This window comes from Bos javanicus, chromosome 7 (assembly GCF_032452875.1).
Source record: "Bos javanicus breed banteng chromosome 7, ARS-OSU_banteng_1.0, whole genome shotgun sequence".
Lineage (NCBI taxonomy): Eukaryota > Metazoa > Chordata > Mammalia > Artiodactyla > Bovidae > Bos > Bos javanicus.
In genome coordinates this window covers 33361960-33506138 of record NC_083874.1, presented here as the reverse complement: position 1 = coordinate 33506138, position 144179 = coordinate 33361960, and positions in this window count along the sequence as shown.

Below are 144179 nucleotides of genomic sequence, written 5' to 3'. Positions count from 1 at the left end.
AATTCTGCATAAATGTGGTTACCTTATTCTTTTTCCTGTTAACTTCATATTATAAATGGCAAAAATATTTCTTTACCATTACTCTGTTAAAGGTCAGTTCATTTATTTTTGCCTCATGGAAAAAATTTGTACAAGCACCTGGCTTTCTAAGGATTCACATTTATGACTAAAGGCACATGTTTCCTGTACATATTTTCACATCATAAATTAAGCAGATTTTACCTTTCATCACAATTTTCTCTCTTCCTTGATGAGTAAGTAGGGCACTGGCGGAAATAATTTCATGAATCTTTCTTTTTTTTTTCTTGTGTTTAGCTAGAATGAATATAGATCGAAAGCTTCAAAGAAGCAGGAATCATGCCCATTTTATTCAGCATTTGTACTTAGCATTCATCATAATGGATTGTACATGCTAAGTGGTGGTGGATGGGGTGCTCAGTCATGTCCAACTCTTTGTGGCCCCATGGACTGTAGCCTGCCAGGCTCCACTGTCCATGAAATTCTCCAAGCAAGAATACTGGAGTGGGTTGCCATGTCCTATTCCAGGTACATGCTTAGGTACCCAGTTAATATTTCTTCAATATTTCTTCAATATCAATGATCTCATGGGTTCTATGATAATAAAAGAAAGAAAGAAAGTGAAGTCCTCAGTTGTATCCGACTCTTTGCGACCCCATGGACTGTAGCCTACCATGCTCCTCCATCCATGGGATTTTCCAGGCAAGAGTACTGGAGTGAGTTGCGTTTTCCTTCTCCGTCTATGATAATAGTCATAGATTTAAGCCACAGTCATATTCTACACTCCTAGCCTTTTATACTTTTGACATTTTCACAACCTCTATTTTCTAAATAAGAATAATCTTTTCCTTAAGCCATTTCACAAGGTTTAATTTCTAGTCCACTCTAGATAAAGAAATTCAAGATAACACATGGATAAGGATGTAGAATTGTTTGCTAGCTCATTTGTTAGTTAATGTGATTCAAATTCTTGGCTCAGAGAACAGTTACCTTCCATTAACACAGTCATTCAACAGTGAGATTTACCTTCATGTTCATAAAGCCTATAATGTAGATATTCACCATAAATACTGGGGGTGCTTCATTTATGGTTCTTTGTTAGGGATAGGGGAGGGAGAGTAACAGAAACCAACTAACGTTAATGTTGCAATGATAAAATGTAACTTTCCTGAGGTACTAGGATGCAATGGGAACTACACACAAAGCAAAGGTCCTGTATTGAAATGAACAAAGCAGAAGGACTTTTTTTTTTTTTAAGACTCTTGGACCTCTCAGGTACCATGACCCAGGTCAATTGCATAAAAGGATCCAGGGAAGACAAAAGAAGAGATTTGTGAACTCTTGCCTGGATTCCCACTTCTCCATGAGAAAGAGGTGAGAGTCGTTCTGCCTCAATAGGACAACTCAGAAAATGTAAGATCTGCAGATCCAGGTGAGGCGCTGTTGCTGTCAACTGGTGGCAGCAGGGCAAAGGAAGAAAACAGAGGACTGTCTGAAATGTAGTTCACTCTTAGTGGCAGTTGTGCAAAGAATGCCTTCTTCCCATGCACCAAGGGTAGAACTCATAGGAAAAACAGAAATGGTGGTGGTGCTGCTGCTGCTGTTAAGGCGCTTCAGTTGTGTTTGACTCTGCAACCCCATAGATGGCAGCCCACCAGGCTCCCCCGTCCCTGGGATTCTCCAGGCAAGAACACTGGAGTGGGTTTCCATTTCCTTCTCCAATGCAGGAAAGTGAAAAGTGAAAGTGAAGTCACTCCATCGTGCCGGACTCTTAGTGACCCCATAGACTGCAGCCTACCAGGCTCCTCCATCCATGGGATTTTCCAGGCAAGAGTACTGGAGTGGGTTGCCATTGCCTTCTCCAGACAGACATGGTGAAGCCATGTCTAATTCTGTCCAAGAGAACCTCTCAGAGAACCTGAGAATTCGAAGAAAGAGTTTTGTATGGCATAGATTACCTGGATTCCTGGGAATGTGAGGGCCAAAGAAGAGAGGGCTACCAAAAGAATATGTGTATTTGTCACATTGCAGGAATTGTAGGGATTAAGCCTGCAGTTATTGGGGTATTCCTCTAGAAAACTCACTAAGGTTCTGATGAAATATATGAGCATCTGAACATCTTTCACCGAGAGGGGCCTATTGCTAGTTGATTCTAGCATTTCCTGTATGACTGCTCTTGAACCCAGCGCCTCTTTCCCACTTGGATTCAACCTTGGGTATGTCAGAAACTAGTTAGAGGAGACATGGTAAGTAGAGAAAGAGAGATGATGCCCCTCCCCAGCTTCTCCCACATTTTCACTTGCAAGTTGCTGTCAGTAGTAGCCTGAGAGGAAAATTGAGTTTGCATTATTATCTAGGCCCAGATACTTTAGAGAACTGAGGCAGTTTTGGGATTTTAAAGTGACTGGAGGACATTTTATACTTAAATGAAAACAGAAACTTATGGGGTTTACTAGAGAAAGAATTTCACGCAAGGGTAAGAGAAAATTATTCTTTTAGTGAATAAAGTTTAAAGGGACAATGGGAGATAAAGTTGCATTTTGATTACATCCCATAAGGCACGCTACATCAATTTTTCTGTTATTCTAGTTAAAGTGAAAAAGGAGAATTTATTAAAATATTGATTTAGCCAAAAAGTTCATTCGGGTTTTTACATAACATTGTACAGAAAGACCCGAATGTAATTTTTTGCCAACCCAGTTGTTTCTTATTGGAATTCATGTCAGGAAACATAGATCTCACAGAGGGAAATTACTGAGAATTGTAAAGCTGTTATAACCTTATTCACTCTCTCCCAAACCTGTTTCTCTTTGTATCTCATCTTCACTCTCTTCTCAGTAGATCAGCTTATCTCAGCTCTTCCATGTAAGAGCTGCAAACCATTGTAAAGGTCATTTTAGTTCAGGTACCAAAGAAATTAATTGGTATCTCTAGGTTTTATTCCAAATTTCTGATAGGTGGAAAATTTTCTGAGCTTATCTTGACTTGTATAACTGTATGTCTTTGGGTACAAGAGTGTTTGATTCCGGTATGACCACAGGGGCCCACAACTGTCAGGGGAGACCAGAAAGTTCTCTGAAAATAGGGGAGTTTGTTGTACAGGAATTCCATCTTTGTTTACTACAAAACCATGCAGTATAGAGGCCATGGGAAGAATGCTGGTAGCTCAGTTATTGGCAGTTTATCTGGGGTGTAAGAGTATTTGGTTTTGTAGGTTGAAATCATCTCAGAAATGTCAATGATTCTAGGTATATGTGTTTTATAGTATATTCTGCTAATTAAACGTCTTAATAAAACTTCCTGGGAAGTGTACTTGTTCTGTATTTCACATATGTCCAGGATTTCTAGGAAAGGGGATCATACTGACTGATACTTATTTGAGAAAAATCACATAGATTTGCATGGATTGATGCATAAACTTGGTCAGTTTGATCATGATGCTTCATTTCCTTGATATAGTCTTGTCTTCTCACTTGTATTCTGAGCTGAGGAGACAGCTTTGGGAGTTTGGGAGTGTTGATGTGGTTAGAGTTTTCAGAGAAAAATATTGGTGAGAGCTACAGAGAGAGATTGAGAGAAAGAGGGAGAGGGTGCTCCAAACATCTTTGAGAGTGTGGGATCTTCAACTGACTTCTCAAAGCTGGGAAAATAACTACCAAAAAGGGGCAATCAAAACAATACCCTGAACACAGAGAGGGTCAGAAATTGTTGGAATTCCCATTAGCCACATGGAGGCGGGTGTTGGGCAGAGTATTCAGAAGGTTATTTATTGCTTCATTATTGAGGCAAAATTAACTCCAGACTAAAGATGAAGGAATGAAGTCAGAAGGAGAAGTGGGCAACAGAGGATGAGACGGTTGGATGGCATCACTGACTCAATGAGCATGAGTTTGAGCCAATTCTAGGAGATAGTGAAGGTCAGGGAAGCCTGGCGTGCTGCAGTCCATGGGGGTTGCAAAGACTTAGCAACTGAACAACAACAAAGACTGCTTTGGTTCTTCCTAACAAAGTTTCAAATAAATTCTTACAAAGATCAGACATTGTAAAGTAATTGCTTCTCAGAATAGAGGTTCGGAAATCTTAAAAACAAACACGAAATAATACTGGCACCTGGATTTTTTAAACTAGGTTGCTCTAGACCTAGAACTGCCTTTTAGAGATGTCCTCAATTGAGGCAAGAGGGCTGAGCCTCTGTACCTCTGCAATGACTGATATTTGGAGGTTCTTTGGGAAGGAGTGTTTGTTACCAGTAACCCCTGCATCTGAGATTAATTCCTTGAGTGGTATCAGCTGTAAGCAATCTGCAGTCAGCATTCCCAATCCCTCTCAGTAAAATCGTGAGATCTCAGCTTTGGTCTTGTGAGCTAGGTCTGGACAGGACAACCCAGGAATCACTTAAAACTCTTACATATTAAGACAGTTTATGGGCAGTTTCACCACTTTTTACTTTTATTTGCATAAAAAAAAAATGGGATTTTAAAAAAATAATGTGCCTTGAAAGAACCTGAAAATCATGTCAAGTTCAAGATATTCAACTTACAGATTAAGAGTAGGAGGTGAAGGTAAGTGCTTTGCTTGATGGAACAGAAGAAACTGATGCGGATTCTAGAATTCTGGTCTTCTATCTTCACCCCAGTTCGTTTTCATTCTTAGAATCTCTCAGGTCTAGAGAACTAGAGAATTGCAAGTTGTTTCCCATAGTTGAAAGGTTTAGAATTTGGTCTCTACTGTAACATACTGTAGAGGCTAAGCCCGTGATTGCAGTTTGCCTTTCAAGACAGTTTCTTCTTTTTTTTATTTTCTAGAACTACTGTTGCTTTGTGTAGGATCAGGATAGTAAGTAGATTGAGGTTTTAAGTTCCAGGAGTAGATTGATGAACATATATAATCTATTGTACTTTTTTCCCTGGAAAATTGTTTTGAGTAAGTTTGTTAATTTATTTTTCTTTTTTTCTGAGTGTAATAAGAATCACCTGGGTTAAAGTGACGGTTCACAGAAATGGCTCAAATTTTGTTGTTTTGAAATGGGGTCTTTGGTTGGATTATCTCAAGGTTGGGTATTGAGCACCCTTCTATAAAGCTACCCTTGTTTCAGCTAACAGGTTTTTTTTTTTTTTTTTTTTTCAGCCTACAAAACAGAAGTTTTATAGTAAAATAAGCAACAGAAAACAAACCAGAAGTAAGTAAAACCAATCAAACATACACATTAGAAAATGGCAAGAGAGATCACTAACATGAAACCATTGCTATTATACATTTTCAGCAACAAAATTTAGATACTATTATTCTTTTTTTTTGTCAATTCTTTTATTTATTTTTTTAAATTTTATTTTATTTTTAAACTTTACATAATTGTATTAGTTTTGCCAAATATCAAAATTAATCCACCACAGGTATGCATGTGTTCCCCATCCTGAACCCTCCTCCCTCCTCCCTCCCCATACCATCCCTCTGGGTCATCCCAGTGCACTAGCCCCAAGCATCCAGTATCGTGCATGGAACCTGGACTGGCAACTCGTTTCTTACATGATATTTTACATGTTTCAATGCCATTCTCCCAAATCTTTCCACCCTCTCCCTCTCCCACAGAGTCCATAAGACTGTTCTATACATCAGTGTCTCTTTTGCTGTCTCGTACACCGGGTTATTGTTACCATCTTTCTAAATTCCATATATATACGCAGGTTTTTTTGAGTCCATCTGCATTCAACCACAGGGAGTTTTTCTGGCAACTGTAAAAGGCTACTGGTCTTTGGTCTCCCTGCTTGTTATTCTGCTTACTAGGTTGGCTTTTCCTAAAACAAAGAATTCTCTCTGAAATGCACAGTCTACACAGGTTGAAGTGTTTCCAGAAAGAAATTGTTTTCAATTTGATATTTAAGTCCCATGGTCTTTTACTGAGCGTTTATAATGTGCTAAGTGTTGTGTTATGTGTAGGGATACAAAAATGTTCAAGATAGGATATCTGCCCTGAAGGAACTTGATCTAATTGGGATACAATAAAGACCTTGGCAAATAATTTCGCTATTAAGTAATGTGTTTTATAAAGATGTGCACAGGGCTGTAGTTTACAGAGAAAGTTGTGGGAATAATGTTGATGTAAATGAGGCGTTATCAAGTTGTGGTATCTTTGTCAGAAGGCTGCAGTTAATACACTTAGGGAGTGGTCAACTGATTTGCCTAATTAGCATGCTAAGCAGGAATGATTTCTAAGGCTAGCCAGCAGATACTGTGGACCATGAAGGAAACGGATACAGAAGGTGAATCTCCATGCAGTGCTTAGGAATTGGGAAGCAGAGGGTTGAAAAGAGCAGACACAAAGCAGAGATAAGCTTTCGGTGGTGAGGAGAAACAAATTGAATGAATAAGTAATGCCTGCTTAGGATGACAACCCCTGAAGCTGTGGGAATCTAAAAGTGAGGTGAGAAGCTGGGAATGAAGGATAAGCAGACCAGCCCTCCTTAGTTTAATTTGACACTTCCCCGAAATGTATGTTATGTAACATTTCCTAAATCACCTTTGAATTTAGAATAAATGTTAATGGTAAAGTTACTACTATTGTATGTTCAGTATGCATTTCTAAAGAGACTGCATTTAATTAGGATTGTGTTGCAGTATGCCTATCAAATTGACACATAAAATATCCTGCAATTACAGTATTTACATTAATATTTGGATTAGTTTCAAATGCTCCTTCCACTTCCCAGGAACTCCTCTAATGTACCTTTTTATATTTTAAAATATAGTTCTTGAGAATGCATTATCCATAGCACACTGAATATGGAGTTATGTTTGGTTTTGTCAAAGCAGGAATTTACTGCAACTTATTTTTTTAGAGAGAAAGTAGGATGAGGAACAGAAGGGTGGGAAAGAGGTGGATGTCTCTGCATCTCACTATGTATCTGCTCCTTGCTTTTCACACTCATCTTCGTGATTTGTTTTCCTTTCCCCGATATTTAAAAATTTTGAAACATTTTAAAGAACACTTGAATACCTTTCTCCTAGATTTCCAAATTGTTCACATTTTGGTGTTCCACTTTACGACATACACAGCTGGTCCTCTTCTCTTTCGCTTTGTTTTCTCACAGTATCATTATGAACTCAGATTAAAAAAAAAATCAGTGTTATCCATTACTGTCCTTATTTTTGCTGTAAACATCAAATTAAAGAATCCTAATACTCCCTGTAGATGTCAATACTCTATTCCAAGAGACTTCTATCATTTTATGCATCAATGTCTTAAAAGATCTGGGAAAAATGGTTTAAAGCAAACTGGTGTATTTTATACAGCCAAAAGAGCTTTGGATACTTGGAGTATTGGGGTTATGTAGGATCTTAGAAATAATTTTCTTGTATTCTTCTCAAGCTTTTGCATCCACTCAAGCATTTACCACTGAGAATAAGTGAAACAAAAATATACCATCTGTAAGTCTGCAGCTTAAACTGAAGCTGCCATAGGTAGGCAATGTCTTTGAAATCATATTTATCTTATAAAACACATCTAAATTTTTGTTTCTTCTGTACTATACACTGACTTTTGTTGAAGATTAGTATTTAAAATATATTAAATATAAAAATGAACGCAACTACAAGTAAATGGGTGTTCATTACAGTAGGGTCTGCAACTGTGAAAGACGGGAAAACTTGCATACCATTCAATAGAAGATAGGTTAAATACACTACAGATTTATGGAATGGATATTGTTATGTCTCCTTCCCCAAATATATAATTATGTCCTATAGTGAAAGGTAGTTTTAAGGCCTGTAAAGCAACTTAAGAATGATAAAGAGGAACAGAGAGTATGGCTACTCTTCCCTATAGGAGTGAGGGATAAAGTGACATTTCAGAGCAGAGACCTCAGGATGGGTAGGAACAGATCAGAGAGGTTAAGGATAGGAATGCTATCTCTAGCTTTATCATTTTGAGTTTTGAGTAATGTAATTATTTAGTGAAAATAAGATTAAATTATCAGTAAAAGCCCCTAAAATTAAATAGAAACACATATAAATGAACCTGATGTTATGAAATTGATAATACAACCACACAAAGTAAAAATTCAAATAGCTTTGAACAGCCCTTTGTTAGAATTCATTCACAGCACAGAATGGCAATAAAATCTTAAACTGAACTTAGCAGGTTTGTTGTAGGTATTGATATTGATAATGTAATTCCAAAATTATTTTAAGTATATTAGAAGATAAAAAAGGTGAGTTTATATATTCATCCTTTGGGGAATCAGGGTTTTCACTGTCAAAGAAGGCAGATTGAAAGTTGCTCAGTCACATCCAACTCTTTGCGACCCCATGGATTATACAGTGGAGAAGAAAATGGCAACCTATTCCAGTATTGTTGCCTGGAAAACCCCATGGACGGAGGAGCCTGGTAGGCTACAGTCCATGGGGTCACAAAGAGTCAGACATGACTGAATGACTGGAATTCTTCAGGCCAGAAGACTAGAGTGGGTAGCCTTTCCCTTCTTCAGGGGATCTTCCCAACCCAGGGATTGAACCCAGGTCTCCCACATTGCAGGTGGATTCTTTATCAGCTGAGCCAGAAGGGAAGCCCAAGAATACTGGAATGGGTAGCCTATCCCTTCTTCAGGGGATCTTCCTGACCCAGGAATCAAACCGGGGTCTCCTGCATTGTAGGCAGATTCTTTACCAACTGAGCTATCAGGGAAGGCAGATTACATAAATGGTATTGTAGAACATAAGGAACACCCTGTGTTAGGGTATGAGGATTTAGGAATACATGGTTTTTGTTAAGCCTTGCAGCTTATACAATTGTGGAGACTCTTTTTAAGAAAAATTAGAAATACTAAATTAGGTATAGAACCTTAGAAGGAGCTCATTAGCTTCACAGTGAATCTTTGTCTCATCTGCTGGTGTTGACTTGGACTTGAAAGCATAGGTGTATTTCCTTGAGCTATAAACTGGAAAGGTCTAGATATAAGAATACCCTTACAGCAATGAGCCCACTTAGTGCTCAGAATTTGTTTTCTAAATACATTCATCTAGACAAAGAAATGAAGGTCTCTAGAGAAATGGTTGACCCAGGTCTGGGCAAGAAAAGCACAAGGAGATACTGTCACATCTCATGCTACATATAAGAAAGTGCTCCAAGACTATAGGGGTGGCATCAAGATTATAAGCATTTTGCCCAACTTTGCTGTTTATATGTATATACTTACATGCTGATATAAAGACACTTACCCCCAAGCAATGTTCAGCTCATTGTTCTATGTTAGAGGGAATTGACCTGATGGCCAATTAGTGTTGGGAGCTGAGCTTGGTCAAATTGAGGGGAGATGGGAAATTCTCATAAGGGAAAGGGCCCAGAGCCATTACTCAGGGATGGGGTTGCATATGTCTTACTACAAAACTCACTCTGCACTCTGCTTTTCAGAGAATTTGGAAATGAGTAAAATTATTTCCCTGTGAATATCTTGATTGGCTCTTTGTTGGATGTTGCTTACCCAAGGAGATTGGGGTAGGGGGGTGTTCTACTCTCCTCAAACAGTTGTGTTTTCACCTCCTCTTCTGATTTTGTCCATAATTAAAGAATGAATCTACTTATTGGCTTCCCTTGTATATAATTAAAATGACTCACTAACCGATAATGACTTAAAATTCTTTGACATTTCCTAAATTTGTTTTAAACTCATAAATCCTGTTATGTATAAAAACCAGTTGTACCAGGAGAAAATAGGTTCTTTTTTAAAATTAAAGATGATACAGGAATAACAAACACCTTCTTTCCTATAAGGACCTTTTTTGAGAGTTAATGACTAGCTGGGTTAATGACCTTAAAATTTTAGGACCCTCAGTTTTCCCAAAATTCCCAAGACTGAAATAATTAGCATTTAAATAAAAGCAAAAATAGTGAGACCAGTAGGATATTGGCGAGATGTCAGAGACCGTTTTTTATAGTGCAAATTATGAGAAAATACTGAATGTATGTGATGAATTGGTTGGCCTATAAAAAGAACCGAAAGCAAGTAATTACTGGAGTAAAAGGACAGAGGAACAGAAAATAGTAGAGGTTGGCCAAAGGAATTATGACTGGGTAGTTTAGTACCATTCAGAGTGGGTAAAAAGGAAAAAAGTGCTCACTTACAATGATAGTAGGAAATAGTAGTTCAAATACAGTCCTTGTGGAAATTTCAACCAGGTGTGAATGGTGCAGTTTTTGAATATGCTATAATTGAAAGTTGGCTTTCAAAATTCAATGTTACCCCTTAAAAATTGGCATATAAAGTAGAGAGAAATAAATGATAAGACTCTGAGGAATGCTGGTACCATGAATTGTTGTTAGAGCCTCACTTAGATTTACATGATGGTAAAACTGCATGAACAATTTTTTTTTGTGTGTGATGGATCAAAAGGAGAATAGCTACATGTACTGTTAAACTCAGATAAAGAGAAAATGCAGAATAAACTTGCATCTTCCAAATCAAACCCATTATATTACATTAAAAAAAACCTTAAGTATGCTGCTACTTCCCAGAAAGGCATACCTTATAATGTAGACTAAAACTGCATTAGAATGGATCAACATTTTGTAAATTTGAGAAAAAAGAAAGTTCTTTAACTGATTTAACTAAGGCTGAGCCTGTCATTAAGAGTATAGCAATAACTAGTAGAGGCTGTAGAAATTGTTATTAAAAAAAAAAATTTGTTTACTGATTTATTTTTGGCTGTGCTAGGTCTTTGTTGCTGTGTGGGCTTTAGGAAGACTTGGAAAGCTGATGAGACATCTATTTGATATGGAGATTTAAGAACATTGGGCCAAGAATATAAAGAAAGCCAGACGGACAATTACGTGTAAAGACTGACGATTGTTACACAATCGCACTGACTCACTCTTAGCACTTAAACAAATGATTACCAGAAGAGAACAATGCATTTGAAATTCACTCTATGTTTCTCTGGAAAAAAAAGTCTGAGGCAGACCATAAATCTTGTTTGTATGCTTAACATAAGCTTGGGTTCTTGTTATTTTTTTGGCGTCACCTTCGTCATTCTAAAGTTACAGAATCATAGAATCAGAGTTGGAAGGACGTCTAGAGATGTCAATTAAATTACTTCTCTGCATCAATTTACCTACCTTTTGTGTAAACATTTCCAGGAACAAAACATTTTACAGCTCTCCCAAGGAGACTGTTAAATCAGTCCAATGTTTATAAGCTCTCACAGCCAGTTCTCCATATGAGTGTCATATTTACCCTCATTCCTCTGTTCCCCGCCTTCTCACCTCCCACTCCATTCAACTTCGTATTTATTTTTCATATACTATTTTTCTTTATCCAAATAAATCTGTTTTTCTTCTTTCTGCAACTCTATGACAGGTTTTTTTTTCTAATGTCCCAGTGCCATATTTGTTTTTCTTGTATTTCTTCTCAGCATCCCCAGATCTTTTATATTTTCTCCTAAATTCTAAGTAAGCTTATTTTGTCTTATTTTGAATTGAGAGCAAATGAACCAAAATGCTAGAAATCAAGCTGGGAGGAAATGAAGAGATTGGAAAGTATGGGTATCTAAAGGAGCATTTTCACCAATTGCAGAATTTAAAGGCATTCTTGCAGGCTTAGGAAAACCTCAGTGCAGATGACTGCCAAACTCTCTTAGGTTTACTTACCCAGACAAAATTGTTGGGGATGTTCACTGGCCAACACTATTAGCATACATAAAGCTCTCTGTTGGAAAGTTTACAGAATCAATTAGAGTTCAGAATATTTTTTTAACAGTATGGTTGAGGGACTCATTTAATGAATTGCATTTCAGGATGTTTCTATTCTTGTAGGAACTGCCTGTAAAATATTAGCGGGTGGCACATTAAGGCCATAGGAGACTGTACACTTAAAGAGGTATTTATTTGGATATATATTTTCCATCTAGCGTATTACCACATCAGTATAGAGGTTGTACTATTTCCTAAGTTGTCCCAAACTTTATAAGTTCCATAACATTTTCTGAAGAAGAATTGGTACTTTTTATCTAGACTCACTATCTATAAATTGATTTCCAAATAAATCCAGTGATTCTTCTTTTGTGAGCTAATTTTTTTTTTAATTTGTAACATTTATTTAGGCAAAAAAAAAAATTTCCTCAAGCAAAACTCTGTATACACAGCATTAATACCTAAGTTATGTCCTGATTTAAAATATAGCATGATTGTAAGCTGAATTCTTGATTCATTTATATGGATAATGCTGAAGGAGTCCTGTTGAGTTTTCACCATCAAGGCAATCCCTTGATTTGCTTGGCATTAAGTGGATATTTTTGGGCTAAGTGAGGAGCACAGTTATTTCCAAAGTTTCTGCTCTCGATAACCATACAATTGTAATCTAAAAGTAATACATATTTATTAAGTTTTGGATAAAAATAAAGCAGTATTTTAATTTATAATATTAATAGAACTTCTACAACCTATTTATGTTTGTGGAGGCTTACTATTTGCAGGATGTATTCCATAAAGAATCAATGTCTATCAGACAAGAATTGTATTGCAGTAGTAATGCAGAGAAATAGATTATTGTTTTGAGTGACTCAGGAGTGGGAGTATTGATAGTATGAGGTCAGGGCTCAAATACATGGGACAAGGATTTGGGGGAAGCATGAATGAATCTGGAGGGTGATTGAAGAATTCTTCATAGCTGAAGAAATAAATTTATCACTTAATTACATTGTGACAACAAGGATAGCCCTAGCAGATAACTGAAGAAAAAAAAAAAACTTGCTTTTTTTTCTGCAAGTGTGCATGTGTGTTTGTATGTATGTTTATGTTCTCTTTTATGGGATGTTTAATTATGAATATGAGGTATAATGAGTGTCCTGGTGGCATGTGTGTTTAAAAATAGTCTTTTCTTTACTGTCAATACATAAAATCTATTCTGGAGCCTGAAGCTATAGCCTGTTATTATTCCTAACCTCTGTCCTTAAAAGCCTGTCTGCTAGGTAAGGAGATAGTCAACTTTTTCTGTAAAAAGACAAATAGTAAATATTTTCTGCTTATAGGCCATGTGGTCTCCATTCTAACTATGCAACCATTATTATAGCTTGAAAACAGCCACAGACAATACAGAGACAAATGGGCATGAATGTGCTCCAACAGAACTTTCTTTTCAAAAACAGATAGCAGGTGGGGTTTTGTCTAAGAAGTGTAGTTTACTGACTTTTGTTCTAGATTAGTGATTCCTACCCATTAATCACTTCAAACTGTGCTTTAAGAATGTTTGAAAAGGCTTTTTTTAGTCCTTTCCAATGAAGCCTATAAGAACTATATTGCAGTCAGTGTCCCTTCAATGTGAAATATTGGAAGCATGAATGGGGTACTACTTCTCTTCCAGAAGTGCTAGAATGACTCCCAGAGAAGCCCTAAAGTGAGTGCAAGAAAGAGCTCTGGCATAAGAAACAGGAAGCTTGAGGTCTAGTGTCTGGCTCAGACGGTAAAGAATCTGACTGCGGTGCAGGAAACCAAGGTTTGATCCCTGGTCAGGAAGAAGGGAATGGCTACCCACTCCACTGTGGAGAATTCCATGGACAGAGGAGCCCGGTGGGCCACAGTCCATGGAGTTGCAAAGAGTCGGAAACAACTGAACGACTAACACTTTCACTTTCTGTGACTTCAGGTCTGGGTTTCCTCAGTGCCAGAGAAGGATATTGGGACTAGACACTCTTCAAATTCTCTACTAGCTCTAGGATTTCACAATGCTAAATTAAGGTTCTTGGCAAAGCTCTTTCTGTAGGAAGTCTCAGTTCGTGGTCTCACTTTTGAGTCGTTTCCTCTAACAGAGCCAACAGCAGGCACTGGTAACTTTTAAAGGGGAGCACACTTCTTGTTTCTGCCTTAGGAATTGATAAGAATGATCATATTTGGGCAGGTTTTAACAGTTTTGGGACTTGCCATGTAGTCATTGCTTCTCTGTGTGAGACTAACATTGCCCTTGAAGATACTTGTGGATAGAATTAGGAGTATTTTTCTTTTAAAATTTGTAGCTATAGTGCACATTAAAAAAAAAAATTGGCTTACATTCTTGTTGTTATATACTTTATCATTTTTAAGAACCACATTATTTTTTACATTTTAACATGTGTGAAATCAAAAGGCATCATGCAGTTGCTGCCATGTAGGTGACAATTGATATGCATTTGTTAATGCTTATATATATGATCTGTGTGTGTGTGTGTGTGTATATATATGTCACATACATGGATATTGATATTTATATAATCTAAAGCTTGCAGGAGAATCCTGAAGACAGTTATGAGGCATGATTAAAAAATGCTATTTCACCAAGGATCTTGAAACAAAGGAATATTTTATATGGAAATTATGAACCTTAATGACTCTGAATTGATCAGTAATTTGGAATCTAGATGTGAAGAAATTTTAGAAATAATTATTATGCTTATGTATTTTTTTTCCATGAGAATCAGTGATTTAGTAAACACTTACGTCTAAACAAATTCAAAAGGGCTCTTTTTGTAATATAAAATTAATAATAATGCATTCATGTTCATGGAATTCTCCAGGTAACAATACTGGAGTGGGTTGTTATTCCCTTCTCCAGGGGTCTTCCTAACCCAGGGATCGAACCCAGGTCTCCTACATTGGAGGCATATTCTTTACTGTCTGAGCTACCAGGGAAGCCCCTAGATCTATAAACATGGTACTATTAATTATGATGGGAAATGTTTGAGAATTTAGAAGTAAATACTATAAATTTAAAATAATTAGGAAGCATAATATATCAAGAAGGAGATTTCATTTTGCCTTTTAGCACTGAGAGAAGTACAAGATGAAGAAAACAAATCTTGATGTATGATTGTCAGCCACAGAATGAGCCAAGATTACTAGTGGAATGCTACTAAGTCCCTTGAACACTGACCTTGCCTGTCTTCTACCGCAAGGTTTCTAGCACCTAGAACAATTCCTGGCAAAGAGCTAGCTGCCCATAATTTTTTGTTGAGTGGTAGGAAAAGTAGCCCCTAGAGCAATATTGGTGTGTGGGAGAGGCAAGGCCGTGGAGAGCTTGGCTTTGAGGGTCAAGAATGTTTACCAAAGTTACTCTTCACACTTGTTGCTCTTACACTTGATCTCTGAGTTCATTAGACAAAGATGCATGAGTCAGTAGCACTGATGTTCAGAAGTACAGGTGTTTGTACTGAAACTGTAGCCTTGATAAAAGAAGTTAACCAGTTTGAATTAAATGAGAACAAAGTATGAGTAATCCTTGAACTTTAAAGAAAATATAACTCTGCTATTAAGATCTTGGCAAAACACTTTCTAGTAGTATTCCTTGATGAAACTATCCTTGAGGCATCATCCTGAGAGAAGAAACCAAAAGCCAAGTTCATCAGTTTCTGTACCAGTTTTGATAGAAGCAGATGCTAACTACACAGAATTCTTGCAGAACTTGTTTCCATATGGTCTCCAGTATGTTTTGTTCCTGCAAATTTTAGAGTCTGGAATACTTTGGGATGCTTAGTTGTCATCACCACCCAAGCAAAACCAAATTCTTATAAAACTTACGAAAGTGTCTTTTGGGATAGAGAAGTAAATTTATTTTTTTTAAGTGTTAAGATGTTAAAGATGATAGCCTTGCTGGGGTGGATATTAAGATTTTTAGTATGTACATACGGGCCTTAGTTTTCTTTAAGATCCTCCTTGTGGAGTTATCTAAGACATCTAATAAATATATCTAATACATATGAAGTTATCTAATTCTAATCACTTGATTCTAAATCAGTGTTCTTTGACATAGTAACTCTAGGAATAAGTATATAGATCAGTCTTATGGACTCTGTGGGAGAGGGAGAGGGTGGGGAGAAAAAAAAAAAAACGTATGTATTCAGAGTTTAGTTGAGGAAATGATGGCAGCATATATTAAGGAATTAGAATATTGTTTTATATATATATATATGGATTATAATTTTGTGGAGACATTTTAAGTGATAGAGAAATAATAAGGAGCAAAAGATCAGCGAGGGTAAGATGACTTCATCAGAATTTTGGCAGACCAAGCAGGAAGGGTTGAGTATTCCTGGCAAGGGAGGTGATGAGTGAAGTCTCAGAGATGGATATAGTGTACCTTGATGCAAAGAGGAGACAATTGTTGTGAACACAGTAGAGAGCAAGAATCTGGGAGTAGAGACAAATAGATGAATAAAATTAAAACCGTTGATAGGATGTCCTATGAATAATGATGGCATACACACCATCTCCTAGGCTGTGTCGTAGTGCTGGTGAGTCAGTGGTGGAAAAGACACATGTAATATACTGCCCTTATGTGACTTACCTTCTAGTTGACTGCAGCAGACAAGCAACCACCAAGTAAACAAATATAAGAAGCAAGTTTGTGATAAGTAATGGTAGTGATACTGCTATATGATGAAGATGACATGAGCTGGATGCTGCCACAGTGGAAGTGGGAGATGGCAAAACATTTTAGGTAGGGTGGTCAGAGAAAACATCTCTAGGGAGTTGACTTTCAAGCCAAAATCTAAAGGTTCAGAAGGAGTCAGGTAGGTGAGAGGTAGAGGATAGAACAGATAACACTAAAAGACATTGATGGATTCTGTAAACTAACAAAAGCTTAAGGCCTGGAGACAAGAAGGGCATAAGAAGCTCAAGATGAATTGGATGGATAGACAAGACTCAGATCATGCTGGACATTGAGGGACAGAGTAGAGAATTTGAATTTTGTTCTTCGTGTTATTAACGGAAATTCTTTGGAAAGTTTTGAGTGAGAATGTTTTCCAATATGACATAGTTTCATAAGATTGTTCTGGGTCTTGTGTATATAGTAAATTGAGTGGATCACTCATCATCATCATCACCATTATCACCAAGCTACTACCTGTATAGCACTTACTCTGTGTCACACAATATTCTCACCCCTTTATAAATACCCATTTAATCCTCATAACAACCCTTTACATGCATGCTAAGTCACTTCAGTCATGTTCGACTCTGCACAACCCTATGGGCTGTAGCCTGCCAGGCTCTTTGGTCCATGGGGATTCTCCAGGCAAAAATACTGGAGTGGGTTACCATGCCCTCCTCCAGGGGACCTTTACATCCAGGGATCGAACCCATGTCTCTTTCATATCCTACATTGGCAGGCGGGTTCTTTACCACTTGTGCCACCTGGGAAGCCCAGCAACACTATGAGGTAGGTACTATTATTATGTCCCACTTTAGCGATAAAGTTAGTAAGCTACAAGGAAGTCAATTCCTTTCACCAGGTTTACATAGTTATTTGATACCAAGGCTAGTCTTTGAACTGAAGAAGTCTGTGCTCTTAATCTCTGTGCTGTCTTATAAGTAAAAAGCAGGAAATGTTACAGAAGTCTGAGAGAGAACAGATAGGATTTGGTGTGGTAGGTTAGAGCTTAATTTAGAAGGAGAATTGGCGCAGAAAGGAAAAGTCATGAATGGTGCCTAGGTTTCTTATATTGGATTACAAAAAGTATTAAATGTCAGAGTGGGTTTGTGTTGATAAATAGAAAAATCACAGAACCCAGTAGTTTTGGAAGGTGCTATAGAAAATGCTTGTTTAAGAAAGATGTGCTGGATTATGGGGGATACTGTATTAGAACTGCAAAGTCTGAAAATCAGGGAAGTCTTTGTTACTTTTTCTGCAGTAACTCCTCTGTGAGAAGCTGGTGGATCGGGTCAGGCAGTGGCCATGGGATTAGAAAAGAAAACATAGCCATGAAGGATATCTTTACAGAAGATTTTTGTCTTTTGAAACTTATTGGAAATGAGAAATGAATCAGAAGTGTGTACCTAAGACAGCTGAGGAATCTTTTGTGTGACCTGGATGTTTTTTTTAATCTCTGAGCACTTCAACTCTGTTTCCAGGAGTTGCATGAACTCTTAGGCAGGGGTAAACCCGATTTCCTGGACCAACCACCTTCAAATTAGTACCTTACCTTTGAAATGTATCATGCACAGAATGGAAATTATACAATTAAAACATATTCTGCTCATCACTTAGAAATAAAAAATGCATTATATTCATCAAGGGTTTATTCTGCATCAGTGAGATGCCAGGGACATAATGGTGGCAAAAAGAAAACTCATGTAGCTTTGCTTTATTTGCGAATGTTATCTACGCTTTGTACTTGTGATGCACCGACCCACAGTGCATAATGGAAAGAACATACATGCATGTGTTAAAAATAATGCGACTGTCCACAGAGTTCCCTTAGAGATGTCATGTCATCAAAGTCAAGTATCCAGAGGCTTCATTGTCTGTGGGTGGGGATGGTTTTTAAAATGCCTATTGTAGAAACCTCTTGATACTAGTTCCAGTTTGTATTTTGAGCAAAATAATTTCAAAACATGACACACAAAAACATCAAATGGCAACAAAAATTTAAAAAATGTTTCCTGTTTTCCTTTATTTAACACACATTGAGTGCTAAATTTCTGTTTTCTACAAAGTACAGCTAATTAAGTTTTGTCACTGCCCTGCAGGAGTTTGCTGTCTGCAGCAGATAGTGCGAACAGCCATCTCTTTTTTCACATGGGATGAGGCCATACCAAATTGAGAGTTGGGAAAGCAACTTTTTTGAGGGAGACTGTAAATGTTGTTTGAATGAAAACAAAAGGAGAGGAAGCTGTAGGCAGCTAGGTGGAGTGAAATCAAATGCACATGTTTGCACATCAGAGAGCTTTGTGGAATCTCAGGGGCATCAGAAAGAGGAGAATCTGTAAATGAACCCATGAGAGACTATTGAGGAGTGGCCAGTTCCTAATGGGGTGGCACCAGATGTCTAATTTAGTCTGTGCTGGGAGAATTGGGAAAATAGGATGAACATCTTGGCAATGAACACAACAGCCAAGAGAGTTAATGTCATAGAGTAGAGTGAGAGGGCTAAATGAAGAAGAAGAATTTGTTCCCTCAAGTTAACTGCTGGCAGATAAAGAAGAAATTGTAGTTGCCTAGGTGAGAAATGATTGAGTCTGATGCTGAGACAGTGGCAGACTAATGGAGAACAGGACGGTGTGGGATTATCAAACCTCAGCTAGATTTCAGAGCTTGATGGTGCCTTAAAATATAACCTTCTAGATGAGAAACCGAGATTATATCTTTTATTATTCGAGTAACATTGAACCAGTATCCTAATATGGCTGATGGCCAGTTTTAGTAATCTGTAAGACGGTGTCCTGGTGCTGTTGTGACCCTACTGACATCATGTATGTGTGAACCACATAGATAGTAAACAGGAAAGGCATAATTATAGGAGACATTTAGGAAGCCATAGATTTTGGCAACAGACTCCATACAGAGTGAGAGAAATGAGTCAGAGTTTAGTCATTAACACATTCTGTTCTTTTTGGTCATAAGTATTTATGAGACTCTATAAATGAGGATGAGTAACATTCACTTGACTGTTAAGAGACACATTGGTAAAACAGTTTTCTCTGTTGGCCTTTTGTACTGTAACTCCCAAATATTCCATTGCTGGAGAAGCAATCATTGGTGCTGATTGTTTTTATTGTGATCTGTCATTTGCGTAGCACAAACATCAGGTCAGTTGTTCCTTTCTTACCTTCTGATCCAGGGTATCTCTGAACAAAAGATTTAATTTTGTGTGGCTATCTTGGCCATGCTCTTCAGTGTCATCCATGGATCTCCTTGTCACCTTCATTGGCTATGTTTTGCATGAGTGTTTTGTATGGGGAGTTTTATTTTCAGCAGAGTGTTTCATAGCATCCTTAGGTAGCTGTTGTTTCATAAATATTATTGCAAAGAAAAGTCCAGGCATTGTTCTTCTTTTTGCTCAAAGAAACCTTGGAGAGGGTGGAATGAATGGAGAGAGCAGCATGGAAACATATATATCACCATATGTAAAATAGATAGCCTATGGGAATTTGCTGTATGATTCAGGGAACTTAAACTGGGGCTCTGTGACAACCTAGAGGGGTGGGATGGGGTGGGGGGGCCGGAGGTGGGAGGGAGGGAACACATGTATATCTATGGCTGATTCATGCTGATATATGGCAGAAACCAATACAATATTGTAAAGCAATGATCCTTCAATTAAAAACAAGTAAATTAAAAAAAGAAACCTTGGAACCAGAAGCCCTCCAATGGATAGCTCTGGACTGTGACCCCAAGTCACCTACTTATGAACATACTGGTACCTGTGTGGCAAAAGGATGTTTCATTTCTAAATAGAAAATTTAACAAAACAGAAATTCCAGTAAATGGGCTAAAAAAGACTGGCTTTGATATCTTGCCTTCACTTCAGCTAAAGGTGTATTTGCGTGTGTGCTCAGTCACTTCAGTTGTGTCTGACTCTTTGCAACCCCATGGACTGTAGCCTACCAGGCTCCTCTGTCCAAGGGATTCTCTAGGCAAGAATACTGGTGTGGGTTGCTGTGTCTTCCTCCCAGGGAATCTTCCTGACTTAGGGATTGAACCGGCATCTTCTGCATTGCAGGCAAATTCTTTACCACTGAGCCACTGGAGAAGCCCAAAGCTGTATTTAAAATACATCAATTCTAAAATCTGTCCTTATCCTCACAAAACTCCAGTACCTGCATGTCTTATTCCTTCAAACTTACAGCATGGCTCCTGAGCAGGTCCCAGGAAATGAGAAGAGTCCTATGACAATTACTGGTGCCCAGATGAGTATCCTGCCAAGACATAGCACCAACCTAGTAGGATCAGGCCAACTATAAGATGCAGATGAGCTCAAAGAAAGCCTACTTCCTGGGTTTGGAACCAAGATCAACAGGTTCATGGGCCATCCTACAAATCATGCACAACACCCTGCCTCTAACATTTCAATGAATCTAAACATTTGAGTCTCTCAATTGGATCTTTCCTTCCCTAATTCATTGTAATATGTTTATGGAGGCAGAAGTGATAACTTTGCCAACTAAGTAGCAGTAGCTGTGGGTCTCCCTGGAGCTCTCTCTGAATCTACTAATGGTGAATGCATCCAGTTTGGGTATTTAGCAGTATCTCTTAGATGTGAAATAAAAGTAGCATATCATTTGGGTCCTTCTAAGAACCTCAGACTCAGGGCAGACTCTAAATTTGAGCTGGAAAGCTTCACCCATGTTTTTCTTAGCTATATTTACAGATTTGGTTTGTCTACCTGTCACAGTGTTGTCCAGAAGTGTTGGAACACTGTGATTCAATATGCTGGCAACATACTTTCTCTGCCTCCCTTACAGATGGGATTATTCTGCATGATCCCATCAGACTAAGTGTGTTTATTTGTTCTGTCAGCAATCTCACCACCATCCAAGGGATTGTTTTGTTCTTTTTGTCTTTATTCAGTAAACATAAGAGTGCTCCTTCTATGCCACTCTCTGTGATAGATTCACTATGTAAATTATTATTGTTGCATAATGCTAGATAAGCACCCTCATAAAATATGAACCAGCTGCAGTGGGCACAGAGAGAAGAGAACCAGATTGTCCAATTAGGAATTTGGAGTTTTAGAAAGGTGTAGTCCATCCAGGAAACTGTGGTTAGTTCATTATGGGTGGATTATAGGATCAAATAGCCAGAGATAAATTTGCTGAGTTCCTTGCCAAACCACAAGGGTCTGCCCTGCCACATGAAGTAAACTCGTGAATGCACTTTCCCATCTCACCTCAGCCTTCCTGAGTTCACCTGCAGCTGAAGGATGAGACCGTGTCTTTGCATCACAGAAGTATCTGCTTCTCTCTTTAGTGCCTGAGGTCTTTGTCCAAATCAGGGAAGATATATCCTTTTCAAGCAGTACCAATTGGGAAGGGTATTAATATGTTTTAAAGCATCCTCAGTAAATGGTGGTGGTAGTCAATGAGTGAACGCTCCAGTCCCTAAACAATTTTTTAAGATTTGGTCCACACACAGGGAATCTGCAGTGGAACTGAGCCCCAGGTACCTGCAAAGCTGACTACATGTTAACACATCCTTTACAGACTTTTCTCCCTTCCCTGTCTCTCTTTTTTCATTTCATCATTTGTGCCTCTTGGGCTTACCTGCAAAAAACCAAATTGCACCCAAATACTTGTTTCAAACTGAGACACAGAAAAAAGTATGGACTTGATCCTCTAGGCTACAGGCAACCAATTGAATTTTAAAGCAGTGGAAAGATGTGATCTGATTTACATTTCAGAAAGTTCACTGTCTGAAGTGTGGAGAATATATTACAGCAAGACAGGACTGGAGGCAAGAATAGAAAGAGGTCATTCAGTTAATCTGGACAGGAAGTGATTCTTTGGGGGGAAAAAAAAAACTTTGAGAAAAGTTACTTCTTTAGCCCTTTTAAACCCTTATAACATTAGTACCACTCTTCAATTTGGGGAGCAGTCTTCGTAACAGTGTAAATAACATAGTCTTGTTTCTGGGGTATCAAATCTCAACTCTCTAACCCTCAATTGACTTCCCTGGTGGCTCAGATAGTAAAGAACCTGCCTGCAATGCAGGAGACCTGGGTTCGATCCCTGGGTTTGGAAGATCCTCTGGAGGAGGGCATGGCAACCCACTCCAATATTCTACCATCCATGGGGTTGCAAAGAGTCAGGCATGACTGAGTGCCTAAGCACAGCATGCATTGTCATTTACTGTCATTCTTTTGCCTAGTCATCTACTCTTAAATTCATTACATGCTCTGGATTTGTGAACAGGCTTTCATTTTTGTTAAAAAGAATGACTAGTGCTCCGTTAGTCTTACTATGCTTGAAATTCTGCTTCAGAGCAGAAAGTGGACATCAGCACCGATCCCCAAGAGGTTGTAGTCTGGTTGTTAGAAGATCAGGGCTCTTTTTGGGGTTTAATCCCATAAGGCACTCAGTAAGTTTGTAAATTATTTAAAACAACACATTACTAGTGTAATTTCCTATTATTTTCTACATTTGTGTTTACTGAATTATGCTGCTGAGGTTGTTTGTTTATTTGGAGGACAATGACCTATACTTTGAGTAATCAGCTTCCCTAAATTTGGGTAAGTTGGTGATGTTTAGGCTGTGACTTACAGGCTTACGAGGCTGTACTTATCCTTGGCTCAGAAGGAGACCACAGCTCTAATGGGATCTTCTTGTATTGACTGCCACAGAGTGAAGTCTACCCCAGCATCCCAAATTACCTACCGGATAGGCTCCAAATGTGCGGATGTCCACAGTTGATGCATTCTCCCAACAAATTACTTGTTTTCTTATTCAAATATGAAGTCTGTATAAATAGTAAAGCATGCAAAATACTTAGTATTTAAATTGCACCTTTTAAGATGTATAATGTAGTCACTTTGTCTTGCAAAATGATAGCCACATCATTAGTTAGTTAGCATACCCACAATAAAGTTAGTTAGCATACCCATCTTCTCACATTGTGATACTTCTTTGGTGTGTGGTGAGAACTTTTCAAATCTACTCGTAGCAACTCTCAAATAAATGATAAAGTATTGTTAAATACAGTTACCACATTGAACATTACATTCCCAGAACATAACTGGAAGTTTGTACCCTATTGTCACCTTACTCCCTGTCTTGCTCAGACCCCCAGGAAACTACCATTCCGTTCTCTTTTCCTATGAGGTTTTCTTTCTTTCTTTTTTTTTTTTTTAAATTTCACATATAAGTGAGTTCGTACACTGTCTTTCTCTCTCTTGCTTATTTCACTTTGCATAACAGGTTCATCCATGTTGTCACAAAGGGCAGGGTTTCCTTTTTTGTGGTTGAATGCTATTCTACTGTATACAACACAGTTTCTTTATTCATCATTGATGGCCACTTAGGTTATTTCTGTATCTTGATTATTGTAAATAAAGCTGCAATGAACATAGGGGTGCAGATGTTTGAGACAGTCGGATTTCATTTCCTTCAAATATGTACCCCAAAGTGGGATTGCTGGATCATATGGTAGTTTTGTTTTTAATATTTGGAGGGACATCCATACTGTTTTCCATAGTGGCTTCACTAATTTATATTCCCACTAACAGTATACAGGGCTCCTTTTCTCCATATTCTTTTCAGTACTTACCTCTTGCCCTTTTGAGAATAGTCGTCCTCACAGGTATGAAGTGATATTTTATTATGGTTTTGATTTCGTTTCCCTGATGATGAATGATGTTGAATACCTTTTCATCTACCTGTTGGCTATTTGAATATCTGCTTTGAAAAAAATGTTTATTTCGGTATTCTGCCCATTTTTAAAATTAAATTATTTGAGTGTCATTGAACCAGTGTATGACTCAATTGGTGACAGTTTATGCACTCGGGCACCCTCCTAACTTGTAGCTGCACCATTGCTCACTGAAGGCACCTAGAACTGCCTGATCCTCTAGATCCAGTTGGGGCAAGGGGCAAAGCCTTGAGGAGAATGTGCCATTTTTAATGAGCTGGGCCTGGAAATGTCACTCATTTTCCTCTCCTATTCCATTAGTTAGATCTCAGTTATAAGGACACACTTAGCTGTAAGGAAAATTAAGAAATACAGTTCCTTGCTGGGAAATGTTTGCCTATTAACAACTCTACACTGAAGAATGGGAAGCTTGTATGTTTTTTGAACAGTGAATTGGTTCTGCCACAATGAATGAATCAAAGAACTCATAAAAATCCAAGAATAATTTGTTTTATATTTAAATATATATGCTTTGTAACCATTTTATATAATTATTTTGAAATACAATTATCCTTTAGGTAATTACATCTATTAATGTATTCATATGTGGTTATATTAATATTTTGTCTTTATGTTACTTATCTGAGGCACACCTGAATATAAACTAATGGGGTTAATATGTTATTGTGGGAGGTTACATGACAATAATTTACCTGGCTTTGCGCTGGATCATCAAAAAATCAAGAGACTTCCAGAAAAACATCTATTTCTGCTTTATTGACTATGCCAAAGCCTTTGACTGTGTGGATCACAAGAAACTGTGGAAAATTCTGAAAGAGATGGGAATACCATACCACCTGATCTGCCTCTTGAGAAATCTGTATGCAGGTCAGGAAGCAACAGTTAGAAGTGGACATGGAACAACAGACTGGTTCCAAATAGGAAAAGGAGTTCGTCAAGGCTGTACATTGTCACCCTGTTTATTTAACTTTTATGCAAAGTACATCATGAGAAACGCTGAACTGGAAGAAACACAAGCTGGAGTCAAGATTGCTGGGAGAAATATCAATAACATCAGATATGTAGATGACACCATCCTTATGGCAGAAAGTGAAGAGGAACTCAAAAGCCTCTTGATGAAAGTGAAAGTGGAGAGTGAAAAAGTTGGCTTAAAGCTCAACATTCAGAAAACGAAGATCATGGCATCTGGTCCCATCACTTCATGGCAAATAGATGGGGAAACAGTGGAAACAGTGTCAGACTTTCTTTTTGGGGCTCCAAAATCACTGCAGATGGTGATTGCAGCCATGGAACTAAAAGACGCTTACTCCTTGGAAGGAAAGTTATGACCAACCTAGATGGCATATTGAAAAGCAGAGTCATTACTTTGCCAACAAAGGTCCATCTAGTCAAGGCTATGGTTTTTCCAGTGGTCATGTATGGATGTGAGAGTTGTGCTGTGAAGAAAGCTGAGTGCCAAAGAATTGATGCGTTTGAACTGTGGTGTTGGAGAAGACTCTTGAGAGTCCCTTGGACTGCAAGGAGATCCAACCAGTCCATTCTGAAGGAGATCAGCCCTGGGATTTCTTTGGAAGGAATGATGCTAAAGCTGAAACTCCAGTACTTTGGCCACCTCATGCACAGAGTTGACTCATTGGAAAAGACTCTGATGCTGGAAGGGATTGGGGGCAGGAGGAGAAGGGGACGACAGAGATGAGATGGTTGGATGACATCACTGACTCGATGGACGTGAGTCTGAGTGAACTCTGGGAGTTGGTGATGGACGGGGAGGCCTGGCGTGCTGCGATTCATGGGGTCGCAAAGAGTCGGACATGACTGAGCAACTGAACTGAACTGAACTGAACTCTTCCTATGTAGTTTCCTTAACTTTCTAGATTTGAGAGCTGAATTTCTTGGTGCATGACCCTTCCTCAGTCTTTAAGGTCAGCAGCACAGCATCTTCAAATCTTTTTCTGGTCTTGTCCTATTACCTTCTCCTTTGTATTCAAATATCCTGGCCTCTCATTTTATAAGAACACTTGTAATTGCGTGCATGAGTCATCCACATAATACAGAATAATCTCCATATATCAATATCCTTAACTTCTCCAGAGTCTCTGTTGCCTTAGTAAATTAGCAATCACAAGTTCTAGTGATTAGGACCTGGGTATATTTGATAGTCAGTATTTAGCCTATGACAGTCTGTTCTCTCAGGTCATTCCTCTAGACCACAGTTTCCTTAATCTCACATTATAAGAAACCAACTAAATCTTTACTTCTATTCTGAGGTTTTAAATTTTTTTTTTTCAAATTTGCTGAATTATGCTTTATATGGTTGAACAATGTAAGTAATTAGAGAATCATTTTTTTTCTGTTAATGTTTACCAATATGGCATAAAGTACATCCAGTTTAATGTGGTGTAAAAAACTCAAAAGTTTTGGTTGTAATTTAGATGTGTTTAAATTCCTGCTTCATTTATGTTTTAGCCATGTAAACTTGAACAAATTGCTGCTCTAATCTGAGCTCATTGCTCATATCTAAAATAATGTTGATAATACTTCATTAGATTATTGCAATAAAACATTAATAAAATGTGATTTGCCCTGTTTATTGCAAAATTACAATTAAAACGGGTTTACCATTATGCTACTTTAATTCCTTTATAGATAGACTTCCTAAGGAAGAAAATGATTCAAATAAATGGCTCTAAAAATCAGATGAGTCCTCAATACGTATGTCTATGGAAACTGCTTAGTCACTGGTGACAAAGCACCAAGTTCTAGAGCACTTCTCCAGTTAGCTCCTTCCATTTAATATGTGTGGACCCTTGGAGAGCATTTTTTTTCCTGGTTTGTAAACACAAGTTAAGAGTATTGTATGCAGTATTGGTGGTTCTAAATGCTTCATTTGAATTTGTTCTGTAACATCAGGCTCTTCCCAAGACAGCACATTTGTAGTTCTCATCTTGACTCATCTGTAAACCTCTTACACCCTTGTCAGCAAATATGTAGCCATAGAACATACACTAAAGCAGTTGTCAAAAAGGAAGATGTGGGCACTGTTCCATCATCCTGCAGCATAGGGATAGCTTGTATATGTGATGATCAGATGGAATGAATTGTTAAGCACAAATCATATATTCTTTTAGAAGGGAAATAGTGGGAGTTAGGACAACTGGTTTGTGTTGTTGTTCTGGGCTAGAAGAGCAGAGGAACGGAGTCATTAAAATGTATATACTTATATATTTGCTTCGTAATTTCATGAAAGCTTCTTAGTAGATATAAAATCAATGAAAGCAGGCGCTTGGCACTGTAGTCCAGTGCTTATTAGGAAACATCTCACTCATTACCTAGCTCATAAATACATTGATGAACACATCAGTAAACATTTGCTGAATGAGTGAATAAATGCTAGGGCTCAGTGGTCTTCTTTCATGGAAATAGAGTTGCAAAGATTAGGTCACTATTCCCTCAAGAGGAGTGTTATATGTAATGGTATCTCCTGCAATCTGTATGAGAGAGTAGGCGGTTAGGACTTATAACTTTATTATGATTTTCTCAAAATTGTCACTGGTATCAGATACTGCTAAATTTTATTTCTCTTTGACTATAAACATAGGAATATTTATACTATAATGTTTTTTTCATTTCTTTGGTTCATAGCCACTATGAACTGCTTTGCAATGCAACTGTGGATATTTGATGAAAGTAACAAGTATACATTTTGTTCAAGTAAACATTAATCACAATGTAATGCTCTCATCAGCCTATAATTGTACTGTTTGTGCAGTTATAGAATGTCAATGGAAATGTAAAAATGTCATTACATATAGGCTGTTGCTTAGTCTCATAGGACAAGAAAAACAGTATCTCAAGGTGGACCTCTTATGGTGAAGGTAGTCATGATCTGGTGAAAGGAAATCCCCCCAAAAATATATATGTGATAATGATAAATGTGAACTAAAGTGGAATGAAGCAAGGTAAATCCCCAACTGCAAAATATGCCAACTTCTCTATTACAGGCTCAATGGGCAATCTGGTCAAAGAATGACAGTCCTCTCACAGGAGGAAGCTTTAATGTTCTCTGCTCCTGCAAGCAACTTTAATCTACTTAGGAATTTCTATTCCTTTTAAGGATCCATGGATTAGGTTTTATCCTTCTCTATAACCACACACATGGGCACACACACATACACACATCTCATATTCAAACTGTTGAAAATAAAACACTAAGGAAATCTTGAAAGCAGCCAGAGAAAAAGGACACATTATACACAGAGAAGAAAATATAAGAGTATCAACTGACTTCTAATTGGAAATCAGAAAAGCCAGGAGAAAATGGAGTGACACCTTTAAAGAGTTTTTTGTTGTTTGTTTTTAAGTCAATTATATCTAGAAGAAATATTTTTCAAAAATGGAAAAGAAATCCACAAACCTTACACAACTGATAAATTTGTGTAGACCTTAATATACACATACATTCACAAGCATTCACACACACATCCGAGTGAGTATAAGTCAAACCAAGGCAATCTGAACAAGATTCAGTACATTGTATTCGATATGTCAGTATCCTGGTATGATACTGTGTGATAGTGTGTAAAAGTTACCATGGGGGGAAACTTGGCTTTGCGTACAATGGTTCTTTCTGTATTACTCATTATACATTTTTTAAAATTTTATTTTATTTTTATTTCTTTTTTTTAAATTTTATTTTATTTTTAAACTTTACATAATTGTATTAGTTTTGCCAAATTATAACTGCAAGTGAATCTACAAATGTCTTCAGTCACAATTTCAGTAAAATAAGAAAACAACAAAATAATCCCCCCAAAATAGCAAAGGCAAATTCATTAAAAATGAAGGAGAACAAAGGATAAACATGTAAAGTGAAGTGAAGTCACTTAGTCATGTCCGACTCTTTGCAAACCCATGGACTATAGCCTACATGGCTCTTCTATCCACGGAATTTTCCAGGCAAGCGTACTGGAGTGGATTGACGGTTCCTTCTCCAGGGAATCTTCCTCACCCAGGGATCGAACCCAGGTCTCCCGCATTGCAGGCAGATACTTTACCGTCTGAGCCACACTTTTAAACATGTAAACATGGGGACAATTTATAAGCAGCTGATCAGTGCTAAAAGAAATATTAAAAGAAGTTCTTCAGGCAGAAGAAATATGTCTCCAAGCAGAAAATTTGATCTATATAATCGATATATGGAAAATGAGCAGAGGAGGGAACATGTTGAGTATGATAAAGGATGGCTTTAATGGTATATATTACAATAAACTTGTAGCTCAGTTGGTAAAGAATTTGCCTGCAGTGCAGGAGACCTGTGTTCGATCCCTGGGTTGGGAAGATCCCCTGAAGAAGGAAATGGCTACCCACTCCAGTATCCTTGCCTGGAAAATCTCATGGACAGAGGAACCTGGTGGGCTACAGTCCATGAGGTCGCAGAGTCGGGCATGACTGAGCGACTAACACCTACTTACTTACAATAATCTGTAGCTTTATAATTTAAATTAAAAAGCTATAACATTCATACAGGAGACCCTTGAACTATGTGGATTTTGAACTGTATGAGTCCACTTGATATGCAGCTACTACTCTTCAAGATGAAATACTGCAATACTACACTGTCAGCAGTTGGTTGTATCCACAGATGTGGTTTTTCAGTTGCTAAGTTGTGTCCATCTCTTTGTGACCCCATGAACTACAGTATGCCAGGCTTCCCTGTCCTTCACTATCTCCCAGAGTTTGCTCAAACTCATGTCCATTGAGCTGGTGATGCCATCTAACCATCTCATGCTCAGTCACCCCCTTCTCCTTTGCCTTCAAACTTTGCTAGCATCAGAGTTAGATTTATAAATAGAATTGATATCTAAGAAACTCTCTTTGCATGATAAAGATAATATGTCAAATATTCAAATTAATCATTAAATAGTGCTGGATAAATGGCCAGCTTTTTGGAATAAAGTTTGATCCATACTGTACTCTAAAATATATTCCATCATTAAAGTAGGAAGATAATATATTGTTGAATATTTTGCTAATCTGAGTATTGACTGTCTTTCTATGTAGCATATAAACAATTTGTTTTCTTAATATCTGAGATGAGAACTTCTTTCTAGAGGAAACTCTCCTTATTTAGGAAAATGCTTTCCTATGCCTAAGATTTGCTGCTGCATACCATGTTTATGTCTCTCCTTTTTCCTGGGCAAACTAAGACCATGTTTCCAGGCCCTACTCTATTTAGACAGAGCAATATCACTAGTTTCTGCTAATTGAATATGTGTGTCAGTGATGTATCTTAAGACCAAAGCCAAGAGCATTTGTTTTTTTCATACACGTTCTTTCTCACTTTTGACCTCTATGATTTGAAAGCAAAGAAAATGGTAAAAATACAGATGGAAGAATTCAGGGTTCCTGAACACTTGTTAGCCCCTCTTTTTCCCCTACCATAGCACTGATCATAGCTAAAAAGCTGTTGCATTAACCACTGAGATTTTTGAAGTGTTCCTTACAGTTAATGGTCCACTCTGACCAAAACAAAATTGTAGGACATAGCCTGGTCTATGACAACAAAAGAAGTATGTAAGTCATTCTGCATTAATATTAATTTGGTGTTTAAAGAAAAAGATAGATATAGTCCATCAAAAAAAAAAAAGTTTTAAGAAGTGGAGCATCTTACTTTGAATGGGCACGTGGTTTCCACAGATTTCTACACAAAATTGCCATGTGTGAATAATTTGTGATAAACAAAGAGGCTGGGTACTAGGTCTGGGTAAATATAGTTCAGAACAACAGTAGCCCAAGTGAGAGGGTAAAATCATCGTTAAATTGAACTAATTCAGTGGAAACTAATTCAGTGGAGCCCAAGGTAACAGAAAATGAATTTCAATGTGTGGTTTTCTTTTGGTTTTAAAAAGTATAGTGGTATCAGTTGACATTTAGTTTAAATAAGGATAAGAATAATAGAAAACAATAAAAATAGATCCAGTTATTTTGCATCTTTCTATAATTTCATCAGTGAAATTAAAAGATGAAAAACAAATTTGCTCTATTTGGCAAAATAATTCTCGTGGATGATTTACAATAATAAAACTTGTATATTGCAGTTGAACAAATGGAAAATATTGAGCCAATTCATAAATAGAAAATTACAAATGAATAATATATTTGAAAAATGTTCACTCTCACTAGAAATAAAAAATGCAAATTAAGATGATAATGAGATACCACTCTCATCTATTGACAAAACTCAAATAAGTACAATACAGCATTGGAAAGAGTAGATAATTGTTTATAATGTTGGAAGAATGTGAATTAGTATGAAGATTAAGGATGTTAATTTGATAATCCACAAATCAGCCTCTGCTTTGATTGAACTCCTAAATTACCTGGGGAACTTAAAAAACAAAAAAAAGAGAGAAACTTTGCCTATATTTTTTGAAAACTCCCCCAAATAATTTCAATGTGCAGCCTGGACTGAGAAACACCAATATATAAACAATTTTAATATCTTAATGCATAATTTCTAACTTCTTATCATCAGACTAAAACTAGAATAAGTAAAATACAATAAATAAGATAAAAAGAGAATAAAATTAGTACACAAAAGAATGTTCAGTAATGTTTTATTAGTGTAAATGTGAAATGACATAAAAGTCTGGTAAAGGAATATTGTAGAATATTGTACACAAATTAAAATTAAGAGAATATCCATAGGAAAATGTTCATTATCTGCTCATAGTGAGTACAAAATTGTGTATAGAACATGATTCCAAATCTGTGAATCATTAGCTACACCTCCTATACGTGAAGAGAAATAGTACCAAATGACATACACCAAATATTTAGTATAATTTAGCTCTGGGAAAACTTCAGAAATCTTTTGTAATATTATAAATATTATGTAGGAAACATAAATGAATCTAAAATCTTCCACTGGAATCTACAGTATGTGTGTGTCCTACTTAAGACAGAGGGAGAGAGAGATGGAATGGAAGAGAATACTTCATCTCTTCTGTGCTGTTGAAACTCTTCCACTGTGGCAGCAGTTCCTCTCTTTCAAATTGTCTTGCTAGGTCTTTCCCCCTTCATCTATCCAGCCAAAATGTCCATTCCACTCCTCACCCCTGGACTGTGTCCAGGTAAATGATACCTTTAAATTACCTTGAAAGTGTGAGCCTCATAGCTTAGCAGCCATTCTGGCTTGCCTCAGATTTTAACTGGGTTAGGAAAGGATAGAAAGAAAAATTCATCTCTGGTTGTCCAAGATGAAATTTTTAATATACTTCCTGATGAGAAGTGTGCTTACACGTGATGAATAGCCTGCAGGGTTATTTTTCTAATAGATTTCTATACATCGAGTTTCAAATGGTCTTGTATTGAATGCACTGGAGATTCGGTCATCATTTGTAGTGTTTATTTAATGGAAAAAATTGTAAATAACATTTGTGGCTTTTCATCTGTTTGAAAATTGAGAATCTTTTATAATGTACCTAAAGTTTTTGACATAAGTATTGAGCTGTATAAGACATTGATTCATGGCAGTTAATAGCAACCTGCTATGTTAACCTTATAATGTGGTTATTTGTGATAGTTAGAGAGCTAGCTCACTGCTAACTCTATCTTAATCTCCCTCTTTTTCACTGAGGTCAGGGACTGTTATACTTGATTTCAGTCTAATTACATCCTGCTGTCAAATGGCTAAAGGGCAAGATTTGTTCTGAAGTTCTATTTGCTGTCATCAGCTGTCATGTTGTTAGGTACCTAGAGGGTGAATCAGAGAACTCAAAAGAAATATCATTATTTCACCTCAGTGTCCCTATTATCTACTTAGTTCAGGATTTCAATTGCGTGTGTGGTCAGGGTCAATGACACTAGTTCCAAGAAAATTTAACGATGGATATTATCACTTTCAACTCAGTTTAAAATGATTGGGTAGAGAACAGTAATGAAGGATTGCATCTTTAAATATCATAGGAGTAGCTTTGTAGTTATAGATATCAAAATCTTGATAAACTTTTTTCTTAGGGTTGCCATTTGTCATTACAAAGCCATGGTGATAAATGGATTTTACTGGATGCCTTCTTTACTAGAAATTTACCACTACAGACTGGACTAGTGAGTCTATATAAATGATGCCAAGGAATGCTTACTAACTTCATTGTTTAAATCTTTACACCCAGAGGAGGAAATGGCCACCCACTCCAGTATTCTTGCCAGAAAATCCTGTGGACTGAGGAGCCTGGTGGGCTACAGTCCATGGGGTCACAAAGAGTAGGACACAATTGAACAACTGAGCACGTGAGAGACCCCATTATGTTGTCACAACTGGGTGTTTATGGTGCTGTTGACATCTAGCATTCAGAGGCCAGATATGCTGCTTAACTTCCTAGGATGTGCAGTATAACCCCCACCTAAAGGATTATCTGTTCTAGCTTCTGGTGCTAAGGTTGGGGAACCCAGCTCCAGATGGAAGAACGAGGAGCTAGTGAGCACGTGTAGATGTGCAGATGACTAAAACACAGTCTCTTCCTTCAAGAGCTTATACTCCAGTACATGAGATAGAGGCAGGTGGCTACATAACAGAATGAAATGTGATTTAACGGGGTTATGAGAACAGAAATAAAAGAACCACCTGCCCCACTAAGCGAAGGTGCCATGTGAGCTAGGCTTTAAAAGATGAAGCTTGGTCAGGACACAAGCTGGAGAATACAGGTGAAGAGAAGGATTACACGTGTCTTGTGGGTTGGGGACACCCCCAAATAATCCAGTGTGACTGGTGTTCAGGGTTCTTAAGTAGGAACATTGGGGACCAGGTGCGAGGGAACCAATGCCATGGTGAAGTCCCTTGACTGTGTGTTACAGGCATAGAATGAAGAAAGTTGCTAGGCAGATGGTAACATGGTCAGAACAATCTAGTTAAAATGAGAATATATTCATTATCCCTTTGGTTAAAAAAGTCTTCTCTCATGTGAATAATTTTTATTTTTCAGTTGCTAAGTCATGTCTTTGTGACCCCATGGACTGCAGCAAGACTTCCTTGTCCTTCACTGTCTCCCGGTGTTTCCTCAAACTCATGTCCATTATTAAGTCAGTGATATCATTCAACTATCTCATCCTCTGTCACCCACTTCTACCCTCAATCTTTCCCAGCATAAGGGTCTTTTCCAATGAGTTGGCTCTTCCCATCAGGTGGCCAAGTATTGGAACTTCAGCTTCAGTATCAGTCCTTCCAATGAATACTCAGGGTTGATTTCCTTTAGGATGGATTGGTTTGATCTCCTTGCAGTCCAAGGGATTTTCAAGAGTCTTCTCCAACACCACAGTTCATAAATATCAATTCTTTGGTGCCAGCCTTCTTTATGGCCCAACTCTTATATCCATACATGACTACTCGAAAAATTATAGCTTCGACTATACAGACCTTTGTTGGCAAAGTAATGTCTCTGCTTTTTAATATGCTGTTTAGATTTGTCAGGACTTTTCTTCCAAGGAGCAAGCATCTGTTAATTTCATGGCTGCAATCACCGTCTTCAGTTATTTTGGAACCGAAAAAAATAGAATCTGTCACTGTTTCCATTTTCCTCCTATTTATTTGCCATGAAGTGATGGGACCGGATGCCATGGTCTTTGTTTTTTGAATGTTGAGTTTTAAGCCAGTTTTTTCACTCTCTTTCACCATCATCAAGAGGCTCTTTAGTTCCTCTCTTTGCTTTCTGGCATTAGGGTGCTGTCATCTGCATATCTGAAGTTGTTGATATTTCTCCAGGCAGTCTTGATTCAAGCTTGTGATTCATCCAGCCTGGATGTTATACTAATGTAAAGAATGAGTTTAACACTAATCTCATTCATAAATCTCTTAGGATCATCTCACACAACACACAGTGGTATGTGCTGGATCCTTCTAGAGAACCCCAGAACCCTCTGCCCTGTCCTCTCTCATTATTCCTTCCCTTTGCCCAGTATATGTGCTTGATTTTTTTTAAGTGTACAATTCAATAATTCTCAGTAAATTTATAGAGCTGTGTACCCATTACCATAATCCAGTTTTAGGACAGAGACCCATATGGGCATTTGTAGTCAATCCCCGTTCCTAGTCCCGGCCCCCAGCAATCACTAATCTGCTTTATGTCTCTATACTTTAGCTATTTCTGGACATTTCATAATATGTCCAGAATCAAATAACATGTAGTCTTATGCCTCTGGCCCTGTTCATTTAACTTCTTGTTTTGAGGTTCATCGCGTAGGAGCATGAATCAGCAGTTTGTTCCTTTTTAGTGCCAAATGATCCTCCAATCGGATATCTATTTCAAAGATGATGCTGGTTTTAGAAGGTAAGATGGGTAGGAGGAAGGAATAGAAGCCAAGGGACCATCTAGAAGACCATGGTGGTTGTTCAGACTGGAGACAAAGGAGGCTTGACTGGTGGAGTGGTGGTGGTCATGAAGAAAGGAAGAAAGGGAAGTTACAGGCTTGGAAGACAATTTGCTCACGTGGGGTTGGCTGGCAAGGTGAGAAGGCTGAAGGAGGGCTAAGGAAAGGATGAGTGAACTGATGGCATCTCTGGGCAGATTCACACCTGGTTGATGGGGCCAAGAGTTCACAGATCCTGTCAGTCTTGAGAACCCTCCTGGTTTCCTGCTGAGAGGCCACCTCCTTGGGTCTTTGGGATGAAGACACTGAGAACACATCCGTCCCTGTGCTGATGACACAAAGCTGTGGGGAATAGCACATTTGGGATGACTCAATTAGAAAAGCTTGGCAGGATCAAATGATGGGCCATGGCAGAATCTGGGTAGCTCTATGGTGGTACATCTAAAAATGCCAGGAGACTGTGGTTTTCTGGATACATAATTCTCTTCCTGGAATGCTATGAGCTTTGTAAGAACAAGGACAGTGTCTGGGGGTACAAGGAGGATCTCCTGAAACTGACCCCAATAGCTGGCTCTGGTTTTTGAGACCTTCTCTTCTCAGCTTCCTATGGGACTAGGAGTTCCTTTGCTCTAGCAAGAGGCTCTGTCCTGCTTGAAACACGCATAGGCCCCAGGTCCCCACGTGAAAGGTGGGCCACTCCTCTAGTGTCCCTGGGCCATTCCTCTAGTGTCCCTCCATTGGACAACAAGCCCAGCACGCCTTTCCATGGGATGATGAAAAGATGGGGACCTCATTTTTTTTTTTTTTTTGCTGATGTTTACTCTGTGTGTTTCTTTTAATAAACTCTGCTCCTTAACCCTTAAAAAAAAATCTGATCCAAGTTTATAAAGCAGAACATATTGATCCAACTATGCTGCAAATACAGAGGTCAGTTACAAACATCAGTGTGAGTTTTCTAATTGTTTATATCATCTAAATCTCCCAGAACTAATTAAGACCACACTCATGGAGGTTTCTAAAACTTGAAAGCTTTTGTTTTTGAAATAAGCTTGGAATAAATATATCTTTAGTCTTTGGAACCCATCAAATGTAGACAGTAAAGCTACCACAGTCTAGATTGAAATAACTACCTCCGATACATTCCTAGCATTCCAAAATTCCTCTCAGTGTCTCTTACCCTACTTTTTGTTACTTTGAAAGTAACATATCAGGATAATCTCCACCAGATTGTTCAGGGTGGAGGCTAATATACTTTAGGCATCCTATTTCACTCATTAGCTTTGAAAAATAAGGCCAGAATAAAACCCCAAAGTATCTTTGTAAGGCTTCCCATGCAAGATGAAGGAACTGGAAATATACAACTTTCAAATCTCCATGAAAGAGTTTCTTCAGTAACAGTTGAGTTAGCTGAGGGATAGTTTTTGGGTTTCTTTGAAAAAGTTCCTAAGAGTAAATAATAAAATACTTTTCCCAAATTTGAAATATTTCATAAAACACTGATGGGAAGTGTGAAATGGACTAATCTGGTAGACAGTGTGTCAATAATATAAAGGATCTTAAAATTTTTTATCTACATAAGTTATGTTTCCATAATTGTAATATTTTCAGTCATTATAACTGTCATAAATTAATATTTAATTGCTTGTTAAAATGTTCATGAAGAGGATAAACAACATATTTTTAAATTTTGTTCAAAAATAATATTAGTGTACTTTGTGTATATACATGCTGCTGCTGCTAAGTCACTTCAGTCGTGTCCGACTCTGCGACCGCATAGACGGCAGCCCACCAGGCTCCCCTGTCCCTGGGATTCTCCAGGCAAGAACACTGGAGTGGGTTGCCATTTCCTTCTCCAATGCATGAAAGTGAAAAGTGGAAGTGAAGTCGCTTAGTTGTGTCTGACCCTCAGCGACCCCATGGACTGCAGCCTACCATGCTCCTCCATCCATGGGACTTTCCAGGCAAGAGTACTGGAATGGGGTGCCATTGCCTTCTCCGTGTATATACATATACATTAATAAATAAAATATTTTGTTCACATCTGAAATATTTCATAAAACACTGAGTTGAAGTGTGAAAAGGACTAATATTCTAGAAGACAATTTGTCAATAAGAAGGACCCTAAAATTTTATATCGACACCTCACCTAGTTTTAGAAATGAGTCTATATATATTGTATACATACATATTAGATATATATGTACATATCAGATATATACATATACATTGTATATATACATTTCTCTCTCTCTTACATACACAGATGCACACACAATCACAAACTGCTCATTCCATCACCATACTGTTAGAGATTAGGGAATCATGCAATCTGAAATCTCTGATGAAAACAGCTGTATCCATTCTATTGGATACAGGATGGACTGGTTGGATCTCCTTGAAGTCCAAGATACACAGATTTTAATAGAAATTATTTTTCAAAATTATTTTGGTATTAAAATCTCTTTGGTGAATAAAGGAAGAATAATTTGCTTTTACCTGCAACAGAAAACAGAATTATAATGAAAAACTCAGGACTTTGAGTTATAGAGGGTTTTACTGTTTAATATACGTTCAGAAAACTAAGATCATGGCATCTGGTCCCATCACTTCATGGGAAGTAGATGGGGAAACAGTGGAAACAGTGTCAGACTTTATTTTTATGGGCTCCAAAATCACTGCAGATGGTGATTGAAGCCATGAAATTAAAAGACACTTACTCCTGGGAAGGAAAGTTATGACCAACCTAGATAGCATATTCAAAAGCAGAGACATTACTTTGCCAACAAAGGTCCATCTAGTCAAGGCTATGGTTTTTCCAGTAGTCATGTATAGATGTGAGAGTTGGACTGTTGAAGAAAGCTGAGCACCAAAGAATTGATGCTTTTGAAGTGTGGTGTTGGAGAGAACTCTTGATAGTCCCTTGGACTGCAAGGAGATCCAACCAGTCCATTCTAAAGGAGATCAGTCCTGGATGTTCTTTGGAAGGATTGATGCTAAAGCTGAAACTCCAATACTTTGGCCACCTCATGTGAAGAGTTGACTCATTGGAAAAGACTGATGCTGGGAAAGGATTGGGGGCAGGAGGAAAAGGGAACGTCAGAGTATGAGATGGCTGGATGGCATCACCGACTAGATGGACATGAGTTTGAGTGAATTCCAGGAGTTGGTGATGGACAGGGAGGCCTGGCGTGCTGCGATTCATGGGGTCGCAAAGAGTCGGACACGACTGAGTGACTGAACTGAACTGAGATGGTGATTATTTTTCTGTGCACAGATAAAAACTGAGTTAGAATATTTTCCCTGAAGAATATTTCTACTTTTTACACACTATTAAAACAGTAATGATATGCAATAAGAAAATGGATGAATGTTATGTAATTGAATAGGTTTATGTATTAAAGAAGTGAAAACTTAATAAAGGGGACAAAGGAAAGACAAAGTATTGTGAGGGATAAACATGTATAAATATAATATTTAAAAATATTATCTATAAAAGTATTACAAATATATAGGTATTTAAAAAGTAGTTCATGCATAGCATAATTTCTCTGGCTGAAGTAATGGCTGAAATGATGGCTGAATCTTATTTTATTAGCAAAATATCATACTTTCAATCAGAGTTATTTATACAAAGCAGACCTACCTTTTTTGAAATCCTTTATCATTTTTAAAAATTTGTGCTTTTAATTTATATTATTGTGAAACAGTGACTAGATGATTGTCATATTTCATAATATTTTACCACTTATCAGCTATAATATGCCCTTAAAATTTTCTTTTATCTTCAAAAATGAAACTATCATACTTATAGGATTAGAGTGAGAATTAAATAAATTCACACATTTGAAAGCACTGACATGCTCAAAAAAATAGTATAAATAACTATGAAGTATAATATAAATGGGACTTCTCAGTTGGGGCTAGTGGTAAAGAATCTGCCTGCCAGTGCAAGAGATGTGGGTTCGATCCCTGGGTCAGGAAGATCCCCTGGAGTAGGAAGTAGGAAGTGGTGACTCACTGTGGTATTTTGCCTGGAGAATGCCATAGATAATATAAACAATTATTATTTGCATGAGTCAGCTTCTACAGTGGCTTCCAATGACCCCCACCTCCTGATACTCACTTTCTCCTTCACTGAGGTAGTCTCCATCAGTGAACATGAGGATTGGGCCGTGTGAGATTATGTGTATCAGGCCCTGCAGCCTCCATCTTGATGGTTCTCTCATTCTCTGTTGGATCTCTCTAAGAGAAGCAAGCTGTCATGTGAAAACTTCAGAGAGTGTTCTGTGTTCAACTGAAGGTCGAGGCCAGGAGCCATCCTGGACCTGAGGCCTGCCAGCAACCACATGAGAGTTATAAGCAGATTCTCCAGCCCTGTCAGACTGCAGGTTGACCACAGCACTGTCCAACAGCTCAACTGCAATCCTCATGAGAGACTGTGAGGTAATCAATATTTGTTGTTTCAAGCTTCTAAATACTGAGATAATGTGTTATGAGGATAAAAGTTAGCACTGAATATTCACCTCTTGTGTAAGATACACTGCAGTTATTTTTGCTATGTCATTTCATATGTAATCTTATCACCCCCCCAGTATACCAATATTTAAATTATTATATCCATTTTATGGGTCAAGAAATAGCAATATCTGAAATATACTCATCAAGGTACTTAAGCAGTATCTTCTTTGATATTCATATCTGAGGAATTATGCTTGATACTAAGCTTCTGATTGCCAAGGCATTCAGTTCAAAAGATTTCCCTCTTGAATAAGTTCATTACCAAATTGGGAAAGGAGTACGTCAGGGCTGTATGTTGTCACCCTACTTATTTAACTTATATGCAGAGTACATCATGCAAATGCCTGGCTGTATGAAGCACAGGCTAGAATCAACATTGCCAGGAGAAATATCAGTAACCTCAGATATGCAGATAACACCACCCTTATGGCAGAAAATGAAGAGGAACTAAAGAGCCTCTTGACGAAGGTGAAAGAGGAGACTGAAAAAGTTGGGTTAAAACCCAACATTCAAAAAATGAAGATCATGGCATTTGGTGCTATCACTTCATGGCAGATAGATGGAGAAACCGTGGAAACAGTGACAGATTTTATTTTCTTGGACTCCAAAATCACTGCAGATGGTGACCGTAGCCACAAAATTAAAAGACGCTTGATCCTTGGAAGAAAAGCTATAACCAACCTAGTTCAGTTCAGTTCAGTCACTCAGTCATGTCGACTCTTTGCAACCCCATGAATCACAGCACGCCAGGCCTCCCTGTCCATCACCAACTCCCGGAGTTCACTCAGACTCACGTCCATCGAGTCAGTGATGCCATCCAACCATCTCATCCTCTGTCGTCCCCTTCTCCTCCTGCCCCCAATCCCTCTCAGCATCAGAGTCTTTTCCAATGAGTCAACTCTTCACATGAGTTGGCCAAAGTACTGGAGTTTCAGCTTTAGCATCATTCCTTCCAAAGAAATCCCAGGGCTGATCTCCTTCAGAATGGACTGGTTGGATCTCCTTGCAGTCCAAGGGACTCTCAAGAGTCTTCTCCAACACCACAGTTCAGAAGCATCAATTCTTCGGTGCTCAGCCTTCTTCACAGTCCAACTCTCACATCCATACATGACTACTGGAAAAACCATAGCCTTGACTAGACGGACCTTTGTTGGCAAAGTAATGTCTCTGCTTTTGAATATGCTATCTAGGTTGGTCATAACTTTCCTTCCAAGGAGTAAGTGTCTTTTAATTTCATGGCTGCAGTCACCATCTGCAGTGATTTTGGAGCCCATAAAAATAAAGTCTGACACTGTTTCCACTGTTTCCCCATCTATTTCCCATGAAGTGATGGGACCGGATGCCATGATCTTCGTTTTCTGAATATTGAGCTTTAAGCCAACTTTTTCACTCTCCACTTTCACTTTCATCAAGAGGCTTTTGAGTTCCTCTTCACTTTCTGCCATAAGGGTGGTGTCATCTTTGTCATCATGGCATATCGGTCCTAGACAGCATATTAAAAAGATGTGAGAGTTGGACCACAAAGAAAGCTGAGCACTGAATTGATGCTTCAATTCAGTTCAAGAATTGATGCATCAATTCTTTTGAATTGTGGCATTGGAGAAGAATCTTGAGAGTCCCTTGAACAGCAAGGAGATCAAACCAGTCTATCCTAAAGGAAATCAGTCCTGAATAATCATTGTAAGGATTGATGCTGAGCTGAAGCTCTAATACTTTGGGCACGTGATGCAAAGAACTGACTTATTGGAAAAGTCTCTGATGCTGGGGAAGATTGAAGGTGGGAGGAGAAGGGGACGACGGAGGATGAGATGGTTGGATGGCATCACCGACTTCATGGACATGAGTCTAAGCAGGCTCCAGGAGTTGGTGATGGACAGGGAAGCCTGGTATGCTTCAGTCCATGGGGTTGCAAATAGCTGGACACAACTGAGCAACTGAACTAACTAACTAAGATAAATCCAGACACCTCGCTCTTGGACCCAAATGCCAGTAGAGCCCCAGGTTCATTCACTCTCTCTCCTCCTTCCCCTCCCCACTTCTCTCCCCTCTCTGGCTTCTCCCTCTCCATCCTTCTCCACTTCCCCCTACCTCCCCATTGTGTGGTCTTCAGGCATGCTGTGTACCTTCCAGGATTTGTGAATAATAAAACTTTTTCCTCAAAGTTCCTTGGTAGTACTTTACTAAAGTGCACACTATGTTGATCATAGGAGAAGGCAATGGCACCCCACTCCAGTACCCCTGCCTGGAGAATCCCAGGGACGGGGGAGCCTGGTGGGCTGCCGTCTATGGGGCCACACAGAGTCGGACACAACTGAAGTGACTTAGCAGCATGATGATCATAAACCACAAGGGCTGAGCCAGCCACAACATTGGCCACAGGGAAATATCTGTGGGCTGTGCTTCCTACACCATGGGCTCTGGTGGAGTACATCAGGCATTCCTAGTGGAGAGCATTATCTTCAATGGACTGGAACCAACATGCAGCCTCCATAGTACAGTGCACAGATAACCCCAGCATGTTGCTTTTCTGTCCTTAATGTAGCACTAGACCTACATTTGCAGAGCCTTTAATAGTAGAGGTGAGATATGCCTCAAAACCTATTGCCTCAAAGTTGTAAAGTGAAGACGAGTTTTGCTTAGAGAGGCTTGGAGGGAATTTACATGTAGTCTTGGACTTGAGAGAAACATCTTGTGTTAAATCAAGTGACAAATTATATTTAAAGACAGTATTTCCATTGTTGTTATTGTTAATTTTTTAGTCTTTTTTTGCATGCAGAGAGGTTTGTCAGGTGCTACGGTGGTAGGCAAATTGGAAGATGTCCAACAGGAAATAGCAAGAGTGAACATTGACATTTTAAGCATCAGTGAACTAAAATGGACTGCAGTGGGTGAATTTAGCTCAGATGACCATTATATCTACTACTGTGGGCAGGAATCCCTTAGAAGAAATGGAGTAGCCATCATGGTCAACAAAAGAGTCTGAAATGCAGTAATTGGATGCAGTCTCAAAAATGACAGAATGATCTTTGTTCATTTCTAAGGCAAACCATTCAATATCACAGTAATCCAAGTCTATGCCCTGACCAGTAATGCTGAAGAAGCTGAATTTGAATGGTTCTATGAAGACCTACAAGACCTTCTAGAACTAACACCAAAAAAAGATGTCCTTTCCATTTTAGGGGGCTGGAATGCAAAAGTAGGAAGCCAAGAAACACCTGGAGTAACAGGCAAATTTGGCCTTGGAGTACACATTGAATCAGGGCAGAGGATAATAGAGTTTTGCCAAGAGAACACACTGGTCAGAGTAAACACCCTCTTCCAACAACACAAGAGAAGACTCTACACATGGACAGCACCAGATGGTCAACACTGAAATCAGACTGATTGTATTCTTTGCAGCCAAAGATGAAGAAGCTCTATACAAGGGGCAAAAATAAGACTGAAAGCTGACTGTGGCTGAGATCATGAATTCCTTATTACCAAATTCAGACTTAAATTGAAGAAAGCAGGGAAAACCAATAGATTATTCAGGAATGGCCTAAATCAAATCCCTTATGAGTATACAGTGGAAGTGACAAATAGATTTAAAGGACTAGATCTGATAGAGTGCCTGATGAACTACGAGGCAGCGATCAAGACCATCTCCAAGAAGAAGAAATGCAAAAAAGCTGTCTGAGGAGGCCTTACAAATAGCTGTGAAAATAAGAGAAGCTAAAAGGAAAGGAGAAAAGGAAAGATATACCCATTTGAATGCAGAGTTCCAAAGAATAGCAAGGAGAGATATGAAAGCATTCCTCAGTGATCAGTATAAGAAACAGAGGACAACAGAATGGGAAAGACTAGAGATCTCTTCAAGAAAATTAGAGATACCAAGGGAATATTTCATGCAAGGATGGGCTCAATAAAGGACAGAAATTGTATGGACTTAACAGAAGCAGAAGATATTAAGAAGAGGTGGCAAGAATACATAGAAGAACTGTACAAAAAAGATCTCCACAACCCAGATAATCACAATGGTGTGATCACTCACCTACAGCCATATTTCCTGGAATGTGAAGTCAATTGGGCCTTAGGAAGCATCACTACAAACAAAACTAGTGGAGGTGATGGAATTCCAGTTGAGCTATTTCAAATCCTAAAAGATGATGCGATGTAAATGCTGCACTCAATATGCCAGCAAATTTGGAAAACTCAGCAGTGGCCACGGGACTGGGAAAGGTCAGTTTTCATTCCAATCTCAAAGAAAGGCAATGCCAATGAATGCTCAAACTACTACACAATTGCACTTATCTCACATGCTAGTAAAGTAATGCTCAAAATTCTCCAAGCCAGGCTTCAGCAATACATGAACCGTGAACTTCCGGATGTTCAAGCTGGTTTTAAAAAAGGCAGAGGAACCAGAGATCAAGTTGCTAACATCCACTGGATCATGGAGAAAGCAAGAGAGTTCCAGAAAACATCTATTTCTGCCTTATCGACTATGCCAAAGCCTTTGACTGTGTGGATCACAATAAACTGTGGAAAATTCTGAAACAGATGGGAATACCAGACCATCTGATCTGCCTCTTGAGAAATCTGAATGGAGGTCAGGAAGCAACAGTTAGAACTGGACATGGAAAAACAGACTGGTTCCAAATAGGAAAAGGAGTATGTCAAAGCTGTATCTTGTCACCCTTCTTATTTAACTTATACGCAGAGTACATCATGAGAAATGCTGGGCTGGAGGAAGCACAAGCTGGAATCAAGATTACCTGGAGAAATATCAATAACCTCAGGTATGCAGATGACACCACCCTTATGGCAGAAAGTGAAGAAGAACTAAAAAGCCTCTTGATGAAAGTGAAAGAGGAGAGTGAAAAAGTTGGCTTAAAGCTCAACATTCAGAAAACGAAGATAATGGCATCCGGTCCCATCACTTCATGGGAAATAGATGGGGAAACAGTGGAAACAGTGTCAGACTTTCTTTTTCTGGGCTCCAAAGTCACTGCAGATGGTGACTGCAGCCATTAAATTAAAAGACACTCATTGGAAGGAAAGTTATGACCAACTTAGATAGCATATTAAAAAGCAGAGACATTACTTTGCCAACCAAGGTCCGTCTAGTCAAGGCTATGGTTTTTCCAGTAGTCATGTATGGATGTGAGAGTTGGACTATAAAGAAAGCTGATCACTGAAGAATTGATGCTTTTGAACTGTGGTGTTGGAGAAGACTCTTGAGAGTCCCTTGGACTGCAAGGAGATCCAACCAGTCCATGCTAAAGATCAGTCCTGGGTGTTCTTTGGAAGGACTGATGTTGAAGCTGAAACTCCAATAATTTGGCTACCTGATGCGAAGAACTGACTCATTGGAAAAGTTGGGAAAAGATGAAGGCAGGAGGAGAAGGGGAGTACAGAGGATGAGATGTTTGGATGGTATCACCGACTCAATGGACATGAGTTTGGGCAAACCTTGGAGAAGTTGATGTATGGGAGGCCTGGCGTGCTGCAGTCCATGGGTCGCAAAGAGTTGGACGCAACTGAATGAAGTGAACAGAACTGAACTGAAGTGGTAGAATTGCATGAAAGATTACTTTATGGTTTCAAAAAGGTTGTAAATAATTTTCTATAATCAGCTTTTAGATTTGATCCTCATGGGTGATAGTAATCAGTAAAAATTATGGGAAGTGAGACTGTAAATCATATGTTTTTATTAGTAAAATGAGTAACCTGGAGACATTCTTACATATTTTTAATTAATTCATCTTAATTATTTTTTTGGTAAGATCAAAAGTGCTTTGTATTTGTTGAGGGACAAAAGGAAAATAATACATGTTGTTGCTGAAGAAAGTGGGAGGAGATAAATAAGTTTAGATGTTTTGCTCCAGCTTTCCCTGCAATGGAAAATGTCATGAAGTAGAAAATGAAGGTGGATGACTTTTAGTTTCTCTGTGTAGAAGTTTATGTTGTATCTTTCAGAAGAATGACTATTTGATTGCAGTATTTCAAGTAGAAGAAAAACAATTATTGTTCAGAGTCTGTAGAACACAGTTGTGCAGCCCACTGATCCTTGACTTTAAAAGTCAACATCTCTAGTCAAAAACAATTTGATTGATCATGTACTTATCATTAATCATGTCTGTTTTATAAATTGATCATTTTTGAGGATTTTGCTCACCAAATAAAACCAAAGCAAAAACAAAGCCCCAAATTTTTAAAATCTTTTGAGCATCTTCTAACTGCCAGAAACTGCGCAAAATGACAATATGGTTAACTTTTCAGTACAAAGTACAGTTCTGAAAGTTGTATCATATGTGGCAATCTAATCATGGCAAGGAGAAACTGCATCTGTCTTTGAATACTCCATAAGAATGTTTCCCAGTATTTAATCTAGTGTATAATGACTTTACGGAGAAGGCAATGGCAACCCACTCCAGTACTCTTGCCTGGAAAATCCCATGGACGGAGGACCCTGGTGGGCTGCCGTCCATGGGGTCGCTAAGAGTGGGGCACGACTGAGCGACTTTACTTTCACTTTTCACTTTCATGCATTGGAGAAGGAAATGGCAACCCACTCCAGTGTTCTTGCCTGGAGAATCCCAGGGATGGTAGAGCCTGGTGGGCTGCCATCTATGGGGTTGCACACGACTGAAGTGACTTAGCAGCAGCAGCAGCAGCATAATGACTTTAATGGCAAGTATACCTTAAATTATTGATCTTCTCTCTCATCCAGTTCCCCTTCCTCTACCTCCTCTCTCTGCCTTATTCCCTCTCTGCTTGCTAGATAAATTTCCTCCTTGTGAATTATATTGAGGGGTTACTTATAAAATATATAAATAATGTGTGTCAGGTTTAATTTTACAAAAGACACACTCTTATAATCAGCACCAAGTTCAAGATACAAAGCATCACCAGGACTCTGGAAACCCCAAAGATAACCAGTATCCTGAATTCCAATATCATAGTTTAATTTTCTAATTTTGAAATATATACAATAGACTCATATAGGATATACTCTTTTGTCTGTTTTCCCTCTCAGTATTAAAATTGTGTGTTTGTTGGATTTATCTATCTTTTACATGTCTTTTGTTACATGAAAATGCATTTCCATTTGCTTTATATATGCACTTAAGAGTGTAATATCTGCATCACAGAATGTGCAAGTATTCAGCTCTTTTAGACTCTGACAAATAGTGTTCCAAACTCCAGCTGACAAAGTATGAGAATTCTAGTTACTTTATATTGTTGCCAATACAATACCTGGTTTTATCTCTGTTTTCGATGTTCTGATGGGTGTGAAGTTACCTTACTGTGATTTTAATGTGTATTTCCTACTTGAGTTTTGTTTCATATATGTATATGTTACTTGGATATTTTCTTTTGTAAAGTGCCTATTCACATTTAAAAATATATATATTTTATACCAGTTTGGTAGTATTTTCCTTATTAATTTGTAGGCATTCTTTGCATATTTTGAGTGAGATTTTTATCAGATACATTCACCTGCTGTGCTCAGTGACATACACATAGTCAGTTGTGTCCGACTCTTTGCGACCCCATCAACTGTAGCCTGCCAGGCTCCTCTGTCCATGGGGATTCTCCAGGCAAGAATACTGGAGTGAGTTGCCATTCTCTCTTCAGGGGATCTTCCCAACCCAGGGATTGAAACCAGTCTCCTGCATTGCAGGCAAATTCTTTACCATCTGAGCCATTAGAGAAGCCCAAGAATACTGGAGTGAGTAGCCTATCTCTTCTCCAAGGGAACTTCCTGACCTAGGAATTGAACTCGGGTCTCTTACATTTCAGGCAGTACATACTCATATACACGTACAAACAATGAAAATACTCAACTCTGTACTGCCTTTTTAGTCTTTTACTATAATATTTTTTGGATAAATCCAAATGAATTGTGACTTAGCATCTTAGCAATGTCTTATTTTTAAAAATTTATTTTTATTGGACTATATTGATTTACAGTTTTGTGTTAGTTTCAAGTGTACAGCAGAGTGAGTCAGTTATACACATACGTTTATCCATTCTTTTAGATTCTGTTCCCAATCAGGCCATTATAGAGTATTGAGTAGAGTTTCTTGTGCTGTACAATAGGTTCTCATTAATTATTTTATATATAGTAGTGTGTATTTGTCAATAGCCCAGTCTCCCAGTTTATCCCTCCTGCCTGCCCCCTTTCCTCCTTGGTAACTGTAATTTTGCCCCCTACGAGTGTGACTCTATTTGTTTCGTAAATAGGTTCAAAGCAATATCATATGATATTTGTCTTTCTCTGACTGACTTCACTCAGTATGACAATCTCAGAGTCCATCTATGTAACTGAAAATGGCATTATTTCATTTTTTATGGCTGAGTAATTTTCCATTGTATGTATATGTATATGTGTGTATCACATCTGCTTTATCCATTCCTCTGTTGATGGACATTTAGGTTGCTTCCATGTCCTGGCTATTGCAAATAATGCTACAATGAACATTGGGATGCATGCATCTTTTCGAATTATTATTTTCTCTGAATATATGCCCAGGATTGGGATTGCTGGATCATATGGTAGCTTTTTTCTTAGTATTTTTAGTTAACCTCCATACTGATCTCCGTAGTGCCTTTACCAATTTACATTCCCACCAACAGTGTAGAAGGGTTCCCCTTTCTCCACATCCTCTCCAGATTTTTTATTTATTTTTTGATGCTGACCATTCTGACTGGTGTAAGGTGATATCTCATAGTTTGGATTTGCATTCCTCTGATAATTAGTGATGTTGAGCATCTTTTCATGTGCTTCATGGCCATCAGATCAGATCAGATCAGTCGCTCAGTCATGTCCGACTCTTTGCGACCCCATGAATTGCAGCACGCCAGGCCTCCCTGTCCATCACCAGCTCCCGGAGTTCACTGAGACTCATGTCCATCGAGTCAGTGATGCCATCCAGCCATCTCATCCTCTGTCGTCTCCTTCTCCTCCTGCCCTCAATCCCTCCCAGCATCGGAGTTATTGATAACTTTTGATGGACAGAATAATTTAATGGTAGTATCATCTAATTTATTACATTATTTAGCTTTAAGTATCATTTGTGTTTAAGAAATGAAGAAAATGCTCTTCACCCCGAGATTGCAAAGATGTTCTTCTATGTTTTCTTCTAAAAGTCTTACTGTTTTACCTTTCACTTTTAAATCTAGAGTCTGTCTAGGATTTATATGTGTGTGGGATAGAGTAAAGGCAAAGATTCTTCTTTCCTCCCTATAAAGACATCCAGTTGGCCACAACTCACTGCACCGAAATGTCACTTTTGACATGAGTGAGGTGACCAGCTATGTGAGTCTGTTTCTAGACTGTTGTTTTGGTCAGTTGGTTTATAGTGTGCCAATACCGTATTGAATTAATTAGCATGGATTTAAAATAGGTCTTAATAGCTTATAGTATAAATGTTTCAGTTTTCATTAGTTTTCAAGAGTTCATTGCATATTCTTGGCCCTTTGGATTTCCATAAACATTTTAAAACAAATATATTGAATTTCATGAACAAACCTTTTAAGATTTTAGTTACTGCAACAACTCTATACATGATTTTTTTTTGAGTCTTCCAAGATAACTTTTAGTTGTTTTTTTTTCCCTAGGTGTTTCAAGTTTTTAATGCTTTTGTAAATGGTATAATTTAAAAACTTTAATTTTATATGAGACAAATATGTTAAAATGCAATTAATATTTGTATACTGACCTTAAATTTAGTGGCTTTAGTAAATTCTCTAAACAATTCTCATAATCTGGCTCTTAGTTATTTTGTATTTTCTACTTAAAAAAACATGCCATCTGCCAACAATGGAAGTTTTATTTCCTTTTTCTTTTTTTAAAATTTAATTATTTTTTAAAATCAGAGGCTAATTACTTTACAAGATTGTGGTGGCTTTTGCCATACATCAACATGAATCAGCCATGGGTGTACATGTGTCCCACCATCCTGAATCCCCCTCACACCTTCATCCCCACTTCATCCTTTTGGGTTGTCCCTGAGCACCAGCTTTGGGTGCCCTGCTTCATGCATAGAATTTGCACTCGTCATCTATTTTACATATGGTAATATACACGTCTCAATACCTTTTATTTCCTTTAATTGCCTCACTTCATTGCTTCAGTTCAGTTCAGTTGCTCAGTCGTGTCTGACTCTTTGTGACCCCTTGAATCCCAGCATGCCATGCCTCCTGGTCCATCACCAACTCCCGGAGTTCACTCAAACTCATGTCCATTGAGTCCGTGATGCCATCCATCCATCTCATCCTCTGTCGTCCCCTTCTCCTTCTGCCTCCAATCCCTTCCAGCATCAGGGTCTTTTCCAATGAGTCAACTCTTCGCATCAGGTGGCCAAAGTATTGGAGTTTCAGCTTTAGCATCAGTCCTTCCAAAGAACACCCAGGACTGATCTCCTTCAGAATGGACTGGTTGGATCTCCTTGCAGTCCAAGGGACTCTCAAGAGTCTTCTCCAACACCACAGTTCAAAAGCATCAATTCTTTGGTGCTCAGCTTTCTTCACAGTCCAACTCTCACGTCCATACATGACTACTGGAAAAACCATAGCCTTGACTAGATGAACCTTTGTTGGCAAAGTAATGTCTCTGCTTTTCAATATGCTATCTAGGTTGGTTAGGAACTCCAAAACTGTTAAATATAAGGGATGGTTGCAGGCATCATTGACTCATTCCTGATTGCAGTGGAAAGTTTTTAATAATTCATCTCTAAGATATTTAGAATCTTTACAAGATGATTTCTATTAAGTTATTAGAGTGCCTTTCTATTGCTAACTTGTTAAGAATTATTATCATAAATGGATGTTGAATTATATCAAATGCATTTAATGCATTGATGGTACTGTTTTTTTCACTTTGTATTAATAGGGTAAATTGCATTGATATTTTTGACTGTTAAATTGCTCTTGCTTTCATGGAAAAATCCTACTCACTTGAAGGATTATTATCTTCTTTATGTATTCTTGAATTTATTTTGCTAATGTTCTGTTTAATATTTTTTCATTTATTCAATATATTTATGAGAACTTAGCCTGCAAATTTTGTTTTTCATAGTTATCTATAACTTTGTTATCAAATTTTGTTATGAAGATTTTTGTTGATCTAATTAAAGCGTTGGTAAATGTGTTCTCTTTGTATTTTCTGAAGGGTTAGTTTAAGATTGGTATAATTTATTCCTAAAATGTTTTGAAAAATTCACCAGTACATTTCTAACATAGTTCCTCTGAGGTCAGGTGACACATTAGAAAAATGTTGAAGTTTATATACAATATCAGAGAAGGCAATGGCACCCCACTCCAGTACTCTTGCCTGGAAAATCCCATGGATGGAGGAGCCTGGTGGACTGCAGTCCACGGTGTCGCTAAGAATCAGACACAAGTGAACGACTTCACTTTCACATTTTACTTTTCATGCATTGAAGAAGGAAATGGCAATCCACTCCAATGTTCTTGCCTGGAGAATCCCAGGGATGGGGGAGCCTGGTGGGCTGCCGTCTGTGGGGTGGCACAGAGTCGGACATGACTAAAGTGACTCAGCAGCAGCAGCAGCATATACAAAATGCAGTCAATTTTATGTGCTTTAAAAAATGTGAATTCTGATGTGTTGGATATTTATTTCCTTTCTGATTTTTTGTATCTTTGTTCTATAAACTATTGAGAGAAATATTTTTATGCCTATGATTATAGATTTATTTATTTCTCCTTTTACTTTTGTTATTTGCTTTAGCCATTTTAAAACTCTGCTAATGAGTGAATATGGATTTAGAATTATAATATGTTCCTTGCAGATGGAACTCATATATATTGAAATGTCCTTTTTATGTTATGTAGTGCTTTTTGCCCTCAAGATTTTCTGTCATATATCATTATAACTATCCTTTCATTCTTTTGGTTAATGTTCTGCAATGTAACTTTTCTCCTTTGTCTTTTATTTTTAAATCTGGTTATTTATACTTAAAGTGTCTCTTATAAGCATTATAGTGTTGAATTTTCTTTAAAGTCATCTGGAAAACTCAGTCCTTTCAGAGTCCATTTAGTCCTTTTATAACTTATGTATTTTAGTCTGTATGTGTTTAGATAAATCTTGTATTCCATTTATATGTTTCATTTCTCCTTTTATCTTCTTTCTTGTCCTCTTTGGACAGTGTAATTAAAATCTTTCATTTAAATTCTTGATTTTAATTTTTCACTTCTATTGTTTCCTTTGGCTGGCTTTAAAAAAAAATTCTGTCTAAAAAAAGAAAAAAAGCAACAGACTGGGAGAAAATATTTGAAAGAGTTTCTGCAAATCAGTAAGGAATAAACCAACAATTCAATTTTAAAATAGGCAAAGGATAAAACAAGTATTTTGGATAAAACAAGTATTTCACCAAATCTATTTATATTAATGCTTTTCTATATTTTTCTTATTTCCTTTAATACACTGCTGCTGCTGCTGCTAAGTCGCTTCAGTCGTGTCCAACTCTGTGCGACCCCAGAGATGGCAGCCCACCAGGCTCCACCGTCCCTGGGATTCTCCAGGCAAGAACACTGGAGTGGGTTGCCATTTCCTTCTCCAATGCATGAAAGTGAAAAGTGAAAGTGAAGTCGTTCAGTCGTGTCCGACTCTTCGCGACCCCATGGACTGCAGCCCACCAGGGTCCTCCATCCATGAGATTTTCCAGGCAAGAGTACTGGAGTGGGGTGCCATTGCCTTCTCTGTTTAATATACTAATCATTGTTTTAAAATCATATTCAGCTAATTCTGATACTCATTTATCTGCAACTCAGTTTCTATTATCTTTTTTCTTTCCTCTTGATTTTTGGTCATGCGTCCGTGTTTTAACATCATTCCAGTAATTTGGATTGCATGTCTGAACAAAAAGTTACAAAACTCCACATAATATTATCTTCCTCCTGCAGAAGTTTATTCTTCCCTCTGCAGGAAATATAGTGTCACAGTTATCATGTTAGCCTGTTGACCTGAACAAAATGACTGCTAGATATTTCTCCAACAAAGACAAATTTATTCGGGATTAGCAGAGAATTGTATTTCAGGGTTTGCAACCCTGGAAAGCCATGTACAGGTTTCCCCTTGGCAAGGAAAGAACAGTTTTACAAAGAGGAAAAGGAAGTTGGGTGGCTATTGTAAACATTCTGTCCATGGCTTTTCACTGGCTGAATCCATACCAGTAAAGAAGAGTCTTTCTTTTTCCAGTTAGGCTCTGCTATCCTTGCAAGACTTGAGAGCTTCCCCTGCTGGTCTTCTAACTCTTTTGGGAGTGTTTGTTTGTTAATTTTTTCCAAGTCAAATAAGGAACAATGCTGGCTCAAAGCTGAGTTTCAGCCTGCAAAAACTCATTTATTAATACTTCTGGTTTACCTTTGGTCTTTCTTGATTTTTACTAAGGGCCAGATGTATTTTGTGGGGCCCTTCACTCTGGATTGTCCTTAATCCTAAATTTTGTTTTAGAAGACTTCAGAAAACCTCTGCTTTCAGAGGTTTCATATGCTTCCATTTCTGCCTTTGTACCCTGTGGGTCTTCTGTAATCAGTAGGTTTCTTGAGGAGAAAGGTGACCATGCCGTAGAGATCCTCCAAGCCTCTACCAGCCATCTGGAGTTCTGAAAGACTGCTAGTTTCACTCTCTCCGTGAGCAGCCTTTTCCTGCAGTTTTGGTACTGGAAGCTTAGTTTCTTGTCCATGCTAAAAATTGGGAAATATCTTCAGAGTGAAAATCAACTATAAAAGTCAGTTAGCTGCTTTGAGTTTTTAAATTTTTCTTTTCCCCTGTATAGAATCTTAGCTTTGTAGTTTTCATTGCTCCCTCATCTCTCTACTGTCTTTAAAATATGAGTTCTGTATTTCATTTGAACCTTTTTTAGTTTTTCTGTGTGGGCAGTAAATGGCCACCAGCTATTTTATGCAAAGTGGAAATCAATATTTCCAAACAAATTTGAGAGCTACACACATGTTTTTCAGTAATAGAATGCTTAAATGAAGTATGATTGATCCATATTCTGGAAGATAGTACATTAGGTTAAAAGATGAGATAAATGTTTGTACTAACGTGTAAAAATCTTAAAAAAAAATTGAGAAGTGAACAAAGCAATATGAAAATAATACATTAAGCATGTAACTAATTACGATTTGCAAATATAATACCCTATATTTATAAAAGCATTTAAGTACACATAGAAAGCAATTATAACAAGATTTATAAAAATACACAGTAGGCTAATAGCTGTGCTTTCTTCTTTCCTGAATACAGGAGTTGAGATTTATCAGTAGTGTTTCTATTTTTAAATAAAATATAATGGAGAGATTATTGTGCAAATAAAAACTTTAGGAGAAGACACCATTCTCTGAAATGATAAAATATAGTCAGTGCATACCTGTTTATGTGACTAAGTTCTTTATAGTTTCAGAGATTTGTCCCCGTACTTTCCTGAAAGCATTAATTAACATAATAGGAATTTCCAGATATGACAAAAGTTGAAGTTTTCCAAAGCATTTTAGAAGAATGTACACAAAGAAGTAGGGTAGAGAAGTTAGATGGGATCTTAATTTCAAATTCTGCATAGGATCTATGATTTCCCTAGATAGACCGTGTTTTAGCAATCAGAAGTGTGTGTATATGTGTGTGTGTTTATATACATACATATAAATCTATAGTGCAAAGAAAAAGACATAAACAGAGATTGAGAAAGAAAAAGAGGGAAGAAATCAAAACACAAAATACCTAGATAAAAAAACACGGTGAAATGTGTAATTTAGAATTATAGCACACTAACCATCTTCCTAAAAATGTGCATGGTATAGTAAACAGACCCAATACAAAACTAAATTTATAACTTTCTTTAGTAAAAGCCAGAGACTCAGCTGACTAAACTGCTATTCTTCACTGTGAAAGAACAGTTTTTAGTTATTTAGCATAACTGCTGCAATAATACAACTCATTGTTTTTACAAATACATTAAAAAGGAATTATTTTTATAATTTCATGTTAAGATTATAATACAAAGGTTAATATGAAACACTGATTTCATATACATGAAACATTGTAAAAGTTGAAATGAATTTTCAGACTCTGATTTCAATGTCATTTTTGAAAAGTCTTTGAAATTGGCACTAAAATATTAGTAAAATCATCATTTCTTTTAGACGTTGTCAGGTTTACCATGTAAAAAATCTTGGTTTCTAGATAGAGTTTGTATTAATACAGGTTTTTCTGGTGGTATTGCTCTGGCAGTTACTGAAAATCTTTATAATCTCAAATAAATATGTGTATCATCAGCCCTCCCTTCCTTAAGACATTTCCCTTAAGGCAATAAACCTGTTAGTAAAATATGTTTTTAAAGCATTATTTTTAGCTTTACATTTTAATCTGACCCAAGGGGTATGTTGACATGGCCTATTAAATGTCATTTCTTTTCTTAATCTGTGCCAGTTCATTTTTGCTAAAATATTTCTTTAAGCAGAGACTTCCGATGAGATTGTCATTTTGAGGTTGTGGAATTTAAACTTCTCTATAAATCAACATAACAAGTTGTCAGCTTGTCAAAACTTTGTCTTATCTTTCATATGCTTTAGAAACAGTTTGAGATAAAGCTTTTTTTCTGGCTGTGATGGCTTTCTGATTTATTAGAATCAGCATTGCACATCTTTTGCTCATAACTACGTGACTTGATCCAGATACACTTTCTTTTTCCCCCCATGAAGCATAAAAAGGTCAGTTCTGAGGAATTGTACCTTATTTTTCACATGGACAGCTCTGAGATTGTGGGATTTACTCTTGGTATACAAATGAAAAGTTTAGTTTAGGCACCCATGCCCACATGGCAGAAATACAAACACTTTCAGGGTGGTGAAGGTTACTGCTTCTACTGCTCAATTTGTGGTAGAATGAATAGAAGCACCATTAGATCAGTGGCCTGCAACTATTCTGGTGGTTATTTGAGCACACAGGTGACATTTTTATGTTGCTTTACATAGAAAGTAATAGAAATACCCCAAGTTATAATCCGTTTAACCTCCAGTGAATGTTCTTTATCCTATGTGCTATAAGGAAATGTTTACTCTTTATAATCGTTATTAGAAAATTGGTCAGAGCAGAAACTGGGGCTCTCTTTCCTGGTATCACAGGCCATCCAGGTTCCCCAGAGCCTCCTTTTTAGAGAGAGCAAGGGAGGAGATGATGGTTTTTATTCAGAAGAGCTTGGGAGAAATGGTTTTAATTGGAAGTGAAAGTGAAAGTCGCGCAGTCATGTCCGACTCTTTACAACCCCATGAGCTATTCAGTCCATGGAATTCTCCAGGCCAGAATACTGGAGTGGATAGCCATTCCCTTCTGCAAGGGATCTTCCCAACCCAAGGATTGAACCCAGGTATCCCGCATTACAGGCAGATTCTTTACCAGCTGAGCCACCAGGGAAGAAGCCCGTTAGTTGGAAAGGACTGCAGTAACTTTAGTTCAGACGTACTTGAATTCTACCCACACTTCCCAAGTTAAGAAAGATTAGATCAATTATAGAAAATAAGAGGCTGAACTGTGTCCATCTCAGTAAACGTATCGTCTTTTATCTTGTTAATGCATCACTGAACCTACAAACCTTTTGATCACAAAGAAATTTAGTTTCCTCATCAGGGGTAGAAAGGCAGTTTTGCGGGTTTCCTGCATGTGTCTGCATAGAGCTGGACTCAGACACACTGTTCTGATCTCCAAAATCGTGGAGTACCAGCCTTCTTAAGATCATAGGACTCTTGGGGTTTTACTGCCTATCTATGGCCAAAACTTCCATTTGCTGAGTCCCTTGGACATTTGCCCTTCTGCTAGTCCATTCAAACACTTGTCATCCATTTGCATACTTTTTGGCTACCTTGAGGGGACTAAATTATGTTGTTATTGATATTCTTTTCTCTCTGCCTTCCCTTCTTTTTTCCCTCCCTCCTGTCCTTCCTTCCTCCCTCTCTCCTTTCCTTCCTTCCTTCTTTCCTTGCTTTCTTTTTACAACCAGTTAAGTTGTAAAGTTTGAAGCGTTTTTTACTGCTTCTCTCTTTCCACTGAACAAGTCAATAAATACGCCCAGAATTTTCAAAGGAGAAAACTCAGATTACATTTTCAGTGGGTATAAACTTGGGTAATAATATTTTAATCAAAACAGAAGCACAAAAATATCAGAATATTCAAGGTTAGTAAAAACAGTGGATTTATAAAATCAAATTTCTGAAAATTTTCAGATATAAGATGTTGGAAAAGAATTGTGAAAACTGGTGAAATTTCCAATTCCATAGAACTGAATTACATCTTCAACTTACTCATTTTGATGTAACGTTATTCTAATTAAGACAGTTATACGTTTCCTATTAGTGCTATTTTATTTACAGATTTCAATGAATAAGTCTTTGTACTGCCAAAATTAATCTCAGAGTAATCTGAAAAACATGAATATGTGCTACACCAGGTCCAAGAATTATAGGTGTATTTTAAGCAAGCCAGAAAATCATTTGGAACAAATGAAAAGCAAGCTTCTATTTCTGGGTTATTTTGTTACAGTTTTTAGACTGAGTGTGGCAATACCCAGTTTCTCTTATCTTTACTTAAAATTGATTCAGAGTAGCCTTTTAATGAGAGATAATAGTAAAGATAGTTTTTATTTATTCTTCCAAATGTCTTTTGCCTGTTAAAAAAACAATGATTTAGTAACTTTGGTTTAAATTCTTATGAATGTATAGACATACATTAAAAATAAAGTTAAGGGAATATATAAAATTTACTCAAAGATTAGAGGCAGTCCTTAATTATGTTATTAGAGTGCATTTAAGGGGATATTATTACCCTTGTACAGTTAAGTATATCCTAGAAACATGAGTAACTGCTGTTGAACACTTGTTTCAATGTTAGCTGGATTCTTATGTAAACTATAGTAGTATCTCTTATTCTTTTATCCACCATAGCACTCATGCAGTAAATTAGCAGAGGAAGTTTTAAAATATACTGATTACCAGGCTGCATTTTCAGACCAATTAAATAAAAATATGATGATTAGTACCCAGACAGTGATCATTTTTCAAAACTTTCTAAAGCCTTTTGTCAACTTAATATAAATTTCATAATAGAATGAATTTTACTTCAGTTAAGATAGTAGTATCTGACGACTAAGCATAAATATTTATCCAGAAAATTCTGAGCACTGCTTCCTCCTTCTGTGTTGGCATAAAGTTTGAAATATAAAATATACTCTGCTGGAAACTGCAGTGTAGAGTTATGTATTAGGTGTTGTTCATTTTCACCAGCTTTTAAAGCTATGGCACTACGTTTGATCTCTCATATTTTTATGAAATTTACAAGATTATATGAAATGTTTGAGGCCACTGTTTGTGATCAAAATAATTTTATTCAGTAAACAAAGTAGTTTGAACCAAGAAAATTCTGTTAAATATGAAAATATTTAATTTTCCTATAAACCTGTAATGTTTATTACATATAATTAAAAAGAAACCTAATATGCAGTAAAATTATATGCATATCTACTGTGATGTATAGTAGGAAAAAATAAAACTTTTTAAAAATGGATTATAATCTGTTAGCAGATTTATATACATTTCTTGGTATAGGAAAGTTGAAATTGTTGCTAAAATAACCAGCATTTGATATGCAATTTAATGGATGGTATAACACTGTTAGAAATGCATACAATTTTGCTATGATGATTTTTAGAAAAGAAATACACATCAATTGTTATAATACAGTGAGCTACACAGTAATTTGCTATATGAAGATAAGAGTGCTAAATTTCCAGGGACAAAAGTCTCTTGATGAAGGTGAAAGAGGAGGGTGAAAAAGCTGACTTAAAACTCAACATTCAAAAAACTAAGATCATGGCATCCAGCAATGATCCAACATTGCTGGATCATCGAAAAAGCAAGAGAGTTCCAGAAAAACATCTATTTCTGCTTTATTGACTATGCCAATGCCTTTGACTGTGTGGATCACAAGAAACTGTGGAAAATTCTGAAAGAGATGGGAATACCAGACCACCTGACCTGCCTCTTGAGAAACCTGTATGCAGGTCAGGAAGCAACAGTTAGAAATGGACATGGAAAAACAGATTGGTTCCAAATAGGAAAAGGAGTACATCAAGGCTGTATATTGTCAGCCTGCTAATTTAACTTATACACAGAGTACATCATGAGAAATGCTGGGCTGGAGAAAGCACAAGCTGGAATCAAGGTTGCTGGGAGAAATACCAATAATCTCAGATATGCAGATGACACCGCCCTTATGGCAGAAAGTGAAGAAGAACTAAAGAGCCTTTTGATGAAAGTGAAAGAGGAGAGTGAAAAAGTTGGCTTAAAGCTCAACATTCAGAAAACAAAAATCATGGCATCCAGCCCCATCACTTCATGGCAAATAGATGGGGAAACAGAGAAAATAGGGTCAGACTTTACTTTTTGGGGCTCCAAAATCACTGCAGATGGTGATTGCAGCCATGAAATTAAAAGATGCTTACTCCTTGGAAAGAAAGTTATGACCAATCTAGACAGCGTATTAAAAAGCAGAGACATTACTTTGCCGACAAAGGTCCCTCTAGTCAAGGCTATGGTTTTTCCAGTAGTCATGTATGAATGTGAGAGTTGGACACTAAAGAAAGCTGAGCACCGAAGAATTGATGCTTTTGAAGTGTGGTGTTGGAGAAGACTCTTGAGAGTCCCTTGGACTGCAAGGAGATCCAACCAGTCCATCCTAAAGGAGATCAGTCCTGAGTGTTCATTGGAAGGAATGACGCTGAAGCTGAAACTCCAATACTTTGGCCACCTGATGCGAAGAGCTGACTCATTTGAAAAGACCCTGATGGTGGGAAAGATTGAGGGCAGGAGGAGAAGAGGATGACAAAGGATGAGATGATTGGATGGCATCACCGATCAATGGACATGAGTTTGGGTAAACCGCAGGAGTTGGTGATGGACAGAGAGGCTTGGCACGTTGCAGTCCATGGGGTCTCAAAGAGCCAGACAGGACTGAGTGACTGAATGACAACAACAAAGAGCTTTTTTAGAGTAACTTTATACCTAAACTTACCAGTAACTTGAAATAAAAGTATTTTGTCTTGTGTTTATTCTCAAAGTAATTTTAAAAAGGTCATCAAGTTACTTCAAAGTTTTATGTACTATTTTCCTGATGGCATTTCATTTTCTTATATTATCTTTTTGCATTTGTAGGGTTGGTTTTTATTACATATGGTTCATAGTAGATTTTTGTTCCATCATTCCTAGACTCAAGGCAATGCAATATTCTTTCCATGTGTGGTGTATTTTAAATCATTTAAACTATATTCTACCTTTCAGACAAAGGTTTGAACTAGAGGACTAGAATGATCAGATCTTGGTTGATTTCATTTCAGTAATTTAACATTGCCACAATTTGACAGATTTCTAATAGAATATTAGGTATAAACTTGACAGACATTGTCTTGTCCCCACCAAATTATAGATGAGAAAAATTCAGACCCAGTGTAACTAAATCACCTCCTCAATCCTATTTCCACTTTCTAAACCTTATCCATTAATAAATTCAAGTATTTAATACTTAGTAAAAGGAAGTGGGTAAATTTGTTCAGTTATGAATACATCAAGGTAGGTAAAAGCTGAATTAAAAATACTCTGCTGACTAAGTAATTCAACATTGGGTAAATATGCTTTTCTTTTTTTTTTTTTTACATCAGTGAAGAATCTTTGTGTATTTGAATAGTTAAAATTACTGAAAAAATAAGAGCATTTGGGCAAAGTGAATATTAATTGGCAAAGGAAGTGCTCAAATTATAGTAATAGTTGGGCAAAGCCACAATAAGCCCAATAAAGACTGTTTTGATTTGGGGAGAAGAGCTTTGAGGCTTATTTATATCAAATAAGTACATACTGTTTTACAGACAATTTTTTAGAATAGTTTTAAGTTTGCAAAAAAACTGAGAGGAAGGTAGGTTTCCCAAACACCCTCTTACCTCACACATGTATAGTCTCCCCCATTATCAATATCACTTACCAGAATGGCACATTTCTTACTAAGGATGAATCTACATTATCACCTCATAATCACCCAAAGTTCATAGCTTACTTTAGGGATTTTTCTTGGTATTATATATTCTATGGACTTGGGAGAAATGTTTAATGACATCAGTTATTACAGTATTAAACAGAGCAGTTTCATTGCCCTAAAGATTGTCTGTGCTCTGCCAATTAATCTCTCTACCACCCTTCTCTCCAGTAGCCTCTCATCTTTTTATTGTATCCATAGTTTTACTTTTCCCATAATATCATATATTTGGAATCGTATAGAATATAGCCTTTTCAGATTGCTTATTTCACTTAGTAATAGGCATGTATGATTCCTACATGTCTTTTCATGGCTTAATAGCTCACTGTTTGTGTGCTGAATAATACTCCATTTTCTGAATGTACTATGGTTTATTTATCCACTCACCTAGTGAGGGACATCTTGTTTGCTTCCAAACAAGCTGCTATTAACAAGTCAATTATGAACAAAGCTGCTATTAACATTATGTGCAGGTTTCTGTGTGGATATAAAAATTTCAGCTTCTTTGGGTAAATGCCAAGGAGTATGTTTGCTGAATTGTATAGCAAGAATATGTCTAGTTTGGTAAGAAATGCCAACTTGTCTTCCAAAGTGGCCGAACCATTTTGCATTCCCACCAGCCAAGTCTAATACCTGTTATTCAACATCCTAGTCAGCATTTGGTATTGTCATTTCCTAGATTTGACCATGCTAATAGGTGTATGGAGGTATCTGATTGTTTGAATTTTCATTTGCTTGATAATGCATCATTTTATATGCCATCTGTAAATATTCTTTAATGAAATCTGTTAAGGACTTTTGCCCAGTTTTTAATTAAATTGTTTAGCTTTAAGAATTCTTTGTATATTTGGATAACTTCTTTATCATATGTGCCTTCTGAAAATATTTTCTTCTGTATCTTGTCTTCTCAGTCTCTTGAAATTCTTTTACAGAGCAGAATGTTTAATCTTAATCAGTCCAGTTTACCAGTTATTGAATATTTATTTCAAGGATTGTATCTTTGGTGTTTATGTAAACAGGCATCATCATACCCTAGGTCATCTAATCTTTCTACTATGCTATCTTTTAAGAGTTTTATAGTTTGAGAATTTACGTGTCAGTCTAATTTGTTTTAAACTATTTTTGTGAAGGATGAAAGGTAGTGTCTACATTCAAGTTTTTGCACATGGATTCCCAGGTATCTAAGCAGCCTTTGGAGAAAACATTATCTTTGCTTCATTATATTGTCTTTTCTCTTGCCAAAGGTCAGTTGATTACATACATGGGGGTCTTTGGTTCAGTCGCTCAGCCGTGTCCAACTCTCTGTGACCCATGGACTGCAGCACGCCAGGCCTCCCTGTCCATCAGCAACACCCGGAGTTCACTCAAACTCATGTCCATTGAGTCAATGATGCCATCCAACTCCCTCATCCTCTGTCATCCCCTTCTCCTCCTACCTTTAATCTTTCCCAGCATCAGGGTCTTTTCAAAAGAGTCCGTTTTTTGCATAGGTGGCCGAAGTATTGGTGTTTCAGCTTCAGCGTCAGTCCTTCCAATGAACACTCAGGACTGATCTCCTTTAGGATGGACTGGTTGGATCTCCTTGCAGTCCAAGGGACTTTCAAAAGTTCAAAAGCATCAATTCTTCAGCTCTCATCTTTCCTTAGGTCCAACTTTCACATCCATACATGACTGCCAGAATGACCATAGCCTTGACTAGAGGGACATTTGTCAGCAAAGTAATGTCTCTGCTTTTGAATATGCTATCTAGGTTGCTCAAAACTTTTCTTCCAAGGAGTAAGTGTCTTTTAATTTCATGGCTGCAGTCACCATATGCAGTGATTTCGGACTACCAAATAATAAAATCTGTCACTGTTTCCACTGTTTCCCCATCTATTTGCCATGAAGTGATGGGACTGGATGCCATGATCTTCGTTTTCTGAATGTTGAGCTTTAAGCCAACTTTTTCACTCTCCTCTTTCACTTTCATCAAGAGGCTTTTTAGTTCCTCTTCACTTTTTGCCATAAGGGTGGTGTCATCTGCATATCTGAGGTTATTGATATTTCTCCCAGCAATCTTGATTCCAGCCTGTGCTTCTTCCAGCCCAGCGTTTCTCATGATGTACTCTGCATATAAGTTAAATAAGCAGGGTGACAATATACAGCCTTGACGTACTCCTTTTCCTATTTGGAACCAATCTTTTGTTCCATGTCCAGTTCTAACTGTTGCTTCCTGACCTGAATACAGGTTTCTCAAGAGGCAGGTGGTCTGGTATTCCCATCTGTTTCAGAATTTTCCACAGTTTATTGTGATCCACACAGTCAAAGGCTTTGGCATAGTTAAAAAAAAGAAATAGATGTTTTTTTTCTGGTACTCTCTTGTTTTTTTGATGATCCAGCAGATGTTGGCAATTTGATCTCTGGTCCCTCTGCCTTTTCTAAAACCAGCTTGAACATCTGGAAGTTCATGGTTCACGTACTGTTGAAGCCTGGCTTAGAGGATTTTGAGCTTACTTTGCTAGCATGAGAGATAAGTGCAATTTTGCAGTAGTTTGAACAATTCTTGGCATTGCTTTTCTTTGGGGAAAAACAATAATTGGAACAAAACTGACCTTTTCCAGTCCTGTGGCCACTGCTGAGTTTTCCAAGTTTGCTGGCATATTGAGTACAGCACTTTGACAGCATCATCGTTCACCCAAGACGTATGGGTCATGGTGGAGAGTTCTGATAAAATGTGGTCCACTGCAGAAGGAAATGGCAAACCACTTCAGTATTCCTGCCTTGAGAACCCCATGAACAGTATGAAAAGGCAAAAAGATAGGACACTGAAAGATGAACTTCCCAGGTCGGTAGGTGCCCAGTATGCTCCTGGAGATCAGTGGAGAAATAACCCCAGAAAGAATGAAGAGATGGAGCCAAAGCAATAACAACACTCAGTTGTGGATGTGACTGGTGATGGAAGCAAGGTCTGATGCTATAAACAGCAATATTGCATAGGAACCTGGAATGTTAGGTCTGTGAATCAAGTCAAATTGTAAGTGATCAAACAGGAGATGACAAGAGTGAAGGTCTACATTTTAGGAATCAGCGAACTAAAATAGACTAGAATGGGTGAATTTAACTCAGATAACCATTATATCTACTACTGTGGGCAAGAATCCCTTAGAATAAATGGAGCAGCCATCATAGTCAACAAAGGAGTCCAAAATGCAGCACTTGGATGCAGTCTCAAAAACGACAGAATGATCTTTGTTCGTTTCTAAGGCAAACCATTCAATACCATGGTAATCCAAGTCTATGCCCTGACCAGTAATGCTGAAGAAGCTGAAATTGAATGGTTCTATGAAGACCTACAAGACCTTTTAGAATTAACACCCCAAAAAGATGTACTTTTCATTATAGGGGACTGGAATGCAAAAGTAGGAAGTCAAGAAATACCTGGAGTAACAGGCACGTTTGGCCTTGGAGTACAGAACTGTCTTGCGAGTACATACTCCTCGGTTTTTGTCTCGTCACAACAAAGATTTGGAATGACGGACATTAAAGCCCCCTCGGCATGTCACAGCTCTTGGGTCTTGGATAGACCGTGTTCTAGCTCTTAGACAAATCAGTGTTACAGCTCTATTTTATTTAGAAGATAGCAGGAAAATCCATCTTGGAGGCATGAGGGCACCTCGATCCAAAGATGTGAAGAGAAGAGAGCCCCAGCACATGGGAGAGAGAGAGAGACAGAGCTATAACATGGTCTATCCAAGACCCGAGAGCTGTGACACGCTGAGGGGGCTTTAATGTAAGTCACTCCAAATCTTTGTTGTGACGAGACAAAAACCGCAGACATACACTCACCTGGCAGAATGAAGCAGGGCAAAGGCTAATAGAATTCTGCTAAGAGAATGCACTGGTCACAGCAGACACCCTCTTCCAACAACACAAGAGAAGATTCTACACGTGGTCATCACCAGATGGTCAACACCAAAATCAAATTGATTATATTCTTTGCAGCTAAAGATGGAGAAGCTCTATACAATCAGCCAAACAAGACTGGGAGCTGACTGTGGCTCAGGTCATGAACTTGAAATGTTGTTGCAGAACTATGAAGACATCAGGATTCTTGGCCTCTGGGGGAGAAGAATTCAATCCGGGGCCAGAGACGAGGCTTGATTGCTCAGAGCTTTTGTGTAACAAAGTTTTATTAAAGTATAAAGGAGATAGAGAAAGCTTCTGAAATAGACATCAGAAGGGGGCAGAAATAATACCACCTGCTAGTCTTTAACTGGATGTTATATAGTTACTAGCAGTCTGTCAGTGAAAGAAAGGAATGTCTCAAAACTCAGAGAATGGCACCAGGCCCCTCACCCACAAGATGCATTTTGAGATAATCTTGGCACCAGGGGAGTCATCTGGGGCCATAAATGATTGACTTGAATCTCTCTAGTATAAAGGCAGATTACCATACAAATAGTTCCATTTGCATGGATTAGGAGAACAATGTATGAGGATAACATAAGGTTCTGAGCCTAAATCTGAGCTTTTAGGAGGAATGGTCTTGAAGATAGAGTCTGGGGTAAATGCATAGTACATTAACATAGTTTAAGACAAACATTTCCATAAGAAAAATGTATTGGTTATCTCAAGATTTGAGAAAAGTTAAGTTCAGGTGGAACCATGTGTCATTATGGCAACACAGTATTTTAAGAAAAACCTTTTTTTAAATTTCTATAGAGAAGGGGAAAAATATATCACTAGTTTGTTTCCTCCTGCCACTTAAGAGAGAGATAAAAAAAAAAAAAATGTCTGACACTTGCAGCCTATATCCTCTGTTTGGAGACCCTTGGCCTTCCTGCCTGTTACCCTCTCAAACTCATTATTACCAAATTTAGACTTAAATTGAAGAAAGTAGGGAAAAACACTAGACCATTCAAAGTGAAAGTAAAGTGAAGTGAAGTCACTCAGTTGTGTCTGACTCTTTGCGACCCCATAGACTGTAGCCTACCAGGCTCCTCCATCCGTGGGATTTTCCAGGAAAGAATACTGGAGGGGGTTGCCATTGCCTTCTCCAGGAGATCTTCCCCACCCAGGGATTGAACCCAGGTCTCCAGCATTGCAGGTAGATGCTTTACCGTCTGAGCCACCAGGGAAGTCAAAAGTAGAATGGACTGAAGTAGCTCAGATCAGCTCATATATGGCCTTGTAACCCACAGTAAAGAATCTTGACATTGAGACAGTATGGTACTGGCACAAAGACAGAAATATTGATCAATGGAATAAAATAGAAAGCCCAGAGATAAATCCACACACATATGGACACCTTATCTTTGACAAAGGAGGCAAGAATATACAATGGATTAAAGACAATCTCTTTAACAAGTGGTGCTGGGAAATCTGGTCAACCACTTGTAAAAGAATGAAACTGGACCACTTTCTAACACCATACACAAAAATAAACTCAAAATGGATTAAAGATCTAAACGTAAGACCAGAAACTATAAAACTCCTAGAGGAGAACATAGGCAAAACACTCTCCGACATACATCACAGCAGGATCCTCTATGACCCACCTCCCAGAATATTGGAAATAAAAACAAAAATAAACAAATGGGACCTAATTAACCTTAAAAGCTTCTGCACATCAAAGGAAACTATTAGCAAGGTGAAAAGACAGCCTTCAGAATGGGAGAAAATAATAGCAAATGAAGCAACCGACAAACAACTAATCTCAAAAATATACAAGCAACTCCAACAGCTCAACTCCAGAAAAATAAACGACCCAATCAAAAAATGGGCCAAAGAACTAAATAGACATTTCTCCAAAGAAGACATACAGATGGCTAACAAACACATGAAAAGATGCTCAACATCACTCATTATCAGAGAAATGCAAATCAAAACCACTATGAGGTACCATCTCACACCAGTCAGAATGGCTGCGATCCAAAAGTCTACAAATAATAAATGCTGGAGAGGGTGTGGAGAAAAGGGAACCCTCTTACACTGTTGGTGGGAATGCAAACTAGTACAGCCACTATGGAGAACAGTGTGGAGATTCCTTAAAAAACTGGAAATAGAACTGCCTTATGATCCAGCAATCCCACTGCTAGGCATACACACTGAGGAAACCAGAAGGGAAAGAGACACGTGTACCCCAATGTTCATCGCAGCACTGTTTATAATAGCCAGGACATGGAAGCAACCTAGATGTCCATCAGCAGATGAATGGATAAGAAAGCAGTGGTACATATACACAATGGAGTATTACTCAGCCATTAAAAAGAATACATTTGAATCAGTTCTAATGAGGTGGATGAAACTGGAGCCTATTATACAGAGTGAAGTAAGCCAGAAGGAAAAACATAAATACAGTATACTAACGCATATATATGGAATTTAGAAAGATGGTAACAATAACTCTGTATACGAGACAGCAAAAGAGACACTGATGTATAGAACAGTCTTATGGACTCTGTGGGAGAGGGAGAGGGTGGGAAGATTTGGGAGAATGGCATTGAAACATGTAAAATATCATGTAGGAAACAAGTTGCCAGTCCAGGTTCGATGCATGATGCTGGATGCTTGGGGCTGGTGCACTGGACGGCCCAGAGGGATGGTATGGGGAGGGAGGAGGGAGGAGGGTTCGGGATGGGGAACACATGTATACCTGTGGCGGATTCATTATGATATTTGACAAAACTAATACAATTATGTAAAGTTTAAAAATAAAATAAAATTAGAAAAAAATAAAAAAAATAAAATAAAATATTAAAAAAAAAAAAAAAAAAGAATCCTGACATTGACATTGAAGTCACTCAGTCATGTCCAGCTTTTTGCGACCCCATGGACTGTAGCCTACCAGGCTCCTCCATCCATGGAATTTTCCAGGCAAGAGTACTGGAGTGGGTTGCCATTTCCTTCTCCAGGAGATCTTCCTGACCCAGGGATCGAACCTGGGTCTCCCGCATTGTAGGCAGATGCTTTACTGTATGAGCCACCAGTATGACCTAAATCAGATCCCTTACGATTATACAGAAGTATGCACAGACAGCTAGCAAAAGGGTGCAAATGGTGTGTGGATAGGGCATATGTGGTGCTGAGGGTACTCGTAGTTCATTGAGGGGATCCATGGGTGAGATATTCCCAGTGGTTCAGTTATGGGTTTCTTGATGGAGTCCACCATACCATTAGTAGGATCTGAGTTCCTTTATTGTACCCCAAGTGTTCTGTCTTCTGCACTTCTCACTCCTAAATCGTGTAGCTCATGAGTTAGTATTGTGAATGGGGTGAGAGAGAAATTAGCCTCTTTGGCAGGATCTTGCAGACCTGGGGAAGTCAAATGCTCTCTCTTTTCCCTGCAGGAGATGTCACAGGCTAGGAATATCTCTGTTAGCTCTAAGGTGTGCTGCCTTGGACCATAAAGAAGGCTGAACACCAATGAACTAATGCTTTTAAATTGTGGTGCTGGAGAAGAATTTTGAGAGTCTCTTACACTGCAAAGAGATCAAACCAGTCAATCTTAAATCAACACTGAATATTCACTGGAAGAACTGTTGCTGAAGCTGAAGCTCCAATATTTTGGCCACCTGATGTGAAGAGCCAACTTATTTGAAAAGACCCTGCTGGGAAAAGGTGAAGACAAAAGGAAAAGGCAGAAGTAAAGGATAAGATGGTTAGATAGAATCACCAACTCAGTGGACATGAATTTGAGCAAACTCTGGGAGAGAGTGGAGGACAAGAGCCTGTAGTGCAACAGTCAATGTGGTCGCAGAGAGTCAGACATGATTTAGTGACTGAAAAACAGCAACAACAAATGCTGCTTTGGATAAGGTGAGATGCAGGTAAGTGAATTTGTTTCCCTTACCTACTTTAGTGTGTCTTAAGTCATATTTATTTGGCTCCAGTAGTGTGTGAAAATTCTTCTCTAGAAACTTAGACTTCTACAAAGGCCCTCTCATTCATGGATGATCATCTAACTCAGTGTTCTCCAGGGGTTCCTGGGACCACAGCCAAGAGGAGCTCAGTCTGGCTCATGGTCCACAGCCAGGACTGAGGTCTATCTGCCATGCCACCTGCCATGTGGGTGGGTGACATCGCTTCCAGGTTCCTTTGCATGTATCTCTGATTCTCAAATCTCCCTCAAAGGTACTTTTATCCATGGATTGATGCTGAATTTTTACTGTTGGGTTAGGGGAAAGCATGGGAGATGCTACCATGGTGCTGAGGTCACCCACCAATACATTGTGTTTTCATTTTCATTTAGTATAAAATGGTTTTAAATTTGTCTTGAAATTTCTTACTTGGCTTCATATGTTATTTAAAGGTTATGTTGTTTGATTGCCCATATTTTGGAATTTTCCAGTTGTCTTTCTGTTCTGATTTCTAGTTTAACTCCACTGTAGTCTAAAAGCAGGTTTTGTTTATGATGATTTCTATGCTTTTAAAGATGTTTTATGACCCAGAATGTGTTCTATCTTGGTGAGTGTTTTATGGGGGCTTGCAAAAATAATGTGTATTCTGCTGTTTTGGCTGAAGTAATCTATAGATATCAATTATATTCTGTTGATTTATGATACTGCTCAGTTCAACTCTATCCTTACTGTTTTTCCTCCTGCCTGGTCTGTCCATTTCTGATGGAGTGTTGTTGAAGACTTCAGCTCTTCAACTGTAATGGTAGATGCATTTATTTCTCTTTGTAGTTCTATCAGTTTTTGCCTCATAGAGTTTGATACTGTCATTGGGTGGATACACATTAAGAGTTGTTACGTCGTCTTAGAATGCCCTTTTTATCTCCGGTAACTTTCCTTTGGTGTCTGTTCTATAGTACACACTGTTTTCACATAATCAAGTTTACAGGAAAGAATGACTTGGGAAAGGTTTGAATTGCATTTCTTTTTGACCCCTGTTTGTTGATTTCACTCATTATCGAATGAGTACTAATATCTGAAAGCTGAAGGCTCTGAGAAGTGTTTTTTAACTGGTTTTCTGTTTGAATATGGCAGGATTACTGAGTGTTAAAACAATGAACAGACCGTGTCATGTGACTCTAATTACTGATGTTTTTCACCTCTCTTTTTGTTTCTTTCCCTTCCCTTCACTCCAAAATAATTATATAGATATAACACAGAATGGGAAAAGAAGGTGACAGTCTATCAAAAATAGAAGTAATGAACATTAATTACTGTAAAGTGGGAAGAAAAAAGAAAGTGTCTTAAATGAAACACAAAAATTCTATAGAGCTTCTATCAGAAGGGAGAGGAGAGTAAAGAACTCAATGCAAATGCTATGTCATGTTGAAAAATATCATCCTTTTGGGCAAGGTAATCAGTTTACAACTTTAAATACATATTCAAAACCAATATCAAGTTCAGGTTAATTGTGTTAATTTGATAGGTAATTCTCTTTGATAGTTATTATTTTCCTGAGGGTAATCATGTAATTACATCTTTGTTTTCTTTCTTGACTAGTTACCCAGGACACTCATGTAACATTCTTTATCCTAAACTTGATATAATTTGATAATCTTATATTTAATCTGATCTATAGGTGTTTTTTTTAATGTGTTAAGATTTTTCTTTGTGTTTATGTGCATTCTATTTGATACTGAGCTTAATTTTCAGACACCATTTAGCATATGCAGTTTGGATGTTAATTCCACTTCCAGTGGTGAGTTATAGTTAATGTAAGCCAATGGTTCTCAGTTCCAGCTACAAATTAAAATCACCTGAGGGATCTCTACCCATGACACATACCTGAGCACCACTCAAATGGATAAGGCCTGATTATTGGGATATTGTATTAAAAGCTCCATAGTTGCATCGGAAGTGCAGGCAGAGTTGAGAACAGTCAACCTCAAGAAACTAGTACTCTAATCCTCCTCTGACTCAGGCTCTCAAACCTAAGTCCTTAGTGACAGCATTGACCTGAACCACAGAGACAGGTCGTGGGTAGACACATGATCTGGTTCAAAACATGGAATCAGAGAGGAATTTGCTTTGTATTTTTGTAAGAATTCCTCACTGTAAAGAGAAAGCCATTGAAATATTTGGTCCCTAATGTCTATGAGGGCTTAATGTCATGTCTAAGTTTCCTAATGTCTAAGGACTTCCCTGGTGACTCAGATGGTAGAGAATCTGCCTCTAGTGCAGGAGACCAGGGTTGGATCCCTGGACCGGGAAGACCTCCTGGAGAAGGGAATGACAACCCACTCTAGTATTGTTGCCTGGTGAATTCCATGGACAGAGGAGCCTGTCAGGCTTCAGTCCATGGGGTCACAAAGAGTTGGACACAATTGAGCAACTAATGCTTTCTTTCTTTCAGTGTCTATGAGTATTTTCATTTGTTTGGCATAAGGTCCAATACTTCTTCATCTACCTTGCTATCAATACGTGCAGAAATGTAGAGCTGATGAGAAAAATGCAGGAGAGAGGAGTTAGTCACTGATTTATCTAACTCTAAAACCAGCCTTATGGCTAATGTTTATGTATAGGAAATTTACCAATTGATGTCCTCCCATAAGATTTTGGACACTCCTGGATTCCATATCTTTACTTCAATAGTTTAGCTATGCATGATGCAGCAATGAATTTGGCCTGTAATGATTTTTCTTGAAGCTTACCATAGATGTATTGTTAATTAATGTATGTATATATGTCAGATTAGTCACTTCATCATTAGTTATATTTATAGTTTTCTTCATAAGCATGATTTATTTTCTGTTAAAACTATATTTGGGTTGTTGAGCACATCTTCTCCTGTATATCCTTATGATAGTTGTTCACAGAAGAAGTTATCCAAGTGTAGTGGAGAAAGAAATGGCAAATATTAGAGGCTGAAGTGTTAGAAATGACTATTTTTTAAAATCTAACTGCATGTTAGTCTTCCCACAGCATAGAACTTCTTGGAGTACTGATAATTTTACATCTTTGGTAATGTCTTTACATGTCTTCTTATAATATAAATTGACAAAGCCATGCATTTTTGCCTACTTCACTGTTTTCCATGTATTCTTCCAGCCAAATGAAGTGCAGCAGTCAATGGCATGTGCCATTTTTACTGTTTTACATTATGAAACCCCCAAGTAAGTTTGTAGATGTAACACCATTGTGCAGTTTTATAAAGTACTGCTTCAAACTATTAGATTTTCATCAAACTTCCCCAACACAGGTGCTGACTAAGTCTGGGGAGAAAGTTACACCAGTGTTGAGTTCTCCACATCAGGGAGGCTGAGGGGGCCATAGGTAGTCTGTTTCAGTCTATTATGGCAGTGCGGAATTGTGGGGTTAAAGTTAAAAGGTCATGCAGTTCTTTTTTTATGGGAACTTCTGATGTTTAAATATCCATTAAACCAGTCAACAAAGAAACACACACCATGTGGGCCAAACACATCTGGCTTGCTGGCTAGCTGTATGTATGCTTGGGAGTGACTATAGTCATCAGTCTGAACTAGGGCTAGGAATCTTCTGTGTCCTTTCCCAGCTCTTGCTTGCTGTAGACTTTCTCTCCTAAGACACTAGTGACCTGGGTCTGCCTTCCTGCATCATTATTTTTTTGAAGTTACCAAGTGTGAAGAGCTACCAAAAAACATATTTTCCTGCTTTCTTACATATGAGTATTCTACATTTTCTTTCACACCTTTCAGCTCTGTTGGTCACCCATATTAGAGCAATGGATTAATTTCAGATTTAGTGTTTGGTGTTGTTTTTAAGCCTTTCTCTTAAATCTTTGTAATTATTTTTGAAGCTGCCTAGGGCCTGCTGGCTATTAATTATATTCTACTGAAAACTGAAAGTTCTATCATAGAGTTCTTTCACTATTATAGATGCATACATTTATGGTGTATGTGGATGTGTCTATGTACACATCAGATCAGATCAGATCAGATCAGTCTTTCAGTCATGTCCAACTCTTTGCAACCCCATGAACTGCAGCACGCCAGGCCTCCCTGTCCATCACCAACTCCCGGAGTTCACTCAGACTCACATCCATCGAGTCAGTGATGCCATCCAGCCATCTCATCCTCTGTCATCCCCTTCTCCTCTTGCCCCCAATCCCTCCCAGCATCAGAGTCTTTGCCAATGAGTCAACTCTTCGCATGAGGTGGCCAAAGTACTGGAGTTTCAGCTTTAGCATCATTCCTTCCAAAGAAATCCCAGGGCTGATCTCCTTCAGAATGGACTGGTTGGATCTCCTTGCAGTCCAAGGGACTCTCAAGAGTCTTCTCCAACACCACAGTTCAAAAGCATCAATTCTTCAGCGCTCAGCCTTCTTCACAGTCCAACTCTCACATCCATACATGACCACAGGAGAAACCATAGCCTTGACTAGACGAACACACATAGGTAAATTTTAGGATAAATTAAATAACACAGTAAATATAAAATAAACTAGGAAAATAACTGAATCTCCTAGCAGAGTTGATGACAAAGTCATACTTTATCAACAAAATTTTCCTATGTTTCAAATTTGAGTGAAGTATAAGGTATATCTTGCTGGGAAAGTCAGTCACACGTGTGGTTCAAAATAGATGACAGCTGAAGGTGTGAGTTCTTTCTACCAAATAAGGGAGTTGTTAGCAGCTCCTACTCTATTATTCTGTGGCCTGGCAGATTGGTAGAAGAGAATTAAAACAGTCAACAATTACCTTCAGAAACCATGCAGAAACCTGCTTTGGCAGGGGTAGAGAATGCAGTTGGCAGATTTTCTGGAGGATAGAACCTCAAAGGCCTTTTCTTGATATTTTCCAAAGTTTTTTAGGACTGTTCTGTTACTTAGCAGTCCCTACCACTGTTTCATACCCAGTTTTGGCAGAAAAAAATCTGCCATTAAATAAAGCCTTGGATCTAGCAATAATTTTCCAAATGTTCAATTTCTTTGGATAAAATGGCTAAGGACATTTCTTATAACCCAGTAAAAATTAGTTACAGTGAAGTCCTAATTTCATTTATTTTTTAAAATCTGTCTTTTAAAAGAATCTACAATGAAAAATTCTATAAAAGAATCTACAATGAAAAATTAGTGTAATTTTCACCCTAGATTCTGACCTCCCTTCCCAGTGCATTTTATTTTTAAGAGTTATTCTACACACACACACACACACACACACACACACGGTAAATTGTTTTTCTTTGGTTATTGAATTTTCAATAAACTAAAAATAAGCTGAAATGAAGTATATTTAGTTTATGAAGAGATATACTATAATTTCTATGCTAAATTACCAGTGTAGCAACTATCCATTGCAATCTCCAACCTTCAGGGTATGTAAAAGCAAACCAGACTTTGATAGGTGTTAAAGAAAGGCTGTATGGTGGAATGGAGAGATTTGAGTCTCATGTGGCCTAATACGTTTTTTCTCTGTTCCCTACCTTGGAGGCGAGGTAAAAGGAGCCAACTTTTCCCAGCCTAAGCCAAATGTAGGACCTCTTGTAATTCCTGCTGCTGCTGCCGCTGCTAAGTCGCTTCAGTCGTGTCCGACTCTGTGCGACCCCATAGACGGCAGCCCACCAGGCTCCTCTGTCTCTGGGATTCTCCAGGCAAGAATACTGGAGTGGGTTGCCATTTCCTTCTCCAATGCATGAAAGTAAAAAAGTGAAAGTGAAGTAGTTCAGTCGTGTCCGACCCTCAGCGACCCCATGGACTGCAGCCTTCCAGGCTCCTCCATCCATGGGATTTTCCAGGCAAGAGTAGTGGGATGCCATTGCCTTCTCCACTTGTAATTCCTGGGGGGAGTCTATAAGACGAGGAGGGCAGCATTTAACTCCTCTACTTGGGACCCGAGTCAGCAATGGCACCAATGTTAAGTTTGGTGGGAATGTTGATAGAGCTCACAAGCATAGACACAGAAGCCTGCTTCTTCCTCAAAGCATCCTTGAGACAGAGTAGGGAGAGAAGACAGACCTGCTCTATTACTACATGGTGTGGGAAGAGCTGCGTTTACCCCAAGCCAAATGGGCACTGATGAGGGTAGCTTGGCTTGAATTATCTTGATAAACTTCTCCCAAAATGTCAGCTAAGGATGATGGTGAGAGGACTCAAATAATGGAAGGCTTTCTGGGGACCTCAGTAGCAGGCAACAAATAATCTCTGATGTGGGCCTCTCCTACCATGAGAACTCACCTGAGGCAAGAGAGGTCCACATCAAGGATTGTGTGTTATGGAGGTTTTCTTGGAAGAGCTGTATCCACCCTACATTACATCTAGCACTTGGTTGCCTTCTCTCCTGACAGTAGGTATGGCCAGATTACATCAGTCACATAAAAGACTTGAGCCTCCTTTCTTGCAACCTGACCTCTGACAGTGTGGGACCATCAGAAGCAGAATGAGAGGGGTGTAGAATGGGAAGGATGTAATAGACCAAGGACGGGGCAGTGGAAAAAGAGATGCAGCATCCCATCACCAGTGAATGACTCCAGTCACAGCCAACCCCTGAGGTGGGGAATGGAGAAGTGTTGCATTAGATGTGGTTTGAGTTTAGAATAGACTAGAGTTTATAGTTGGAGAACGAAATGGCAACCCACTCCAGTGTTCTTGCCTGGAGAATCCCAGGGACGGGGGAGCCTGGTGGGCTGCTGTCTATGGGGTCACACAGAGTCGGACACAACTGAAGTGACTTAGCAGCAGTAGAGCTTATAGTATCTTAAAAATGAGTCATTGGTATTTTTTAAAAAAGATTATTATGAGTTACAAGTGATTCAAAAGCTATGAGGTGATGGGAAAAGGCACCATGAAGACAGAAATATAAAGTGGATTCCTGTTTTCCTCAAAGTTAAGCTAAAAGTCGGATATGACTGAGCGACTTCACTTTCACTTTTCACTTTCATGCATTGGAGAGGGAAATGGCAGCCCAGTCCAGTGTTCTTGCCTGGAGAATCCCAGGGACAGGGGAGCCTGGTGGGCTCCCGTCTATGGGGTCACACAGAGTTGGACACGACTGAAGCAACTTAGCAGCAGCAGCAGCATGCATATAGAAAAGATATCTCTGTATTCTTTTTAAGGCATAAAAGTGAAATACTACCTGTGATGCTCCATGCTTTTTTTCCTCTTTAATGTATTTTGCATGTCTCTTAAATGAGCATACCCTTTTAGTTAGGGTATTGCTAGCTGCTGCAACAAATGAGTTCTGAAGTCTTAGTAGCTCAGTTCATTAGAAGTTTCTCTTGCTCACGTGATCAGCAACAATCTTTCCTCCTTGATGCTTTCTCTAGCTGCTTTGCATCTTGAACACCTGGCTCCCAAGGTACCTATTTCCTCTGCATTAAACAAAGAGCATAGAGGTAGAATGTGGGAGGTTTTTTGGACTAGCACCAGAAAGACATGGATCATGTTTGTGCATATCCCACTGACCTCTGTACATGGCCACATCTGCCTGCCAGGATAGCTCGTAAATACAGCCTAGTCTGTGAGCAGTATGAAGAGTAAACTGTTTACCTGTCAGCTTACTAAGCAATAACTAGTAAGCTAGTATATCTACATTTAACTTCAAAACAGCTCCAGACTATTCCATTTTTTGGCTGTTCCATAATTTATGTAATGTTATCCGGTCTTTTTCTCTTTCAGACAGTACTGCAAAGAACATTCTTATTCATGAATTTGGATATACGTGCATATACTTTAAGTTCTTAGAAGTGAAATTGCTGTTTGAAAGTTGAAAAATTTTGTTTCCTTCCAAAGAACGTTTTATCAATTACATGCCGATAAATAATTTATGGAAGAAGGCAATGGCAACCCACTCCAGTACTGTTGCCTGGAGAATCCCAGGGACGGCAGAGCGTGGTGGGCTGCCATCTATGGGGTCGCACAGAGTTGGACATGACTGAAGCGACTTAGCAGCAGCAGCAAATAATTTGTGAAGTTGTCTATCCTGCCTATCTCCCACCCTACTTAAGTGGAATTAGTTCTCCATTGTTATTTCTTTCAATTAATACACATTTTACTTGCATTAATTAGTTGCAATTATTCCTGAGTGCTGTTGTAAATATATCCTTTGCAGCTAGTTTTCTCCTAGTAAAGTCAGAGGTAGCAGAACTATAATTGGTTACTTATCCAATTCTGTGGCTTTGGAGGAGGAATCACTTTGTATCACATGGGCTTATTTGGAAAACTGGGTTGTTAGATATGATTTTTTACAAAGATCCTTCAGTTCATATAATTCAAGCAATATCTACAAAATAAAGCATTACAAGCAACTCTAGGTCAGAAACATGCTAACAATGATTTCTTAATGAAGTAAGACATATCACTAGAAATAATACTGCTGCTGCTAAGTTGCTTCAGTCGTGTCCAACTCGTGTCCAACCCCATAGATGGCAGCCCACCAGGCTTCCATGTCCCTGGGACTCTCCAGGCAAGAACACTGGAATGGGTTGCCATCTCCTTCTCCAATGCATGAAAGTGAAAAGTGAAAGTGAAGTTGCTCAGTCGTGTCCAACTCTCAGCAACCCCATGGACTGCAGCCCACCAGGCTCCTCCATCCATGGGATTTTCCAGGCAAGAGTGCTGGAGTAGGGTGCCATTGCCTTCTCCAGAAATAATACTAGAGGCATTTAATTAAGAGGCAAAATGCTTACCTGAACATTGGTGTGATGCCGTTTAGTGTAATACTTTATGATCCTGCAAAAACAGATGCTGCTGTAATACACAGCATATGTGTCTCTTTAATTAATTTTAAATATTTGTAAAATTAAGTAAATGAAAAAAAATGAAGTTTCCAGCTTTTATATCATCTGCTTTTCTGTTCTTTTGTTAAATAATCTTGTGAATATCTTTCTTTGGACAAAAAATTGGAAAGTAAAATAATTAAGCAGTTTTCTAATGGAAATACAAGCTGGTAAAAGTCTAAAGTGATACAATTTTTTTAAACTAATGGTAATACTCTAAAGATGTCTGTTGCCTAATATGCTTTGACCAAACTTTAATTTGCAATTGTCTACAGGCAGGATCTTAGGTTTAATTTGCTTATGTGTATGGGTACATGTATCCCCTTGACTAGTGTGGAGTATGTGAGGAATATTTGAGGAATAGTTTGGAAGCTCCCTGTATCAGTTGGACTGAGAGCTTGGATTGTTGGATAAGTATAATTAGAAAGACTGGGACTGTGATGCTAAAGCTTGAAGGTCTGATGTTAAAGTTTATATCCCTGTAATGGAGTTTTGTGAGCTGGTGGTAGGGAAGAGAGAGAATGAGAATAGGGGTCCTATCTTTGCCTGCATTGCTATAGTGTCTACTCTATCTGAAATCAGTTGGGAACCAAGATTCACCTCACAAGTGAAGAAGGGGAATCTAGGGAGAGGAGAAATCTGATCAATCAAGGCAGTGGAGTTTTCTGGCAGATTTTCCAGGATGTTGCCATGTCCTTTGCTTGACATAGACTCTACTAGGTCCAAGGCAAAGCTGTGAAGCAAAGAGGGGTCATAGTTGCAATTTACAGTCTAATTCTTTCACTTCCACTTCTCCATCCACTTAGAGGGCTCAGAAAGGTAAAGTAACTCTAGCACCTAAAATGGAAGAGCAGTGGTATTAACATAAGGAAGATTTTATATTCCAAATAGAGTCCTCTTTTGCAACTCTCTGAATAGAATTCAACAATTATAAGCTACCTAAGGGTCCTTTCCTTCAAGTTTTCATGTCATTCTTCACTCCAGATTCAGTGCAGGTGGTGGGTACTTAGTATTTTTCAATGAATGTATGAATAAATAAATAACTGAATAAACAGAGGAAACTTCAGGCTCTTGAACTATTAGCATGATTTGCTATCAATCTCTTATTAATACATTCAAAATGATAAAATATTTCCATGTGAAACCGAAATGGAAACATTGAGCTTAAAATAGTCCTAAATTATATTCATTAGGCATTGCATTTAAACAAAGTCAATGTAAAGATAGCGCCTCATGATTTATAGGCTTTAATCCGCAAGCCTGTATTTTGCACACTTGCTCTTATGTATGTTTAAGTGTTTCCCTGTGGAATTTGTTAAAAACCTAATGAATTTGGTGGCCATTTGGAAAGCCTGACAGTAGCTTTTCATTAGGCTGCACTAACACGACGGGCAACCAAAGTGAGCATTGGGGAGGTCAACCTGAAGAGTCCGTCTAGCCACCAGACAGACATGGGCATCGTGTACAAGGAAGGAACGATTTTTCTATCAGATCAGGTCAGTCGCTGAGTCGTGTCCGACTCTTTGCAACCCCATGAATTGCAGCACGCCAGGCCTCCCTGTCCAACACCAACTCCCAGAGTTCACCCAGACTCACGTCCATGGAGTCAGTGATGCCATCCAGCCATCTCATCCTCTGTCGTCCCCTTCTCCTCCTGCCCCCAATCCCTCCCAGCATCAGAGTCTTTTCCAATGAGTCAACTCTTCACATGAGGTGGCCAAAGTACTGGAGTTTCGGGTTCAGTATCATTCCTTCCAAAGAAATCCCAGGGCTGATCTCCTTCAGAATGGACTGGTTGGCTCTCCTTGCAGTCCAAGGGACTCTCAAGAGTCTTCTCCAACACCACAGTTCAAAAGCATCAGTTCTTTGGTGCTCAGCCTTCTTCACAGTCCAACTCTCACATCCATACATGACCACAGGAGAAACCATAACCTTGACTAGATGGACCTTTGTTGGCAAAATAATGTCTCTGCTTTTCAATATGCTATCTAGGTTGGTCATAACTTTCCTTCCAAGGAGTAAGTGTCTTTTAATTTCATGGCTACAGTCACCATCTGCAGTGATTTTGGAGCTCTGTGACAAAATTAACACCCTAGACATTCGACACTGCCAGCGTTGTGTGATGGAAAAGGCATTGAACTGAAAATCATTCTAGTCCTTACTTTGCTCCATTACATGGTTGCCTCTTGGTATATATATTCTGGCTGATTTAGGCAGAAGAGACCAATTGTAAGACCAATTGGTCTCTATAAAAGAGACCAATTAGAAAACAATCTTATCTTAGAAGAACAGGATTCCCAGATGGTTTTTCAGTGGTTGGAAATTGGTGTTTGTTAAACTAACCAAAACTGTCACCTTGTCACTGACAAACAAATTGCCAGTGAGGAGCGTGGGCAAGTCTTCATTAAAGGACTCACGGAAGGGAAGCAGGTGATACCACATGGTAGCTATTTACTTAGGAAGGTAAAGATTCAGGAAGGCCTGAAAGAATGAAATTACATCACGTTAATTCCACCTTTCATTATTTCTTGACCAGGAAGCATCAGTGGCCTCCCGAGGCCAACATTACTGCCTCCAGTCTATTTCCCTTGCAATATACCCTCCAGCCAGTGCTAGAGAGGAAAGGAGGACAGCATTGTTCAAGAGCAAGCAGTTTTCTGATCATTGTACACACACTTGGCCAAGTCAGCTTCATCTGTCCTCTAGATGGCTGTGATAGACCTTGTTTATCTCGCTCCATTCTGGTTCCTCTGGTGTTTTTTTGTTTTTTGCCATACTATTGACAGAAGTCTCTGTTTAAATAAAATCAAATTCTGCGACTTCCCTTGCTTTTCAGGCTCTTTATGATCTAGCCCATTGTCATCTCATTGGCCTTATTTCTTAACCTTGTACCCACACTCCATTCACATTTCCTATAATTTCATGAAAAATATACTTCCTTTGGGATCATTTCCAGGCTTTGTTTATTTTATTTCCTTCACCTGAAATTCTCTTCTTTGCTTTAGGTTTTTCTTTAAAAGGTGAATCTAAGCACAATTGACTCCTATGTTGAAATTTGGGATTGTATTACTCTTTGCCAAGACATTGTAACTTCCTGATTTCTATAGGAGAAAGAAAAAAAAGTTACTTACACACTACCAGGAGTTTCTGCCTACAACATACTTACTAACTTCTAGTTTTGGTACAGCAAGTAGGAAAGATTGGGTGGATTACATGCAAGGGTCTTGAACTCCCAGTCTCTAAATCACGTACATTTAGCTGGAAGGAGAAAGGCCCTTCTGTCTGAACTTTGAAGATTCTATCAAAGACTTTGCCTTATTTTCCTGAGGGCAAAACAACTACTTGTGTGGTGCTCTTATGATTTCATTGATTATCACTTGGAACAGAGTATGCCCTCTTACCACCCCCTCCTCCCAATAAAGGAGGGACCAATCACTTTGACTGATATTAACAGCTCTCTTTAAAAACCATTCTGAATATGTGGAACATCAAACTTTTCCTTTCTATAGGCTTTTGAGGGTGTTAATTATATTAGTTTTCTACTGCTGAGTAGAAAAAGACCACAAACTTAGTGACTTAAAACAATACCCATTATTATGTCACAGTTTCTGTAAGCTGGGAGTCTGTGTAAGACAAACTAGATCCTCTGCTCAGGGTCTCATGTGACAAGACAAAATCGAGGTGTTGGCCTGGCTGGACTTTACTGCACTCTTTGGGGAAGAGTTTGCTTTCAGGTTCATTCCGGTTGTTGGTAGAATCCAGTGCCTTGTGGCTGTAGTTCTGAAGCCCTGTTTTCTTGCTGGCTATGAGATGTTGTCTGTTCTTTGCTCTGAGAGGCTGTTCACATTTCTCCCTACCTGAAATATTCTAATTGGCAATAACACATCAAGTCTTTCTCATTCTTCTAGTCACTCGGACTTTCTCTTCTGTTATGAGCCCGAGAAAGTTCTCTGCTTCTCAGGCTCATATGATTTCATGTCTTAAAGTCAAACTGTGCCCAGGTTCCAGTGCCTAGGGTATGATATTTTTGAGGGGTCATTTCAGAAATTCTTCCTTTACCACTAAACTTACACAGGCATTTATTGACACAACTCAAGAGACATGCTTTTGTAATCACTCTTTACACTTAAATACACAACTTCTGGCAAATACAATTTTCCAATTAAAATACTTGGATTCCAGTTTTCAGGCCTTTCCAAATGCAATCACTTTTTCCAGCTAGTCATAAGGAAAAGTATCACAGAGTTTCTTGCCAGGAGTGAAATGGTTCTTTAAAAGAGATTTCCTGCTTTTAACTCAGAATGTCCTTTTTTATCCATGTGGCAAATACTTAATCTTCCTTCAATGACAGTTCGCATATGTCTCCCTCTGTGAGCGGCTTCTGCATTTTCCTCAGGCAGAGATAGTACCTTTGCTGTGTTCTCACAAAGCTTAGTTCATGTCTCTATGGCTCTTAACATTTTGAGCTGTGATTTGCAATTCTGTGTTTCTGTCCATTAGTGGATTTGGACTCCCTGAAAGTAGACGCACAGCACAGTGGAAATTTTCTAGAATGTAGTAGATAGTCAAAATGTATTTTCTAAATGAATGAGTCAAGATGGCTACTAAAATAGGATATGAGGGATAGAATATAAAATAGAAGATCAGGAGATTCTGGGGTTTGATAAATCTTGCAACTTTAGTTTTATGGTTATGCTATTACTACTACTACTACTAAGTGGCTTCAGTCGTGTCCGACTCTGTGCGACCCCATAGATGGTAGCCCACCAGGATCCTCCGTCCCTGGGATTCCCCGGGCAAGAACACTGGAGTGGGTTGCCATTTCCTTCTCCAATGCATGAAAGTGAAAAGTGAAAGTGAAGTTGCTCAGTCATGTCTGACTCCTTTCGACCCCATGGACTGCAGCCTACCAGGCTCCTCCGTCCATGGAATTTTCCAGGCAAGAGTATTGGAGTGGGGTGCCTTGCCTTCTCCAGGTTATACTATTAAGTTAATATTTTCTTTGGTAATAACTTGCTCTTTCATGTACTGTATTTAATTTTATTCTTCTATCTACCACTGAGGTAAGCAGATATTGTAGACATTTTACATATGAGGAAAACACATCAAAGATGAGTTCAGTTCAGTTCAGTCGCTCAGTCATGTCTGACTCTTTGTGATCCCATGAATTGCAGCACACAGTCAGCAAAAACAAGACCAGGAGCTGACTGTGGCTCAGATCATGAACTCCTTATTGCCAAATTCAGACTTAAATTGAAGAAAGCAGGGAAAACCACTAGACCATTCAGGTATGACCTAAATCAAATCCTTATGATTATACAGTGGAAGTGAGAAATGGATTTAAGGGCCTAGATCTGATAGATAGAGTGCCTGATGAACTATGGAATGAGGTTTGTGACATTGTACAGGAGACAGGGATCAAGACCATCCCCATGGAAAAGAAATGCAAAAAAGCAAAATGGCTGTCTGAGGAGGCCTTACAAATAGCTGGAAAAGAAGAGAGGCAAAAAGCAAAGAGAAAAGGAAAGATATAAGCATCTGAATGAAGAGTTCCAAAGAATAGCAAGGAGAAATAAGAAAGCCTTCCTCAGCGATCAGTGCAAAGAAATAGAGGAAAACAATAGAATGAGAAAGACTAGAGATCTCTTCAAGAAAATTAGAGATACCAAGGGAAATTTCATGCAAAGATGGCCTCGATAAAGGACAAAAATGGTATGGACCTAACAGAAGCAGAAGATATTAAGAAGAGGTGGCAAGAATACACAGAAGAACTGTACAAAAAAGATCTTCATGACCCAGATAATCACGACCGTGTGATCACTGACCTAGAGCCAGACATCCTGGAATGTGAAGTCAAGTAGGCCTTAGAAAGCATCACTACGAACAAAGCTAGTGGAGGTGATGGAATTCCAGTGGAGCTCTTTCAAATCCTGAAAGATGATGCTGTGAAAGTGCTGCACTCAATATGCCAGCAAATTTGGAAAACTCAGCAGTGGCCACAGGACTGGAAAAGGTCAGTTTTCATTCCAGTCCCAAAGAAAGGAAATGCCAAAGAATGCTCAAACTACTGCACAATTGCACTCATCCCACATGCTAGTAAAGTAGTGCTCAAAATTCTCCAAGCCAGGCTTCAGCAATATGTGAACTGTGAACTTCCTGATGTTCAAGCTGGTTTTAGAAAAGGCAGAGGAACCAGAGGTCAAATTGCCAACATGCGCTGGATCATCAGAAAAGCAAGAAAGTTCCAGAAAACCATCTATTTCTCCTTTATTGACTATGCCAAAGCCTTTGACTGTGTGGATCACAATAAACTGTGGAAAATTCTGAAAGAGTTTTCCAGAGTTACCAGACCACCTGATCTGCCTCTTGAGAAATCTGTATGCAAGTCAGGAAGCAACAGTTAGAACTGGACATGGAACAACGGGCTGGTTCCAAATAGGAAAAGGGGTATGTCAAAGCTGTATATTGTCACCCTGCTTATTTAACTTATATGCAGAGTACATCATGAGAAATGCTGGACTGGAAGAAGCACAAGCTGGAATCAAGATTGTTGGGAGAAATATAAATAACCTCAGATATGCAGATGACACCACCCTTATGGCAGAAAGTGAAGAGGAAGTTAAAAGCCTCTTGATGAAAGTGAAAGTGGAGAGTGAAAAAGTTGGTTTAAAGCTCAACATTCAGAAAACAAAGATCATGGCATCTGGTCCCATCCCTTCATGGGAAATAGATGGGGAAACAGTGGAAACAGTGTCAGATTTTATTTTTAAGGGCTCCAAAATCACTACAGATGGTGACTGCAGCCATGAAATTAAAAGACGCTTACTCCTTGGAAGGAAAGTTATGACCAACCTAGATAGCATATTCAAAAGCAGAGACATTACTTTGCCAACAAAGGTGTGTCTAGTCAAGGCTATGGTTTTTCCTGTGGTCATATATGGATGTGAGAGTTGGACTGTGAAGAAGGCTGAGCACTAAAGAATTGATGATTTTGCAGTGTGGTGTTGGAGAAGACTCTTGAGAGTCCCTTGGACTGTAAGGAGATCCAATCAGTCCATTCTGAAGGAGATCAGCCCTGGGATTTCTTTGGAAGGAATGATGCTAAAGCTGAAACTCCAGTACTTTGGCCACCTCATGCAAAGAATTGACTCATTGGAAAATACTGATGCTGGGAGGGATTGGAGGCAGGAGGAGAAGGGGACGACAGAGGATGAGATGGCTGGATGGCATCACTGACTCAATGGACGTGAGTCTGGGTGAACTCTGGGAGTTGGTGATGGACAGGGAGGTGATGAGTTACCAAAGTCCAAACAGAGCCAGCACTTGATCTCAAGCTAAAAGACAGCCTGACAGAGCAGAAAGGTCATGAATTTTAAGAGTTAGAAAGATCTGGTCAGTTAGCAACTGTATGAAATTGTAAAGCTCATTAAAATTTCTGAGATTCAAGATTTTTTGTTTGTAAAATACAGATAATATGCTCCTCAAATTATTTTAAAGCTATTCAATCAATTAATGCATTCATATATTGTGATATAAGAAAAATTCCTAGAATCATGATTGGCTTGTATTAAAAATCATAGTAAATGTTTTAGTTTTCTACCTTCTAAGATCAATATTGTAGAGTTTGTAGTCCTTGGTATTTCTACATATTCTTTTTGAACTATTTTATTTCCCCTTTCTTCATTGTTGCCCACTTTATTTCTGTTGCTGTTTATCAAGGTATCTTATGTTGCCCCATATCGAAACTGGGTGCAAGAAAAGGAATCTTGGGAACTCATTTTCACTAAGGCGTTAGAACACAATAAAAGTAATAATAAGAGCTTCGGTTACTGAGTACTGCATATGCATGTGTGCGTGCTAAGTTGCTTCAGTTGTGTCTGACTCTGCAACCCTATGGAGTGCAGCCTGCCAGGCCCCTCTGGCCATGGAATTCTCCAGGCAAGAATACTGGAGTGGGTTGCCATTTCCTCCTCCAGTGTCTTTCAGTTTATACACATTTCTTACACCTGCACCACATTTGCATGATAGGGATTATAGTCTCTAGTTTTGCAAAGAGAAATTGAGGCTCAAAAGTTAGTAGCTTGTCTGCTGCTAAGTCGCTTCAGTCGTGTCTGACTCTGTGAGACCCCATAGACGGCAACCCACCAGGCTCCCCCGTCCCTGGGATTCTCCAGACAAGAATACAGGAGTGGGTTGCCATTTCCTTCTCCAATGCATGAAAGTGAAAAGTGAAGTCGCTCAGTCGTGTCCGACTCTTCATGACCCCATGGACTGCAGCCCACCAGGCTCCTCCATCCATGGGATTTTCCAGGCAAGAACACTGGAGTGGGGTGCCATAGCTTGTCTACAGTTGTGCATTAGGAAACAAAGAAACTGGTATTCAAACATAATCAGAATGGACTTCAGTATCAAGCTTTCTCCCTTATACAAAGTTTCTTCTTCTCAAGAAGAACTGGTTGACTGGCCTCTAGAATTAGATGAGAATATTCTTGGCTGGTTGAGCTTTTCTAGAATGTTTTCAGACCTCACCATGTAGACAATTAATGGAGTCCTTGGTCTTCCATGAGCTCTACACCCTATTGTATAGGGTATGGATTCCATTTTTCCCCAAGGCTTTGTGCTTAGAATTGTACAAGAGATTTTTAGATGCTATGGGAATCTGTCAAGGGCCCCTAAGTAGGGTTAAGTGGGATTTTCTGAGGTTTAGTAGCGATATTATTGGGCTTGGACAGAAGAAAGAAAGAGGAGGTTATAAGGAGGCATCTTCATCCTGGATAAAGGAAAAACACAAAAAAATCCAAGTCAAATCAGTGAGCATCTCACTGTTTGGAGATACTATTTAGTGGGCTAAGAAAGGGATCATGAACACTGGGCTAGGTGCTGGCACAGGAGAATTAGCACAGAAGCAGATGCTCTTGAGGTCAGTTGTGAGCTGGAGAAGAGAAAGGAGACTGTCAGTGTAAATAGCTCCTTGCATCAATATTTTGGGCTTTGCTAGTAAAAACCTGATAAACATGAGATAGAACAATATTTAATATGAAAATGCTAATGACCTTATGAATGAGTAAGATATAAGCCAATATTGACAATAAAATTCTAACTTGCTTAGTTCTGGACCTGTTGGAGTTGTTCTGATTCTGGGGACTAACAGGGGGTCTTGGGAATGGAGAAAGAGGGCACCAGAGGAAATTTGGTAGCAAGAACATTGTCTGGTTGAATAAGTACTTCTACATCCAGTATCATTTCCCTCTACTTGGGTCATGGAAACTTCTACAAGTTTAGAAAATACATGTTGGTTAAAAAAAATACACACTTTTATTTATAGAATTGTGTGGAATGTTGGAAGTGTTAACAACTGAGATGAATTAGTTATGATAATGTATTTTTCCCATGATGAGTAAAAACAATATACTTGAGAATTAGTACTAAAAATGTGCTTTGTTGCTGGTGTTTTGAGGAGCTCCTACAAAATAAAGGATGCCATTAAATGTTACTGAGAATATTTTTAAGTCAGTTTTTAAAACTGAAGAATGTCTTGAATGCTGAGTAGCCTGGTTTTAGGGAAATGTCTTTGCTGTATGAGGCCACCATGCCTCAAATTTGTTCGTGATTTTCTTTTCTGTTATAGGAAAAAGGACTTTTTATACTTTTTCACTTCAGTGTCAAATAATGCCATGAGTTAGGTTGTAGTTATCCCTTTCTCCTAGATTTAATTAAGCCTAAAATAAGTGGGAGACAAAAATGATAGGATCATTTTTTTCTAGGAGGAAATGCTTTTTGATTCTGGTTTCCTTGGAGCACATATATGTTTTGGTCGACTTTATACTTGTCTCTTCAATTGCTGTACCCTGCTGCATAACCACTGAAGACCCTTGACAGGACAGAATGAGGTCAGAGGAACATATGCAGGAAGGACACAGGGCGGTGTGTAGGCTTAACGGATGTCACTAAACTTTCCACAGAAGAAGGAGAACTGACAAATGGTCATTGAAATAATTGCCTTAAATTAAGGAGATAGCACTTTCAGAAACTGATAAAACACATTTGAAATATGTTTTGAAAAGTGTTCTGCTTTCCTTTGGAAGTGAGACAGTTGTCAGGAGAATTAATAACTGAACTTCCTTATATTAACTTGCCATTCTACAGTCAAAATAGAGCCAACATCTATTTTGTGCTAAGTAATAGGGAATGATTTAATATTTGAACAAAGATACATGAGTTGAATAATGTATGATGACCATAAAAGTGTCACTTGCTGTAGGCTGATAAAAGAACTGTTTTGTTTGCATATTGAGAAGATGAACTAGGATTATCTGCTGTAAGAAATATTTCAGATCCTACTTAAATCAAAGTAATGCAATGAGAAAAGGGTACCATTAATTTAATTTATGTTCTGATTTGAAACTTAGGTTGCATTTTGAACCTGGGGGACTTTTTAAAAAGTGCATTGATAATGATGGCATTGAATTCATTTGCCATCAGAAATTTCATCCAGGAAATTAAACTGAACTAACTTTAGACAATTTCTCTTATCCCAGTTTCATTTTTTTGTTAAAACTATTGATCACTGTGCTATGTCCTTCCACCATACATTTCTTTGATCCCATTCTGTTCTGCCAAGGGTCTTCAGTGGGCTATCCACAAGCTATAAAGTTGATTGAAACTATACTTTGAACTAAAAGATGTAAAGCAGTGGCTTAGAATATGACTATAAACTAGAAAGCAAATCTAACTTCTGCAGTATAGAGGCATTTAGTTAGACTAAAATATCCCTAGATGCAGGCAGATAATTTTTATCTTCCCCTTACTCTAGTCCACATGCACAATCTTTGATTTCTGAGCCTGCCCCACCCCTAGGAGAACTGCTATGTCATGTTTGAGAATAATGTGAACCTTCAATAATGTGAACTATTTGGAAATAAGAGAAGCAGTAAGTATCTAGAATTCAGAAAGGAATTTCTAAATCCAGAAATTTAAAACTTATCTTTGTTAAAAGAGATTTTCAATTTCAGAATATTTTACTTAGTTATTTCATTTTGGAACTTAAAAACCTGCATTTCTCAAGAAAAAAGGTCAATATATCCAAACACGGTGTACTTTTAGAAGATCTGAAACATGTTTTCTCCTGATTTTCTAACATGGGTCCTGGTCATTTTCCATCCAATAAAATGTTTTCTGCTACTCCTTTGATGTAAAGTGTTTCATTCCCCCTTATTTTTTTGCTAGGCAACATTAGCTTGAAAATTTTTCTCTGATTTTAGATGAAAGGATCACTTAGAAAAGGAAAGATGCATGTAAAACCCAACATCTAAAAATAGTTTCTAAATATGAAGCAAAGAAAGAACTGTAGTCTTCCTTATAATTAGAGATGTGCCAGAATGTCAACGTGATGGAATAAGACATTTATGAAAAAAGGAAAATGGGGAAAAAATGCTACTGAGAAAGAAGAGTTTAATTAAACATAAATTTAAAATTTGTATTTAAAAGGATCTTATGAGAAAATTAAATACTCCCAAGGGGATCTGTATTTCCACCTTAAGATTCTTATTTGAAAACTCACACACACCCAGAGAAATTGACAGAATTGTGTTTACAAATGTGAAATGCATACTACCCAGAAAACTGAAAAGTTAAACATGCAAATAGTGGAATAAAATTATAAATCAAACAAAAAGAGTCATCATCAAATTGTATGACTGATATTTGCAGTTTCATTCAAATGTCTTTGTTATAGAGATAGCCTATAAAACTAGCATAGCAATTCTTACATAACATAGAATGAGCAGTTATATATCTATACACAAGTCCTATTCTGTATAAGAGGGTTGTAAATGATTATAAATGATTGATTTTTAGTATCCTGAGAAATGCAGTTTTGTGAAATGTTAGAATTTACTACAAAATCCATAAAACCTGCTGTCATTGAAAATTCTTTGAACTACTTAAAACGCAAAAAACAAAAATATTACTGACAAAATTTTTCAGCTTTGGGGTGTAAAAAATTTAATATCTATGCTAAAATGTGCTTTTATGTTTTAATGCAAGTAAAAGTGATTATATTTATTATTAGAAATAGAACATTTTCTAATTCTATAAAGATATAGATGATTAGGAGTATATATGGTTTTGTGTGTATATATATGTCTGGTGTTGCTAGAGGTGAGAAAATAGTGGACCAGGGAAAGAACCTAGTTGCCAGTTTTTATTTTTAAGGGAGAAGGTTAAAAAATATTACAAATGTCTTTAGATATGACCTGCATCTTCCAGGTAACTGTTGTTTCTTAGCATCATGCCTAATTCTCCACACGTCTAAGTCACGTGCTGGTCCCAAATGACAGTTCAGTTGCAATACTTGTTAAACAGTCGAGAGGTCCAAATTCAGTGGTCAGCAGCTCTACAGAAAGAGTTTTGTGGAGGTGATAGTTCATGGTGCGTTTAATTTTTGCTTCTCAGATCTACTTAGCTTTATCAGTTGATCCCAATTTGATCAAAATTTTGGGGATACACAAAGATTAACTCATAAGAGATAGTTCTTATACCAGGACAGTCTATTAACTTTACAATGGGTTATATATTTCTCTATTAACTAGACAACTGGTATCAGTTAGTTATCTTCTCTGAAGTATTAAAGCTTTGAGGAAACCAAATCTTTATGGATACACTTAATTAGTGAACAATGACTTATCCAAACAGTATTCAATAGTCATGAAATCTATTTTAGGCAAGCTGTGAAAAAGCAGATTCCCCACAATAAAATTCATCTCAATGTTAACTAAGGGACCATTAATTATTGACATATAGTCTATTTCTCTGACAATGTTTAATATACTCAAAATATTACTGTGATATGCTATGCTTAGTCTCTCAGTCATGTCCAACTCTTTGCGACCCCATGGACTGTGTAGCCTGCCAGGCTCCTCTGTCCATGGAATTCTCCAGGCAAGAACACTGGAGTGGGTTTCCATGCCCTCCTTCAGGTAATTTTCCCAACCGAGGGATCAAACCCAGGTCTCCCACACTGCAGGTGGGTTCTTTACCTTCTGAGCCACCAGGGAACCCAAGAATACTGGAGTGGGTAGCCTATCTTTTATTGAGGGGACAAAATTTTACTGCCCATTTACTTTTCTGGACATATGTCAAAGAACCATCCTAATGTTACATGTTGGAAATCAGATTGGTAGTATCACACATGATTAAATTAATAGATTTCTTTGGTTTGTCAAGTCTCAGTTAGGTAGAATTACTTCTGTATATGGATAAGGTTGTCTGTCATATTTGAATTATTAATAATTTTGCCCTCTTACAGTTCCAAATAAGATATAAGGCATATTCATAACAATGAAATGATGATGATAATGAAAAGTATATATATATTTAACAATTTAAAAACTTCTTATATCAAGATTTACCTTAGAAATAAGCCATACCAAGTAAAGATAACCAACAAAAGAATTGTATCATGACTACATATCCAAACATGTTTTTACAGACCTAGAAGAGATATATGAGCAATCTTATGCAAAATGGGGGAAAACATACACGTTTATAAACAGGGGAAACAAATTGCGAGGAAAATAAGGGACAATCAACCTCAACCATAATTACAAATTGATATTATTTTATGCTAAACAGACTGGGTAAACTAAATATTCATATATATTTGAGGCAACAGCATACACCAAGGGTGAGAGAGCAAATTGCTAGAACTTCTTAGGAATTTGACATTATTTTATAAAGCCAAGGATGTATCCTTGGAATCATGATTGCCAGGAGATATATCAATAACCTTAGATATGCAGATGACACCACCCTTAAGACAGAAAGCGAAGAACTATAGAGCCTCTTGATGAAAGTGAAAGAGGAGAGTAAAAAAGTAGGCTTAAAATTCAACATTCAGAAAATGAAGATGATGGCATCTGGTCCCATCTCTTTATGGCAAGTAGATGGGAAAACAATGGAAACAGTGAGAGACTTTATTTTGGGGGGCTCCAAAATCACCTCAGATTGTGGCTGCAGACATGAAATTAAAAGACACTTGCTTGATCTTCCCAACCCAGAGATCGAACCCAGTCTCCCACATTCCAGGCAGATGCTTTAACCTCTGAGCAACCAGTATGTACTTACTGTGACCAACCTAGACAGCATATTAAAAAGCAGAGACATTACTTTGCTGACAAAGTTCTGTCTATTCAAAACTATGGTTTTTCCAGTAGTCATATATGAATGTGAGAGTTGAACTATAAAGAAAGCTGAGCACTGAAGAACTGATGCTTTAGAACTGTGGTGTTGGAGAAGACTCTTGAGAGTCCCTTGGACTGCAAGGAGATCCAACCAGTCCATTCTAAAGGAGATCAGTCTTGGGTGTTCACTGGAAGGACTGATGCTGAAGCTGAAACTCCAATACTCAGGCCACCTTATGTGAAGAACTGACTCATTTGAAAAGACGCAAATGCTGGGAAAGATTGAAGGCCGGTGGAGCAGGGGATGACAGAGGATGAAATAGTTGGATGGCATCACTGACTGTATGGACATGAATTTGAGCAAGGAATCAAAGGCATTACACATCAGAATTAATCATCTCACACACATATTGAGAAGAAAGAACTGTAGGAGACATTAAGTAGTTTTTTAAAACACAACAAATAAAACTCAACACATTATGTAGGATATATCCATTTTCATAAACTATAAAGAAAACAAAATTATAAACACTTGTTTTTGAAGAATGATTGCCTTGAGGGGGATAGGAAAGTGAAAGGATGTGACTGGAGAAGGTCCCAGAGTTTCAAATGTGTGGGTATGTTGTTTGTTATGAGGTATGAGTACACAGATCTTTATTTTATTGTTCTTTGTATAGCCAAGCCATATTCTGTATATGCATTAAGTACATAGATTTAAAAATCAGTTTTAAAAATAGGTTTCACTCAGATGATACCTTCATGTTGCAGTCCTGGGGCTCCCATTGGAGGCTAACTATAATGCATCCAATAGTTATTGCTTAATATCTGTTCTGCTGGTTTATTTTCAATTTTAGTCTTCTATGATTAGTAAACCAAGGGATTCTTCTTAATTTACATTCAATCATGATATGTACTAACTAAAAACCTGTCTTCAGTTCGGTTCAGTTCAGTCGCTCAGTTGTGTCTGACTCTTTGCAACCCCATGAATCGCAGCACGCCAGGCCTCCCTGTCCATCACCAACTCCCGGAGTTCACTCAAACTTACGTCCATCCAGCTATCTCATCCTCTGTCGTCCCCTTCTCCTCCTGCCCCAAATACCTCCCAGCATCAGGGTCTTTTCCAATGAGTCAACTCTTTGCATGAGGTGGCCAAAGGACTGGAGTTTCAGCTTCACCATCATTCCTTCCAAAGAAATCCCAGGGCTGATGTCCTTTAGGATGGACTGGTTGGATCTCCTTGCAGTCCAAGGGACTCTCAAGAGTATTCTCCAAAACCACAGTTCAAAAGCATCAATTCTTCGGTGCTCAGCTTTCTTCACAGTCCAACTCTCACATCCATACATGACTACTGGAAAAACCATAGCCTTGACTAGATGGACCTTTTTCGGCAAAGTAATGTCTCTGTTTTTAATATGCTGTCTAGGTTGGTCATAACTTTCCTTCCAAGGAGTAAGCGTCTTTTAATTTCATGGCTGCAGTCACCATCTGTAGTGATTTTGGAGCCCAAAAAAAGAAAGTCAGTCATTGTTTCCACTGTTTCCCCATCTATTTCCCATGAAGTGATGGGACCAGATGCCAAGATCTTCGTTTTCTGAATGTTGAGCTTTAAGCCAACTTTTTCACTCTCCTCTTTCACTTTCATCAAGAGGCTGTTTAGTGTTTCTTCACTTCCTGCCATAAGGGTGGTGTCATCTGCATATCTGAGGTTATTGATATTTCTCTCAGCAGTCTTGATTCCAGCTTGTGCTTCTTCCAGCCCAGCGTTTTTCATGACGTACTCTGCATATAAGTTAAATAAGCAGGGTGACAATATACAGCCTTGATGAACTCCTTTTCCTATTTGGAACCAGTCTGTTGTTCCATGTCCAGTTCTAACTGTTGCTTCCTGACCTGCATACAAATTTCTCAAGAGGCAGATCAGGTGGTCTGGTATTCCCATCTCTTTCAGAATTTTCCACAGTTTATTGTGATCCACACAGGCAAAGGCTTTGGCATAGTAAATAAAGCAGAAATTGATGTTTTTCTGGAACTCTCTTGCTTTTTCCATGATCCAGCAGATGTTGACAATTTGACCTCTGGTTCCTCTGCCTTTTCTAAAACCAGCTTGAACATCAAGAAGTTCACGGTTCACATATTGCTGAAGCCTGGTTTGGAGAATTTTGAGCATTACTTTACTAGCGTGTGAGATGAGTGCAATTGTGCGGTAGTTTGAGCATTCTTTGGCATTGCCTTTCTTTGGAATTGGAATGAAAACTGACCTTTTCCAGTCCTGTGGCCACTGCTGAGTTCTCCAAATTTGCTGGCATATTGAGTGCAGTACTTTCACAGCATCGTCTTTCAGGATTTGAAATAGCTCAACTGGAATTCCATCACCTCCACTAGCTTTGTTCATAGTGATTCTTCCTAAGGCCCACTTGACTTCACATTCCAGGATGTCTGGCTCTAGGTGAGTGATCATACCATTAAATGATTTTACTCATTAAAGAGAATGTATTGATCTTGTCTAGTTGCAAAGAACATAGTATATTAATTTTTAATTATATTGAGTTTAAAAATTTGGGAGCTTCCAAAACTAAATCTTGATGCTCTTTAAAAATTTTCTTTTTACCGTTATTAGAATATACTTGCAATTTAAAACTTGAAAGAAAGGAATAGACAATCAGGAGTCCTCTCTGCTTGGATTAGAGTTGAATGGGATCATTTTAGGGAGATAGATTTGTCTTTCAAGTGTTTTGGGGTCAGGAAGAGTTGATAATTCTGCAGCAGGAAGGATATTGGTTCTCAATACAGGGATGTGAATTCTAGTTTGGATTTTCCTACTAGTTGCTTATGCAACTTTTGGCAAAGCACTTAACCTCTTTGTGCCTCAATATTTTTTTTCTTTTTTCATCTGATTAATTGAGGAGGTAGTCTACATATCTCTAAGATACCTCTCAGCAAAAATATTCTCTGAATCTGGAAATTTCAAGAGAAAGAGTACCAATATCAACTAGCCATATATTAGAATCTTACTCGTTTAGGAATTGTCATTCCCCTTCTTATGTACGTTTTTCTTTCAATAGAGCAAATATTTTTCCTTCTTATGAAATTCTAATTTCAGCAATGCTGACTAACTTTGCAAACTGAAGCCCTAGTAATGTCTTTAATCCAGTGACAATGGAATATGGCTGAGAAATGTGGTTAATGGTATATGATTACACAGTATAGATAATGGAATGTCATCAGTTTCCAATTAGTTGACTTCCAAACTCAAGGATTCATACTGATTTATAATATCACCCTCATATAAAAAGACGTTCATGATCTAGAATTTAATATTCCCTACCTTTATCATTGAATACTGAACACTTGGTAGCATGCTGAATATTGAGAGAAATTAATCTCTTTTCGTCTAGGTACTTTTTTCCTTTTATTTATTTAATAATTTATTTTTTATTGGAGTGTAATTGCTTTATAGTGTTAGTTCCTACCATACAACAAAGTGAATTAGCTGAAGAGGGAGGGGATATATGTATACATATAGGTAGTTTTTGTAAATAACTTAGACAAAGACAAGAGTGTAACATTTAGTGCATCTTAACAAGAGTGATTCTGCCAGACAACAAACTAAAGGTAGCCTTCTGATTTCTAAATTACTTTAAGAGTTGATAGTAGAACAACTCCCTAGAGCCAGGCTTTATATCAATTTTAATAAGAGAAACACAATAATTTATTTCTACATTTCTGTCCCATGTAGCAGGAATCAGATGACCAAATGCAGTATCAATACAGCAATTATTAAATAAATGGCTTGGCCTGCTGATTTAATTTTTCTTTATTTCTTTGATTCTTACTTTAAAAGATTTTATTATTCTTGCTATAAAATGAAAAAATATTCCATTCCTTTAAGAATTTAAGTTAAAGGAAGACAAGGTTATAGGTATGTAAAGAAGTGTCCCGAGAAAAGAGTATATCAGGGTACCAGGTAAAAGCTCTTTCAGGAAAAGAGAACTTTTCCTGGGCTGGACTTTCTAGCAATGGGTCTGTTGCTGCATATCTAAGGCTATTGTTGTTTACTGATGTCTGGAGCCAGAGTTTTAGACATTGCTGACAGCATACATCAAGTATTTTCCCCCTAAGATAATAAAAATGCTGCAAAAATGAGATCAGATAGATATTAAAATCTGTTTTTTATTTTAAAAATTCTGTGTTGTTTATGGAATTCAGGAAATCTATTAGGAGCTTTATTTATAGTTGCCTTGTGGAACTGACATTGCTTTGTTATATCAAGAACCCCTAATCAAAGAGGGATGTTTGACCTCTGAGCTCCTGGGCCTTTCAGAATTAAGAAGACAAATAGTTCTCTCTGGTTTAATAAACCATGAAGCCACTCCACTCTAAGATGACAGCATCATCTTCTTTTCAAAAAGTAAACTTATGTGCTTTATCTAAATATATCACATTGTCTTAAGAGCTGACTGACATGGAAAGGGAGATAGGCATCTGTCTGTCTTCAGAGGAGTCTCTATTTGTCTTTATCTTTTCTGGGCAAGCCCCCTTGTTCCCAAGCAGCACCCAGGGAACATTATGAATTACACACACTTTGTGTCTGAAGTTGCATGCACTTTGATATCGATTGAAGCAGGTGTCAGCCAGCATCATGCAGGGCTTTCCTGAGGTCCTAGCAGTAGGCTAAGAGTGCACGGCTTGTGTCTCAGGTCCTTATAAACTTCTTGGTCAGTCTGGAAGCATTGTCTTCCCTCGTTAAATGTTCTTATGACAAAGCAGAGATCTGCCTGTGTTGGTAAGCTAGTATTTCGGTTACGGTATCATCAGAAAATTGGGTTTCAGGAATCAGCCAATGAATGGATGAATTTCATCCTTAAGAAGAAAACATTTTTTTACTCCACTAAGTCTTTTTCTCCAGCCTAGGCTTGATCAGCAATAAAGCTGATATTTTAATCTCTGTTATATACTTTCCACTATTGACTTGTAAGTATTTATAGAATTGGTTTTATTATATAAACTCTACTTGACTTTCTAAAAGGATACATTGAGCTTTCCTTTACTAACTATTTCAAGGGAAATGATATCCAACTAATGCAACAAGGTAAAGGATAAGTAGTTTGAGAAAGTGGTTCTAGTGGAAGGCCCTGAAATTGATCATGTTAAGAAATTCATAGAGTTTTACGTACATACGTACCTCACACTGGAGCTCTGCCTGGCACGTATCACCAGCTGTGCGTGTTTTTCTCTTGGATGCTGCTTTTATCAGACTATATTCTCATATATTCTCTAAATATTACATTCTCTAAATATAGCTATATTATCTAAATATAGCTGATCTGTGTTATATTGTGTTATGTGCCACTTCTAGTTTCCTTTAGCCACTGATGCCTGTGACAGATGGTATAGGACCTTGGGAGTTATTATAATCTTTAAAAGCCTATCTAATATCTGAGTATCAAAACTCCTCCAGAACCAGAGCATTATCAATTTGTGAAAAGTGTCCATCTTTAACCACTGAGATTACATTTGTGACAGATGGCTGTCTTTGGAATCTTGCTGTGCATTTTGTAAAGTAGCTTAGTGTGTGCTTAGTCACTTAGTCGTGTCCGACTCTTGCGACCCCATAGACTGTAGCCTGCCAGGCTCCTCTGTCCATGGAATTCTCCAGGCAAAAATACTGGAGTGGGTTGCCCTTTCCTTCTCCAAAAGTAGCTTAGTACAATTCAAGAATTAACTTCCTACTTCATGGCCAGGTGGTACTTACCATAGCAACAAGATAAGTTTATATGAATGAGTAGTTTTTATTCCATAGCACATCAATAAATGCTTAATTAACTAACCAGTAGCTTTATTGGACATAGCCTTCTTGAGATTACTGATACTATGGTTAATTGTTATAATAGATTTTTGAAAATTTTAATTTATTCATTATTTATACAAATTGATAGTCTTTTTGTAAAAATAGGAGTTACTGGGATTCTGAAGATTGCTGAGTACAAGTATAATAAAGTTTTGGTAAATCTAAAATCATGCTGTACAACTTAGAAACCATAGCTGAGTTGGACTCAGACAGCAAAAGGACTTGAATCTCAGCTAGTCACACATTTTGTAATCTTGAGAAAGTCAATTAAGCTTTGCAATTCTCAGTTTATTTATGTGTAAAAATAGGAGTGAAATGTCTATTTTTCTCTCTGATATTTCTAATGTGGCCAAGTAGAGTTTGGTTCTTTTGTGTTTTGATTGAGAAAGGCGGATACCTACTTCTTCCCCTTCCCTAAAGGCAAAGGATAGAAAACAAGAAGACTGTGTCGAAGGCTTTTTAGAAGCCAAATGAGATGTGAACTGAAGAGATTTTGTTGTCTATCACAGGTTTTATTCTTTACGGCAGTCTGGTGGCAACTGGGTCCTTTGTATGTAGAGGACCATGGTAACTCCAGTGGTAGGGTTAAATGGGGGGCTGAAGAGAATCGAGAACTGGAGAGAGTAAGCATAGAAAACTGTTCAGAGAAGTTTGACAGTGTACAGAAGGAGTAATTAGAAAAGTGTATGAACAGGAAACAGTTCTAGAGAGTGGTTTTCACAGTGATTCTGATTGTTATTCAGGCTGTGGTTGCATTTATGATAAAGAGCCAAGCCAATATGTTATTCTGGCTATGGTTGCATTTATGATAAAGAGCCAGAATATTTTCAAATTCTGATAAGAAGATCCAACATAGGTATAAAGTTTCAAGATCTAGGAATACAAGTAGCATATGATTTCTGACTAGGCATAAACTGTAATAGAAAATTTGTGGAGAAACTGGCCATAATTGAAAAGAAAAGAGAAGTTGACTAAGCTTATAGATATGTGGTCTTTTAGGAAATTTCATGTAAAAACTTTTGTTTTCTTTCTGAATTAGGAAACAGGCCCCTGCTGAGTCTGGGGTTGAGGAAGCAAAAGTGCTGAAGTTGGAGATAGGAGGAGAATGAAGAAGATTGAGAAGTAGCTAATAAAACTGTGGTTATTTGGGGATTCGGGAAATTGAAATAATCATTTTAGTTCATTTTCATGGCAATAATCCCTGATATGTGTATAGCACTTCATTTTTCAATTAATGTTTTCACATGCATCATCTCATGAACAAAATTACCAGCTTTTAATTTTTTCCCATCTTTTTTGAGGTATAATTGAGAATTAAAAATTCACATATATATTTAAGATACTCAGCATGATGATCTATATCTGTATGCATTGTGATACAATGTATCACAATAATTATTGCAATCAAAGTAATTAACACATCATCACTTCACAGAGTTATTATTTTTGTGTGTCTGGTAAGAACACTTAAGATTTACTTTTTAGCACATTGCAAGGACATAATACAGTGTTATTAACCATAATACCCATGCTGTCCATTAGATCCCTAGAATTTAGGCATCTCTTTCCCCTACTTCCCCGACCCTGATAACCCATGGCAGTCACTAACTGACTGTGTCTTTGAATTTGACTTTTTCAGATTCCACATAGAAATATTATTTAGTATTTGTTTTATTCTATCTGGCTTATTTCATTTAGCAAGATGCCTTCTAGTTTCATCCATGTTGTTGCAAATAGCAGGATTTCTTATTTATAATTAAATAATAATCCACTGTATGTATGTGTGAAGTGAAGTGAAAGTGCTAGTCGCTCAGTAATGTCCAATGCTTTGTGACCCCATGGACTGTAGCCTGCCAGGCTCCTCTGTCCATGGGATTCTCCAGATAAGAATACTGGTAGCCATTCCCCTTTCCAGGGAATCTTCCCAACCCAGGATTCAAACCAGGTCTTCTACATTGCAGATGGCTTCTTTACTGTCAGCTACCAGGGAAGCCCGTGCATATATATGCATATATATGTCTATGTGTGTATATACATATATTCATGTTTATATGCCACATTTTCTTTACTCATTCACCAGTTGATATACACTTAGGTTATTTCCATATCTTGACTTTGAAAATAATGCTGCAATAAGTATGGAAATATAGAAATCCCTTTGAGGTACTATTTTTGTTTTCTTTGAATATATACACAGAAATGGGATGTCTGGATCTTATCATAGTTCTATTTTTAATTTTTTGAGGAACTTTCATATTGTTTTCCACAGTGGGTTGCACCAATTTACATGCCCACCAACCGCCCTCAAGGTTTCCTTTTTCTCTGCATGCATCCCAACACTTGTTCCCTCTTGTCTTTTTGATAATAGCCATCCTAACAGATGAGAGGTGATATTCATTGTGGCTTTGATTTACATTTCTCTGACGACTAGTCATAGTGAGCACCTTTTCATGTACCTGTTACTTATTCATATCTACTCTGTGGAGAAAAAATTCTATTCAGGTCCTTTATCCCATTTTTAAAAAGCAGGCAATTTTTTTTTTTTTTTGCTATTGAGTTCTGTGAATTCATTATATATTTTGGATACTTAACCTCTTGTCAGAAATATGGTTTGCAAATATTTTTTTGTATTTCCTAGGTTGCTTTTTCATTTCATTGTTTTCTTTCTAAAAATCTGTGCATATTTTTAGTGTGATATAGTTGCATTTATTTTTGCTTTTGTTGTCATTTGAAAAAAATCATTTCCAAGACCAACGTCAAGGAAATTTTCCCTTATGTTTACTTCTGAAAGTTTTGTGTTTTCAAGTTTTACCTTCAGCCTTTAATTAATTTTGAATTCATTTTTGTGAATGGTATTAGATAGCCTTTTTTTTTTTTTCTGCCCACTGATATCCAGTTTTCCCTGCATCATGTATTGAAAAGACTATCCTTTTCTTATTGTATGTTCTTGGTGCTCTTTTCAAAGATTCATTGACCATGTATATGGGGTTTTATTCTGGGCTCTTGATTCAGTTGAACTATGTGTCTGCTTTTATGGCGGTACCATACTATTTTGGTTGCTATAGATTTATAATGTAGCTTGAAATCAGGATTGCTTTGGCTCTCAAGGTTTTCTGTTGTTCCATGTGGACTTTCAGCCAAGTTAGTTTAGAACTTCATGTAACACATTTTCATATAATGTACTTTTCTTCTATAGCAGTTAATAGAGTTATAATTTATAATTACTACTAAAAATAGTTTTAAGAGATTTTTGTATCTGTTTGAGTATAATGACCATACAGTATTCTTGGTTACTAGTGTCTACCACACTACTTAGAGTGTAATAAATATTTGTTAAATTTGTTATTAAAATAGGCTGTGTAATGAGTGGATAATAGTTATTAAAAATTTGAAGTCAGGATGGGTTTGTGCATTCCTGTATGGCTCTGTTCAACGGAGTGTAGTTTTCTGTGTTCATCTAGTATTTATCACAAATGAGTTTGTGCATAATCAAACACAAAATGTGTGTTATGTTCACATAGTTCCCTAATACATCAATCATTTGGAGCAAATTTGCATTTTCAAAGTAAGCATATGGCAGAACTGACTATACAGTTTTAACACATGGTTACTGATGTTTGGATTCAGTGCGTAATATTGGGGAGTTACCTAGTCTATATGATGGCAAACAAGTTTCTTAGTTAATAACATCAAACATCTAGGTTCTGAAAGTAATATTTTTAAAAAGTTTGAGATTGGAGCGTAATGGGTTGTCACTAGAAAGGAAGGAAAAAATGCTCACAGAAGAGCTAATAGGAGTGAAGGTGGTGGTGAATTATATAAAACACATATATATGTGTATATATACACAACACACACCATGTTGATGAAAATTTAGATTATTTATAATGTGTTGCTATTAAAATTAGTGGTATTATGAATGTACAAATATTCTGCATATAGGCAAATATGCATATATGATAAATTTCTGAAAGTTGAAAGTCTGGGTCAAAATACATATTACAGCTTTGATATATAATGCTAAATTACATTACATTAAATTTGTTCTGTCTGTACCCATTTATGTTTCTACCACCACTGGGAAAAATTGTATCTGTTGAACACAGAAAGCCAAATGTCTAGGTGGCAAGACCAAATCATCTGAAATAACATTTTCTGGGGCTACATGTACTCGGTTGCCCATCAAAATCTGGGCTCTCCATCAAATTCTGATATAGGCATCCAGCCATGTGGTTTTTAAGCAACACTATTGAAGAAATGCCAGTCCTTAAACAGCCACATTCAAGGCCTTGTGTCTGAGCTCTGTGTGATGGCAGCAGCATGGAGTGCCAGAGCTTGTCCTCCATCCCTTTTTCTGCTCCTTCAGCATTTTTTGATTGGGGCTCTTCTGCTTGCATGATTAGAGGTCTGGGGTGTGAAACTCGTGGTTGCAGCTCTAACAGGACCTTTGTTCTGAGTTGCCATCTCAGCTTGACTAGGATTGTTTGCCTCCAGCATTTGGCAAGAGCTGGTTTCCGTGTAATTTTGCAGAAGGCCAGCCTGTAGGTAGTTGGCTGGGTCATGTTAACCCTTACCTCTTGGTCTCTCTCCTCAGAACCTCACCCACAGTCTCTGTTGACCTGCGGTACTCACAAATACTGAGGCTTTCTCCCCTCCATTTTCATTCATCTTCTGAGTATTGAAAGCAGTATATCAATGCCCTACACATGGCCCAAAAGCGTGGCCCTCTGACTGCATCCACCTGAGCCCTCTCTAGTGAGTAATTTGGATAGCAGTTTGGATAATTCAAGAACAAAATTAGTTTTGTAATGGTAGAGGCTTCCTTCTCCAAGATTAGACTTTCCACATTACTCATAATCCAAAGGCGCATATTTTTTCAACTTCATTTTACACCAGATAAGCTAATAGAAGAATTGACATCTATCATCAATTATTCATTTCTTTTCTGAACAATTATATAGAGTTAATGGAATTGGTATCCTGTCTACATAGATATGTAGGGAATTTTATGGAGACAGCTCAAGGATTAAAGGAAGGAAAAATTAAAATGAATATGATTCATAGATCAAGACCCTCCAGATTGTATTAAGTTTTAAAGGAGGCCTATCTTCATTAAGTGGGGCAAAAATGATAAATTAAATAATTGAATTTGATGGAGAGAACATAATAAAAGAGTTATTTCCCTCTTTCCCACCTTATGTTTGGAAGTTTCTGCAAGATGCAGACACTGAAATCTTAACTCCTCTTTATTGAGTCCAGAATCTCTGGACACATTCTGTAACCACTGGATGAAGAAATGTCAGGAGATTGCAGGATGGCATAACCATATCTTCCTTCTCTCCCGCATCTCTTATGGAATGCAGATTGGGTTTCCCATGATTCTAGATCAGGCAAAAGAAGGAGGTACAAGCATTTTCTTTTTGGATATCTCAAGAAGTTGAGCTGCCATGTGAAGGACCTACCTTAGTGGACTCCAAGAAAATATTTACAGGTTGAGGGAAGGAATCAGCTCTATCTCGGAAGACATTTGTAATTAAGTGACTGAGGAAGAAACATCAAATGGGGTCCTTTAAGACCATCCATCGTACACAATGAAAGAACTGAAACAGAAGCTTGTCAGGTCAAGACACACAGGACCCGTTAGCATGTGGCCAAGGGGATGATCTTGGTAATAAGATCTTTTACATACAAATATCAGAGCTTTTGGGTAGGAAATGGCAACCCACTCCAATATTCTTGCCTGGAAAATTCCATGGACAGAGGAGCCTGGCGGGCTGTAGTCCAGGAGGTTGCAAAGAGTAGGATACAGCTGAGTGACTGAGCACACATCAGTGCTTTTTAACCATGCATTGCGAATCACAGACCACAGAAAATAGACTTCAATACATTTTTAAACCAGTAAATTAAACTTGTATAAACATTGTGATTAAAGCAGTTGCTCCACATAGATGACACTATTTTGAAGTGAAGTAATATTAAATAACTTCTTTCCTTAATTTAACTTTAAAGTAGTATTAACTTTCATTAAAAGCTATTTCCATTTAGTTGACAAGTGACATGTATACTGCTTTCATTTTATAACGAAGCTATGAATTTAAATCTTAATATATTTAAATAACCCAGAGATAAAACATCTGCTCATTAGTTTTTATATTGGCTTCTGGTTTATAAATTTATTTCTTAGAATCTTGGCTATGGAAGGCCAAGTTCCTATTTCAATATAGAAATGAAAATGTCCTGAGATATATGAATGCAAAAATTTTAGATTTTTAAGTAAGTGTTATTTTTAATTTATTTATTTTAATTGGAGGCTAATTACTTTACAATATTGAAGTGGGTTTTGCCATACATTGACATGAGTCAACCATGAGTGTACATGTGTCTCCTATCCTGAACCCCTCTCCCACATCCCTCCCCATCCCATCCCTCAGGGTTGTCCCAGTGCACCAGCTTTAAGTAAGTGTTTTGACTGGCATAGCTATTAGAGCTTAAGGAAGGAAACGAGTATAGAAAGAACCAGATTTCTCTGCCTAGTTCTCATAAATGTTATCTTTAGTTTGATTCCCATGACTATTTTATAGTACTGTCAGCATGAAATTGTATACATTTGATAACTGGATTTATATATATTTACATCCTAAAACTGCTTTCTTTCTCTCTGGCGTAGAATAGTCTGGGGAGTATTTGCTTAATTGATATAAAGGGTAGATTTATGCTTTTCACAGAATCATTTCTGTCTACCTTGTAACAATTTATAGAGCATTTCATGATCATTTAAGTCTTCCTCTTTATTCAAACTTCTTTTAATACACAGAGTCTCACAGTAACATGGAAATTTAATGTTTTTAAAAGCCTTTAAATATTTGTTTTAATTTTCTAACAACTTTGAGAATTGGGCCTTACTCTTGTCATTTTACATCTGGAGAAATTAAAGCTCAGAGATCTTAAGGGACTTGCCAAGAACTGCAAGGTAAATAAGTAGCAAAGGCTGAGCCAGGATTCTGAAAAAAATGTATGTTTCTGCAAAGATTCTTAATCATGGCATTTAGCCTCTTACATCGGAGAAGGCAATGGCAACCCACTCCAGTACTCTTGCCTGGAAAATCCCATGGGCAGAGGAGCCTGGTAGGCTGCAGTCCATGGGGTCACAAAGAGTCGGACATGACTGAACGACTTCCCTTTCACTTGTCAGCTTCATGTGTTGGAGAAGGAAATGGAAACCCACTCCAGTGTTCTTGCCTGGAGAAACCCAGGAACAGGGGAGCCTGGTAGGCTGCCGTCTATGGGGTCGCACAGAGTCGGACACGACTGAAGCGACTTAGCAGCAGCAGCAGCAGCAGCCTCTTACATGTTGGTTGTACCTCATAAGAAGTTTTATGAACTTACATACAGAACAGAAATAGACTCCCAGACATAGAAAACAAACTTATGATTACCAAAGGGGAAAGAGGGGAAGAGAGAGAAACTAGACTGGAATTAACATATGCTGTTGTTCAGTTGCCCAGTCACGTCCCACTCTTTATGAGCCCATGGATGCCAGGCCAGCACACCAGGCCTCTCTGTCCCTTACCATCTCCCAAAGTTTGTCCAAGTTCATGTCCATTGTAGCAGTGATGCCATCCAGCCGTCTCATCCTCTGACACCCTCTTCTCCTTCTGCCCTCAATCTTTTCCAGCATCCAGGACTTCAATTTGTCAGCTGTTTTCATCAGATGACCAAAATACTGGAGTTTCAACTTCAGCATAAATATATAAACACAGCTATATATAAAGCAGATAAACAGCAAGGACCTTCTGTATACCACAGGGAACTAATGTATAGCATGGGGAACTGTATTCTATATCTTATAATAATCTATAATGGAAAAGAAACAGAAAAAGTATAGTGTGTATATATGTATGCATGTATGTATATATACACATGTATAACTACATATATGTATACACACATATATGTGTACATAACCACATATGTAGTTCTATGTGTGTATACATACATATATACATACACATATATGTAACTGAATCCCTTTGCTGTATACCTGAAATTAACACAATGTAAATCAACTGTACTTCAATTAAAAAAAAAAGTTTTCTGTCTCTGAAGTTATTCTTTGGTTTCCCAATGTTTGGAGGACTTTGACTTCAAATTTCGGGTGCATATAGTTGGATTAAACTAGGGAAATTCCTGTCAAGTGTCCTGGGAGACTTTGTGGCACTTTCCTAGAGATGATCGTGTCTGAGAGTCATTATCAGGTGTAACTAACCTGAGCATCTTTTGAAGAGGTGGTTAAAATTGTGTTGGAAGGAATGATTACTTTAGGGTGTTTTTTTTTTTTTTTTTAATTTTAGATAATGAAACAACTGCCATTGTTGAAGTTCAGTTTTGAAGTATCCACAGGGAATGATGATTTAAATGTTCATTTGAATTATATTTGTTGTAAGACAGTACATACAGACTGAAAGTGAAGGGCTGGAAAAAGATTTTTCATGCAAATAGGGACCAAAAGAAAGCAGGAGTAGCAATACTTATATCAGATAAAATAGACTTTATAACAAAGGCTGTGAAAAGAGACAAAGATGATCACTACGTAATGATCAAAGTATCAATCCAAGAAGAAGATATAACAATTATAAATATATATGCACCCAACACGGGAGCGCCGCAATATGTAAGACAAATGCTAACAAGTATGAAAGGAGAAATTAACAATAACACAATAATAGTGGGAGACTTTAATACCCCACTCTCATCTATGGATAGATCAACTAAACAGAAAATTAACAAGGAAACACAAACATTAAATGATACAATAGACCAGTTAGACCTAATTGATATCTATAGGACATTTCATCCCAAAACAGTGAATTTCACCTTTTTCTCAAGCGCACATGGAACCTTCTCCAGGGTAGATCACATCCTGGGCCATAAAGCTAGCCTTGGTAAATTCAAAAAAATAGAAATCATTCCAAGCATCTTTTCTGACCACAATGCAGTAAGATTAGACCTCAGTTACAGGAGAAAAACTATTAAAAATTCCAACATATGGAGGATGAACAACACCCTGCTGAATAACCAACAAATCACAGAAGAAATCAAAAAAGAAATCAAAATTTACATAGAAACTAATGAAAATGAAAACACAACAACTCAAAACCTGTGGGACACTTTAAAAGCAGTCCTAAGGGGAAAGTTCATAGCAATACAGGCATACCTAAAGAAACAAGAAAAAACTCAAATAAATAACCTAACCCTACACCTAAAGCAACTAGAAAAGGAAGAAATGAAGAACCCCAGGGTTAGTAGAAGGAAAGAAATCTTAAAAATTAGGGAAGAAATAAATGCAAAAGAAACAAAAGAGACCATAGCAAAAATCAACAAAGCCAAAAGCTGGTTCTTTGAAAAGATAAATAAAATTGACAAACCATTAGCCAGACTCATCAAGAAACAAAGGGAGAAAAATCAGATCAATAAAATTAGAAATGAAAATGGAGAGATCACAACAGACAACACAGAAATACAAAGGATCATAAGAGACTACTATCAACAATTATATGCCAATAAAATGGACAACGTGGAAGAAATGGACAAATTCTTAGAAAAGTACAACTTTCCAAAACTGGACCAGGAAGAAATAGAAAATCTTAACAGACCCATCACAAGCAAGGAAATTGAAACGGTAATCAAAAATCTTCCAGCAAACAAAAGCCCAGGTCCAGACGGCTTCACAGCTGAATTCTACCAAAAATTTAGAGAAGAGCTAACACCTATCCTGCTCAAACTCTTCCAGAAAATTGCAGAGGAAGGTAAACTTCCAAACTCATTCTATGAGGCCACCATCACCCTAATACCAAAACCTGACAAAGATCCCACAAAAAAAGAAGACTACAGGCCAATATCACTGATGAACATAGATGCAAAAATTCTTAAAAAAATTCTAGCAATCAGAATCCAACAACACATTAAAAAGATCATACACCATGACCAAGTGGGCTTTATCCCAGGGATGCAAGGATTCTTCAATATCCGCAAATCAATCAATGTTGTACACCACATTAACAAATTGAAAAACAAAAACCATATGATTATCTCAATAGATGCAGAGAAAGCCTTTGACAAACTTCAACATCCATTTATGATAAGAACTCTCCAGAAAGCAGGAATAGAAGGAACATACCTCAACATAATAAAAGCTATCTATGACAAACCCACAGCAAACATTATCCTCAATGGTGAAAAATTGAAAGCATTTCCTCTAAAGTCAGGAACAAGACAAGGGTGCCCACTTTCACCATTACTATTCAACATAGTTTTGGAAGTTATGGCCACAGCAATCAGAGGAGAAAAAGTAATAAAAGGAATCCAAATTGGAAAAGAAGAAGTAAAACTCTCACTGTTTGCAGATGACATGATCCTTTACATAGAAAACCCTAAAGACTCCACCAGAAAATTACTAGAACTAATCAATGATTATAGTAAAGTTGCAGGATATAAAATCAACACACAGAAATCCCTTGCATTCCTATACACTACTAATGAGAAAACTGAAAGAGAAATTAAGGAAACAATTCCATTCACCATTGCAATGGAAAGAATAAAATACTTAGGAATATATCTACCTAAAGAAACCAAAGACCTATATATAGAAAACTATAAAACACTGGTCAAAGAGATCAAAGAGGACACTAATAGATGGAGAAATATACCATGTTCATGGATTGGAAGAATCAATATAGTGAAAATGAGTATACTACCCAAAGCAATTTATAGATTCAATGCAATCCCTATCAAGCTACCAATGGTATTCTTCACAGAGCTAGAACAAATAATTTCACAATTTGTATGGAAATACAAAAAACCTCAAATAGCCAAAGCTATCTTGAGAAAGAAGAATGGAACTGGAGGAATCAACCTGCCTGACTTCAGGCTCTATTACAAAGCCACAGTTATCAAGACAGTATGGTACTGGCACAAAGACAGAAATATTGATCAATGGAACAAAATAGAAAGCCCAGAGATAAATCCACGCACATATGGACACCTTATCTTTGACAAAGGAGGCAAGAATATACAATGGATTAAAGACAACCTCTTTAACAAGTGATGCTGGGAAATCTGGTCAACCACTTGTAAAAGAATGAAACTAGACCACTTTCTAACGCCATACACAAAAATAAACTCAAAATGGATTAAAGATCTAAACGTAAGACCAGAAACCATAAAACTCCTAGAGGAGAACATAGGCAAAACACTCTCTGACATACATCACAGCAGGATCCTCTATGACCCACCTCCCAGAATATTGGAAATAAAATCAAAAATAAACAAATGGGACCTAATTAACCTTAAAAGCTTCTGCACATCAAAGGAAACTATCAGCAAGGTGAAAAGACAGCCTTCAGAATGGGAGAAAATAATAGCAAATGAAGCAACTGACAAACAACTAATCTCAAAAATATACAAGCAACTCCTATAGCTCAACTCCAGAAAAATAAACGACCCAATCAAAAAATGGGCCAAAGAACTAAATAGACATTTCTCCAAAGAAGACATACAGATGGCTAACAAACACATGAAAAGATGCTCAACATCACTCATTATCAGAGAAATGCAAATCAAAACCACTATGAGGTACCATTTCACACCAGTCAGAATGGCTGCGATCCAAAAGTCTACAAATAATAAATGCTGGAGAAGGTGTGGAGAAAAGGGAACCCTCTTACACTGTTGGTGGGAATGCAAACTAGTACAGCCACTATGGAGAACTGTGGAGATTCCTTAAAAAACTGGAAATAGAACTGCCTTATGATCCAGCAGTCCCACTGCTGGGCATACACACTGAGGAAACCAGAAGGGAAAGAGACACGTGTACCCCAATGTTCATCTCAGCACTGTTTATAATAGCCAGGACATGGAAGCAACCTAGATGTCCATCAGCAGATGAATGTATAAGAAAGCAGTGGTACATATACACAATGGAGTATTACTCAGCCATTAAAAAGAATACATTTGAATCAGTTCTAATGAGGTGGATGAAACTGGAGCCTATTATACAGAGTGAAGTAAGCCAGAAGGAAAAACATAAATACAGTATACTAACACATATATATGGAATTTAGAAAGATGGTAACAATAACCCGGTGTACGAGACAGCAAAAGAGACACTGATGTATAGAACAGTCTTATGGACTCTGGGAGAGGGAGAGGGTGGGAAGATTTGGGAGAATGACATTGAAACATGTAAAATATCATGTAAGAAACGAGATGCCAGTCCAGGTTCGATGCACGATACTGGATGCTTGGGGCTAGTGCATTGGGACGACCCAGAGGGATGGTAGGGGAGGGAGGAGGGAGGAGGGTTCAGGTTGGGAAATACATGTATACCTGTGGCGGATTCATTTTGATATTTGGCAAAACTAATACAATTATGTAAAGTTTAAAAATAAAATTAAATTAAATTTAAAAAAAAAAAAAGAAAAAAAAAGAAATCTTGAAAAAAAAATACAATTTGACTAAATCTTGGGGAAAAAAAAAAATAAAGTATTCTAAAGAAATTGTCACCATCTGGAGCCCGCAGTATAGCATTTGTCTCTAAATAATTAGACTTTTGTCACGAGCCTCTCGAAAAAGACAACCTTACTTAGAAAGTCTAAGTGGATAGCCTCAGAAAGTCCTGATTTCCAGCCACTCTTGTCTGTCTCTGAAAGCTTGCAGTTTATGAGCCCTCTTACCAAGCTTGAAGTAGGAGACCAGCTTGCTGGAAATACCTGATTGTCAGAACTTTTATTCCTTTTTTCTTTACCTCCTCTGCTGATATCTGGAAACTAAAAATGTTGTTGTGTGTGTATTATTCTAACCTTTCAAAAGCCCCTTCAAAGATGAGGAGCTATAAAGTGTGTAGGTTCTGAGATGCTCATTTTTGAGTGTGTGAATCGTCTTGTAGAAGAGAAAAACCTCTGATTTAATGAGCAAGATTCATGACTTTGTCCTTCCAGAAGAAACCTTAATTTAATTCTGGGAAAAGTACATACTGACCTGAGCCTGGTACCAAAGAGGATCCTTGCATCCTTGCCCTGATATCTGAGCTGACCCCAAGGCCACTTCACTGGCACAGGAAAGGTTGTGTATGGACTTCAGCCACTTGCTACACAACAGTATCTGTCTATATAATGTTTAGAGTATAATAGCATGGGCTCAGTTCTCCTATGTGAATATTAGAATTAAATAAGTTTCTTTTAATTGTTTGATAACTCAGTCCATGGAATTCTCCAGGCCAGACTGCAGTGGGTAGCCTTTCCCCTCTCCAGGATCTTCCCAACCCAGGGATCAATCCCAGGTCTCCTGCATCGCATGCAGATTCTTTACCAGCTGAGCCATAGGGGAAGCCCAAGAATACTGGAGTGGGTAGCCTATCACATTTCCAGTGGATCTTCCCAACCCAGGAATCAAACTGGGGTCTCCTGCATTGCAGGTGGATTCTTTACCAACTGAGCTATCACGGAAGCCCAGATAACTCATAGTAAGATCTAAAGAAGAAAAATGTGAAAGGTGAGTTAGATCTGTTCATCTACAAAGATTATTGCAATATTATGATTAAGTTTATGGATCACTTGTTTCAAAAATAAAATTTCTGTTCTCATATCTTTTATGAGATTCAAGCAAACTAACCTTAAGCAAGCCAAATATTTGATTCAGAAATGAACTCAGACATTTTTGTGGGCTGGTATTGGAAGGTCTTATTCAGAACAATAAGACCTTTTAAATAAAAGGTTCATAACTAAAACAACAATGACTGAACCTTTAGTTGCAGTAAAACTCAATGGGGTTGGTGTTGAAAAAATCAGGGCAATTCATCTTGAGCAATTATATATTCATTTCAAAGGGAAATATGGAAATGTTATAGAAGTTCCAGTGACTGTCTTTTACCGCCTTGAGAATAAATATCTGAAGAAAGTGTTTATAGTACAAATGCATGGAGACATTTCATGCTTGCTCCCTTTCAGTACTCCATTGGATTTTGGAGTAGGAGAAGCTGTCACCTACAGGTGGTTGAAAAAGTCTGCTTATGTGAGATGACATAGGAAGGAGTAAAATGCAATTTTGACACAATAGTGAAGAATCAGCTGGCTTGGCTTAGCTTTTACTTTCTCTTAAGATGGAAATCAGCATGTTTAAAGGAGTGAGGAAATGCTAGATGGAAAATAATTCTTTCAAGGTTTTAACTCCAGCTGAAAATTGGTTTTGATTAGCTTGTTAAAAGTTTAATACAATTTAAGTAACCCTGAATTTTTCCTTCCAATGGACAGCTTAATTCTCTGTCTTCTGGCAGAACCCAGAGTGTTTTCTAATCTATGTCCTTTAGAAATAATTTACCTCTAGTCACTTGAATGGAATATTATTTTAGTGCTTTTAAGTGTTCCAATTATTACAGTCCAAACTTAGCCATCTTGGAGGTAAACTTGATGGCATTTGTTTGATTCAAATTCTGAAACTAAAGTGACTTACAGAATTTTAAAAACTCACTAACATTTATTGTTTGACTGAAAATATGCTGATTACTGGAGCTTCCCTGGTGATTCAGTGGTAAAGAATCCACTTGCCAATGCAGAAGATGCAAGTTCAATCCCTGGGCTGGGAAGATGCCCTGGAGAAGGAAACAACAAACCACTTCAGTATTCTCACCTGGGAAATCCCATGGACAGAGGGACAGAGGAGCCTGGTGGGCTGTAGTCCATAGGGTCACAGAGAGTCAGACACAACTTAGTGACTAAATAACAGTAGCAAAAGCATGCTGATTATTGTTGGAAAAACACATTGCGTGGCTCTCATAGCGCGTGCTAACTTATTCCTATCTTGGCTTACTGTATTGTTTCCAGGTTGATGGAAATGAAAGTATGATCATTCTTATACCAGATTATCGTCAGACTTAGGACAACAAAGAGCCTGTGCCCTGTAAAACATTATCTCACCCACTTTGTACTAAGACCAGCCAACAGTTTTGACTAAATTGACAATTGTTTCTTGTATGATTGTGTGATTGTATGTTATTGCATGTGTGTGTGAGAGAGAGAGTACAGACCCATCTATAATTTCAGGAGTTCACCTCAGTTAATTTATTGTTCAGTAATATTAAGGCAAGTTTCTTCTTCTTTTTCATTTGAGGCACTTTAGAGTATCAGTCCTTTCAATAAGCTGGATGAAGTCAAAAGTGTAGTTGAAGTATATCAGACAATAGATATCGATAGTGATTACATCTGATATCTTAAACTAAAGCCAAATTGAGTTTACTTTTACAAAATGTAAAAACAAAAAGGATAATGTTGATAACGTGCTTGTGAACTTATGAGATTATTTCTTCTTCCGTTTCTCAAGATATTCAGTGTTTGAAATGCTAGGTGTCTCCCTTTGTGCGGTTTATCATAAGCTACTGCAATGGAATAGAAACTGATTGTTATCTGGAGAAATCGCTCACCATTTCTCACTGTAATGTTACCTTTGGAAAAATCTGAAGAAAGCCAGGAAGTTTTAGTGTAACATGAAGATTCAATTTTTCTGTAAACTGAGCATCCAGAAAAACGTGTACAGTTATTTCTTTTGATCAGCACATACAGAAGTGTTTAAGGAACCTATTTTGGCTGCTGTTCAAAGAAGGTTAATTGATAGTATCAGACGTATGACAGGTTAGAGAGGACACTTACCCTTTGTATGTAAAAACTGATCTAGTTTGAGATTTAATCAAAGGGTATAACCATATCATTTTTCTGAGAACAACTTCCTCACATGCCTATGAAAGGAGCAGCATCAAGTTACACCCATAGTGTTTTGTTTCTAAAAATTAGCCAGTCTTTATATGTTAAATTACTTCTTTTTAAAACTCTTCATTAAATTCCCAAACAGTAAACAGTTCTAGAGAAATCTATATTTTAGTGTTTCAATGTTAACATTATTTACTTCCCAGAAAGAGGATTTCTGTGCTAAATCAAACATCAGTGTTGTGGAATCTTTTGTTTTATCTATTAACATTTATAGTGAATTTTTGTTGTCTTTATTAGGAATTCACCTTTGGTATGGCATCACTGACTCAATGGACATGAGTTTGACTGAACTCTTGGAGTTGGTGATGGACAGGGAGGCCTGGCGTGCTGCAATTCATGGGGTCGCAAAGAGTCGGACACAACGGAGCAACTGAACTGAACTGAACTGATGACTATACTGATGCCAAATTTTGCTTTCTGGAGTAGAAACAGTGTCAAAAGCCCCAAATGATTTGGACATAATTAGTCTAAATCATATGCTAGATAAGTGTTGTTAACTTGAATTTTCTTAAATATCTATTTTATTTAAAACTAAATAAAATTGAATTTAAATTTAAGTGTTTACTAAGGTATTTGTATAAAAATTTCCCAAGAGAAGTCAAAACACGTTAAGTAGTGATGTATTATAGATATCAGTAGATACAGATCTCTCTGTGTGTTTTGATACTTGAAAATGATGGTGCTGATTATAGTACAGATAACTTCCTACCATAGTGCCTGATTGGTGCTGTTTCCATGGCTTCAGTTCAGTTCAGTTGCTCAGTTGTGTCAGACTCTTTGCGACCGCATGGACTGCGGCACATCAGGCTTCCCTATCCACACCGTCTCCTGGAGCTTGCTCAAACTCATGTGTATTCAGTCAGTGATGCCATCCAACTAGCTCATCCTCTGTCATTCTCTCCTGCTTTCAATCTTTCCCAGCCTCAAGGTCTTTTCTAAGGAGTCAGTTCTTTGCATCAGGTGTGTTGCTCATTAAAGAGTGGGCTTACCTATCACTGGAGTATTTAAAATCTGCCAAGCCCCCATGCCTTTCAACAGTTTGGTTCATAATAAATATGAGGATAATGGTGCAGGATGCCAAAAAAGAATGAATGTACAAACAGATTGTGAATTCCTATATTGTGCATCTGTTGTTACAATGAGCCAGGGCTTGTCTAACCTATTCTTGTATTAGATTATTTTTAAGAAGCGAGGGATTGAAATCTGTGTACTGTGGTAACTGAATTAAACTGTTTCAGACTTTTCTCTGCTCGTCTCTTGGTCTAACTCAGAAGTCTATACATTGTTTCAGTGGCTCTGGTTTGAGGAGGAACAGAGATAGGGCCAGAGAAGGGATGGTGTACTCTTCATGGGGAGTCAGAGTGCTCCTCCAAAAGACACGTCGGAACTGGGTTTTGAGGAAAACGTATATATATATATATATTTTTTATAGCATTTTTAACATTTATTTGTTTGTCTGTTTGAAGGATAATTGCTTTACAATATTGTTTTGGTTTCTGCATCAAAATGAATTGCCTTAGATATACATATGTCACCTACCTCTTGAACCTCCCTCCCAACTCCCACCCCATCCCACCCCTTTAGGATGTCACAGAGCACCAGTTTGAGCCCCCTGAGTCATATAGCAAATTCCCACTGGCTATCTCTTTTACATATGGTAGTGTATATGTTTGCATGATACTCTTTCCATTTGTCCCACCTTCTCCTTCCCCCACACCCCTTTGTCCACAAGTGTGTTCTCTATGGAAGAAGACATAAAGATATTTGACAGGACATTTGACTCTAAGAGATCTATTAAGTATTGCTGCTTTACAGTAGTCAACCACTCATCTTTCTAGTTAGATGTTACATCACTGCATCGTTTTCTCATTGTACACCTCCCCATCGTACACCTCCCATTTTTCAGTTGCAGATCTTGCAAAAGATCTGCAAGTGAAAAATTTCTCTTTCTTAAAGGCTCCTGAGAAATTTTGAAATAAATAGGAACTCATACCTAAGTGTAGATAATTAATATAATTTTTTAATATATCCTTAATCTGACCTTGGGACAAATGACTGGTTCTTGGAGCTCTACCTTAGTGAATTCTATTGTAGCATAAAGATGATGATTAAATATTTAGTGTTGCTACATTTTAAAGCAGTATTCAGTTCAGTTCAGTTCAGTCATTCAGTTGTGTCTGACTCTTTGTGATCCCATGGACTGTAGCATGCTAGGCCTCCCTGTCTATCACTGACTCCCGGAGTTTACTCAGACTCATGTCCATTGAGTTGGTGATGCCACCCAACCATCTCATCTTCTGTCATCCTCTTCTCCTCCTGACTTCAATCTTTCCCAGCATCAGGGTCTTTTCAAATGAGTCAGCTCTTCACATCAGGTGGCCAAAGTATTGGAGTTTCAGTTTCAACATCAGTCCTCCTTCCAATGAACATTCAGGACTGATTTCCTTTATGATGGACTGTTTGTATCTCCTTGCAGTCCAAGGGACTCTCAAGAGTCTTCTCCAACACCACAGTTCAAAAGCAGTGTACCGTATACTATTTTAAAGCAATGCTCTAAGTGCTTTAATGTCTTCACAACTGTCTTATTATCTATCCCATTTCATAGATGAGCACACTGAGGCACAGCATGACAGTCACTTGTACAAGGTTGCATAGCACATCAGGAACACACCCTTAACTGTCTTTTTCTGCTTAAATTCATATCAACTCTTCACCACATTTCCTCCAAAGTTATCCAATTAAAAAACAGTGTCGGTCACTTTACCTCACGAGTTAAACCTTACATTGGCAGTTCATGTGGTTCAGGACACCGTTTATGATTCTCAGAAAGGAATGTAAAACTTTTTATTATCAAGCCACCCACTAGCATCATGTCCTGTCGAGTATATCAAAATGGTGGAGGGCCATATAAGTGCAGATTTATCACCTTACCATAAACAACAGAACTGAGTTTCAGAGTTTAGCAGCATTTTTAATAGCCTCTTCTGGTTTTTTAAACTGAGAACCAATGCCCTCCCTGGGCAAATTGTAGAGACTTCCAAATTCAGCAACCATGTCCTATGTCTGCTTCCCCCAAGACTTCATACATTGACACTTGAAAGTCTCAAAGCTCAGAATATCTTCTTCCTTATTTTTACGTCTTCTTCAAAATTCGGTTCAGATGTGGGTTCTTTGGAGAAGGATTCTCTGACCTCACCAGACAGAGGTCACCACTCCCTTTTCTTGTCCCTTCTCTGACCTGTGTGTAAGCATTATTAAACCTCTACTACAGTGTGATGATTTTTCAACTTTTCTGTCTCCTCATCAAAGAGACAGTTGTGAGGGAAACTTGTCAGAGATACATTTCCTTTGTGGTTCTTTGTAATCATCATCTTCAGATTTTAGTTTCACATAAGCCACATACATTCTCCTCTGGTCTAAACAGGTCTTCATCTTAACCTGATTTGTCCCCTGCAGACTTGACGGGACACTGCTTATATCAGATCTAATGTATGTATCTGCAGGGTTTTTAGCCCTTGACAATAATTATCTACTGTGTAAATTCAAACTAAGTAATAGTAGCAAATTTATAAAGAACTTGCAAATCTAAAACCTTCACATGTCTTAGGTCAGTGCTTCTCCAATTGTTACATGCCCTTGATTGGAAAAAAACAAACAAACAAACATGCACTTCAATGTTCATAAAAGCACTATTTACAACTGCCAAGTATGGAAGCAATCTGAGTGTCTATCAACAGATAAAGAAGATGTAGTATGTACACATACAATGGAATATTACTGAGCCATGAAAAATAATGCTGTTTTACCATTTGCAACAACATAGACGGACTTGGGGAGGCTGCTCTGGTAACTCAGCTGGTAAAAAATCCACACCCACCTGCAGTATGGGAGACCTGAGTTTGATCCCTGGGTTGAGAAGATTCCCTGGAGGAGGGCATGGCAACCCATTCCAGTTTTCTTGCCTGGAAAATCCCCCTGGACAAAAGAGCCTGGTGGGCTACAGTCCATGGGTTGCAAAGAGTCAGACATGACTAAAATGACTTAGCATAGCACAGATGGACTTAGCATAATGCTAAAGTGAAATAAGTCAGATACAAATACTGTATAATATCACTTGTATGTGGAATCTAATGAATATGATAAACTAGTAAATATAAGAGAAAAGAAGCAGACTTACAGATATAAAGAACCAATGAGTGGTTATTAGTGGAGGGAGGGAAGGGGTAGAGGGACAATATAGGGGTAGGGGATTAAGAAGTCCAAACCATTAGGTATAAAATAAGCTGCAAGGATGTGCTGTACAACATAGAGAATATGGCAAATATTTCATAATAACTTTAAATAGACTATAAACTTTGAACATTGCAAATCACTATATTGTATACTTGCAAATTATGTAATATTGTACATCAACTATACTTCAAGAAAAAGTCCTGTCACATGCCACATGTGAAAATTGTGAGATTTTGCATTTCTAACAAGTTCTGAGTAATGCTCATGCTGCTGCTCTGCTGGTCAAAGAATAATAAAGTAGTAATCACTAATACTCTATTAACTTCATTTTTCCCGATTAACCTGAAGCAAAGATACATTATATCTATTACCATAGGCAAAGCTTATACAAAGCACCACCAGGACTGGACCCAGGTACTAAGGCTCCAGAGTTAGGGACTCTTGACCAGCACTCCACACCACCTCTTCAACATGGAGCTTTGCCTCCTACATACACTCAACTTTGGCTCTTTCTGTTCCTAGATGCTATGGCACTAATCCTTATGAGTTCAGAAGGTAAAGAAGCACTGGCTTTTCACTCTTTGCAAAATGTCCTAATGAAGTTGTCCGGGAATGCATTGCTTTTCTTAGAAGGAATAGTGAGGCGTAGGGGGAGGAGACAAAAGTTTTATCAGTGATTTCCGTATTGTCACACTTAGATTCTTCTTTCATCACATTCACACAAAAAAATTCAAATAGACCTTGTTTCCACCTCATCTGTAAGAGTTACTAATTATGATTCACTTACTCTTGGGTCAGATATTTCTATGTAAGAAGATTTGAGTTGCTTTTTTATATGGACATTATAAAAACAACCAAAAATGGTAGCTAAAAATTACTTCTGTACACATAATTAAATGAACTATAGTAAAATCACTAAACTTACACACACACACACACATATATGTGTGTGTGTGCTACGTCACTCAGTCATGTCAAACTCTTTGCAACCCTGTGGACTCTGGCCTGCCAGGCTCCTCTATCTGTGGGATTCTCCAGGCAAGAATAATGGAGTCGGTTACCATACCTTCCTCTAGGGGATCTTCCCAACACAGGGAATGAACCCAGGTCTCCCTCATTGCAAGTGGATTCTACACACACACACACACACACACAGATATATATATATGTGTGTGTGTGTGTGTGTATATAAGTTTATATGTGATTGATATGTGAAAATAAATATACCAAATATAATTGGTATTTATATATAGCTACAGTATGGTGATTTTATTCTGCTAAATAGTTTGGCAAGCCTCACTAGGGAACTGGGGAAACTTTCCTAACTGGGAAACATCATAAAAAAATACAGATTCCTGTTCTCAAGGCTACTGAACAAAATTGCTGGGCATGGAGCCCAGGAATCTCTAGATTTAAAATGCTGCCCAGGTGATTCTGGTGATCATCCAAGTTTGACCACCAATATTAGACTACTCTGGCTTCTGGCAGAAAGAGAACAGCTACTTCAATATATCTAAGCCCATTAATCAAAGAAATGTCTCTAGGGTAATTTCTTCTACCATATCATGTATCACTGTTGACCACAGCTGCCAAGGGCTCTGCCGTATAACCACTTGATGCTCCTTGAGCCTTCGTACATCTGTGCATGACTGTGTGATCTAGACACTTCACACTTGGGAAGCTTATTTGCAGAAATACTGTCTGCTGGAAATCAGACACTGCTATAGAAGGAAAACCAATTGCTAAAACATGCTTGATCAAATCTCTGAGACATTGCGACAAGTGTTAAATAAGTTTTTGAAGATATGCCAAGCAGCAAATGAGAAAACAGTTGCTAGTTTCAGAAATATTTTGCAAGTGTGTGGTAATTCAAATTTAGCAGGGAAGGTAATTTTACTTATTGAACAAAAGTGATTTATAAATAATCCTGGAAAATTAAGCAGCTGGGCTAGCACAGGGCTTGCATATTTCATGATTTTTAAACGATTGCAAAGTTGACTCAAAATAAATCTGAACAATTTAAAGCAATTTTATTTATCAGTGTAATCTTACTCAATTGCTACAAGAACTTCATATTTGCTTTTATTTTGTGTATAAAGTAGATTATCTTTCTATTGAAATATTTTTATATTTCCTATGTGAAATGGATCACATATCTGATATTTATGTATCTGAGGTCTCTCACTCAACTTAGAAATGTATTTTACATTGAGTTCTGTAGGCCTTCAAATAAACAAATAGCAGATTATTTCAAATGTGAAAAAAACCAAAGTTCTAGAAAGTAATTGTTAGGCTTTCCAGCATAGCGGGTATGTGCATAATAATACATTTTAACATCATTGACCCTTTGAATTTTAGAGTTTGTTCAAAAGAAAAATGTAAAAAAATCTATGCTGAGCAATTGAGATAGTAGCATTTGACAAGTGGGTTTGGAGTAGAGGAGCTGAGGTCAGAGTTTAAGAAATGATTGCAAACATACAATGAGAATCGTGAGGATGATTTGGGGAGATTCAAAAAAGCCATACATTAATTTTTAGTTTCTTGTCCCCCAAAAAGAGGAAACAGATAATTTTAAACATTAATTATTGTTTTTTATTGCTAAAACATATTTGTATCCTAATAAAGAGAGCTTTATGGCTAATGCTTTTAGCATTTCAAACTGTGCAAAACTTCAAAACTATGAAAAAGTTTATTAAATAGCCACAGATAAGAAGGAAATAATGCCATTTGCAGCAACATGGATGGACCTAGAGACTATCATACTAAGTGAAGTCAAACTATGAAATCACTTACATGTGGGAGCTTAGAAGAAAAAGGATACTAGTGAAGTTGTTTACAGAGCAGCAAAAGACTCGCAGACATAGAAATGAAACTTATGGCTGCCAAAGGGGAAAGGGCTGAGACAAGGATAAATTAGGAGTTTGAGATTAAAATATATACACTGCTGTATATAAAATAGATAACCAACAAGAATATAAATATACATATATATATAAAACTGAATCACTTTGCTGTACACATAAAATTAACACAACATTGTAAATCAACTATATTTCAATAAAAATTAAAAAGAAACTTTGTGGAAGTGACCTGTATAAAACTGTAGGTAAGATGAGAAGTTCCTTGCGAGCAGCCATCATGCATATTCATCAGAACGTCCCCTAGACCTCTAGAGAGTTCAGTATTTGTTGCACAATAATTATCTTCTAGATGAGTAAACAATGTGAATAGAGTCTGCCGTCTGCCTCTTTTTCCACTCTCTGTTGAACCCTGAATTATTTTGAAATAACAGCGTTGTATATATATTAAGTTTATTTTAGTATTTTGACAATGATTTGAAGTTGATTCTTCTTGTTTAAATATAAAACATGATGTGTGGAGAGGGAGAATAAATTTGCTTCAGTGTCGAAGTCTGAACTTTGACATGTTAAGAACATGAGTAGAGAAAAAAAAGCTAATAGATTTTTAATTGATAAAGGATATCTAAGGTATCAATAGTAGCTACTATCTGAGAGTCAGGCATGTTTGAAAATGTAAGTTGCCAATAATTCTTTGGTTCAATTAAGCTTGTGCTTCTATTTATTTTTCATTGTATTCACTTTTACAGAAATAATTCATTAATTTCAGATAAGAAATGTGAAATTATAAGCAGTGTATTTGTAGGTCCACTTTCTCATGATTTTTCTTGGTGCCATTGCTTACTCCTATAGTGCATGCTAGAAGACTCCCTCTCTCTCTTTTGATACCTTTCCTAAAATTTAAACTTATTTTAATTGGAAGATAACTGCTTTACAATATCATGTTGGTTTCTGCCATACATCAACATAAGTCAGCCATAGATATACATATGTCCCCTCCCAAACCAATAGTCAAAGTTCTTTGATTTTTTACTGTCTTTGAAGATCACATGGTTAAATCTGTCTCTTCCATTTTATTTGTAATTGCTGAAATGAAATGGTTTGTAAATTCTGATGGAAAATAGTTTAGACAAGTATGTGTTTTAATTTAAACATGCACATTGTAAAGAATATCAATAATGTTTAGCTGTTCTGAAACATTGCACTGGAAGAATCAATGTGTTTGTGTACATAATTAGTTTGGCTTAGTAAGTATTTAGTTTTTCTGATGAATTGTTTTTCAGCTGTTTTCATGATAGAAGTTAAGCTGATGGAGTATGTTGTCAATAGGAAAAAACAAAACAAAAGGTATTTCTTTAGCCTTCAGTTAAAAGTTTAGCCTAGTGCAATGTATTTAGACATAATTTTTCCTTTTTTGCATAAAAAGCATTTCAATTTGTATATTATGTGTATTATTATATATTTTAATTGGATTTGGGAGAAACTAACTGGATGAAAGCTTTGGTTTGCAAACTTGTTGATAATTTACAAAACCCTATGGTAGTCATTCATATTTTAAAAGTAAAATGACATTTTTCAACCCAAAGTATAGCTAAAAGTGGCTACATAAAGTATTTTCTGTTTTATATTTGTTACAGAAAAATTTATCAATGTAGCAACTTGGGACATAGTTTCTTTCAAACCCTAGAAGTAACACATTAAATAAAATATATTCATCTCAGTTCAGTTCAGTAGGTCAGTTGTGTCCAACTCTTTGCAACCCCATGGACTGCAGCATGTCAGGCCTCCCTGTCCATCACCAACTCCCGGAGTTCACCCAAACTCATGTCCATTGAGTTGGTGATGCCATCCAGCCATCTCATCCTCTGTCATTCCCTTCTCCACCTGCCCTCAATCTTTCCCAGCATCAGGGTCTTTTCAAATGAGTCAGCTCTTCGCATCAGGTAGCCAATGTATTGGAGTTTCAGCTTCAACATCAGTCCTTCTGATGAACACTCAGGACTGATCTTCTATAGGATGGACTGATTGGATATCCTTGCAGTCCAAGGGACTCTCAAGAGTCTTCTCTAACACCACAGTTCAAAAGGATCATTTTGTCAGAGCTCAGCTTTCTGTATAGTCCAACTCTCATATCTATTCATGACCACTGGAAAAACCATGGCCTTGACTAGATGGACCTTTGTTGGCAATGTCTCTGCTTTTTAATATGCTATCTAGGTTGGACATAACTTTCCTTCCAAGGAGTAAGCATCTTTTAATTTCATGGCTGCAGTCATCATCTGCAGTGATTTTTGACCCCAGCAAAATAAAGTCTGCCACTGTTCCCACTGTTTCCCCATCTATTTCCCATGAAGTGATGAGAGCAGATGCCATGATCTTAGTTTTCTGGATGTTGAGCTTTAAGCCAATTTTTTCATTCCTCTTTCACTTTCATAAGAGAATCTTTAGTTCTTCTTTAACTTTCTGCCATGAGGGTGATGTCATCTGCGTATCTGAGGTTATTGATACTTCTCCCAGCAATCTTGATTCCAGCTTGTGCTTCATCCAGCTCAGCATTTCTCATGATGTACTCTGTATATAAGTTAAATAAGCAGGGTGACAATGTATAACCTTGACGTACTCCTTTTCTTATTTGGGACCAGTCTGTTTTTCCATGTCCAGTTCTAACTGTTCCTTCTTGACCTGCATGCAGGTTTCTCAAGAGGCAGGTCAGGTGGTCTGGTATTCCCATCTCTCTCTTTTTTTTCTTTTTTTAAATTTTATTTTATTTTTAAACTTTACAATATTGTATTAGTTTTGCCAAATATCAAAATGAATCCGCCACAGGTATACCTGTGTTCCCCATCCTGAACCCTCCTCTCTCCTCCCTCCTCATACCCTCCCTCTGGGTCGTCCCAGTGCACCAGCCCCAAGCATCCAGTATCATGCATCGAACCTGGACTGGCGACTCGTTTCATACATGATATTATACATATTTCAATGCCATTCTCCCAAATCATCTCACCCTCTCCCTCTCCCACAGAGTCCAAAAGATTGTTCTATACATCAGTGTCTCTTTTGCTGTCTCGTATACAGGGTTATTGTTACCATCTTTCTAAATTCCATATATATGCGTTAGTATACTGTATTGGTGTTTTTCTTTCTGGCTTACTTCACTCTGTATAATAGGCTCCAGTTTCATCCACCTCATTAGAACTGATTCAAATGTATTCTTTTTAATGGCTGAGTAATACTCCATTGTGTATATGTACCACAGCTTTCTTATCCATTCATCTGCTGATGGGCATCTAGGTTGCTTCCATGTCCTGGCTATTATAAACAGTGCTGCGATGAACATTGGGGTACATGTGTCTCTTTCCCTTCTGGTTTCCTCAGTGTGTATGCCCAGCAGTGGGATTGCTGGATCATAAGGCAGTTCCATCTCTTTCAGAATTTTCTGCAGTTTATTGTGATTCACACAGTCAAAGGCTTTGGCATAGTCAATAAAGCAGAAATAGATGTTTTTCTGGAACTCTCTTGCTTTTTAGATGATCCAGCAGATGTTAGCAATGTGATCTCTTATTGGCAATTTAAGATATATTAAAGTCATAAAATGTATATTATGATTATATTAAGTATGTTATACTGGGTCAAGTATATTAGTCCCTCTCTCCGAGAGAATTCATATGTAAAATTAATAGTTGTTACAAATATTTTCAGGGCTTATTTTTATGCTCTCACAAAAATAAATGTAAAAGAAAAAGGAGAGTTTTATTTTTTTAAATAATAGGAACAGACACTTCAACAATGAATGTTTTTGTGCTTATTTTTTAACTATTTTGATTTTTTATCATTACTCTATGACCTAAAATAAAGCCTAAGGAAGTAGAAGAGCTGAGGGTTTCCTACCAAGAATTTATTGCCTTCCTTTGAAGTTAACATTCCAGAGTAGCTAGGAGGGCTTTGTGGTAGGTTTCATTTGTCATGATATTAAGAAGAAACTTTTTAATTAAAAAAAAATGAATAGCAGGTATTACTTTAAAGAAATATGTGAACTCTCATATTCTTAGTATTATCAACTCAGAAATGTATGTTAACATTTTTGGTAATGTGACTGCTGCCATGGTATGTTTTAATCTCTGGCAGTTAATCTTTGATCACAGAAAGCCATTTTGTTACGCCTTCAATACTGACTATGGTTTGTGACCATAAATTGTATGCTCTATAAAGTTAATGGTGGTATCTGATTATTTCTATGAATCAAGTTTGGTCAAAGAAACTTGTTTGTTTTAGGAAACTGTATTTGAACATATGTGGAACACTTAGCAAAGAAAAATGGGTTGATTGTGCAATAATGTAGACATATGATCCAGATTATTAGATAAACTCATAAGCAGAGGTTTCAAAGGCCTTATTCCTATTTGATTAGAGAGCCACATGTATCCTATTTGATTGCTGGTTTATATATTACAACTGTATGGGTTGACAACAGACAGGTAGGATCTGGACACAGTCACAATCATAGATTTTAAAAGAAATTTTATGTTACAATAGAAAACAGAATGGAGCCGAGTTTTATCATCTGTGTTTATCTTGCTAGCTACTCATACCCACACCGGGGCTTCCCAGGTGGTACTAGTTGTAAAGAGCCTGCCTGCCAATGCAGGAGACACCAGAGATACAGGTTTGATCCCTGAGTTGGGAAGATCCCCTAGAAAAGGGAATGGCTACCCACTTCAGTATTCTTACCTGGATAGTTCCATAAACAGAGGAGCCTGGCAGACTAGAGTTCCTGGGGCCACAGAGAGTTGGACACAACTGAGTAAGTATGCACATACCCATATAGGCATATAAATGCTGCTTGTAACAGTATTTTTGCCTTTGTCCTTTGTTTCTTCAAATCTCCATATTGCTCATTTGGTATTGATTTTTTTTTTTAAGGAAGGAATTGAGAAGTTAAGCAGAAAAGAATAAGCAAGGTGGCAAAAGGCCAAATGCTGAATGTTGCACTAAGCTGGTGAAAGTGAAAAAATGTTAATAAGTAAAAGATGGCAATAAGACTGCTTTCACTGCCTTTTCCAGAGAAGCCAGAGGGGAGGTGAAGAGTATAGGACGGGAGGTTTAAAACTATTCAATAGAAAGTAAATTGGGAGACACATATAGACAATTGTAAGTGATTTCCTGGGGATATGAGGAAATTAAAGCAATTAAAAAATCTGATGGTGCAGAATACAAATTGAATAAAACCTCTCTTTCTCTTTTTTTTTAAACCATTTTAAATTTAAGTATATTTAAATTACAATGTAGTTTTAGTTTCAGTTGTACAGCAAATTGTCTCAGTTACTCATATATTTTTTCAGCTTTTTTTCGTCATAGGTTGTTATAAGATATTGAAAATAGTTCCCTGACTATATAGTAGGTTCTTGTTTATCATTTGTCTTTATCTTACTTCACTTAATGTGATAATCTCTAGGTCCATTCATGTTGCTGTGAATGGCATTATTTCATCTTTTTATGACTGAATAATATTCCATTGTGTATATATACCACATTTCCTTTACTCATTCATCCATCAATGGCCATTAAGGTTGCATCGGTAAAGCATCTGCCTGCAATGCAGGAGACCTGGGTTCAATTCCTGGGTCAGGAAGTTCCCATGGAGAAGGAAATGGCAACCCACTCCAGTATTCTTGCTTGGAGAATCCCATGGACAGAGGAGCCTGGCAGAATACAGTTCATGGGATTGCAAGAGTTGGACACAACTTAGCACTATCTTTCTATGTCCTGGCTATTGTCAATAGTGTTGCAATAAACAGGATGCATATATCTTTTTGCATTATGGTTTTCTCTGGATATATGGTGGGACTTCCCTGGTGGCTCAGATGGTAAAACGTCTGCCTGCAATGTGGGAGACCTGGGTTCGATCCCTGGGTGGGGAAGATCCCCAGGAGAAGAAAATGGCAACCCACTCCAGTATTCTTGCCTGGAAAATTCCATGGGCAGAGGAGCCTGCTAGGCTACGGTCATGGGGTCGCAAAGAGTCGGACACAACTGAGCGACTTCACTTTCTTTCTTTCTGGATAAATGCTCAGGAGTGGAATTGCAAGATCATATGATAAATCTGTTTTTAATTTCTCAAGGACCTTAGATACTGCTTTTCATTGTGGCTGAACCATTTACATTACTACCAACAGTGTAGCAAGGTTCCTTTTTTCCCTACACCCTCTCAGTTCAGTTCAGTTCAGTCGCTCAGTTGTGTCCGACTCTTTGCAACCCCATGAACTGCAGCACACCAGGCCTCCCTGTCTATCACCAACTCCTGGAATTCACCCAAACTCATGTGCATCGAGTTGGTGATGCCATCCAGCCATCTCATCCTCTGTCGTCCCCTTCTCCTCCTGCCCCCAATCCCTCCCAGCATCAGAGTCTTTTCCAATGAGTCAGCTCTTCGCATGAGGTGGCCAAAGTATTGGCGTTTCAGCCTCAGCATCAGTCCTTCCAATGAACACCCACCCTCAAGTATTTATTAATTATAGATTTTATGATGATGGCCATTCTGACTGGTATGAGGGACATCATTTCACATGAGTCCTCAATATATATTATACACACACACACACACACACAGAGTCCCCTAGTCAAATTTGCCCTTTTTTTGACCGTCCATTCAATTTTTTGATCAGTGTCCATTTGCTTTATAAGTCCTACAACCTGAATGTTTTCTTTTTTCTGAGTCTTCATCTATCTAAATTCTCAAGGTCTAGCTCAAATTCTACAACTTCCTGATGTCATCTTTAAGTGCTCAGACACACAATAATTCATATATAATATGTACACATGTATATAGTTTGCACATAATTTGTATATGCACATATATATATACACATTACTCTATTTAACATTTATCATCTTCTCCTCTCATAATAGTAATCTTTCTTTTGAAAAAATTCTCCTACTATCCTGAGTAGTGGAAGAATAGTACATGTGACATACAGTTAAGCCAAGCAACACCCTCGAGGCTCCCCCTTCCCTCCTCAGCCCAGGCATATGTTGATTCATAGATATTAATACAACTTAACTGAGACCTGGGAGACTAGCCCAAATGCTAGGAGAATTTAATCATATATATATACACGTATATATACACACATACATATTAATACATACATACATATATACATTCATACATACATACATACATACACTGGATCTGTTGGGAACCACCACAGGTAAGCATTCTGTCTACATTGAAGCCTAAACAAAAAGAAGTAGAGCTTTAATAAAGACCAGATTCATCAACCACAGTTGAGACTGAAGTTGCTGGCACCAAGTAACCTTTTTCAGTGAAATGAGTCCACATTTTTTTTAAGTTTTAGGTACCCTTAAATCATATAGTGATCATAAAGTGATCCAACCTCTAACAATTTATTCATTTGTTACTTTTCACATACTGAATTAAATTATAGATTTCTGAGTATGTTTCATTTCTTTTTCTAGTATATAGACTTCCTAGGCACAGGGGCAGTAAACCTGATACATCATTTGGCATATTTATGTTTTTTATTTAGTAGACACACCATAAATAACTGCTGAATTGATATAAACTAAAATTCTGTCTTGCAATAACAGCCAATTTGAGATTTTTTTTCTAAGAATTTCCTTAGAATCATAGCCTTATACTCTAAAAGTACGTTGTTTTTTTCTTCTCACATATCTGTATTTCATAACTATTCCGGGAATTTTATGTATAACTTCTTCCTTTGCTTAGCCATAATTCATCCCAAACTGTATCCTTTTGATTTATTGAAAAGCTAATAATTTCATCCTTTTATGACTTGCATGCAACTTTAAACTGCTCTAATGCTGAGTTTTTTAACTTAATTTTTTTTTAATTCTCTCTTCCTTTTTCTTCTCCTCCTCTCTCCCTTTCTCTCTAGCCATTGCTTTGCTTTGAATACTGATTAGATGCCAATAGTTAACATATTTATGTCTCCCAGGTTTGTATCTCCTTCTCAGGACTTCAAGACACTTAAATACAACTGTTCACTTATTAAACTTGTAAATCTAAAAAGGCTCCTGCTCTTACCCCCATAAACCCACTCTTCTCACATTCTTCTTCAACACCTTTGGTAGTAAATATATATACTTCCAGTTGCACAGATTAAAACCATGAAGTTATCTTTGATTCCTGGTTTCCCCTCACATTCCACTGCAAATGCATTCGCATATCCTGGATCTACCATAGGAGAACGCAATGGCACCCCCCCCCCCAGTACTCTTGCCTGGAAAATCCCAGGGACAGGGGAGCCTGGTGGGCTGCCCATCTATGGGGTCGCACAGAGTCGGACACGACTGAAGTGACTTAGCAGTAGCAGGATTTACCACAAAAAATGTTCTAAGGCTAATCACTTCTCACCACTTCTACCATCATTATTCACATCAACAATATCTCTTACTCAGATTGTTATAATTGTTTCCTGATTGATTTCCATTGCCTATTTCCTGCCATTGTGTTCTCTTCTCTGCTGCTGCTAAGTCGCTTCAGTCGTGTCCAACTCTGTGCAACCCCATGGAGGGCAGCCCACCAGGCTCCCCCGTTCCTGGGATTCTCCAGGCAAGAACACTGGAGTGGGTTGCCATTTCCTTCTCCAATGCATGAAAGTGAAAAGTGAAAGTGAAGTCTCTCAGTTGTGTCCGACCCTTAGCGACCCCATGGACTGCAGCCTACCAGACTCCTCCTTCCATGGGATTTTCCAGGCAAGAGTGCTGGAGTGGGGTGCCATTGCCTTCTCCTGTTCTCTTCTCTACATAACAGTAAAAGTAAAATTGAAAAACATAAACAGGTAAAATTTCCTCAAACATCTCCATGACTTTCTCTAATAAATGTTAAGGAAATTTTGGTATAACTCAAGTTCTCACTTTATTTTATCCTAATTTGATAAAAATTTAACCCCAAATTAATTGAGAGTAAAAAATAATAAAAACAAAAATCTTTATAAAGGCCTAAAAAACATTGGCTTTTCTGCTGTGTATCTGGTTTCATCTCTAACCTTTTGGCATTTTGCAAACTGCTTCCAATTATTCTGGACTGTTTGGTACTTACAGAACACAACAGATAACTTCTTACACAGGAGATTTTACATTCATTCTTCCCTCTGCTTGGAATTTTTTTCCTCAGTTATTCACATGGCTTCTTCCCTCAAGTCTTCAGATCTTTGCCCAAATATCACTATCCAGGAGATGATTGTCCTAACAGTTAAAATGATACCCACTCTACTCTGAGCACTCTCTCATCTTCTTCTTCCTTTCTCTCTATAGATTCTCCCTTTCTCACTCTGTCCCTTCCTACATGTGCTCTCCTCTTCCTCTTCATTTCTGTATTCCTAGCCCCAAGAATGATGAATGACACCAAGTAGGCTTTCAATACATACTTGTTTAAAGGAGTCCATGAATTCTAAGATCTATCACTTTATTTTTCCAGTGATTTTTAAAATTTTCAGCTGTGTCCCAGAACATATGGGATCTTAGTTTCCCAACTGGGGATCAAACCTATGCCCCCTGAATTGGAAGTGCAGAGCCTTAACAACTGGACCATTGTGGAAGTTCTATGACTTTATTTTTAAATGACTTCTAATTTTGATCTTTTACAATGTTGCACAGTGAACAATTGGTTTAGATGTTTAAAATTGTCTTCGTATTCTCTGAATACAATACTGATGCCTCACCTGGAAAAAAATCCTTCTGTTCCTCATCCTTGTTATGCACATACATTCATTTTAGTTAGCCTAGCTAACCCCTTTCTGCAACTTAAAATTTTCATTCGAAACTTCTAAGGTTATAGTGTACTTCTCTAATTATTATGCAGTTTTAAAGAAAATCATATTCCATGTCATTTAAAAAATAATTTAAAACATTTTTACTGCAGTAAAATATACATTATATTACTGTCCAAATCCATATAATGAATGACACCAAGAGTGAACCCTAAGGTATTGACTGTTAACTTTGGGTGATTGTGATACATCACTGTAGGTTCATCCTTGGTTCAAACACACACACACACACACACACACACACACACACACAACCCCTCTGGTAAATGATGTTGACAAAGGGTGAGGTTGTGTATGTGTGTAGAGAGAATGGGCATATGAGATATTTCTATACCTTCTTCCAAATTTTGTTGTAAATCTAAAACTGATCTAAAAATAATCTTTAAAAAATATCAGAGCTAAATCCAATATTATGAAATATTTTTCGATTTTTTCTTCTAAGAGTATAGCGCAGTTTTAAGAGACAACTATGCTTTTTATTTTATTTTTTAAAAATTATTTATTAGTTTATTTTTTGCTGCACTAGGTCCTTGTCACTTTGCATGGGCTTTCTCTAGTTGTGGTGAGCAGGGGCTGCTCTTCATTGAGGTGCATGGGTTTCTCATCGTGGTGGCTTTTCTTGTTGCAGAGCACAGGCTCCAGAGCAGATGGGTTTCAGTAGTTGTGGCATGCTGGCTCAGCAATTGCAGCTCAAGGGCTCTAGAACACAAGCTCAGTAATTGTGGTGCATGGGCTCAGTTGCTCCACGGTATGGGGGAATCTTCTCGAACAAGGGATTAGACCTGTGTCCCCTGCACTGGCAGGCAGATTCTTATCCACTGCACCACCAGGGAAGTCTATAGCATAGTTCTAAAGCTCTTACATTTAGGTCTTTGATCCATTTTTGGTTAGTTTTTATTTATGGTGTAAGATAAGGATCCCACTCCCCCCCCACCCCCAAAAAAATGTGGCTATCTAGTTTTCCTGTCGCCATTTGTTGAACGGACTATCCTTTCACCACTAAATGATCTTGGCACACTAGTTGAAAATCATTTGACTGTATTTCCGTATTTCTGGGTGCTCTATTATATTGATCTATATATCTGTCTTCATGATACACTGTTTTTAATACCATAGCTTTTTAGTAAGTTTAAAACTCAGGATATGCGAGATCACCAGCTTTGTTCTTCTTCAAGATGGTTTGACTGTCCAGGGTCCTTTGAGATTTCACACGAATTTTAGGATGGCTTTTTCTGCTTTTACAATAACACCATTGTAATTTTGATAGTATTGCATTGAATCTATAGATCTATTGGATAGTATTGACATATTAGCAATATCAAATCTCCCAGTTATGAAATGGAGTATCTTCCCATTTATTTGTGTCTTCTTTAATCTCTTTTAGCAAAAATTTGTAGTTTTAAGTGTATAAGTCTTTCATGCCTTTATGTTTTATTCCCATGTATTTTATTCTATTTGATACTATTTTAAATGGAATTATTTTCTTAGTTTTCTTTTAGAATTGTTCATTGTTAATATCAATATAAAGAAATATAGTTGATTTTATGTGTTAATTTGTTTCCTGTGACTTTGGTGTGCTTGTTTCTTGGTTCTAATGTGGATTTTTTTATTCCTGTTGTCTTGTTTATTGTGCATGAAGTTTTTAGTATTTTCTACAGATAAGGTCATGTATTTTGTGAACAGAGATTACTTATACTTCTATCTTTCTGGCTTGTACAGTATTTATTTATTTTTCTTGCTTAATTTCTCTGGCTAGGACTTCTAGAACTATGTTGAATAGGAGTAGCAGAAGCAGGTATCCTTATCTTGTGTCTGATCTTATAGAAAGAGCTTTGTCTTTCCCCATTGAGTATGATGTTAGCTGTGGACATTTTTTTTGGTTGAATTTTTCTGAGACACAAATTACATACAGTGAGATAGATGTACAGACCTTAAGTGTACAATAAATGAATTTTGGCAAATATAACACCTATGTAATCCATATCCCTTTGAAGATATAAGATAATCCCATCACTCCAGAAATAGTTCCCGTTTTACCTACTAAGCCTATCCTGCCTCCTTCCCTATGAATGGGAAAATTCTGTTTTGATTTTTTCCACCATGGGGTACATTTACTTCTAGAATTTCAATCATACAAATGGAGTTTACTGTAAAACTCCATTGTGCCCAATGAAGTTGAGCATAGTTCTTGATTTGAGCATAATGTGAGTGATATTTGTCTTTGTTTCTACTTGCATCAGTTTATTCTTTTTCATTGATTATTAACATTCCAGTATATGAACATACTATAACAATTATTTTCCTATTGATAGAAATTTGGCTTGTTTCCTATGTTTTGCTGTTATAAGTAAATAACTTCCTTGAATACTTGTAATAGATTCATAAACATAAATTTGTGACCCATTGGATAAATACTAAGAGAGGAATTCTGGGCTAAAAGTTAAATGCATATTTAATTTTACAAGATATTTCTTCTCCAAAGCACTAGCACAGTTTTGCACATCTGCTAACCTTGTGTTGGATTTATGGTTGATCCACACCCTTGCAAGCATTTGGTGGTGTTACTCAATATTTTTAATTTTAGCCATGTTGTTGGGTGTGTATTGATGTCACATTATGTTTTCAAATTGGATTTCCATGATGGTTAATTGCACTGAGTGCTTTTCATATGTCATTGGCTATTTAACATTGTTTTTGAGTCTTTGTTCAAGTCTAACTTCAACTGGAGTGTTTAGTCCACTTCAGTTAATAAAATTATTGATATGGTTGAGCTACAGTTTCATTATTTGTTTCTTGTTTGAACTATGTATTTTTTAATCCTTTGTTCAATCATCAGAATCATTATTGTGAATTAATCAAATATATTGTAGTATTTCATTTAATTTTCCTATTGGCTTTTTAAGCTAATTTCTGTGTGTGTGTGTGTATGTATGTATGTTATTTTTACTGTTTCCTATTGGTTTTCAGTATGCATTATCGTTGATTATATTACTTTACATAAATTGTAAGACCCTTGAGATAATATTTTTTCATTTATTTTCTACTAAATTTTATGCTGTGTCCTATGAAGTTCATTTACATAGGTTATAAGCCTCAGAATAAATTGTTATAATTTTTGCTTTATACAGTTATATGTATTTTAAAGAAATAGAGAAAAGTGGTCTTTTACAGTTATCCACATATTTATGTTGTTCTTTATCCCTTCCCATCTATTGGAGTTTCCATGTTGGTCACTTTCTTTCAATGTGAATAATATGAATTTGATTAGTATATTTCTAATCTGAGAATTGGAGAAGGAAATGGCAACCCACTCTAGTGTTCTTGCCTGGAGAATCCCATGGACGAAGCCTGGTAGGCTGCAGTCCATGGGGTCACACAGAGTCGGACACGACTGAAGCAACTTGGTAGCGGCAGCAATCTGAGAATGCTTTTATTTCATATTTGCATTTGAAGAGTTTTTCACTTAGTATAGAATTCTGAGGGGACAACTTTTAAATTTTTTTCTTCAACATTTCAAGATTATTTTCTTCTGTGTTTGGTCTACACTGTTTCTAATTAGAAGTCAATAGCTATTTATTTCATTGTTTTCATATGTGATGTGTTGCTTTGCTCGCTTCTTCCAATATTTTACCTTGATTTATGATTTTCAGCCGTCAAAGTATGATGACTCCAGATGTGTTTTATTCCTACTCATTCTGTTAGGATTTGCTGAACTTCCTGGATTTTGAAGTTTGTGTTTAATCAAATTCTGAATAGCTTGAAGACCTCATTTCTTCAAATCTTTTTTCTGTCCTGTTTTTACTCTTTGCCTACACCTGTGACAACATTTATATTTGTTATACTACTTGATTTTTGTCTTATAAATCTATGAGCCTCTGTCTGTATGTATTCTTTTCAGTCTGTGGACTGGATAATCGTTTTTCTTCTGTTGTTGTCCATCTCTATTTAACCCATTTATTAACATCCCTCTTTTTCATTTAAAATATTAAAGCTTTCAGGGCCACCCTTTCATTTTTTATGATGATATATTTATTTGGGTTTCTGAATATACTTGAATATATACAGGTTGCTTACTAATTCCAAAATGTAGACCTTCTTTTGGTCAGTTTCTGTTGCCTTTCTTTGGAGAGTGTTGAGTTTTATCCTGGTACACATTAATTTACTAGTGTATAAGCTTATCTTTTGAAGTATTTTAAAAGCTTTGTTACTATGAGGCTTTGTCATCACTTGACAAGTCTGGGACCTTCTGCATATCAACTAAACTCAAGAACACTGAGAAAAAAAAATTTTTTTTTTTGGCTGAACTTCTGTGTCTCGTCCCTGGTGGCTCAGATGGTAAAGAATCTGCCTGCAGTGTGGGAGACTGGGTTTGATTCCTAGGTTGGGAAGATCCCCTGGATAGGGAAATGACAACCCACTCCAGTATCCTTATCAGGAAAATTCCATGGACTGAGGAGCCTGGCAGGCTATAGTCCATGGGTTCGCTAAGAGTCGGACATGGCTGAGCGACTTAACTTTCTTTCTTTCTCTGTCTCTTAGCACCCCAGAGATACTGAAATCTCTATTTAGCCTACAGTTCCTAGCAGCTGTTCTCTTCCAGGCCTTGCAGAGTCTCACTCAAAATACACGCAACTTAATATTCGACCAACGAATAAGGGGAGTTCCATATAAGTTTCGGGGGCTCCTTCTCTATTTATCCCCCTTCTGTCTGGTATCTTAGTGCAGAATTTCCAGCTAGCGCAATAGTCCATAACACCAATCTGTGTTTTCTCAGTTTAGCGTGTCTACTGTGCTCTGCTGGTCCTTTGCTTTCTTCTGTTCTGCAAAGTGCCTCTAGATGTAGAGCCAGGGCTCTTGTGGGCTCATTCCACATATTCCCACACTCTTAAGGATTGCAACCCCGTGTCCCTTTGTCCAGGGTTTACAAAGAGTTGCTCATACAGTTTTCTATTTTATTATTTAATGGCTAGACTAGTATCAATCACACCTCTGTGGTTGGAACCAATGTCAAATCATGTTTTTAGTAGTCCCACATAGGCTACAAACCTTTGGGAAAACACTAATTATTTGTTTCTTATAGTGTAGGCTTTTCCCCTTTATTATTTTTCTGTGTGCATTTCACAGATATAATAACTTGATAACAAGAAAACCTTCTAACAACATCTCATGTACTATTTGAATATGACATGTTTTTTTTCAAATTTAACATGAATAACCCACATTTGGGCTCTAGATAATCTCTCTCCCTGCTATTAAACTGAAGGTTTCAGTATGTAATTTGGGAGAATAGATTATGCTAAGATCGTGACTTTACTATTGTATTTAGAAACACAAATTTTTCTGAGCCTGATCAATGGATCTTTGCTGCTGCTACTGCTAAGTCGCTTCAGTCGTGTCCGACTCTGTGCGACCCCATAGACGGCAGCCCATCAGGCTCCCCTGTCCCTGGGATTCTCCAGGCAAGAACACTGGAGTGGGTTGCCATTTCCTTCTCCAATGGATCTTTAGGTCATAATAAACAGAGAAGTAGCAAAGTAGATCAGACAAAAAATGTACATAACACACAATGTAAATATGTATACCTGGACATAAATATTTCTAATTGTATGAACACTAGTAAATATTTTTGTTTCTGTTTATCAGATTTAATTGTGGTTAAATATGGAAAGTCCTTACCTTCCCCCTGTCTAGTGAAATATCTCTCATTTTTGCATCATAATCTTTCTAGTTCAATTCAGGTATATGATCACTATTTGAAATTTTGAGCTCAACATTCTATAGCAATACATATATCTTATATTTTTTTACTATATTAATTATATAACTAATAACAGTTGATTTTGGGGACAGGCATTATTACTTAAAAATGTCTGTTCATCTCTTTTATTTGTACCTCTCTACATCCTGTAGTAATCTTTCCTTTGTTTTCAGCATCTTTAAATAGTGAATTTTCACCTAGTAATTGCATCCATGACCTAAATCCCATTAGGGTGTTATGCTGCTAAATTATAGCAGGCATATTGTAAAATGTTGTATTATTTTTCCAGCTTTGAAAATTCTACTTTTTGGCAACAATGGTAGTTAAGTATCATTACTGTTAGAAAATATGTTATGACTTCTATACTAAATTCCTCCTGGGAAATTTTAAATACATGTGCATGTAATCCAAAATCTTATTATTATGAACATGATTCAACTCATTTAAGTACAGAATAAAATGATCTTAAACTGAATTCTGCCTTCATCCTTTTAAAAAGAGATATTAAGAAGTATTAAAAGAACCCCAAAGAGAAATATAGTGACTAATCCAATAAAATTTATCACATCGAGAAATCCTTGCAACCAAAAATTTAAAGCACATTTTTATTATTAAACTTCATTCCTTAAAAATAGCAAATGGTGACAGCTCAGACTCTAGTGACTGATTACCTCAGCTTGACTCCTGGTTCTGTCACTTACCTGCTCTCAGTGTTGGGCAAGTTACTTAACCTCTCTGTGCTTCATTTTCTGCATATTTTAAATGAAGACAATAATGTCCGTATCTCCTCAGATTATTCTGAGGATTAAATATGCTCATAATATAAAATAAGTTTAGAAAAATTCATAAACATGTAATCACTTAACATTCATAAACATGTAATCAGTTAAGAAACATGTGCAGTTTAAATTATATACTGATTTTAATAATTTTATTATTTATTGATATCTGAAGTATTATTTACTTTTTGTATCTTTACATAATTTAGGCACATTCCTAGCTCTCTAAATAGTTCATTATATACAAATTAGTAGACTCAGCATATATTACATAATCCTTCTGCATTTATCCCTTGGTAAATACAGAAGACTGGTTCCAGCCCCTTATGGATACCCAAATCTGTAAGTGCTCAACTCCCTTATATAAAGTGGTTTAGTACAGTTGGCTCTCTGTAACCATGGTTTTCTCTTAAATTGGTAGATGTGAAAGCCGTCAGAGACTTCTATTCACTGGAATAAAGGTCAGTCAAGCTGCTGCACAGCCTATAATACAATGCATAAGAGAGTCCCCTGCAACGAAGAATTATATGATCCAAAGTGTCAGTAGAGTGAGGTTGAAAAGCTGTTTTAGACCAAACCATCCACTGAGAAAAAAGGAAATGTTCACATACATGTAAAAAATATATTTGAAAAATCAGAAAGCTACCCAGGCTGTAAAAATTTTCTGGATCACTATCTTACAAAAGAAAATAAAGTGAATAGTCTGGAGTCAAGAGCCCTGTTCACTCTAAATTGGGTGTTGGCAAACTGTAACCTCTAAGCCATACTTCGCTTGCTGCCAGTTTTTTGCATAAGTCATGTGTGCCTTTAAGCAGCCCAGCCCTGTGAACCATGGAGACCAAGTGGGAACATCTTCCTCAACCCCCCAACCCCCCATCTACTCTCAGCCCTGCCTTCCCAGCCAATGACTCTTGGTTGCTGCTGCTCTTGGCTCATGTTGGCCTCTACATAAAAGTTAAAAGTTAAGAACTCTGCTTTTAGTAACTGCCAGCAACCTAGAATCTCAGTTTGGGAACTGGTTGCCCGGTGAGTTGACTCCAATCCACAAGCTTCTTAAGTGGAGTTGGCTGGGTTCCAAAAGGAAAGAGAAGCATGTACAGAGATCTCAGTTTCAGTGAAGTAGAATGTTAAACTGACCATGGAGCCCCTTCTCCTTATTCTCCTTGCCTCCCTGTCCACCTGACCTCTCCCCTCGTGCTGGTCACTCTTCATCTGGACAATGTCTCTTCCATATGACAACTGGGCACAAAATATGCAGGCCATTGGGATGGCCCTCCCCATGAAAATGAATTAGGACAGGGTAGGAGATAGCTCTCTTGCTGTGGGATTGCCTATATAGTACATTCAAGTTTGTGTTTGAAAAGTCTAAAATGTTTGTTATCCAGCTTTTTATAGACATAGTCTGCTGATTCCTGCTTTGAGGCAATTGATGGCTAGTTCCATAATCTGTAGATGAGAGGCTGAGAAGTTGAGCAGAGCTTTCAGCAGCTTCAAGGATGTCAGAAGACAAAAATTTGATTTAGAGAGAGCTAAATAAAAAGTTGTCTTGGTAAATGTCAATTTTCTGAGGGTCATTCATTACATAAGGCTATACCCTAAAATTAAGTGTAGTCAGAACTATACAAGTAGTCCCCAAATTGAAGCCCTGCGGCAAATAATAAGTCTTGATTTGTAATAGTTTTCACTGTCTCTACTTGCATGGCAGAAAACAGTGTAGCTCTCTGGAGGAAAACACATTTTCCAATGCGTCAAAAATACCTGTATAATCTTTATATACACTCTCCAGCAGTCTATTGAATATACTATGTGTTCAGAAACTGAGGCTTAAAAGCCAAGAGGAAAAAGTGACAATAGAAACAGATCCACAGGAGATCCAGATAATCAAATCATCCAATGAAATGTTAAAATAATTAAAATATGCAAGGAATTAAAGACAAGTTGGGCAACTTTTGCAGGTAACTAAAAAGAACGTAATGAAAATATTAGAAATAAAATATGAATGATACCTAAAAGTATAGAATACTCAAAGAACTAAAAGGCAGGGTTAACTCTGAATTTCATATGTATGATTTCTAGGTCTATTTCTATTATTGGATTTATCTTCTGGTCAAGGACATCATTTTTTCCTTGGAGTTCTAGTAGTTTTTATTTTATACTAGGCATTATCAATCTTATGTTGTTGAGCATCTAGGTTTTGTTATTTTCTCTTATTATTGAATTTTTGGGTACTATTTATGTTAGCAGTTAATCTACTTGCATATCAGTTCTGTTCAGTCGCCCAGTCATGTCCAACTCTTTGCGACCCCATGGACCACAGCATGCCAGGCCTCCTTGTCCATCACCAACTCCTGGAGTTTACTCAAACTCTTGTCCACTGAGTCAGTGATACCATCCAACCATCTCATCCTCTGTCATCCCCTTCTCCTGCCTAAAACTTTCCCAGCATCAGAGTCTTTTCAAATGAGTCAGCTCTTTGCATCAGGTGGCCAAAGTATTGGAGTTTCAGCTGCAGCATCAGTCCTTTCAGTGAACACTCAGGACTGATCTCCTTTAGGATGGACTGGTTGGATCTCCTTGCAGTCCAAGGGACTCTCAAGAGTCTTCAACACCACAGTTCAAAAGCATCAATTCTTTGGCGCTCAGCTTTCTTTAGTGTCCAACTCTCACATCCATACATGACCACTGGAAAAACCATAGCCTTGACTAGACGGACCTTTGTTGGTATATCAGTTGTTACTTTTAGAGGTTGTTTTTAAAGCTTTTTAAACTTGGAGCTGTATTGGATTTACATATAAGGTGTGGTTCTTACAGGGTCTCTCAATTGTCTTGATTATTCCGCAACCTTTCTTAGTCCTTTGAAATCATGCTCTGGTAGTCATTTGGAGCCATTTGCATGCTTTAGTAGTTTCTCTTTCTCCAGTGTTTGTTCTTTGCTTGGCCACTTAGATTCTTTCACTCTAGAAGTTCTTCTTGATATTAAGCCAAAATCTCAGGCAGGCTCTCTATGCAGATTTGTGGAGGTCTTATCCTGCACGTTTCATTTCTTTCCAGTAACCTTTCTCACTTATTTCATCCAACTCACTAGCCTTGAGCCCCAGTCTCTGTCTTAATACAGTGATACAGCTTTGTTCTACTTAGGCATTCTCTTCCCATGCCACAACCAAAAAGTATCTCTTAGCAGAAAGCCCATGTAATCATGGAGGTCAGGATTTCCTAAGAATCTTAGTACGGTGCTTGCTATCTGTTGTAAAATTTCTGAAGCAAGTTGTAACATATATTTTTGTCTACTTCTACAGTTATTTATAGGCTTCTCTGGTGGCTCAATGGTAAGGAACCTGCCAGCCAATGCAGGAGACTTTGGTTCCATCCCTGGGTCAGGAAAATCCCCTGGAGAAGAAAATGGTAACCCACTCCATTATTCTTGCCTGGGAAATCCTATGGACAGTGGAGCGCAGTGGGCTAGAGTCCATGGGGTTACAAAGAGTCAGACACAAGTTAGCGACTAAAACAACAGTTATTTATGGCAGGAAGACATGTTCAATACCAGATAAGACATGTTCAACATCAGATACCCCCTTATAGTCATAAGGGGAAGTATATATTACTAATGTTCTTATAAATATTTTATCTCTTGTTTATTTTCCTTTGATTACATACTCATGATCTTATGCATCTTAAATATAAGCACTTTCATTTAGGTTCAGTTCAGTTCAGTCGCTCAGTCATGTCTAACTCTTTGCAACCCCATGAATTGCAGCACGACAGGCCTCCCTGTCCATCACCAACTCCTGGAGTTAACTCAGACTCATGTCCATTGAGTCGGTGATGCCATCCAGCCATCTCATCCTCTGTCATCCACTTTTCCTCCTACCCCCAACCCTCCCAGCATCAGAGTCTTTTCCAATGAGTCAACTCTTCACATGAGGTGGCCAAAGTACTAGAGTTTCAGCTTTAGCATTTTCCAAGGAACACCCAGGACCGATCTCCTTTAAAATGCACTGGTTGGATCTCCTTGCAGTGCAAGGGACTCTCAAGAGTCTTCTCCAACACCACAGTTCAAAAGCATCAATTCTTCCGTGCTCAGATTTTTTCACAGTCCAAATCTCACATCCGTACATGACTACTGGAAAAACCATAGCCTTGAATAGATGGACCTTTGTTGGCAAAGTAATGTCTCTGCTTTTGAAAATGTTATCTAGGTTGGTCATAACTTTCCTTCCAAGGAGTAAGCATCTTTTAGTTTCATAGCTGCAGTCACCATCTGCAGTGATTTTGGAGCCCAGAAAAATAAAGTCTGCCACTGTTCCCACTGTTTCCCCATCTATTTGCCATGAAGTGATGGGACCAGATGCCAGGATCTTCTATTTCTCAATGTTCAGTTTTAAGCCAACTTTTTCACTCTCCACTTTCACTTTCATCAAGAGGCTTTTTAGCTCTTCTTCACTTTCTGCCATAAGGGTGGTGTCATCTGCATATCTGAGGTTACTGGTATTGCTCCTGGCAATCTTGATTCCAGCTTGTGTTTCTTCCAGTCCAGTGTTTCTCATGATGTACTCTGCATAGAAGTTAAATAAACAGGGTGAAAATATACAGCCTTGACATACTCCTTTTCCTATTTGGAACCAGTCTGTTGTTCCATGTCCAGTTCTAACTGCTGCTTCCTGACCTGCATACAGATTTCTCAAGAGGCAGGTCAGGTGGTCTGGTATTCCCATCTCTTTAAGAATTTTCCACAGTTTATTGTGATCCACACAGTCAAAGGCTTTGGCATAGTCAAGAAAGCAGAAATAGATGTTTTTCTGGAACTCTCTTCCTTTTTCCATGATCCAGTAGATGCTGGCAATTTGATGTCTGTTTCCTCTGCCTTTTCTAAAACCAGCTTGAACATCTGGAAGTTCACAGTTCATGTATTGCTGAAGCCTGGCTTGGAGAATTTTGAGCATTACTTTACTAGCGTGTGAGATGAGTGCAATTGTGGGGTAGTTTGAGCATTCTTTGGCATTGCCTTTCTTTGGGATTGGGATGAAAACTGACCTTTTCCAGTCCTGTGGCAACTGCTGAGTTTTCCAAATTTGCTGGCATATTGAGTGCAGCACTTTCACAGCATCATCTTTCAGGATTTGGAATAGCTTCACTGGAATTCCATCACCTCCACTAGCTTTGTTCGTAGTGATGCTTTCTAAGGCCCACTTGACTTCATATTCCAGGATGTCTGGCTCTAGGTGAGTGATCACACCATCGTGATTACCATGGTTGTGAAGATCTTTTTTTGTACAGTTCTTCTGTGCATTCTTGCCACCTCTTCTTAATATCTTCTGCTTCTGTTAGGTCCATACCATTTCTGTCCTTTATCGAGCCCATCTTTGCATGACATGTTCCCTTGGTATCTCTAATTTTCTTGAAGAGATCTCTAGTCTTTCCCATTCTGTTGTTTTCCTCTATTCTTTGCACTGATCGCTGAGGAAGGCTTTCTTATTTCTCCTTGCTATTCTTTGGAACTCTTCATTCAGATGCTTATATCTTTTCTTTTCTCCTTTGCTTTTCACTTTTCTTCTTTTCTCAGCTATTTGTAAGGCCTCCTCAGACAGCCATTTTGCTTTTTTGCATTTCTCTTCCATGGGGATGGTCTTGATTCCTGTCTACTGTACAATGTCACGAACCTCAGTCCATAGTTCATCAGGCACTCTATCTATCTGATCTAGTCCCTTAAATCTATTTCTCACTTCCACTGTATAGTCATAAGGGATTTGATTTAGGTCATACCTGAATGGTCTAGTGGTTTTCCCTACATTCTTCAATTTAAGTCTGAATTTGGCAATAAGGAGCTCATGATCTGAGCCACAGTCAGCTTCTGGTCTTGTTTTTGCTGACTGTATAGAGCTTCTCCATCTTTGGCTGTAAAGAATATAATCAATCTGATTTCAGTGTTGACCATCTGGTGATGGCCATGTGTAGTCTTCTCTTGTGTTGTTGGAAGAGGGTGTTTGCTATGACCAGTGCGTTCTCTTGGCAAAACTCTATTAGCCTTTGCCCTGCTTCATTCCGTATTCCAAGGCCAAATTTGCATGTTACTCCAGGTGTTTCTTGACTTCTTACTTTTGCATTCCAGTGCCCTATAATGAAAAGGACATCTTTTTTGGGTGTTAGTTCTAAAAGGTCTTGTAGGGTCATAGAACCATTCAACTTCAGCTTCTTCAGCGCTACTGGTTGGGGCATAGACTTGGATTACTGTGATATTGAATGGTTTTCCTTGGAAATGAACAGAGATCATTCTATTGTTTTTGAGATTGCATCCAAGTACTTTGGGTGAATATAATGTAGTTAAATATATAGGGGGCAATCAATTTTGGCCCTCATAACTCAAAGGCTAGTTCATCTTTCTTCTGGTATTACAACTGATTATGTATGTATTTAACTGAAAGATTAGATTAAAATACTGAGTTTTAAATACATCTCTGCTTACTGGGAAATAATCTTCTGTTGTAAGAGCAGAAGGCCCCACTCTTTGCTTTGAGTTCCTTTCTTCCAGCTTTCTGAGTAGTCATTACATAATGAAATCCTTGAAAGTGAAGTGAAAGCATTAGTTGCATCAGTGCCCAACTTATTGAGGCCACATGGACTATAGCCCACTGTGCTCCTCTGTCCATGGGATTCTCCAGGCAAGAATACTGGAGTGGGTAGCTGTTCCCTTCTCCAGGGGATCGTCCCAACCCAGAGATTGAAGCCAGGTCACCTGCACTGTAGGTGGAGTCTTTACCATCTGAACCACCATAGAAGCCCTTATGTGTTAATAATTAGGTCAGCAGTCCGGGTGAACAAAATCTGTTTCTGACATTATTTCCCTTGGTCATTATGAGTGTGCTCCCAAATTGTTATTATCTGTGGAATTTTTACCATGTTACAGCCTACATATAAGAATAATAAATTCATATAAACTTTGAACTAGGTTGTCTTTTCTTTGGTTTCCATTCTCCAAAGAAAAAATTTTCTGATTACATAAAAAATTATTTATAGCTGAAATAAAATGTTTTGTGTCCTCCAGTTTTTCAGTGGTTTGAAAATAAAAATTAGAATTTGAGTGAAAAGAATGAATATGCAAATTAAACCTTAAGTTCAAACATAATCATACTTAATGGCAAGTAACTTGAAGCTTTCCCACCAAGATAACATACAAGGCAAAGATATCCAATC